Source organism: Centrocercus urophasianus, unplaced genomic scaffold, assembly GCF_019232065.1.
Source record: "Centrocercus urophasianus isolate 14NV4802_14NV808 unplaced genomic scaffold, USGS_Curo_1.0 seq_25, whole genome shotgun sequence".
In the NCBI taxonomy this organism is placed as follows: Eukaryota; Metazoa; Chordata; class Aves; order Galliformes; family Phasianidae; genus Centrocercus; species Centrocercus urophasianus.
In genome coordinates this window covers 3741136-3885314 of record NW_024884811.1, presented here as the reverse complement: position 1 = coordinate 3885314, position 144179 = coordinate 3741136, and the positions used below count along the sequence as shown (strand labels likewise).

General features: G+C 40.4%; 2 protein-coding genes across 3 annotated transcripts; one reads left to right on the top strand and one right to left on the bottom strand.

Annotated features, from left to right (window-relative positions):
- The first annotated feature begins 37551 nt into the window (after positions 1-37551).
- WDR41 (WD repeat domain 41) lies at positions 37552-58673 on the top strand. Of its 2 annotated transcripts, XM_042825796.1 has the most exons (13): positions 37552-37632; positions 40855-40970; positions 45321-45369; positions 46269-46400; positions 46751-46813; positions 47320-47431; positions 48839-48901; positions 50087-50197; positions 51072-51256; positions 53573-53694; positions 54555-54643; positions 56147-56277; positions 58214-58673. In XM_042825796.1, exons 1-13 carry the CDS (start codon positions 37582-37584, stop codon positions 58364-58366), a joined length of 1377 nt encoding a protein of 458 aa, XP_042681730.1. In that variant the 5' UTR covers positions 37552-37581; the 3' UTR covers positions 58367-58673. The 2 variants fall into 2 exon arrangements, with proteins under 2 accessions (XP_042681730.1, XP_042681731.1); XM_042825797.1 differs by lacking the exon at positions 47320-47431 and having other exon boundaries at positions 46747-46813.
- A 3578-nt stretch (positions 58674-62251) lies between these two features.
- PDE8B (phosphodiesterase 8B) lies at positions 62252-130572 on the bottom strand. Its single transcript, XM_042825707.1, has 22 exons — positions 130291-130572; positions 103590-103649; positions 96619-96809; positions 95305-95364; positions 94199-94256; positions 90832-90920; positions 86541-86619; positions 85881-86021; positions 85409-85497; positions 84689-84749; positions 77175-77226; positions 73919-73996; positions 72981-73057; positions 71658-71822; positions 70814-70859; positions 70261-70396; positions 68995-69193; positions 68180-68397; positions 67598-67733; positions 64537-64704; positions 62863-62992; positions 62252-62367 (listed from the first exon to the last, which is right to left on the bottom strand). Exons 1-22 carry the CDS (start codon positions 130570-130572, stop codon positions 62252-62254), a joined length of 2631 nt encoding a protein of 876 aa, XP_042681641.1.
- Positions 130573-144179: the final 13607 nt, after the last annotated feature.

Sequence of the window (144179 nt, the reverse complement as noted above, 5' to 3'; positions counted from 1 at the left end):
TCCCTCTAAAGACAGCATCACCTCTGGAGTATAAGGAATGTACATAAAGATAGTGTCACCGAACCTTTCATTTGCTCTCTTGATGAAATGCTCTTGCACTCTCCCTTTCCTGTCTCCCTCCCCTCAAATCCCTCTGGCAGGCTGAGCCCGCTCTTACCTTCAACTGGAGATTGCATTCGCCAAGCAGCTATTAACATCGGAAGAAAGTTTGTGCAAGGCAGGAGATCGTATGACACTGCGGTACAGATTACATTATTGTGCTAGCAGCAATGATCCCTGCTCCTAGAAATGAAAATGCGGTTTAATTTGTGTTGTGGTCTTTAAATTTTCATTTTCCAGAATAAAAATCTCCGAACATGAAAATGTATCTTACAGTAATGGAGGTATGGCAGTTAACCTGTCAGTTGAAAGTATGTAACCTTCCTTTTCTCCTTTTCATGACAAAGGTAATCTCATCTGAGGGCATTTATGTGAAGAAATAACAGCATGGCATGGTGAAACCGCTGGCTCATTAATCCTGGCATCCACTTCCTGCAGGGTTTCTTGATTAGTTAGATTCATTCATCGGGTATTTCGGAGTTTTAGATTTCTCACCGCTGGCTAGGTTCACTGAGTTCAGGCTAAATTGAGCCAGAAGCAATGTTTATTAGTAATTTTGTAATACAGACTGCCCTAATAATTCAGTACAAATATCTCATCTGAAATACATCCATTCACCCTAACACCTAATGCAGTTTGCAGCTGTGTTCAGAGGGAACGGAGAGAACACAAGTGATTGGGCATGTATTTTCTAAATTATTAATATGAGAGCTAATAGAGAACTCCTCTTCATTTCCAATACTGGAATTAAGGAGCCTTTCCTGGAAGCAGGCCCTGGCACTGGGGGACCCCTCCTGCCTGCCAGCGCCGTGTGGGCCTGGGCCATGTGCCCTGTGCAGCCCTGCAGAGATGGCCCGGGGAGAACAAAGGGATGCTGGCTTTTCTCTGCTATATGGTACAAACATGGGGAAGAAATAGGAAGGCCAGGCACAGGCCACACGCAGGCACCTGGCTGCAGCTGGTGCCATGCAGCTCATCCATAAGTGGGAGCCAGGGCCCGCAGGCCAGCCTGACCCCATAGCCATACACAGGGTACCCAACCTGTGGGCATGTCAGCCAGCAGCCTTGGACGGGCTCAGGGAAGCAGGATTTGCCCCACATGAACAGCACCCTCAGGATCCTTTCAAGTACCACTGTCTGATCAGGAGGAAGACCAAGGTGGGCAGAAAGGAGGAATCAGGAACAGCACTGTTTTAATTTTTTATCTCATCACGATGAGAACCATTGGCGGTAGGGGATTGTCTTTGATTAGCCATCATTCTTTGATTTGGATGGAGCTCAGTGAGCACATTAGAGGCCCTGTGTGAGATTTACTTCTGCTCCTCGGAGAAAAAACGGCAGGAGGGTGTCTCTCCTTTCATCCTTCTCACAGCCAGGGCTCGCACACAGATGAGCCTGCCTTTGTCTTCCACCTGGGATGCTGTATAATGGTATGGGTGAGAGGTCGCCGCTCTTATTTGCCAATAAATTGTGCCTGCTACAGCATCTCCCGAGACCATGCTCAGGGCTCAAAAACTCTGCCTTACTTTCTGCATCTTTCATCAGTGCTCATGCTTATAAGCGTTTTTCCAGAGCTAAAATTATGCTGTTACGAGCTTTGAAACCCATCAGAGGAGACTCTGGAGGAAGGAGCCCAGAGGTATTTGGGCAGGATTTGCTACTTGAAGTTACACAACTGTGCTGTAGAGATCCTCACCCTCCTGTGGAGGTCAGAGGGAAGATGCAGAATATGCTTAACAGGCTGCCTGCAAGGGTGACACTCTCTGTGACCCCTATACGAGGTCTGTGCCTTGGAGTATGAAGTTTGATTAGCCTCTCCTGCAGCACTGGAAGCATCTTGGTAGTGACCCAAAAAGTACTTGGGGAAAAAAACAAACCACGGACTTTCTCTCACTGACCTCCTGCTACAGTGAATTTCATAAGCTGACGATGCACCCTGTAAGGACACATTTCTTTTTTACTGGTTTCAATTTATTGCCCCTTAATATAATTTAAGTGGCAGCTATGATTCCCTGTGGATCCTTTATAAGCCTGTAAAGTTTATATTTTTTTTTTTTCCTAACTTTTTAAAGAGCATTTCAGGATGACTACATGCACCCTCCCCTACTTTTGATATCTAATAATTAGGAGAATATACCCCCCTTTTTCAAGCCATAAACATTATTTTGTAGCAAAATCCTTCAGCACTGATGTTGAGTGTGTTTCTGAGCTGAGGTAAAGCTCGATTTGACTATAACAGGTGACTCCTGTGCTGCTATTTCCAGAGGATTTGGCTGTGCTGCAGTCACACTCAGTGCAAGCCGGTAGTAAGAGCTGGGTAAACAGAAGGTAGGATTGGGGAAGGGCGCTTTACATGTCCAGCTGAATCTCACTGTGGTCCTGTCTGCTGCTTTGTGATGTTTGCTGTCCTTGGAAGCCAGGATAAGCTTGGGGATACAGCAGGAGAGAGGGGGTTGCCCAGTTTACAGGCTGATGTGGTGAGATGACCAATTAATTCAGATTTAAAAACAAAACCAAGTATAAAAAGGTACTGCAGCAGCTCTGCAGCCACAAAATGTCACTAGAAATTAACCAGCTTTGCTCTTTCAACTGAAGACAAAATGAGAAGTCTACAGAAGGTCAGACGTATAAAAATGCATTGAGATGAACAGGGAGGGATATTAAATTACTAAATAAAGAATTATATTTAATGCAGTTGGTGGCTATAATCTCTGTGTTGTAAGCAATAATTAACACCCACAATTGTATTCATTGTTAGTCTGTATTCTTATCTCCAGGTATTGATAGCAAATAAATGGATGATGCTTTATTCTTTACATTTTAATTATTTTAAGAAATATCTGAGGTAATTTCACTGTATTTTACAGTACTGCCACCTTGCCCTTTCTGATTTAACTTCTTTGCAATTTTAAGCCCAGGTTTGCCATAAACTGTGACTGGATAGAACACTACAGAGGTGAGAAATGCTCCTGGGCTCTGAGGGATCCTGCCTTGATGCTGATAGCTACAGAGGAGATGCTTTATAATGGATGAAGGCCCCCCTGTTATTAGCTGATAGCTCTGGCCTTTCCTAGTATCTCATATTAGAAACTGTTGCATCTGACTCTATTTATGTCCTCACTTGAATCAAACTTTTAATGTTTCTTCTGGAGATGATTCTTGCACCTTCTACAGTAAATTGCCCTACTTCATTCATTATCTGTTCCTCTCTTATCCTCTCCAATGGAGTGTAAATCTGTATGTTTCATTCATGAATGTTACAGTCAATCAATTACATCCAAAATGTAAAGCCAATCTGTTACTTGTTGATGCCTTCAGTATACATCCTTCTTTATGTTATAACTCTGACAGCAGCTGGTTACACCATTACTTCCCAAATGAAAGCACCTGTATTGCAGACATGTTTTCAAAAATCTTCTAACAGTCTTGGTACCCAACTCTCCTCTTCAAAGTTCTGTATGCTGCCAAGTTTCATCAATATTAATCTTCCACTACCTCCTTAAAAAACTCTGTAACTAGTTCAGAAGTTTCTTGTTTATCACATAACTCTCTCTGCCCAAATCTCAGCTAATACACATGTCCACTCTCCATTAATTATGCTGCTGTGATCCTGTCCACCTCTGACATCACATTTGCCCAGCCATTCTACTAAGCCACAATACCCCTTCTCATCCCTAAATCTCATCTTGATCCTTGTATTTTGTCTAGCTTCAGAAGGACTTTCTGACTAAAGCAGCATGGGATTTCCTCACCATCTGCCTGCTTCCCTTGGTGAAGTGACTAGTATTTTCATTCACCAAATACTCTTCTGACTACCTGTGTGATTCACAGCAAGTAATAAAGGATTTAATATGTAACGCCTGGCTGTGCCATTTTCCCTCACCTTCAACTGTCATGAAGCATGCTGCTCCACTGATGACTCTCCTTGAGTTGACTTTGATACTCGTCCCAAGTATCTGTCACAAGTCCACAGGACCAGATGGGCAACACCCTCGGGCACTGGGGGAGCTGGCGGGGATGATTGCCAAGCAGCTCTTTGCCATCTATCAGCGCTCCTGGTTAACTGAAGAGGTCCTGGGGGATTGGAGGCTTGCCGATGTGACTCCTATCTTCAAGAAGGGCCGTAAGGAAGATCCAGGGAACTATAGGCCTGTTAGCCTGACCTCAGTACCAGGGAAAGTAATGGAGCAAATCATCTTGGATGAGATTGCACAGCATGTTTATGGTGTCCAGGGGATCAGGCCCAGCCAACACAGGTTCATGAAAGTCAGGCTGTGCTTGACCAACCTCATCTCCTTCTATGACTGGATGACCAGTCTGGTAGATGAGGGAAGGGCTGTTTATGTAGTCTACTTAGATATCAGCAAAGCCTTTGACACATGCTTCTTCTGGGGAAACTGGCTGCCAGTGGCCTGGTCAGGTATGCACTCCTTTGGGTAAGGAACTGGCTGGAGGGCCATGCCCAGCGGGTCATGGTGAATGGAGTGAAATCCAGCTGGCAACTCGTTTCAAGTGGTGTCCCCCAGGGGTCGGTACTGGGGCCCATCTTGTTTAATATCTTTATTGATGACCTGGATGAGGGCATTGAGTGCACCCTCAGTAAGTTTGCACATGACACCAAGCTGGGAGGTGGTGTCGGTCTGCCTGAGGGTAGGGAGGCCCTTCAGAGGGATTTAGACAGGCTGCATTGCAGGGCTGAGGTGAATGGGATGAGGATCAACAAGGCCAAGTGCTGGGTCCTGCACTTTGGGCACAACAACCCCATGCAGCACTACAGGCTTGAGGATGAGTGGCTGGATGATTGTGAAGAGGAAAGGGACCTGGGGGTGTTGGTTGATGCTTGGCTGAACATGAGCCCACAGTGTGCCCAGGTGGCCAAGAGGGCCAACGGCATTCTGGCCTGCATTAGAAATAGTGTGGCCAGCAGGAGCAGGGAGGTGATCATCCCCCTGTGCTCAGCTCTGGTGAGGCAGCACCTCGAGTACTGTGTTCAGTTTTGGGCCCCTCACTACAGGAAAGACATCGCGGCAACGATGGCAACGAAACTGGTGAGGGGTCTGGAGCACAAGTCTTATGAGGAGCGGCTGAGGGAGCTGGGATTGTTCAGTCTGGAGAAGAGGAGGCTCAGGGGAGACCTCGTTGCACTCTACAACTTCCTGAAGGGAAGTTGTGATGAAAAGGGGTTCAGCCTCTTCTCCCAGGCAACAAACAGGACCCGGGGAAATGTCTGCAAGTTGTACCAGAGGAGGTTTAGGTTGGACACAAGGAAGAACTTTTTCTCTCAGAGAGTGGTCAGGCACTGGAATGGCTGCCCAGGGAGGTGGTGGAGTCACCGCCCCTGGCAGTGTTCAGGAGGCATCTGGATGAGGAGCTGTGTGAAATGATTTAGTGCTTGTGGTAGCAGTGGTAATGAGAAGACGGTTGGACTTGATGATCTCATAGGTAGTTTTCAAACTTGTGATTCTATGACTATGATTCTATGATTCTATGATACTCCTAGATCACGCTCAGATCTTCTCATTTTCAAACTGATACAGAAAATTCCAATGAGCTGGCTGAAAGTCTTCCTCATTCTGCGCACACAGGTCATCCTGCCTTTGCAGAGACTAACATTGCCTTGGGAGCACATGAACAGGATGCCTTTGGCTACACTTGAGCCTACACAGCCTGGCACAAGAATGCAGTGTACGAAAATTTCTCCCACTTTTGTGTTTGTGTGGAAAAATAGCCATAATGCAGTGCTGGAGATCTATGATACGCTGCTTTCAAGCTCTGATAACCCAGTGGGTTGGCAGCTGGAGCTTGACTTACTGGATTGCTCTTTGTTATCTCCTTTTTACAGTCTTATCCTAGAGGTCAAATAGCTCTTGCTTATGGTTTTACCGAGGATGATAGCAGCACTCCTGCATTTGATGAAGGAGGGTTTGTATTTTCACACATCTCAGTTGGTCTGAGAGTCTCAATTGATATTAATTAATAATATTGGAAACTCCTCAGGACTTAGTCTGCAGTTGCTAGTGCCTGTGTTCTCTGAATCAAGTTCTCATGTGGTTGCATAGGTTCTTGGTCCTTGGAAGAACCTAGAAATTTATTAAATACCCTTAAAGTTAATTCTAATGGGCTGCATTCAGGTTGCAGTTTGTAGTCATTTGAGGAGATAACACAAACAAGAAATAAGTTTTCATAGTAATGTGAGAAGACCCTGTTTCTCTCCATTGCTTAGGTGGGGACCCGGGCTGCAGCAGCCTGTTCCAAATATTGATGGTTTCTGTTCAGAAACTACAGCTCAGATTCAGAAGTCCTAAATTACACCAGTATCACAGTGTTCTCTCAGGAGTCTCTCAGGAGAGCAAAGAATAAGCTTACAGGAAATGCAAAACACTCAGTTTTTGCTGGATTTAGTTGTCTACAGATGGCTTGGTGCAGCTCATACACTGCAGCAGACCTTCATGCTCTGTGTCTTGTGCACAGTGATGCAGTCACAACTGCCAGCAAGAGCTGGGAGTCCAAAATGCAATCCCAGACTTGATTCACTGGCCTGGAGTTGTATTTGGTGAGAAGTAATATAAGTTCCAGAACCTTACTATGGTTTATTTACTGGTCATATTAGCATGGAAGCTGACTCACATTGCTACAGAAAACCTTTGCTTGCACATGAATGTTATTATGCTATCAACTGCTTCTGATACTTCACAGTTGCTTTTTTTTTTTTTTTTTACTTTCTGTTTTCTTCCTCCTAATCTATTTTTTAGGCCAACAACCCTGCTTCAGTGCCAGCATCTGCCTTTCTAATAATGTAACTATTTACTGCATCATTGTGCTCTACTCTCATTTCATGTTATCACACTCTTCATGACATTATTTGAAAATTGTCAAAACCTTCAGCAAGAATTTTCTACCAGAGGGAAAATGAGAAATGCAAGCGATGCAGAGTGGTTATCACGAAAAGGCATGAAGCTGGGCAATGGCAATATCTCCTTAGTGTGATCTCCTTCTGGACTCCGACTGAGACACTTGAGCTGCATGTGCTGGAAAAGCTCATGATTGTGTTTTTGACTTGCCATAAACGTTCTCCACATAGATGCTAAAGTTTGCTCTCAGTCTCTCTGAACAGCTTTGCACAGCATCATCATCATCCTTAGTTTCTTTTGGTTCAAGGATTTTACTACTTTTTTTTTTTTTTTTTTCTTTTTTTTTCTTTTTTTTTCCCCACAAAATGAGTTATTACAAACAGGATCCATTTGTCTTTAGTTACATCTCCAGAAATGAGCCAGCCTGACTTAACTACCATGGGCTTAACTGAATTGATGCACAGGATCATCCATCTCGAGATGGAAGGGACACACAAGGATGATCGAGTCCAATCCCTGGCTCTGCACTTGATCACCCAAAACTCACATCATATTTCTGAGGGCAGATATACAGGATAAAGAAATAGGATAAAGAAGAAGCAAAAATAACCAAGCAAATGAACAATGCAGTGCTTGTTACCAGCAGTGCCAAACAACTTCATCTGTAGCTGCTCACAGCTGTTTTCTCCTTGTCGTCTGGTCCTTAGAGATAAAGAAACAGGTAGGGTCTTGGCATTGCCTTGCCAGAGTCCACTTCTGCAGCTTGCATTGCACCAGGACACTGTGCCAGCAGGGAAGATAAGGTGTTTGAGGAAGAATGTTATGTTTTGGCAGTCAAGTCTTCACCGCTCTTGGCTGCGAGAGATGACCTCTAGAATATTGCTGAATATTTTCACCTTCTTTTTCATCTTCTATCACAGGTTTCCCAGAACACTGCCAAAATCACCTCAAACCATACTGAGTGGCTCAGCCATGCTGTCAGATAGATGGGCAGCCATGCAATTTTGGAGACTCCTCACCGCATTCCCCTGTAGCAGCACGTTTTGATTTCCATGAACAAATTGCAGCTGGCAGACATGCAGGTGTCTGCCCACAGTTCGTTCCGTCTGGAGGTCAGAAGGATTTTTCTTTAGGTGTTATAGCAAGGCTGTTTGCTGCACACTTGCTATCACCTTCTTCTTCAGAAACCGGTACACAGACCAGCTTTTCTGCCATCTGAGGAACAGCAGAACTCCAAAGCAGGAGACACATAGGTCTGCTTTGTAACAGAACAAAACTGACCCAGTGTTTGTTAGCTGTTCTACAAACTTCCAAAGTAAACAAGGTCATTTATTTCCACTAGCAATGCTGAAGGACGTGGGGGTTACCTGCAGGTTAGAAAAGTATTTTGTTGTTGGTACATTGTGAGAGTCTCCATTCTCCACAAGAAAGCAAAATATAAAATGTTACTCGTGAGGAACACGACTGACAGGTGTCTGCACATCTTTCAACATACAATAAATTTTAAGGTGTGTTATGCCTTATTACCCCATGAAGTTACACGTTGTACTGTCTCTGACATGGCCCTATGGAGGACATTTCTAATGCTGTTAAGAATGATGTGTACCAATGAAAAATAAAGATAGAAAGCAAAAACTAGACCCCAAAAGAATCCTGCATTTAGTAACATACATTTTTTCATCTATATAACTCATAAAAATGTCTTCAGAAAAAAGTTGTGCCATTTGCTAATTTTTGGTGTCTACTATGTACTGCCAGGCATTATGCATGCAAAGTCAAAAAGCTTTTTTCAACTCAGCTGTGCTGAATGGCGATTACACATTCTGAACAATCATACAACTTCTTTAATCAAATGAGGTAATATGAAATTGGCTAGATTTTCCTCAATACTTTCAACTCAGTGAAAAATACAATAATTAAACTCTCGGTACAATGACTTTCAAACCTCTGCACATTCTCAGTCCCCTACTCCCCCCCACACTTTCTGGATAATAAATCCTTATGAAAGCTGCCACAACGACTGAGACAGATTGTGAAATTGTTTAATAATGTTGACTCAAGTGGTGACATCATTTGGAGACTTTTGCTTTTTTTGCAACATCTTTTTGAAGACAACTGCAAACTGCCAGGTGTGACAGAGCAGATACAGCCCCTGGCAGCAGGAATGAGGGTGCGTGCTGCAGGAGGAGCACATCCCCAGTGAGCAGGCTGGAGTGGAGTGTGTTGGCTGTGCTGCCAGCCTGGGGTGAGCATGAGATAGCAACTGGGGAGGAAACCAGAGCAATGCTGCCTTTCTCCTTCACTGCTGGCCCATCTTACGAACCCTTCTGCAAAATCCTTCTTTCAGGAGGACAGAAAGAGATTAGGGGATACCTCGTATTGTGGAAAACAAGGAAGAAGCCCAAGTAAAGCTGTTTAACATGCTTGAGGAATGGAAACACCTAGTGGGTGAAAGTAAGCTCCACAGAGTCTTCTGTACTCTCAAAGCAGCCATCACATCAGGGCTCAGTCACTTTGTGGTCCTGTGCGGAGACTAGCAATCAGGCTATGGGAACACACATTTGATAAAGCTGTGACTCTATTTATCATAGAATCATGGAATCATTTAAGTGAGAAAGGGAAGGTCGTCTAGTCCATCTACCCTGCAGTCAGCTTGCACACCTACATCTAGATCAGGTTGCTCAGAGCCCCATCCAGCCTGACCTTGAGTGTCTCCAGGGACAGGGCACCTATTTGAGCAACCTGCTCCAGTGCTTCATCACCCTCCATGTAAAAAAGTTATTCCCTGTATCCAGTCTAATTCCCTTCTCTTTTAATTTGAAGCCATTTCCCCTTTTCCTATCCCAACAGATTCTGCTAAGGAGACTGTGTCCTTCCTTCTTATAGTCCTCCTTTAGGTACCAAAAGGATCTTTTACCCAGAGGATGCAAATCTGCTTTAAGAAGATGATAATGAACGAACCTGTGAAGTTCCTTCCCATGTCACGCATTTTCATGCACAAGTGACATTAGAGTAAGTCTCACAAATATTGCCAGGGTTTATCTCAACTGGCTGAACACTGGGAAAAACCCACTCCTGCAGCTCCTGCTGTGGAGAAATGATGAGCTTGAATACCTGCCTGGGTGTGAGGACCCCCTACGTTCCAACAGGCAGTGCTGCACTGCGAGACAGCAAGCCTTCCTCAAACATTGCCCCTCTTTGGAGGTGGGTGTCTGGTAAATCTGAACATTACCTATTTAAGTGAATGCAAAATGTCTGTCTCCCAGAAGATGGGCTGTAATTTTAAGGATGCCATGGAAAGAAGAAGAAAAAAAAATTACTAGCACTAGTAACAGATGTGAAATTACATTAGATAAATATAATCATTAGTTTCAGTCTCACCCTGGTTAATTTGTTTGTGGAAATGTGCAACCCATTATTCATTAGGTAATTTTTCACACATTGATTAGAAAGGCATGTCGAATTGTGACCCAGCACATTGGGGTTTGCCTATCTCACAGTGAACTATATCGCTTACAATAGTGGAAATGGGGGACAAAATGTTTATCTCAAGCTGATTTTGTGCCAATAAATAAAGTAAATCAATAGCCAGTGAAGTGTGAACGACATTTCTCTGCTGTATAATATGGTTTTGGGGGCAATTTGACATGCTACAAGGGGAAACAAGGGTCTTGAACAGAAAGGTAATAAAAGCAAATCATGCTGGTAACTGTTACTGAAGTCCTGTATTTTTCTCTACATGGGCAGCTTTAAGATGAGAAAAATAAGGCCTAAAACACCAAGGCACTCCCCGCCTTTGTGGCACAGGGATGACACCCAGCGCAGTGGGCCGGCCCCTGCAGGGCAGTGTTCTGGGTCTGTCACTGGGCGCAGTAGGCTCTGTGGAGTGAGGTGGTAAACAGTCTTACATCGAATTGCAGAAACAGAACTCTTACATTTCCAGGAGACAACCATAGTGTGGATGCAGCTTTTGTTAAGTGGAATGGTGCAAACAGGAGAAACCTCACCAGCTTGGTGCATTACTCTAGTTTGCAGCAGCAAAGAACTCAACCCTTCATCACTTGCTGTTGCTAATTTTCTTTTGTGAATTGCAGGTAAGATAAAGAGGAAAGGAGAGGAAATGCGAGCTTGCAGCAAGTACTGCCACATCTGGTGTTTGCAACCCTGCCCAAAGCACTCTTTCCAGAATGCCCTTTGTGCAATGCATGTAGGCCATCAGTGAGTTTTCCTAAGCATCAGCTGTGAAGTGTCTTGTTTAACCCATGGCTTCTCCAATCAACCAAAAGGAAATAAGAACAAACCATTCTATTTATTTAAATTCTACTGTTGCTCTTGTTGGCATTGCTCAAAGAAAGAATGGAAGTGAATGTGCAGCTCAGTTCAAGCCAGCTGTCAGAGAAATCTCAGAGATTATCCTCAGGTACAACTGTCGTCAGATTAAAAAAAAAGAGCAAGAAGAGCTTCAGAAAGGCGGACAGGGAAAATGATTCCTCAGGCACACTTAAGCACCTCTGAAGCACTCCGCAGTTGCACTACCTACAGTGCACTGTACAAGCTACTTCCAATAGCCATGTCTGGTAAAATGCAGTACCAACCTCAGGCTGGAGAAGAAGCATGTGTTAAACTCAATCAGTCTCCTACAGGCCCACGAATGGAGCAGACTCAGCAATCAACACTTTCAGATTTTTGGGGCTGTCTTCTCCTTCCAAATGTGCCAATTTGGTCTGGCCAAAGCCAGAAGAAATCCTGGCAGCAAGGAATGTCTGCCCAGTTCTACTCAGTGGAGAGAAGGCGAGGCATCCAGCATCAGGCTGCAGGAAGGTTGTTCCAAGGCATACCATGCTGGGACCTGGGCCATGCCCTTCTCTTGCAAGTGCAGGCAGTGGCACCTGGAATGGCTTTGCCCATGGGGATGGGCACAGTAGTATCTGAGGACAGCATTGCTGAGGTTTGGAAGGACTCAGTTTGTGATCTACCTTCACACTGAAGTAAATATCCGAATATGTATGAAAAATGTATCAATACACCTTAATATCACTTAAAATTAGTTACTAATGTTGTGTTTGTAGTTTTCACAGAAATCAAAGTAAATTGCCTGGAACAGCTGATACCTGAACATCTGCAGAAATAGACCAACGCATTCATTAAACTGATAGGAGTCTCTCGACACCAAGGGGGCAAGAGCACTATCTACCTGACAACTCATAAGCTGCCTCTGCCTGGCATTTTAAGCCTTGGATGTTTCCTTCAAAATACGGATTAAAATAGCTTGCAGTTTTCCACATAACGCAGGCTGCATTAAGGTAATTAACATTTAATTAACAGCAGGTTTTCCTCAGCAGGTCAGATTGCGAAGGGCTCACAGTTGTTGCCATAGAAAGTGGAAGGTTGGGCTGTTTGGTTTCCAGAACGGGAACAGCTGCCTTTGAGCCCTGGCAGCCTGCAACCAGCCTGGGTAGTCTATAATTCTCCAAAGGACAAGGAGGCAGGGAGGCTGTCAGTGTCACAGAGACCACCTCAGGCTGCTGGAGAATGTCATCTGCTTTAGAAACCAGTGTGCTGTTGTTAGGATATTTTTCTAATTGAACTGACAGTAGAGCTTTAAAACTCCTGTAAGCACTCAGTCAGCTAATTTAACTGTTTTCCTCTGATATGCTCCTTAATTGCATGAACAGAGCGGTGCAATTATTTCTCACAGTTTTGCTTTTCGTCTTTTATTCTTGCTGCTTCTCTTCTCCTCAGATTCTTCACTCTTTCTCTTGGTAGCCATTTGGGGCTCGTTATGAATATTATCCAAGAATAGATGGATGCACAGATTTCATTAAAAAGTCACATTGTTGCTCTGAATTGAAAACTGCTGTCAAGATGTTACAAATGATATTTGTAAAGGGATCTTTTAAAAGGACAGAAATACTGAAATGAAGATAACAAGATAGATGTAGTGAATCTGTAATAACACAGACTAATACCTCCTGGGGATAAAAAGAAAGCAATCTCAGACAGAACTCGGAAGAGTGCGGGGGCTCCCCAAAGGCTGGTCGAGTTTGCCCTTTCTCTCCAGTAGGCATGAGACAAGGCTCTGAATGGTAATATCAGAAACATGCAACAGCCACTGACTGCATTTATCAGTAGACTGATTCAAGGCTACATGATGTGAAAAGAGTTAGTCCCAGTCCACTCGTGGACTTTGGCAATTGCAAGCAAATGGGGTCCTGGAGTCCAGGGCAGCCAGGGGCAGGAATTCGGACAAAAGAACCACCAGTGGTTTGGCCTGAGGTTTCATTCCCCCTTCTGCTTCAGAGAAGAGTTATGGGGCAGCTTTCCCTCTGTTGGTAGCAGCCCTTAATCACAAAAAGCAGTCATTCTCTGCTCCTGAGTGGCTGCATGAGAATCTCAGGAAGAAGTAACCCCAGGAATGTAAGTTACGCATTGTAAATATATACAATACATATGTATGGTGATTTGTGAATCCAGATGACCATTTTAAAAAGGTTTGATAAATACTGAGTAGACGGTACTCCTCAGGTTGTGGAGGAGACAGAGAAAAACGTAAAGTAAATGAAGAAACTGTGCTGAGGTCACAGGCAGGAGCAACAGCTCCACTACCCATGGCTGGTCTGCCCAGCCTGCCCCAGCTTTGCCTTCCACAGTGCTGGACAACATGATGGGTTGCACTGGCCCAGGAAGCTGAATGCATGTGGTTCAGATAGACTCAGATGAGAAACCTAGAGGTGGAAGCACTCTTTGCCCTAACACACCAGTCCCAAAAGCCAGAGGAAGCAACTGAACCCAGTATACCTGAACCCCTCAAAGCTGCTGCACCCTTAGAGCCAGGTGGGCTGTGGACATCCCTCTCCCCAGTCCTAGACTGGAGCCAAGTTTCGGGGCTTGGGCATTGCTGCATGCTCTCCTCTCACTCCAGCTAAGGACCCCGCTTCATGCAGAACACTTGGAGAGCAGCCTAATGCTGTATTCACAAAGCAGAGGCAAGAATTTCTGAAGCAAAAACTGCCCCAGTGCTGAACTGCTGAGGAGTGAAGTAAAGGAGCTTCTGCACAAAATCCATGCCCTGCTGAGAGCTCTGCACAGGGGGGAGAAGAACTATCAAGGTTTGCTGGTACCTCAGTGGCCTTGTGCCTGGCCTCCTCCTGCATTCAGAGCAGCATTGCATCCAGTGCACATCAAAAGCTGTATGTACATTGGGGTGAGGCACTATGTGAGAGCAAACAGCTCCCAGGGAGGTTGAGCTATGCCTGAGCTGGCCGTGCAGGACCCAGATGTTGTAAATTGGTTGCCATGCCTTGTCTCCCACCTTCCCATTTTTCTTTTGTTTCACCATTATTATAAAAAATTGGTGGATTGCTAATATTACAAGTCCAGGGCAAAACTACTCATACGTTCAGTGTGAGGACATTTAAATATTTAAAGCAGATGGTTCCCAATGACCTTACATGTCTCCTTTATAAATGTATGTACTGTCTTATAGAACCATCTGCATTCCAATATGCAGCTCATATGTTTCCAAGTGTTTCCTCGTTAACTGGCAGAAAACTTCATCTTCCACCTGACATGAGGTACAGGTTCCAGCCCAGCACAGTGGTGCAGATCCACATTGATGCTGGAGCAGCATTTACCCCCAGCCACAAGGTGTGGTGCCTCAGTCTTTGCTGTCCAGGTGGACTTGAAGTCTTCCTCCCATAATCGAAGCCTGGAAAATTCAGCTAGAGAATGGGTGATGCGCTAGCACATGGCTGCTGCCTTGGCAAGGCTGTGTGAAATGCAAAGCAGTGCAGAGCTATCCTTGACCCCACTTCCTTGTGGATTGGTCTTACTCCTCACTTGTAGTGGAGAGCTGAGCCAGAACACCAAAAGCAGTTTTCCATTCCCAGAGGGACCTGGGGAGGTGGGTCTTGCACTGACACTCTTGGCTGATTCTTGGCTGGTGTGGAGCTGCATGCCTATGCAAGTACTCTGGTTGTCTGGCTTCCTTCAGAGGAAAATCCTTTAATTCTTCAGCACTTCCCCTGTGACTGGCTGCATGCTACCTGCACTTTTTTTTTTTTTTTTTCCTTTTCTTTCTTTTTTGGTAGGAAATCAGCTTAAAGGATTGTCCATAAAGCATACTTAAGTGGCAGGTAGATGGGAAGTGGCATGCCTCTAATTTAAATTTCAATTAGAAAAAAATACAGAAATGTATTACATGAGGAACTGCTAAGAGTTGTATAGAATATTGTGTTTTAAGACCTACTGTAGATCTATGTCTGTGCCTGTGAAAGAGAGGATAATTAGTGCCCGTACTCTCAGTCATATCAGACTAAAGGTAATGGGGTGTAAGAAATGGTTCATTAGGCTCTCTCAAGTACTTTTACTGTGTCCATACTATTTATACCAGCAGAAAAAATTCAATGTCTTTAAAATCAAGTCAAAGCATTCACTTTAGATTCTTCAGTTTAAGAAATAACATTGAGTGATGATCTCTTAAAGTCAAAGGAAAAAAAAAAGTACATTAAAAAAAACCCCTTAAGCTGCTTTTATTAGCATTCTGTGTCTCTCCAACACAGCCTCCGTGCCTTTGCAAATCCTACTCCTCCGTTGTGCTTCCAGCTATATGTTTAGCTTGCACAGGGGAAAATTTGTGGACACAGGAGGCAAGCAGGCGAATGCATAGCATTTATTTTCAGAAGATATTTGCATGTGGAATATAATTTTCTTTCGTGCCTGAACAAAAGAGCAAACTGTGTGAAGAACAGCAACAAATGTGAGCAAAGGAAAGTGAAGAACGGCTGCTAAAAAGGGGTTAAAAAAACAAAATATGTGTAGCTTGACTAAGTGGGGAGGACAGGATGGCATGCTACAAATGTTTGAAGGGTACAGCTATCAAATGAGGGTGGGAAAGTTATTTAGGCTGACAAAGGAGATATAAGTAGGAGTAATAGGATGAAGTTAACAAAGGAAAAATTTAGGTTAAGAATCAGGAAAAGCTTCCTGACAGCAAAATGTATAATAGAGCTCTAGAGCAATTTCTCTCGGGAGGCAGAGAAGCCCCATCACATGAAGCACTGTGCATTTAGAACTAAATTGGAAAAGCGTTAGAAAATATAAGGATAAAAAAATATAAGGCACATTTCCGCACAAATGAAGCTGGGATGGGGCTGCCCCTCATGCCCTCTGCTTCCAGGTTTTTCTGCTCCTTGGCGAGCAATGTGCCATTTGTACCTTCTAGAGAAGTACTAGCACAGCAAGGGTAAATTTGGGAGTCAGTCTATTAGCATAAATTACACTATATATCTACAAGATAATAAGGGCACAGCAAAGACACATTGTACTAATACTGCATTCAATTCTGAGTGCACTTTTGAACATACTTCATTTTTTGATTTGCTGTCCTGGTCATCACCATTTCGAGAGTTTGGCCCTAGGCAGCATCTTACTCTGGTGCCTGTAGAGTCCTTGTACAGCCGTGTTTGGAACTGTGCAATCCACGCATGGCTTATGCACTAGCAGACACCATGGGAAATAGCTGTGGAACACTTGCTGCCTCTGAGCATCTCTGGGTGTTGGGTTCTGTTTGCTTTGGGACACCAGGAAGGGGCTGCACAAATCATTCAGATTCCTCTGAGATAACATGCTTTGCAATTGACCTTTCCAGGGCACGGGTTGGCCCAGTGGCTGTATTGTATAAGGACGGTGGGACGCTCAGCTCTTTAACATACAGACAATGGATGCCTGCACCCAGAGAGAATACACAATTAAGGCATCCTGATGAACCTGATATCACTGAGCAGAGATACAGGAGGAATAGGCACATCCTGAAAGAGGTAAAGACCAATAATCTGCTTATGCAAAATCTATGCCACGTGCATTTAAGTGCCAATTTAAACTTGGTCTATTGCCACCTATTCTAAAACTGCCCCATGAAAGGACAATCTTCTAATGGCAAGATATTATTGGGAGGTTTAGTTATGCAAGCATCGTAAATTGCCTTTGCATACATTGTAGAAGATGTGGTATCTTGGTTTCAGAAGGCTGAGGCTTTCCTTGTGCAGAACAGCTATTTCTTGTCTAGAAATTGTTTGATGAGAATATGGAGCTCGATGGTTGTCTTAATACAAATGTGAGCAAACGGTCAGTAATCCATGGCCTCTACACAGAAAGTGCTTATGTGTAGCTTTAGGCTAAATGCCATTCAGGGATGGCAGGGAACAGCTCATGTGTAGTCCTACAGAGAGCTCCAGAAGCCAGTGGTTCCAAACACAAATTGAGCCTTCGTGTTGCTGTGCACAAAGGCAAATCAGCTTTTTTGATCACCATAAACACAGTGTTTCACATTGTCTTTGACATTTTCCTGCATGCAAATATTGCTCCCTTGTCTTCCACTGAAGTAGTTTTTGTTTACCTTGAGAATTTAAGCTAATAAACACAGCTTCCACAGTCCTTAGAGAGATAGAAAGAAATGTCAAAATTTCAGTTGACTTCAGTATTTATTGGATTTCTTTTTTTTTTTTCTCATGAACAAGGACTGTAGAACCCCTCTGTAAGTACTTCACAAACCAAGAACTGAGCTCTCAGAGTTCCGTGCATTTGATGTTTGCTCCATGTCTGATGCTTGATCCTGGAAGAGACTGAAATGTTTTGTTTGTTTTATACTCCTGTAAAAAGGAGCCAGATATCCCCTATCTAGAATTTAGAATGGGATCTGCCCCCACATATCAACATTTAACACATCTGGTGAAATTTTGCTCTATGACTGCTTTTTACTTCAGAACTGCTCTGTAAATCAATTTTTACCAGAGTCCTGTACACTCTGAAAATGCTTAGGAGGATCAGCAACAAGCCACCATCCTGCAGTGTTCCATGTGTGGAGCTGAAAGGCGACGCCCATGTCAAGGAGTTGACACTGGTGATGCACAAGCACCAAACGACATTGCGTTTGCTGCATGGGCTGGAAACTCCAGGCTGAATTGTATCAGTGCAAACCTGAAATCTGACCTTCTGACTTCCACAGAGTGATTGCTATCTCATGCAGTGGCACCAGCAGGAGCTGTGCCATGAATTGGGTCAGGACCCGCAGTGCTGGGCAGGGCCCATCTCCCCTCCCTCCACGTAACGTGTTTCTGCACAGAAACATCCTCTGTTGTAAACCTTTAAATGGCACTTTGGCAGTTTCACACAGAGCACCTTTGAAAAGAAATTGCTTTTCAGACACTACTTTGTGGCTTTCTCTAGTTACACATTTTTCCCCCCAAAATTCAGGGGAATTCCATAACATTTTGCAATTACCTAAGGATTATATTTCCTTATTTTTATTAATTTTATGTAAAGTGGGATTTATCAGTGGAGCATTCATTGACACTGACTTCAATTTATTCTGATGAAACTGACTGACATCTGTGTGTGCTGTTCATCAGTCATAATTTAAACCATTCTTAATTGCATTAAATGTAAATTAAGACATTCAATTTCAGCCATTATTTTTCATAAAACATTGTGAACTGAATTTTAGTGGGTCATGAGATCTTACACTCAAAATAAATAGGGTAAATTCAAAACTTACCATTGATGTTCATATTTCACCCTTTGTCGACTGCATTTCTTTTGTAGCTTGCTAGATTGGAACAATTAATTTTCCCTCTGAAGGGAACATGAATGGCTAAAGATGATGTAGCTGAATTTTTTAACAAATGGCTTTATCATTTCTAGAGCTCGCTTGTTACCACAATGTATTAAATATATTAAGAGGAAACTAAATTAACCTTTCATCTAAACCAAATGACAAATTAAAACAGAAAGTGCAAACAATGCCAGAATCAGTTCTCTGATTTTCAATTCACAAGAGTACCCTGTTGGAGTTATTTGCTGAGCTTCCTTGATGAGGTTTTCAAAGCGAAACCCGTAAGGCAACGAGGGCTTGGAGGAGGCAATTCTCAAAATAGCAGGAGGCTGAGAAAGCCATCCTATCTCCAAGGGAGAGTGGTGTTCAGAAGGCAGGCACAGGGCCCTGGGGAGGCTGGGATGGATCCTGACACTTGAGCGTTTGTTGCAGAATGGGGCTTTTGAGAAGCGGCTGCAAGGCTTCCTTCTGATTGCATTGGGTTTTGATATGGGTGCTCCTCAAATCAGCTCCTGTCTGCTGATTCTGGGCTGTCTGGCATGTCTACACCAGCTTTACATCAAACATAACAGGATTTCCATCTCAGTGTCATCCCTGGCCAGGCCACGTGCTCAGGGGGTGCTGGTGTGGGATGGGGTCAGCGCCTGCAGCCCCATGGTGCCTCCATCCTGCTTCCCCCACTGCCCTCCCTCGCAAAGGTTCTGCTAATGATGAGAACTACGGTGTGCCCCAGTTGAGCCCTCAGCTGGGGCTGTGTTCCTGCGACCCACCCCCTTGACCCACTGAGCAAAGGTGACCTGTGTGGCCATGGCTCTCCGGAATGGGGTACAAAAGTTGGCCAGCAAAGGGGGACCACAGCACCTCCTTGGTTTTCTTACATGTGTTGTAGAAATTTATATAGCTATTATATACAGCATTTACATTCCCATGTCAGTTCAGCTGATGGAGAATGAACTGTTGCAATAAGTCTGGAGACGGGTCGTGATGCAATCATTCTACCAGTTTCTTGCTATTAATATATGTCTCTTACTCATTTTTAAAGATAGCATAAATGAGAGTACTGAATATAAATGGCTTTTCTAAGTCATTGAGGTCGGTGAAGCATGTCATTGTTTGCAACTTGAATTCCATGAAAGCTCTGGCTGCCTGAGATGCACACTATGTATTTTTCCCCTAAATAAAGAACACAGATAATATTCAGTATGTTTAATGATAATTATAAAATAATACTGAGTACCATGAGTTTCCAAAGCCATAACTAGTTGGTAGTGCTTAATAATGTGACCTTATTGTGTCATCGTTAGTGTACGTGATGCCTATATGCCAGCAATGTATAAATTATTTCTCTGGCTGTACGTTAGCAAACATTTGATTATGATTTATTTTGGGGTTCTCTGAAAGATGAAGTAAGTTCTTTAATATTAGCATTACTAATGATTTTAATGAGGCATTAAAATGTTGCAGTATTGTATGAACATTTTTCTTTTTTAATATTATTTCATTAATAGTTTACATGAATGTTAATGTTACATTGATTATGGAACCTGAAAGAGTAATCCACAAAATGTCAAAGTGCCATTAGCACAGTGAAAGAGCCCTCCAAAGGCAGGGATCTTCTAAGAGCTAATGAGATATCTCTGTACTGCATAACACTGAAGCAGCTTTTTCTAAAATTAAAACTGAAAATTAGCTTTTAATATTCTTCACTCTGGGACTCTCTGGCCATTTCAGGGACTGAGTGCTCAGGCCCACACGCACACAATGCCTGCTCTGGCCCCAGGACCAGAGATTCCCATAGAATGTGGGTCTTAGGTACATGAGCCTGAATTAAACACTTTAAAAAACCACATACAAGAAGATAAGGAGAAGGTCTTTCATAGGATACAGGGACTGCATTATCTGTCTATTGATGCCTCTGCAGAGTGGATCAACTGCAGGGGTTTATGGTTCACAGGCTGTAAGTTCTGTACATATTGCTCTTCAGTCAAACAAGAGAGAATGCAATGAACATCTCTAGCAAATTTTGCTAAAATGGTTTTGAACTAACACTGCTAAAAGAACTAATTTAACTCACATTTTTCCACCCCAGAAGGCAGGCATGTTTGGAGCAGCATGCGAACATATACTGTGTGAGGAAACCTAAGTGGCGGGAAGGGACAAGGAAGGATGGAAGAGGATTTGGAGAGCATATGTGGTGTTCTCCAACAATTGACGGGCTTGGGAGGCAGGAGTGTTCTGAGAGACTCGTCCTCCAGCAGCTCTGACTTCAGCAGCCAGCACTTATGCAGCAGATGACCCAAGGTTTTACTGACCTTGGCAGCTTCACGGAGAGAAGTTGATGTAAAGATGAAATGTTCTTGAACAATGTCATCTATGTGCTAGGTAAGTTCATGCTTTTGTGTCCAGTCTACACATTTCTTGAATTTCCAACAATAGTTCTATTATGACTGGGATAAAGAAAATTTGCTCTATATTTGCTTTATTCTTGTATTACAAGAACACATCAAGAGGTGAAACGGGACCTTCTCTTGTTACCTGCTAATGGAGCCCTGTGACATCGTACATATGAGACTATCTGTGGATGCTTATTCATGTTTGAGCATCACAGTCACACCAAAGCAGATGGTATATTGTCTTCTAGGTGTTAATAATTGTGCCTACCTGTGGTGTCTCCACAGGCCAACTGCTATGAAGATTCATACAGTGTTGGTTACTGATGCCCAAACCTTTCCCACAGTGGTAGTTTCCTGGATCAGATGTCCCAGTATTTTCCACTAACAGGGCCAGATTCTTGACAGCACCTTTCCAACAGGCATGGCCAAAGACTCAGATGTCTGTGGATCCTGAGTACTGGGAGTGGGCACAGCCCCAGGTGTCAAGGCAGGGAAGGTGACCCTTGTATCCTCAGCCTGAAAAGCACTGAAAGAAGTCAGGGCTTTGATCCTGTATGGTGTCCTTCATCTGTAATACTCTTGTTGCATTCTAATAATGGTAATTAATTAGCCCAGCAACATCCGTAAGTAAAGCACTTCTGTACTGTAGATGAAGAAACGAAGACTCCACAGCCAGTGAATAGGTTCTGTTTGTTTCTGTCTGTCAGAAACATGATGGCAACTTTAATCACTAAGACAAAAACTTTCAAAAACAGTTCATAATTAAGAAACAGGTCACTTTCCAATAATCAGGAGAAACCAGACCAGTTGAAAGAGGAACAGTTCTAGCCTTTGAGTTCTTCTTTCCTCAATTCAACACAGAGCTCTTCTTCATTATGATTTCACCCAGGAGTTGCATGCAGAAGCTGAGGGTCTGACTTGCTCCATTGCACTTAAGAGAGTATGCATTTATTATCACTTTCTGTGTGTGTGTATTCTGAATATTCCAACTGACACATTATATGGAAATTGTGTATCACCTCAATGTGGTGTTCTAAACACAAGGAATATGTTTATCCTCCATAGACCTGTTTTGTGGAATAGGGTTATAGGATTGTTAAGGTAGTAAGCTGCATTGTGTTGTTCTCTCTACAGCTGACGAACTGAATGGCCTCTCCCTGTGCCTGTCCACAGAAGAACCCTCCACCAAGCCTTACTGGAGATCTTCCCTGGGTAAGCACTGCACGGCTGTCTCTGCTCCTTATATTTGTGAATAAGCAAAGAGTTAACCTGAGAGCCTTTGCCATTTGCAATACGGTGTGCTGGTTTCCTTCAAGGCAGAGCTGGGGGTGAATTCATTTTCAGCTGAATATGTTATTAAGGAACAGGATTTATTAATGACTTATTAATGCAGACAGGTCAAACCGAGCTGTGGTACAAATCCTCTAGAATTCAGAGGAAATACACTGCTGGTTATGGGGCACGTGGTCTGTGTATGGCTTGGTCTCGCCATCGGATGTGGATATATAGGTGATATTACATATTCTGTTTAACACTGTATACTTACATTAATTACCACTCAGAATAATAAAAACTTCCCATTTTACAGTGACATTTATTTACCGCCAAGCATCAGCTCAGGCGGAAGAACTCCCAGTCCTCTACTGTATATAATCTCAGGGTCTGTCATTCACATGTAGAAAACTCAGCTCTCTATTTAGCACAGTGTTGGTGAAAGATAGACATTTACAGGGCCCCTCTGCCCTTGAGCTGTTCCATTAGTGCATGGAAAGCACCTTGCAGCCTGTGACAAGCGCAGCAGATCGGCACTAAATCAAAAATCAGTGCCAGCCAGGGATCTAAGCCACCATGAAGGTCACAGCCATCAGCTGCATGCCATCTCAATCCAAACAAAACACGCTGGATACAGGGGGATTTTCACTACTCACAACAGGAGACAAACACTTCATGTTAAAGTAATCCCCTGATAGCAGCAAAATGGGTAACTGACCTTTTAAAATACTTCTGAATATTTAATAAAACTTTGAAGGCAGAAGAAAGGAGATGTTGGTAATTTTGGGGTGCTTTTTATATTGTAACTGAAACGTTGGCTCTGTGCCACAGCAAATCAGAATGTTAACAAAGAGTTTCTCTCCCGGTGCTGGGAGAGCCAGTGTGTTCTAAAAAGCTCATGAGTTACTTCTCCATATCCTTCCCCCCCACACACTAAATATGTGATCTCTTTTCAGAATAATTTTCTGTTGAATGCTCTGAAGCATACCCAGGTGTCTTCAAATGGCTGGTTAATGGGAAAGAGATTTAAATGAAGATACAACACAGCTATTTTGTCAGCAACATCTTTCCTAAAAAAAAGTGTAAACCAAAGCAGTACCCAGAATTGCATATTATAACAGCAGCACAGAACTAAATGGAGGGAAAATAGTGGAGGGACAAGAAGATTAAGAGGCTTAGGTGAGTTAGTGAAGGTGGTCTACAGCCTAAGCTGAAATGAGATGAAGAGATATGGGAAGGAGCTGAACTTCTAAAGCCACGTGCCTTCTCTCATTTGGACTGCAGGAGAGGAAGCAGTGCTGGGGATGAACCCCTACCCCAGTGCAGATGTGTGCTGGATAGCCTCTGCCTGGGACTGTGCAGGAGTTGCCCTTGCTGTATGTGGCTCAATCCCTTCCCTGCACAGAAATGGTATCTAAAACCTCTCTCCTCTGGAAGACTCCATCAATCCCAAAGGACATAGAGGGAACACTTGGGTGGAAAAATAAATATTTATATTCCTGAGCAGTCCCTGTGAGCCTCAACACTGGGGTGGTTGACTGTCCTCAGTGACTGGAGCACAGATGTTTCTGTCCTTCTGCAAGTTCCCCTTGGTCCACATAGAGCCTGGGGAAATGTTAGGATTTGAGAGCTAAACTTCAGCAGGATTCCACTGATTTTACACCTTCTATTTGGAAAAAAAAAAAAAAAAAAAAAAAAAAGAGCAAACTCCTTCCATAGTAACTTCTGTAGTACATTGCTTTCCTGGTTTCTTCCCTTAGGCTTTGCTGGAGGAGACCGCTTCCCCATCCCTCAGCATGGACTGTGTGCTCTAACAGATACAGTCTGCATTTTCCATATCTGCAACAATTTATGTTTGGTAATAAGGAAGAAGGAACACAAATATGCTGCCTGCCTGAGTTTGGCACGCAGGATGTGTGGAAGGGCAGGATGGTTTCCTTCCTACACTGCCCAAAGCTGTCAGCCCCTGTGCCACTGTGTATGGGCGGAGAATAGAGTCTGTTGGAAGCAAAAGCTAGAAAGGCAGAACTGCTCCCCTTGGAGATCTCCACCTCCTGCTTTAGGAATTTCTGTTAAAAGCATAAAGGCCATAAACCAAAAAGAATGAGTATTATATGAGCAACATTTATGTAACCTACAAGAACAGATCTGTTAAGTGTCAAAGCTTATTTTAACTGTAGCACTTCAACTTTTGACAGGCTGTTTGGCTGCATTATTAATTATACAGAAAGCTAATTAAATAAGGTATAAACAAAGGCATTGAGTCAGGCTACAAGTCTGCTGGTGCACGGCAGTGAACATACTTTCTTAATGCTGTAGGAAGTGGGGCACACGTAACCAGTCCCTTCCTCACTGTTCCTCTCTGGCTGTGGGAATCAGCTTCACCCAGATGTTAGACTGTTATGTTTAATAACATCCACAAACCTGCCTTCCGCAGGCCTATCTACTCGTTTCCTGGAACTATTTCAATGTCCTTTTCCTAAATAAATAGGAAAAACAAAACAAAATGAACCAAACCAAACCAAACCAAACCAACCGCTGATGTGTTTTTTGGAAAGGATGCTTTCTCTGAGTGAAGAGTATTTGTGAACAAATAAGGTTTGAGTAATGAGTGCTGCTCTTAATGCTCATTTTGCAATGAAAAAGCATGCGTATCCACATAGCTGATTACTGCAGGTTATGTAAACCTTATTTTTGTCTCAGAATATTGCATATTGCCGATGTGCTTGCAAGCGCAAAGAGCTTCACAGCCTATAGCAGAGGAGGGGTGCTCCTTCCGTTATCTAAAGGCTGCGTATGCGAAAAGCAGATGCTTTGAGATCATTTAGAATATCGGGAAAACAAACTGAGTTTTCCCCCAGCCCGAGAAGTTCCCTGGGGTCGCGGGAAAAAGGAACGTGAAGGAGAAGTGTGCCTGGGGGGCGGCTGCCACCTGGCGGCACGCGGGGCCGAGCCCGCGGCTGGGGCAGCTCCGTCCGCTCCTCACGACCCGAGGGTACCGCTTCGCCCTCGGCAAACTCTCTCACTCGAAGAGTATTTGTTTTAAAGTATCTTTAAGGGAAACTATTCTTAGACTCTCACGTGAGGAAGGTACTTGAGAAGTAGGCAGCGTGATAAGTGTCCTTTCCTCTTTCCTTTCTCTTCTTCTTGTTAGTTAATAAAGTTTCTGTGTTCATCACTCATCAGGAGCCAGCCTGTGAGTGCACTGTGTTTAAACGCTCTGGCTTTTTCACTTAATGCATCCCATCTGTTTCTGAAATAAATTGCAATAATCCGTGTTTAATGTTAATCAATGTATTACTAAATATGCAAATTATATTAAAAGACGTGGTTTGAAAAAGCTTTCATTTGTAAATATGGTAGCTTAAAAGAGGAAGCATATCTAAAAGCCATTTAGATACAGTACCCTAAGTCTAACAGTGTGGCTGATTTATAAAGCGGTTTGCAAGTTGATCTTTCTCCCACAAGGGGATATGTAAAACTGTTGCATATCAGATTTTGTTAACATCTGATGGGTTACTGCTAACAGTGTAAAAGCCTAATATTCACAACCATGTCTCTTATTTAAATTAAGGCAATCTTATTCCAGCTTCTTCATCCCAACGTATGAATTTGCATGAAGAGTTTATGAATCACAGTGAAAGCAATCTGAACAAGCTTTTTAATCAGTGCTACACCTTACTACCCGCTTCAAGTAATCCGTAGTCCAAGAGGCTTCTCTGGCCTCTCCTCCCTATGTCAATTGGCTGAGTCCATTGGGTTGCCTGTCCCCATGGGCGCAGACACAGTCCCTCCACTCCAGCACACTACTCTGTAGGGATGTTTGCCACTGGGTGCTGTGCCCATCACCAAGACGGCGCCAGTCCCAAGGCCAGGCAGGCTGCACCACTGTGCTTGTGTTTCTGCATCAGGCCCATTGTGGAAGGGCATGGACAAGGTTATCCACCTATTCTCTTGTCTCTTTTTTAGTCTTGTTCTCTTGTTCACAATCCTGCTGCCTTCACCAGACATACTGCTTAATGAAACCATCTCTTCACACTGCAGCAGCCCTAACTGGAAGTCCCAGGTGTCACCAACAGCATGGCAGATGAGAGAGGGAGCAGTGATCTGCAGAGCTCACTTGTGGTAGGGAGCAGGGAGCCCAGGAGTTGCTTACGGCTTTCCAATGGCTGGAATTACATGATGGTTCACAAGTTCCCTGAAGATGGGAAGGAACTTGTCATTGTTCCTCTGCTAGCAGCATTTGCTTGGAGTGTTTGTTTGACAGTGCACTTTCTTTTTCTCTGTGCCTAGTTAGAGAAAATCCTTGATGTTTCAAGATGCTTGTCAACTTTTAACACAGTTATTTGAAAGGTAGCTTACTTCTTGCCCAGTGAGGTCAAACTGTAGCTGCATATGAGGTAGTTACTAGCTTGATTTGCATTTTTGAATTCCCCCCCTCTCCTCCCCCCTTTGGTATTTTCTAGGGTAAAATGACCCAGAGTCCAATTTGCTTTACAGTCAGCTGTGCTCTGTGGGCATCTCTTGGGTCTTGAAGATTTGGCTTCTTTCCTGCAGCTTTTGGATGTGTGAGTACCATTTTGAACTCTCAGACTAAGAAGGAGCAAAACTGGAAAAGTTTGACTACCCCTCTTTTGAATAGCACGTTTACGACATATTATCTAATATTTGATGGCTTTTCCACAGCTTCCATGAGAAACTGAGCACAGGTGACTTCACCTAAGTTTTCTTTAAAAAATGCCCTCAGATCCGGTCATATCCATATATGTCAGCAAACTTCACGGGAGCTGAAAGTGAGAACAAGGTTAGCTCAAACTCTGTGAACCAAAACCACTGAATTCCACCTGTCTCTGTTTATGACACCAGTGCTGCAGCTCAATAGCCTTGTAATACCATACATCATACAGAAAGAGAGATACTGATCGATTACCATGCATTGTTTTATGTTTGACCATATGGAAACATTCCCCTTTTTGCCCTGTAAGCTTAATAAAAGTATTTTTGGAAATGTAAAGCTGAGAAGTAAATAAAACCTCCTGCTTTATCCTGGAGAATAAAGAGAAGGGAGAAGCATACAGACAGGATACCATGAAATGAAATACATGTGGGGCTTGAAAACAGAAACAAGGGGACAGCAGAGAGTATTTACTTCTGTCACTGCAGCTGCTCCACCCAGAGCTGATCTGTCAGGGAGGTGATATATGTTGCTTTTCCTTTAGTTTTATTTTCACTGCCACATGCCTATAAGTTGAGTGCCCACTTCTGGGTCTGAAGTAGCGGCTTAGTTTGACCTCTCCTTTGCAAAGCAGCACTCTTCCCTAACATCACAAAGCCTGAGGTTTGCCCTCAGCCCTCTGGGGATTTTGGTGATGGCACTGTGTCTGGTGAATGAGGTTGCCCTCAAGGAAATTTTTTCTCTCATTTAATCAAAATGAAAAGTTAAAGTAACTACTAAGTTTGGAATGAAGCTCCCTATTCATAGAGGATTTATTGACAATACCTTTGAAAGTCCTGTTTAATATGCAAGGTAAACAAATTAAAATCCCAGCTTGCCATCCAAGGGCATTCACAAATTAGAAATGACCCCCTGCCTGCCCTTAGAGTGCTAATGATGTAAAAGCTGAGAGAAGCTGAAGCCTCTGGAGAAAAAAGAGTGGGTCAGAGGGGATTTTGTTGAATGTTCCAATCTGTTTGGCTTTGACAGGCTCTTTGTCTAACTTGGGAGATGACAACAGGAGCTGAGCCGTCTGGCAAAGGTGGGGATGTCTGTCTACAGGGAGCTGCGAGCCTTGGATTTGTAACTTGTATTCGTTTAGCTGTTAGTACCTCTTGGCTGTCTGAGACCAGGGAAAACAGCCCCCATTGCTTGCAGCCTACAGGAGAAAATAGACAAGAGGAATAAATAAGTATCTAAAACTGGCACAAGAACAGTCTTCTATCACAAATCCAGTTAAACTGTTTTGCTTCACAAAATGTTATCAGAAAGTTTGTTTCTAATCCGACCTGAGAAAAGAACGAGGTCATTCACTACATTGGGCATCCAAACCTCACCCGAAGGCTGTCACTGGGATCAGAGTGTGTGCTTAGCAGTGTTGGGATCAAATGCACCAACACAACAGCACAGCCCGAAAGCTGACCTGGATGTTCCAATGCTGCCAATGACCACATATGGGAGACAATCTTCATCACACATTGGCCCGTGCCCTTCAAGCCATTTTTTGCTACTGTGGTCATGAAGAGAACACTATAAGAGAACGCCCTCTCAGGAATCATCTGTGCACCAATTGGAAGATGGCAACTATTACCCAACTTTCTCTGCAGCCCAAATGCAGCCCCTGCCCCTACTTGCACTGGAAAACAATGAAGGCAATTTTCTTGAGGGAGCAGGTGAGGAAGGCCAGCATAGCAACAGAAATAGTGACATGACCACTAAGCTAGTGCTCAGACACACTCTTCTGCACCACTTAGACTTTTCTGGCAAAAAAATTAGCCCTGTAAACATCTCTCTACAACTGTCAGTTGTACACCATGCAAGGATTTATGTGATCAAGTCCAAGAAAAATGAGGCCCTCTTCTGATGTAAGCTTATGCATTACTTCAAGGGGAAATCTGTATGAAGAAGGTGCAAAGTATACGGTCTAGTACTGCTGTCTTTGGTGGCATTTCAATGGTTTCATACAGGGAAGAGAGTCAGAATGAGAAAACCATTTCATTTAATGACATAGTATGAATTAATATAGTAATATTTTTTAACCATGTTATGTGTAGAAAAGAACTGTTCCCCAGCCAATCTTCTAAATCATTATGGCTCATCAATTATAATTTTTCTGAACTTATTATGTAAAATTGAATGTCATTTTATCTTGAAGTGTGTAGACTGAAATGTGAAAGAAAAAAATCTCAGTATATAGGGCACATGTAACATACACTTCAACATATTTCTTAACTGGAATTCTGGAACTAAGTTTGGGTTTGGTGATTGCTTTCTATGGTGGAACCTTTACTTTTCTAGGTATTTAGTTCCTTGCTATCCTGTAGCTTATTATGAATGAGTGGATGAAATATCAAAATATTTTAAAGACTTCATCTTTAATCAGTTGCTCTAAGTGGAAAGATTCGTCTTGAAGAGGGTAAATGATGTGCCACTTGAAAACTAGTATCAGCATGTGACCCACATAGAACTCAATGTACTTAAAATAGAAAGTTACCTTCTGCTGTTTCAGAAGGACAATTTGGATATGCACACTGGAAATGTGATGAAAATACTTTGCTGGATTGGACTTGTCAAATGAATGTTGAAATGTCCACATCATTCCGTCTCTCATTTAGAGATTGGAGCAAGGTATATATCTTTTATTTCCATCTGATTCTATGGCTGAGGTTGTTGCCTAAGGGCCTTGTCCCAGCCAGGTGGGCCAGGAGATAAATTTAGGAAAGGACTTCCCTAGAGTAGCCAGCTCTGTCCCTTTAGGCACTTTTCCTAGTCTGACCGTGTGCTGTTGCACAGCAGCTTATTGACTTAGGGGTTTCTCCCTCTGAAATTTTGCATTTGTTTTAAAAAAACAAAAACAAAAACAAAATAGCACTCCACGTCCTAGTACAAATTTATTCACAGAAGTTGAAGTATTCAACTCTTTCTGATACAACATCAGCTTTTTCTTCTCCTTTCTAGTGTCTCCATGATAGTGCAGGGAGAGTTGTTCTCTTTCTGCTTGTGCTTGACTGAGATGAACTTCAGATGTCATTCGCTGTGATCAGCCTTGTGTCTTATGGTCCAGCTCACACAATGGCATTAATCTCGCTAGGTGACCAGATTGGTACACAACACTGAGTGAAATCTTGCTGCTATCCTGTACACTGGTCTTTATAGGTCCATATACGTACTAGAAGTATCCTACCATGGAAGTTGTGTAAATTATTTGCAGACTTTCTTCACATTGCCAATGCATTCATATGCTCAGGAACTTCTTCTGAGGCAAGGCCCCCTAAGACCAAAAAAAAAGCAACCAGATTTCACATCTTTGTTACTTATAGGGATGTAAATATTGAAGACTTTTGCTGTTGCCAGTCTAGGGTTCATTGCTTTTCCATTTTGGACCTCTTCAGTACACACAAGAAATTTTAAATTTTACTTCGATCAGATCTCAGGCTATACTTTTCCTCTGAAGGGTAATTTTATTTCTTTTTTTTTTTTTTAAGGGTCAAGAATCTTCCCAGCCACTTCTGAATTAGGGAAGAAAGAACAAGCTGTGGTCCTTTTTGCACTTACTGTGAAAGGACTTAGGTATTAAAATCATGAATCTCTGCTTAATACTTAAGTGTACACGTACCTAAATGCCACCAGAGAACAGAGCATGAAAAATTGCTATTGGCAAGGAGGAAGAGAACAGAACTGTTATTACACAGAGCAAGACTGTCTAAAAAGTGTTATTTGTAAATCTTGTTCACAAATAAACAGGATGTTGTTTCAAAATCAAAGGAATTCTTCATTGGTCCAGTCCAAAACTCAGTAATAAAATCACCTGCAACTGACTAAAGCAGAATAAAGCTTAGCTTCTTAATTGATAGTGAAATGACTTTTCAGGTGAACTACTGAGATTTATAAGGTTGAAACATGAAAGAGCAGATGCAAATTTGATCTTTAAACTTTTCTTCTGCATCTCATGACTACCACTAACCTTATGTTGCTGCAGCAATTTTGCTTTAGAAAGTGTGGCTGATGATAATCTGACTTACTGTCTCCTCCAGCAGTGTGCTCTGAAAGATTTCGAGGGCACTGTGTAGGCTTATTTTTATTTATGACCCATGCACAAATGTATTTTAAGCAGTAATTTAGATTAGCTCTGTTTGCTTTATTAAATATGATCGCTGTGTATTTTTGCTTCTGTATCCGACTGGCATCCTAAGCAGATTCTAGAACTCCTTTCGTCCAAGTGCTGCACAAAAACAAATTTAAATAGTCTACCTTTCAAAAAGGTTATAAAAGAACTACAAGCAAGGAGACCACAAAGACACACAGAAAGTGCAGCACCTGGGGTGTGTGACTAGGTGACTACTATGGTCAGTGCTGTAAGAACAACATGCAGCGCACCAGTCCAGCAGTTAGTGGGGAAGTTATGGGTGAGAACTGGACAAAAGATTAAAGGGAAGCAGTGTGCTTTCTTCGCAGACATTTGTCCCATCGGTTCAATAAAGTGTGGGGAAAGCATATAAGTAAATGTTTGCCAGCAAAGTAATGACAGGGCATGATATGGCTGAAAGGGGAAAAGCAAAAGAAAGGGCGTTTTCATGGCTCAGCATCAAGCTCCAGCCTTTGAATCTTAAAACTTACAGGGGCATAAATACTTCAGGAGGGATCAACGTGCACAAGAATGTGCCTGCAATGGCCAGAGTCAGTCTCTATGGTACAATTTTTCCTCTGATGGCAGAGGGAGCTGAAGATGTACCAAGAACACCTGCAGCACCTACGTTAGGTGCCTAAGTTAGGAGGAACAAATTGAGCTTCTTGTTTGTGCTTCTGGATTGGAATGTAAATCATAACAGAATATCTTTGGTTTCATGTAGCCATAGAATCAAATTCTATCTGAATTTCATCATGGCCTGGCATAAGTTAATATCCATGTGTTGTAACGTATTAGTCATAATTGGATTTAACTTTTCTCGTAAAGTTGTTGAAATGTAACTAATTTTAATGTAATAGTGATCTCTAAAATTTGAGTGGTATCTTTTATTGAATAGCTGTTGCAGGACATCATTAGCTTACAGACTTTAGTATCTAGAATATAGTAAGCTTACAGACTTTAGTATCTAGAATATAGTAAAATTTACATGATTCCATTAAATGTCTATCAGATGTCAAGCTGGGTTTAAGGCCACTGAATTTAAATTATTAAAACATACACAAATTGGAAACTTAAAAAAAAAAACAACAGAGTACAGCTTTAATTACTTTGTTCAAATCTACCATGAGGGTGAGGAAAATTTCGTTTTAAACAAAAGAATCAGATCTATTCCTTATGAAAACAAATGATTTAGAAAAACAAGGTTAGAATGCCACCTGGGGGCTTCTATTGCCATCACACCCCGCTTAAGATCAGAGCTGCCTGTGATTTATATTGTCAGACTAAAAAAAATATTCTGTCCATTTTCTTCATGAATTATGGCACGATTTTCAGGAAGGAATCATTCCATTTTATGGCATCTTCTTCCTTAGTGCTTCAACAAACATATAAAAGGATAAGTGGGCACTGTAGAAGTAAAATTAATATGTATTGCAAAGGGAGACACAGCAATAGGACTATATGTAGGATGATACAGTTAAAAAAAAAATAAATTTAAGACAAACAGAATATACACACACACAAAAAGCATTTTTCTTCATAATATACATTAGAAAACTCTTGATGATATCAGTGACACAACAAGGCCACAGAGCTCCTGCAAGCAGATATGGGATCATTCAAGTACAAATAAATTTTGTAATGTGACAAATCAAAGCATTAAAATGGAAATACACAAACCACACTTCCAATCCACTGAATTAGTATTAAAATCTTTCCTTACTTTAATTTAGGGCATTATGAGCCTAGAGTGACAAACAATGAGAACAGACCTTAATCTTTGCCAAAAGGTAAAACTACACGCAAAAACTCTTGTACTGAGAAAAATGTGGGTAATCTCTCCCCTTCATTTGCATTAACGTGCAGTTATGTGAACCTTTATACCCTTCATTATGGCTCAGACCAGACAGGAGAACCAAGCATTCATTTTGCCCAGTTAGGTGTTAAAGCTGGAGAAGAAGAGGTAGTCTTATTTCTCTGAAAATTTTTGTAAGTCACCACTAAGCTTTGCTTCAGTTAAAGACAATTCAACATTTTTCTCCTCTCCTTCCCAATCTTGTGAGGTTCTCCTTGAAGAAATGAACTGTAGAACTACACAATCTGACTCCAGCAAAGTCAGTGGCACGAGCTACAACACGGTCATAAGAACAGAAAGCACTCAGGTACTTAATGCTGGATCTTTGCACTACATGAGCTGCTCTGAGGCCAAATATCTGGAAACCTGGCTATCCTACTCCAGGTGGACATTGTGGCAAGATGGAGCATGAAGTAAGTCTGTGTCTAGTGATGGTGGCTGGTGTTATTTTGTATTTGTCTAAATCATGGATTCATCACCTGAACAACAGAGGAAGAAGACTGTGTGCAAAGGAGATCCCATATAAATGGGCAAAATGTGAGTTTCTAATCTCCCTTCATGTCTAGTTGGAGTGTTTGACTGGTAGAGTGTCAAAACCCTTGCTTGCAGTCTCCTCATATCTGGTAAAAGGCAATATTATTTGTTTGCATTTGTGGATCTGAATCCCCTCACTTCTTTGGCCCACGGCAAACTCTATGTAAGCCAGTGACCCCTTCTTCAGAGAAGAGGCATTTTCTCCCTCTCAGACAAGACTGAAACTGCAGAAACACTCTCAAGACACAGAGATTCAAGCTAATTATCACCCATGGTTGGACTTCCATTATCTAGCAGGTTCCTCGAAGCATTGGGCTCCAACCTCACAGAGGAGTAACATCTCTGCAGCAAAAGAGGGTGTCTGAGCATTTGTGTTGCTCACTTGATCTTGGAAATGTGACTTAATGACCTCTTAGTTATTTCTGAAGTGGACGAATTTGATTGAAATTGAATATAAAGAAGAGTAGAATGGATTTTCAAGGCATGTGTGCTGGTCATAGAGGAGTGTAACATACTCTTAAAATATCATATATTGGTTGGAATACTGTTTCTTTAATATGTGAAAGACTATATTTGATTCTGGTAGAGTACGAAACCCTTGCAGGCACTTTTCAACTGACATTTTTATTAGACATGGGGGAAAATACTGTCTGGGTTAGGTATGGATTTTGAAACTGAAGCACAGCTGACTATATCTCAGAGGTACATGGTTTGATTGAGAGAACTCATCTTTGACAAAAACAAGTATTTTCAGGTACCTTCTTTGTAAAAGCCCTTCCAATTGCATCTTAAGAAGACATTTGAAACTGTTTATTGTACCTTGCTATTCATTTCCATAAATGTAATTTATTGAAAAAAATAAAATCTGTAACTCGAGCAAACTGTGATATATGCTTCAGCAATATGTTAGCAGAAAAACATTGGTGCATTAATAATGTTTTCCTTCTGGTATATGAAATTAAATCTTAATGTATGCACATTAGGCATAGTTACACAGATCTGTACCTGTATATTTTCGTTTGTAGATATATGTACATGGAGATCTATACACACATGTATGTTCATGCAACAAAAAGATTGGTTGGTTTGTTTAAATGTTCAGTTTACTAGTTTATATAGTAAACTATAGGCCATTACACAGTTTGTTAACAGGACTGCGGGTGACTGTGTGAAAAGCTTCTTATCATTAACAATCATTTGAGAGATAAAATGATGAGAAATAAAAGTGCCTTATGTGTCTGTGACATAAATCTGAGAATATTTGGAGAAGAGTAACAAATACTAAGCAACCAGACCCAGTGGTATTGCTATTCACTATTCTTACTATGAAAAGCTCACAGGAATATTAATGTTGTCAGTCTAATATAACTACAAAATTGCTGTTCCTGAAGAATTTGGATTTTTAAATGTATGAGGGCTGCTCTGAAAGTGATATTCCCTACTTCTTGATGTTGGCCCATGATGTCTGAGGCAGGTGGTTGGTTATATGGCAGCAGAGGTTGAATCTCCCCACCAATACTCATTCTGTTACATTTTGTTGCCCTTTCACAGATGGCAGCAGAGGGGCACTGTCAAAGTGGCATCTGACATGAAGAGAAGGTGTGTCACTGAGCTCCTCCATGCAGAAAAAATGGCACCTACAGATATTCATCGACTCATGCTGAACACTGATGGAGACCAAACAGTGGATGTGAGCTCAGTGAGGCTGTGGGTGATGCATTTCAGCAGTGGCAACAATAGCAGCGGTTCATCTCCACTGTGCAGATTTTTACACATGCATTATGAGGTCAGGATGTTACAATGGAAGACATTGTGCTAGAAGTTGGAAAGAAGAAATGTTCTTCCATCCAGCTATGAAAGAACTAGGGTCCAGAAATGACAAGCTTGAGGAAGAGGGTCTTTGTGTAAACTAGAATACTTTTATCAGATTTCCTGAAGTGACAGATGCCTTCAAACATTATTCTGATATTGCTTAAGAACCTTAGCACAACTCTTTACCAAAAGGCAATGGTTGACAACAATAAACCATTACATTTAAAAGGAAACTTCACCTCAGCCTGGCAACTGGCATGCAGTGGTGTATCACACTATCACTTAGCATCTCTACAAACATAGTAACTGCACAAGCTGCTCCAGGAAATGGATATTTGTTTGTTTGTTTGTTTGTTTGTTTGTTTGTTTCAGTATTGAAAGATGGATTTAAAAAAGAGGAATATCAAAATTCAAACAACATACAAAGACAGAGAAATGAAGACTGGAGTAAGAGACAGAAGCAGATTACACTCTTAGTTTTATAAAGGATTTTGAAGATGTTTGAATGCAGAGCTCTGAAGTCAAATTTAATTAAAAAGTCAAAAGGAGTGCTCCTGAAGTCCTTCAAAGCCACACAATGCTCTTGAATCCATGTAGACCATGATGGAACATGGTACATTTCCATCTCATATGTTTTGAAGAATATATTCCAGCAATTTTTATGTCTGCATGATATCTACAGTCTTCCAGGCTGGCTGCCACGAACAGCAAAACTCTGTATTTCTCCACACAATCCTACACATTGCAGCTCTGTGTTTTTTTTATCCTGTATCTTCCAATGTGTGAATACCATTACAATAATATAGGTTAAAGTAGGGAGGTATGATGGGAAAGGCAAAGTGAAGTTGAGGGGTGAATTTTTCTCACTGCATTAAAGAAGAAAGAAGATCCATGTTCATGTTTCTGATCTGAGTAAGCAGCATTCCCTGTTCCTGCTCCTGTTGTACCAAGTGCTCTCTCCTTCTTTTTTGGGTGGTGGGATGGGGATATCATATATGCAGATTACCTCATACAACTGTAAGAAGTGTTACATTGTACAGTGCTTCCTTCCAATAAATCAGATGCAATTACATGCCCAATGGAGAAGATAACAAGTGCCCAAATTATTTAGAAAGACTGTTAAAGAACAGATTAGTGAGGACAAAATATTACCATGGGCACCCATGCAGGTGTAGCCAGGCACACAGTCATACTGGTGACAGCACCCTTTACTGACAATCCACAAAGCTGCTGAGCTGACAAACCAGCTTCAGTGAAATTTGCAGTGACTAAGTAGAAAATCAGAGGTGTGCTGCTATAGGAGTAAACTCCTCTTTAAAACTGTTTCAAGGTGGCTGCCAACTTCAGTCTTCTGAGAAGCAGCGGAGAATTCACAGCTTATAACAAATGTCAATATTCAGATTGCATGCCACCCTGTGCTTGATGAACATGCCAATGCAGGCATTTCATCCCAGACATTGCCATGCTTTCCACACCGGTCTGTCACTGCTAGTTCAGGTCTGAGCAAGCCACTATTTTCTCCTGCTTTAGGATTTTGGAAATCTCAAATACATCTCAGGATGCAATGGGGCACTGATTATCTGAAACAACATGGGTGAGCAGTCAACAGGATGGCAAAAAAAAATATGTGACTCAGAGGCAGTGAGTAGCGCTCATCAGATGGGTTTTTACTTTCATGGCTTCCTGTGTCTGCCCAAAAATGGGGTCTGCATAATCTTTTGGGTTGGTTTGTATTTATAATCTTGCTTCCTTGAGCCTTTGGAATTCAAGCTTTGAATCTTTAAAGGCTTCCAAGACATTTGTAAGGGAGGTGAGGGCAGGACTGAGGGATGTGAGTCCAGCATTTAACCTGACGGGATAGCCCTGTTTTGGGGGCTAGGTAGAGTGTTGGATCCTCCAGTTCAACGCAGACATCGTGGAGCCCAGGGCGGCTCAGCAGACAATGAAAGCAGCCACAGTCAAGGGAAGCTGCTAAACGCAAGAAAATGTTAGAGACAAGCAGTTTGGGGGATTTTTTATTTCAGGAAACAGGCAAGAGGGTAGCAATAACACGGGATTGTTATTCTCAGATTGTAAAGCATTTCCTCTGGAACTGGAAGCCGGCAGATCAGAACCTAGCGAAGGAAAGACCTTTACTTCGCCACCGTGTGCAATCAACGCACTCGGCGCTCGATTGTTCAGGCCTCTCCCGGCCCGCTCGTTCGTCGGCGCGGAGCTCGATTAAGAAGGCCCTTCCTGCGGCGGGGAAACCTTGCGCCGGGGCGGCGCGCAGGCAGGGGTTGGGCCGCAGTTGCAGCGAGGCGGCGGCAGTGGGATGCTGCGCTGGCTGATCGGGGGCGGCCGGGAGCCGCAGGGCCTGGCGGAGGTACGGCGGGGCCGAGTAAGGCCGCTGGTAGGGGGGCGTCTCCCTTCAGCCCCCCGGGAGGGAGCAGTGGGGTGAGGTGGGGCTGCTGCGCCGCCCCGCGGGGTGGCTGTGAGCCGGTCCTGCGCGTTCTGTGCGGGCTGCGGGGTGGCGCTGTGAGCCCCGCGCCGAGGTAAGGCGCCCAGAGGTAAGGAGCACTACGGGCTGTGGCGGTGTTGACACGGCCGGTGTGTGGGCTGGTTCTGTGTCGTGCTGGGTGTGAGGGAGGCACTGCCGTCTTTGCCCCGTCCCGAGGAGTGCCGAACCGAGCCTGCGTTTAACAGGGATTAGCAACGCTGCTGCGGGGATTTTCACTCTTAATGCCAGACAGACACGAGGAAGTCATTCTTCAGCGTCTGTGCGTGAGCAAGCCGTGACTGTGTCTTGTTTTGTTTCTAATGCCAGTGTTTACCACGGCGGCAGTGCCGCTGACCTGCGTCATCGGCCCAAACCTCGGCTATCCTGTGGTTGTATTCAGCAGATTTGTGTGCAGGGCAGGAGTTGGTAACAGCAATGCTAAAATGGGCTAGGCAGCTCCCCTGCTGTTTGCTCCTCTCCGGAGTTTAAGCTTGAGCTACATTCAAGGCTCACCATATTTTAACAAGGTGTAACTGTAGCGGCGTTCTCCCATTCTGCCTTTCTTGACTTTCATAAGCATGATCCATGGGACTTTTCTCCACTGATATCACTGTGTTGCATTCTATGTGCTGAATGATGGCATTTTCCCTCAGTGGAAAACTGACAAATAAGTACTCATAAAGATGATTTTTGGAAGCTTATTTTCCCCTTTGCACTATGTTGTGCTACAGACAATGTGAAGATGATCTTCGTAACCATTAATTGCCTTTGTACTTGAAGAGCGTAGATGAGGGAGTCCATTACAGCCAGTAGGCTTTGGGCTGGTTGCGTTTGATTTGTTGCTGTGGCTTCAGTCGGTCTCAGAGAGGCAGAAGGACTAGAGTCTAAGAGAATAGTGAAAACCTTTGGCAAAGGTTTTTAATTTTACGTTCAGGAAATATGAATTTCTCGTTAGCCTTTTCATTCTTTCAATTTCACAGTATATGATTTAGACTTGAGCTCCTGAATTTCTTATGCTGATGGCCCCGATGTGTGCCTGATAGTCCATACAAACTGTTCTATTGTGCTCCAGAGTACAGTGTAACTACAGAAGAATCTCTGTATACTTTTGTATCCAGTTTTGGTGGATTGCTTTTAAACATCCCACCTTTAAGCGCTTCTAATCACAGGGATTATCAAAAAGTTGTGAAGCTGCGTTGAATGTTATTATTGCAGTGATGGTTGCAGACCCTGCATAAAATCCTGGAAGTTGGGAATGAATTCCGTTGGGATCAGCATCTAATCTTCTCTTGTAAAAACTTGGTGTTGCTACAGGAGAGTTCAGTTAACAATTAGTTTACATCAAGCAGACTTCTTCAAAGAAAGAATGCAAATATAATCTAACAATTGAGAAGATACATCTCAACATCTGAACATCTGAAGCAAGAATGGCTTGCAGTATGGCACAACTGGAGGAAAAACTTGTTGTTGTTCTCTGTATCACATTGCAGCTCTGTATCTTTCAGTATTCATGGGCAATCTTAGGTGAAGCGGAAGGAAGAAAAAAAAAATTAGGCAGGTTCAAAGGAAGTGTTACTGTGTTATACTGAAGAAGCAGCAAAGACAGAATATAGAATTAGGATGTTAGTGTTGTAAGTAAGTCCTGGCTTTTTCAGAGCAGTGGTGCAATTGTTTTGTATATATACATGTTTCTGTTATTTGTATATATACATGTTTCTGTTATTAAATAAAAGAGCTGGACTCTTTTGACTACAGTACTGCTTATGTCATGAATGCTACTGAGATATTTTAGTATTTTTAAAATGCTAGATTTTTATTTTTTTTTAAAAGGAATATTTTTATTTGCTTTTCATGGCCGAACTGTTAGTTTTCATATTTTTCTACTTTTCTTTATAACTCTGAGGACTATACTTCCATTGTTTTAAATGGGAACTGCTATTCTCACATAATTGCATAAAATGAGGAACAGTTGCTTCATGAAATGCATCAGATACCACAGAACCAAGATGAAACTGCAAGAACTAGCATTTTGACAACCTCTTCATTTTAAATATAACGCAGATTTCCTTCCCTTTTTATTAACTTTGTTGTTCTTAAGTACCAACATAGAAATAATGGAAAATAATTGGTTGTTCCTGCAAGAAAATATTGATGTTTCTGAGGATGTTTGTCTCATGTAGGTTTATCTCTCATTTATGCTACAGTGTTCAGTAATTACAGTTTTACAATAGTTTCTGTGATATCTTTAAAGAACAGACGGTCGTAGTGGTAATAAAGTTAGGAAGTGGAAGAATTTTGTCACTGAATTACTGCTTAGTAATTTATATGTCCTTGGCATTTTTAAAAGTTAAGTCTAATAGCAAATTGTTCATAATGCTAAAGAGTGTAAGCACGAAGAGATTGCCTTCTATTGAACAAACTGATGATTGACGTTAGCAGAATTATCCTATTCAACTCTGCAGTGCTTATTCAGTGTTTTGTTGACCCTGCCGGATGATCAGCTTGCTCCAAGTGATTTATAGTTCTTTTAATTAATAGTCTTGTTGATGTAATTGTAGATGCTGTTCTATGAAGTGATTAATCGTCCTCCATGCTTTTTTTAAGCTGTTGGCTTTGGTATTTCGTGAATAGAGTTGCAGTGGTTGAGGCATGTAGATACGGATACATCATTGAAGGTGTTGTCTTTTATATAAAACTTCAAAATTGAATGGTAGGTGAAATACACAGGAGATGCAGAAACCTCTCAGGAGGGTATGTAATTTAATGAAAAACTAAACGTATGGTATGTGTAGCTGGCTCCATGTGGTAGCTGGTGACTGATCTGGCTTTTTGTCTCAGTAGATCAGTGAACAAAGTACAAAATGTTTTTCAAACAGAACATGCTCTATTTTGATTTAAAATACTCTAAAAGGATATTATTTACTTGAAGTGATAAGAAATGAGCCTTTCTGGCGATCTTAATTAAATTAAAATTATTATTTTAGAAAATTAACTTTAAATGTAACTGTACATTTGCACATGAGGCTATAAACACATTGTTAAATGTTACAAAAACCTGATGAAAGTAACAGCACAAAATAAATTTGTTTTTTTTAAAATGAATTTTAGAAAACGTCTGTACAGACCATTGGTGAAGAACAAGTACAAAATCCTTACACTGAGCTCCTTGTGTTGAAAGGTCATCAAGATATAGTACGTTTTCTTGTACAAATAGATGATTACAGGTAAGAAATTGCATCTTAAATTGTTCTATAATGCTCTTGGGAATGCTTCAGATAATAGCTTTAAAAATATAGGAATGTTCTCAGTTCTCTGTTTTTGCTGGGGAAGGGTGAGGAAAAGACTGTTTTTAAAAAGACATGGGATGAACACTTTTGTTTTATTATGTTTTTCTGTTGTTTGTCTTTTTATGAAAAAAGAATGGTGAAGTAGTTATTTTCATTTCTCAAGTTCATTTATTTGAAGGAAACACCTTTAGCTATTGAGCCCATAGTTTTCTGGGCTGAACTTTCCTTTCTGTATATGCATACACCTCCCTTCTCCTGAGACATTACAGAATAGGGCTTCCTTTTTTTTCCTGTGTGGTCTGATGTGTTCTGTGTTCTTGATTTGAGTTTATTTGTTGTATTTCAGTTCCACAAATTAATGTACATCTCTTACAGATCCCCTCAATGTAGTAATTGAACAGTGTATTCTCACTGAATGTTATTGTATGTATATATGAATGTATATAATGCTATTCCTGGGTCAAAAGCAATGCATTTGTTGTCCTTTGTTCTGAAATTCCAGTGCTTAATTCACTTGACCTGCAATTGACGCAACTGAAATTCTCAAATCTTGAAGTGTTCAGTAGTTTAATTCTGTGCATAATGACTACTAAAATTTGAAAAGGGGCTAATCACTATGTTATATATTTACTCCAAATTCCTGTTTTCAATTTGCTGTACTTACTTGAAACCTTACAGTTCCATTATCTCTCTCATGCAATTTTAACTTTGTGCATTTTTTTTCATGTATTTCCTGGTATCTTTGTTCTGTTCTTATTTTTTTTGTAACTAGTTAAATTCCAAGGAAGGTGTCATCTAAAAAAAAATCTGGTTATGAAGCAAAGATGAAGTCACTAACTTTACCTTTGCTTCTTTGGAAGTGTGTCTAGGCGAATGAAATACGGTCCTTTTTTCTTAGTGTAAAATTAACCTTGCATGCTCTCTCTTTTAACCTAATCATTAAACAGATAAATTAAATAACTGCCTTAGAATAAAGTTGTGAAACTTGTAGTCAGTAGTAACCAGAATGACTCTTACCTGTCTTGAGGAATTAAATAGAAAACCCTCAGAACTAGTTATGTTACTTAACAGGTGGGAGTCTATTTTCTGAGGAGTATTTATTGTCGTTTATGGATTATGCGCAGAGGAATATTTGATGTACCGTTCAGTACAATACACAAACAGAAACCAAGCTCTTACCTATGCTTTATCTTTACAGTGTCAAACAGGCATTTTTTGGAGGAATATTGTAATTAATGATATATTAATAATATACTTGCAAGGTATGTCTTTTCCCCTTAGTTCATTTTTTTCCCAATTAGTTCATTTTATGTTCTGTGGGGAAGTATTGGTGATAGGTGGACGGTTCGACTGGATGATCTTGGAGATCTGCTCCAACCTTGGAGATCTTCTGACGCCAAGATACATACATATATATATATATATATGTACGTATATGTATATTTCACTGTGTGGAAGACTTTTAGCTTGTCAATTTTCGTTTTTAATTTACAACTGTTTAGCAGAAAATTTCATTCATTTCCATGGCATTTTTTCATTACACTAATTAACCAGAAGCAAAATTCATTTAAAACTGGAAGATTGTGATTTGTTTTTCCTCAGTCCTTTCCCTTCCTTTTCAGAGAAGTTATAAAAATAAATTTTCTTCAAGTTACATTTTTCTTAAGACATACACTGAATAAAATACCGGACTGTTCTTAGATTTCAGGCACTTTCTGAGATAAAGAAATCTTTTATCATTTGGGCATCATTTTATGGTAGTAGGTAAATTACTGGAGTTAAACTAATGGTAACCAGCATAAAGCTGTAGCCTGGTTGGCTACATGGAAGATAGATTGTGAAATAGCATCTGGATAAGGAGTAAGTTACATAGGTGGTTAATATTCTGAGAGTTTGGGGAGTTTGATAGTCGCCTCGCTGAACAGTAATTCAAGGGTTTTATTTATGAAGAATATTGTAGTTTCTGGGTTGTTAAACAGGTGATAATATTTTTCACTTGATTCTTTTCAGTAAAATTAGTATTGTTACTCAGCTTCTGAAATGTTTTTATTTAGTTTCTGCTGCTATTCCATTGTGTGCTTTTTGTCAACTGTTGTAAGCCAAGTTTCACGCTTCAGATCTTTAGATAATATCATCTTATTGAGAATTTTGCAGAAGGATTTTCTTGTTTTCTCAGTGGCTCAGCTAAAACCAGTGAGTGGAAAATTTTCTCAGATTGGTTTTTGAAGATACTAAATAAATCCTGTATAAATGTAACAGAAAGCTGTTGTTTTATTATTTTTTTTTTTTTCCTTTTATCTTGTATTTTTTTTGATCATGAAGTGAGGGTCATATTGATTGGGAGATTGCTAAAGAAGGCTAAGACTCAGCAAGTGTCTTCCAAAAAATGACTGAGATAAAATTGCATGTTATACTCTAGCATTTGACACATTAAACTAAACAGAGTTCATAACACATTTTAAGAATAGATTTTTTTGTTGCTCGTTTGACCATTCCTTACTCCTTCAGGAAGCAGACAGGGTTACAAAGGATGGTGATCATGACTGGAAAAGAATCAGGTCACCTGCAAAACTCCACCTGAGTGAACAGGATGTACTTGTAAAGTCAGCTACCCTACAGTGTACCTCTGCTTAAACAGAAATCCAGGTTAGATGTTGAAGAGGAAACAGAAGAGCGCTGCATTAAACTTCTGTGCTGATAAATCGTGCTCAGAACTTCCTTCAAACACCGGTTTCTTTCTCAGAATTCTGTGAAGCAGCACACAGTTCCAACGTTAGTTGAAAAGCGGCTGGAATTTAAAGGGATCATGCTGAGATGTGAGAGTCTGATTAAGTTCTTGACCTTGTGGCAAAACAATGTGTAATTCAGCTAAAAGTGCACTAAAGATGACATATTACTGTTACTAAAGGCACGCATGGAAGATGTTTTTTCACTATATTCTTTTCAAAGAAGAGGTGTGATTCAATGTAATATAACAAAAGATAGGAAAAAAAAAAGCATATTTAGCACATATTTCTTACTGTAACAGGGAAAAAAAAAAAAAAAATGAGGACATTTGAAAATAATTGGGGCTGAGGGAGTACAGCTTTCTGCCAGAAGCCTTACTTTGTTAGCAGGTTTCACAGGCGATGTAACTACAAAGTACGAGTCCAAAAGAAAGACTTCTGTGTAGTTAATGAAAACATTTGTATCTGGCAACAGAAAAAAGAAAAATCAGAAGTGATATAAATTTTCTTCTTTACTACTTTCTTGCACATAAGTAGACATTTTAGTTCATTGAACATAGAATGGATTGAATTGGAAGAGATCTTAAGGCCATCAAGTTCCAATGCTCTGCCATGGGCAGGGCTGCTGCCCCTAAGCTCAAGCTGTCCAGGGCCTCATCCAACCTGACCTTAAGTGCCTCCAGGGATGGGGCACCACAGCTTCTCTGGGCACCCTGTTCCTGTGCCTCACCACACTGTGATTTTCTTCCACATATCTAATCTAAATCTCAGTTTAAAACCGTTCCCCCTTGTCGTATCACTATCTTTCCATGTAAAAAGCCTGCGTCCTTCCTGTTTAGGTGCTCCTTTTAAATACTAGAAAACCATGGTGAGGTCTCCCTAGAGACTTCTCCAAGCTGAACAAGCCCAGTTCCCTCAACATTTTGTAATAAGTGGTGTTCAGTCATTTTCATCGCTCTCCTCTGGAACTGCCCCAACAGGTCCACATCCCTCCTCTACTTGGGCCCCAGGTTTGTACACGGTACTGCAGATGGGGGGCCTCACAAGGGCAAAGTAGAAAGGGGCAATTGCTTCTCTCTCCCTTCTGGTGCCTTAAATACAGACCTTAGGGAGGCTTTTTAAGCTACCTCCAAGTATCGGTAAATACTGGGCTCCTCTACTCCTGTATTGAACTCAGATGAGTGGTTTCTAATTTGTTTGATGTCATGCAGTCAATTGGCTCTGACTGATAATATTTGGCTTTAGGCTGTGAGGTTATTCAGTATATAAAATCTTTCATTAAATTTTCAAACAACAAGAGAATTGGTTCTGCAATGTGGGCTTCTGTTTATAATAGTATTTGTTGGAATTCTCTAGCTTTGTTCTTTGTTGGCAAACCCCTATTTAAATGTACTGACTTCAGGACTTCAATTTGAAAACTAATTAAGATTTATGGATATTTATTTATTCCTTAGATCAAAATCAAGAGTCTAATATTTCAAATATTTTTTTTATGTATAATTTTACTTCTGTTCCATTATATTATGATATATTCAAGGTTTCACTTTGTATTTCTTACCAGGTTTGCATCTGCAGGAGATGATGGGATCATTTTTCTGTGGAATGCTCAGGTTTGCTCTTTTTTAGTGTGTGTGGGGGTAGATGATTTGTTTCAGAGGAAGTAAGCATTACTGAGAGCTATTTGGAACGTCTGCTAATTGCTAGCATCTAAAAAAATTCCTGCATTGGTTTGTATCAGAAATACTATTTGAGAATGTGGAAGTGGAGTTCATCAAATATCTGTTTTAAAAGAAGAACTAGGAAAGTAAAAGTTGTGTTGTGGACATAAGAAAAAAATAATTTTTAAAAGTTAAAATGTTTTGTGCTGGCATAATGGTTTTTCACATATTGGGAAATTATATGTTGATGTGAAAAGCAGAAGTGAATATGAACTTACAACTAATTCTTCTTTTAATATATGCTCAGTGCTTGCTGAGAACACTAAGGTGCTAACTGTGGACTCTGTGATTATATGGCAAGATCCCAGAATATAACTCTTTCAGAATTAGTAGCCCTGTTTGCAATAATTGCATTAAAACTGAAGAGTCTAAATGGAGAGCTAATGCAAAACTTTATTGGAAGAACACCAATCATTGATAGTTAAATTTTTCACTCAGTGCCAAAGCAAGGCCTTGCTTGCCATGATAAAAATTTCATTGTAATTTTTGAAACTCTTCTAAAATAAAGTAACTCTTCTGGAAATTGTGCTCTGTAAATGTGAAAACCACTGTATTTGTTATGTAATACTCTTCATGTAGGTACTTAATATGTTATTTAACTTAACTTTAACAAAGTAAGATCTTGGAAAGTGTTGAAGGTCTAGTGCAGTGAAACCATAAATGATTTTGGAAATTGACATTTTAGACTCTTAGAAATTTTTGTTTTCGAAAGTACTTTGGTACCTGTGTCATGTATTACAATAGGTTTAATCCAAGTTTTACCCTTAATTTTCCCTGTTCTTATTTTTCAGACTGGAGAGAAACTTTTTGAACTTCATGGTCACACACACAAGATTACAGCTATAGCACCATTTTTTTCATCAGATGCTTCTGAAGAAAACAGTCATTTGATTTTAACAGCATCAGCTGATAGAACAGTTATTGTATCCTTGGGTCTTGAGAGGTTTTGAACTTCTTTTTTTTGTTTGTTTTTATTGGAAGCATTTACAGAGGCTATGTGTTGTTTGAATTTATTGGCTGGTAAAGCAGTATGTATAGTTGGATCAAACTAGGATTTTTTTCTAGTCATTGCTCACAGTTAGATGTAATCCCTACTAGGAAAATGAATCTTAATGATAGGCAATTATTAGCATGTCATTTTGGCCTTTTGAAAAGACAATCTGAAGCTGTAAGACTGAGTTTCTGCATATCTATATCCCAGACTCTCCTTTAGTTAAAAACACAGCAGTTATAATAAATATATAAAATCAATTTCCTTAATGAATTAAGTCAGGTTTGGGACTGCACTACTGGCAGACAGGTGCAAAAAGTGTCATGTTTCCATTCTACTGTAAAGGTAAGCTGAGGAAACCCTAAGTCTGCCTGTCTTCTTGTGCACAGTAATCTTTTCTGTGTGGGTCTTCCTATGGGCAAGTGTATTTAAATGAACAACAGTGTAATTTTAGAAGATGTAACCCTTTAACAGTGACTGCTTGAGAACTGTTCTTAAGAAGTTCTTAATTTCTTTCTGGAACTTTGAATTCCTCAATTTTGTTTTTGAAAGGCTATAGATTAAGGGTGATTTTGTACCTCTGTTTTGTTATTGCATTTGAAAAGGCAATCAGGAATCAAACTATTCTTGAATGTTAATTGAAAATATCATTAGACATCAGATCTTGCATTGTTGATAGAAAAAATGTAACATACAGTATGTAATTAATTCTGTATTTCTCAAGAAACTGACATTTAGTACTGTATTTCATAGTACTTGCTGGTTCATCTAGCTAAAGCTCATGGTCACGTTAGTGAAAAATTCCCTGCAGAACTTTTGCAGGGGGCATATATCTGATTTTTATTCTGCAGTGTTTGACAGTCCTTCAAAGACTGGATGTATGGTTGTCTGGAGGGAGTGATCTATGTGTTTGGAACAGAAAATTAGATCTCTTGTGTAAGACCAGTCATCTTACTGATGCAGGTAAAAATGTAAATGACTCATTATAGCCGTTAAAGTGCAAGTAAAATGGATCTGTATAATGATGCAAAACCAACTTGGCAAATTCTCTTTAATTTTAATGATAACATTATGTATTAGAGCCACTTTTTAAAAATGTCAAACGTAATCATTTCAAAATTAAGACTGCTTTTAGTCTCCTGTGCTACGTGAATTTTAGAGTATGTCAAACCTTAGTAAGTGTAATACTTTACAGTTACTCTAAATATTTTGCAATAAATGTATTCCAATTAACTTGAAATCTTAGAGGGCTGTGCCCTCTATTGCTGACTTGCATGCATTTGCTGTAACTGGGGCCAGATCCTTTCACTTCCTCTGTGAAGGAGCTGGAGTTTTATTATTTCTATTTAAAACTTAATGGTATTAGAAGTAGAGTAGTAAAATCTCTTTTCATTATTAAGAATCAGTGCTTTTTCTTTTTTTTTTTTTTTTTGTAGAAGGTTGAGATCAGATTATATTTACTGTATTTCTATCAAAACCTCAAATTCATGCTTTTCTGTTAATAACCTTATATTATCTAGCTGTGCAAAGAAAATAGTTACACATTATTGCTATGCTTTACAAAGATAGCTATGAAGCTGTTAATTTTCCTTATTTTTGTCATATAAGTAATAGCCGTAAGTAAAACCCTTCTGAATCTTTGAGAATACCAGTATTTCTTTAGGTTTGATGCAAAGTATCCTACCAAATAGTAGTTCTCATTGGTGTTTGTAGTTGGTAGCATAGAGTGCTATGTAAACTTTTGTATGTAGGGTTGACCAATGGAATGTGCTGCGTTGGCTCTCCTGATCCCTTGCTTCCTTTTTGGGAGAAGAAAGAGACAGTTTTATTCTTCAGGGAATTTTCCCATATTAATGTGACAACACAGGTTTTGGGATGTGTATGTGGAACAAAAGCAGGATAACAGTAAGCTGGACATCTTCTCTTATGCAGAGTTATGCTTCAGCTAGCTCTGCATAATATTTTAATCTCATGTATATTGTGGCCATATCAGTATCTAACAACTTCAACAACTCGTATTTAAAGTCTCATAATTACCACAGTATCCTTTATGTTGTCCAGCATTAGGGCATATACATCTCATCACTACTTAAAATAAAAAGATTATTTGTAGGAACTTTAGCTCCTATGTCAAGTTCAGTGCTAAGAATTCTGCTGGTTTCTGAACCGAACTGTTCTTCCATCTGAAGTAATCTGTTCACTTCTGTTGCATTTTTACTTTGGCTTCATGCAGTATGATTTTGTTTTGCTAGTAATTTGTATGTGGACCAAAAATTATGAAAAGCATTATTGCAAAGGATTTATCAGCAACTATGTTTACTTTTGGTCAATAAATACTGTTTTCTCCCTTATTTCCTTTATTTTTCAAAGGTATTAGTGCTTTGGTTGAATTGCCTAAAAACTGTGTTGCGGCTGCTGTTGGCAAAGAGCTAAGTGAGTATTCTGGATTTCTGTTAGGTCTTAGTATCTTCTGTCATTGCTTATCAGAGATACCTGTACTCAGAACACTGCTGGAGTTGTATAGGAAAAGTGAAAGGTACTAAGATGTAATTAGCAACCTTCCTATGTTTTTCTTTATTTGATAATAAAGCAGATAGTACTCGTCTCCTTCAGGAGTTTCATTGAGAAATGGTCAATGCATTCTTTTAGTATTATTAATGCCACCTGTCCAGATCTGATTGTGGATATCTGCATTTGTCCTTCTGGTCTGGAACTTGTTTTCGTACCTGTTCAGTGCCTAGGAACTCTGTTTCCTAAGATACCGAGTGCAGTATTGCCAATAAAACAATATCCAAAGCTGCAAGGAGCTGATATGGTCATTTTTGATACTCGCTTAGAGATAAGCTTTTCTATGTATGCAGACTGTAAATCATCTGCTAGCTGTTTGTGGGGAGCCTTTTGTAAGTGTTTTATGAAACTGTTGAAATGCCAAAATGTAGAAAAAGTTTCAGGAGATAAAGTGTAGCAACGAGTCCACAAAACAACAGATTTTGCCCGATATTATTAAATACTTGGATGAAAAAAAAAAATCTAATAGTGTGATCAGAGAGTTGGGAGCAAACTAGAAATAGTCTTCTTTTGTTTAGACTTTGGTATACAGCATAAACTTCCATCTGAAGTTCCCTCAGTTCTGACATGCCTTTGAGATAGCAAAAAAGAAATTCCAAGACTGATTAAAAGGAAGTCTTAATTCCTGGAGACTTTGATTGCGATATTACAGAGTATTTCATCCTTTTGTTTAATAAGTCTTTGAGGCAGCGATTATTTTTACCTTACTTGTCAATACAGATGTTTCTTTCCACTTCTGCTTTGTACAACTTCTGATGTTGATCATTTCTCTAAATATCAAAGTTACTAAGTAGAAATCTTGATCCCTACAGCTACTGTAATAGGAGACCTTAATAATAACACTGTAATAAATTATTCACATTTTTGTGTTATGAGGAAAGCAGTTAAAGAGATGATCATAAATAGTACTGCGCATCTTGCACTGTCTCACTTTTAATGTGCTTAAATTTGTGTCTGTCTGAATATGATCTGTTTTATTTGAGCATATCTATATTTTATTCTGACAAATGATAAAGCTGATTTAGTCAGTTTCTCTCATTATCTTGGAAGTCATTTTTAGGTTGATTGCTTCCAGTGATAAGTCTGAAGGTTGCAATATCCTTGAAGTAAAACGCCTTGTCGATCATCAAGATAACATCTTGTCATTGGTCAGTGTCAATGGTAAGTAGGGGTTTTGATGGAATATTTCAACTGCATGCTTCTTGTTGGGACCAAACTTGTAACTGGAGTGAAGCTTCATATCTAGTAAGTGATCCTTTCTGTGGTAGCTGTGAAGGCAGTGAAATGTGAAATCAAACCAAGTAGGTTTGTGATGTAGAAAAGGCTCAGAGGGTACAGATGTAGGCCTGCACTTAGATGCATTATTTAGAGGCTCTGGAAGCAGTCTCTGTTGCTTATTTTGTCTGGACCAAGGGATTGCCTGAAATTCTGCCTAGGTAAAGACTGTAGTTACCCTTCTGTTTTGTTATCTGTCTCTTTGAGTTCCCTCTGAGCCCAGGAGAAGTTATTCCCATTGTGACAGAGTGTGTATTTGTACTCTAGCTAATATGTGCCAGCCAGATTGGCACAAAGGGCCTACTGAACAGAGATGGAGTGAATAAAATTTGGGTTCTCTGGTGGTTGTTTCTGGCTTACTGATGTACCTACTTATCAAAGGAGTAAGAGGCTTTTTCATGTAAGCAACATATGAACTTCAAATACTTGTGCATACTATCAGTGATGGTCTCTGCCTTTGTCATATTATGCTCTGCAGTAAGTGAATGCCCTCTTTGCTAGTTCTGATTTTACAGGAGAGAGCTCATCTCCTTTCAATTGCCTCAGCTGTTCTAAGTAATCAAATAAAAATTTTCTCAAAGGGGAGAGGATTTTGTTCAGTCATTTAGTGACTGCATTGTACATATAGCTTTATGCTAACATGATCTTTTTTGTTGTGTAGGACTGTAGCCTTGTCTGAAATGGATGGGTTTGTTTGTTTGTTTTAAAGTAATATGATCTCAATGTGATTTTTTTTTTTTTTTTTTTTTTTTCCCTCTAGATTTGACTTTTGCGACAGGTTCTCATGTGGGTGAGTTAATAGTTTGGGATGCACTTGATTGGACAAAACAGGCATCTGAGTGCAACTTCTGGGACTCTTCTGTCCAACCAGATGCACGGACAGAAATAAAACTATCCCAAAGTCCAAATGAAACTTCAGTTCAACACTTAGCATCTGATGACGAGGTAAGGATTCTTAAGCTGTGCAAACTACTGAAAGGGGCAAATGTTCTGTGTTTTCAGTTTCGTTGCTGTTTTAAGCAATTTGATAGACTTCTTTAAAATGGGCACAATTTTCATGTGCAGATTTTGGTCATTGTGCTTACTGCAGATTGTAGGGTGTTGGCTGTATGGGAGCTAACATTATGGACTGTTTCAAGAACTATTTTTTGACTGAAAAAAGAAAATCGGCTGTTTGCAGTACCACTAGAAAAAAAACCCACAACATTCTGATGGTGTACATCTTTTGTGTTATGGTTCTGGAATGACATTTTTAAAAACAGTGCATCTCTTGTACATTTACTCTGGAGATGACCTATGAGAGCTCAGTTGTTATTGAGGAGATGGTAAAAATCCTCAGATTGCTGTTTACTTTTGAGAAATGTCACTGCCTATTAGTGACAAAGGAAAAAGTATTTCATTGTTGGAGTACAGTGGGATTCTGTTCTGAAGCATGAAGGTGTATTGCAAGGGAATGATTAAGAAAAAGATTTCTGGAAATGACTTGAAGGTGTAAGCTATAACAGAATGAAAATTGGGAAAGCCTGAATGCAGCCTGAGGGCCAAGTCATCATTCGGGGTGTTGCATGATTATGGAAAGAGCATTCTCAAAAATACTGCAAATAGAAACATTGAGTGGGAATGGAAGGAGAGAGATGTACCTGTGTTTAAACATAGGGTTTCATGTCGTTCAGTTGTCAGTGCTGAGGAATAAAAAGCCAGTCTTCTTCAGGAGGAGTTCTGTGACTTGGCTTCAAAGCATTCTGACTCCTTGCTCAAAGAATGCACAAAATGGAGCTTATAGGAGAAAAGGAATTTTGGGAAGTTCAGAAGCAGTTAAAAGTGTTGAATGGGGTGGAATCTAAGTCTGCTGAGAACTTTCTTCCGTTCATGGAACTGAACTAAACACAGATTGCTGCAGAATTTTGAACTGTATTTCTATTGTGAGGTTTGAATGGTAGCACTAGAATCACCTTTTCTTCCTACATCCTGAAAGAGAAGGTTGTAGGGGAGATCTGTCTTTGTCTTGTAAAGTTCCTACCAAAAAAAGTGGAGAAGAAATGTATTAGAAATGTATTCCTCTGATCAATTACTTTGTTACCTGCTATCTAAAAGCAGTACACGGTTCTTCATTATTTTCATTGTTTTTTTTAATTACATATTTTTTACAGTGACAAATTCTCTATTAGGAGCTTTGTTGGCAGACTAGGTAGTTGGTTAGCTGAAGAAGAGCTTGTCTAATTTGATGCCATGTTTGCATGCATAGCACCATTCAGAATCCAGTGGGATGGTAAAGGTTTGGCAATACTAAAAAAGTGTGCTAAAGAGTGCACCTCCTGTCCTGGTGTCTGCTTCTCCTGCCTGTTAACATCAGTGCACTGTTCATGCTTCCTTGTCTTATTTATTTTCTTATTTTCTTGGGGTTTTTAATGACCACAATTTTACCAGGGCTGATGTAAAAGAAGATTTTCTGTGAAGAGCACGTTTAGTAGAGCATACATGGAACCTAAAAAAAAAAGTCAAGAGTGTGTCTCAAAATGGAAAAAACTAATGGAAAGACTTCAATTTCAGTGGTGATAGAGCTCTCATTGTAGATGTACATAATAAAACAAAGCAAAAAAACTCCCTGAACCCAAACTAAGATCCAGTTCCAGTGACATGCAAGGTATTTCTGGCTTCTTAGAACCGTGGTGGTTGTCAGATGGAATCCCTGCGTTGTACTGAAGGAGAACATTGCATATAAAATGCTTACTGGTCTTCACAGTATTGTGTAATATGTGGGAGTGGAGCCTGTATCCTTGGGTAAGACTGTTTTGTGCAGATTCATTAAATTAAAAACAAAACAAAAACGATAAATGCAGAATTCTCAGATTTCTCCTGAAATTCTCAGAATTCTGGATTCTCACTACTCCTTGAGAAAAATAGGGTTTGCTAAAACACAGAGCTATACTTTTAGTGTAAGTATATAAACGTTTAATTGTAGAAATGTTTTAATTTGTTGGTATTCCTGGTTTCTCTTTAGACTGTAGGACAGAGGATGAAAGTACTGAAATTAAATAACCACTTATAGTAGAGTATCTCGCATTTCTTCCAAAAGATCCATCTTTTTTTCTGAAACTTGCTGTTTCCATGTGCTTAGGATAAAGCAGTTAACGTGAGTACAGAAACTAGCTGTGTAATGCTGACTAGATGATATCATAAGGCCTGCTGGAAATCCATAACACACAGGGTGATATTTCACTGTCTGTTTCTATAAGTTGTTCCATTGAATTTTCTTTCCAGTATGTGTATGCTGCAGTTGGGAAAGGCATATACGTATATAATCTTCAAATGAAGCGTGTGATTGCCTGCCAGAGAACTGCTCACGACTCTTCTGTACTGCACATTGAGATGCTTCCAAACAGGTACAAGTCATGGTACATTTTGTCATGCGGTAAAGAAGCTCAAAACTTGGCAGAGTGGCTAGATACAGTCTACAAAGCTACATCTAATTTCTAGGGCAGGGACTTAATCTTTAGCTTGATCTGCTTTTACTGGGTAGAACTTGTTGATTTTATTTTCGAAATTCAATGTGAAATAACTAATCCAGTGTGCTTGATAGACAGATTCAAAATAAAATATCTTGGCTATTTTCAAAGTCAGTATTCATAAACACTTCTGTCTACATTGGGAAATACAGCTTAATGGCGTTTTACTTATATAAAGCAAAGACCTATGGCAGATCTTAGATATTTAATGAAAATTATTTACCAGAACTAACAAAATGTTTTAGCAAAAAAATAATAACTTCCAGCCTTCTTTCATTAAAGTGGAATTTCTGGCTAGAACTTATTTTGGACAGCCAAGTTAAAAAAAATTAACAAAAATTACATATGTGACAAGTTTTTAATGTTATCTAGGAGTTGCGTTTTTTAAATCCCTTTATTTTTGAGTTTGATGGAGCAAAATTCTGTCAGAAGCTAAAAATTGGGGTCTTGATTTTGAAAATTCACATTTTTCTAAGCACATCCTTTATGTGTAGTGAAAAAGGCTATTTTCCCTTATGTTCTGTTTCAATAAATGATATGGTTTTGGTTAATGAAAGAAAGCTTGCTGAAGTCATTTTGTGTGTTTGCAGAGTGTAGATGTGTTTTAGTGTGATTTTTTTTTTTTTGTTTGAAAACATACATATTCCATTTATGTTTCAAGTCCATTATAGTTTGTCCTGCTACAGATACAGCTTATTTGTATCCATGCTTGTACTGCCTATCAACTGTTTTGACAGGCAGCTGATATCCTGTTCAGAAGATGGCAGTGTACGCATTTGGGAGCTCCGAGAAAAGCAGCAGCAGCCAAATGAGCCAGTTCCAACAGGTTTGCTTGGGGTGTGGGTGAAAACATTATTTAGAAAATCAGAGAACTCTATTCAGGTGTGCAAAAGCTTGAAGGCTTTTTAAGACGAGACAATGTCATGTATTCAATCACTGGGACAGATGTGGGAGGGGAACCAGAGAAGACGTTGGGCATCCAAGCCACCTAAAATCTGATTTGAGAATTTAGAAGGTCCTACTGGAGCAATTCTGTGCCATAAAGCTTATTTCAGTTTTCACCTGTATTAGCTGGTCTAACAAAAATTATTGTCTCTCCTGTCAAACTTTCATTCACATCTCCTTTTACTGGGTACTCTCCCTGTCAAAAGTAAGTTGCAAGACTTTGTAAAAAAGGTTAAAGACTAACTTGGAAATGAACAGCTGGCACAAAAAAAGATTTCTACATCTCTTCCTTGAACTTCGGACTCACTTTGAGATTGTCCCAACTTCAAGTGCATACAGCCCTCAGGATCTTGTTGCTTGACTGATAGAACTGTTATAAAGATGTTTTTCTAATATTTTTTTCTAATTGCAAATCTTTTTGCCTTCTGGATTGGTTTTCAGGAATGTCCTGCTTCAGTATTGCTGATGACAGCTGGTCTGTGCAGTTCAGCTGCTTGTTGTGATGTGTTTTCATGTTTGAAATATTTAACTTTGATAATCGGACCTAGGTTTCAAAGAAACTGTATGCCATAGTGGGATGGCTAGCCTGCTATTGCTGTGCTGTTTTCATTCTGAGGAATCCCTTAAGTAGTTGTTCATTTCCCCTGTCGTCTGCCTTGTACCAAGGCCTTGGCCTAGCACACTTCTTTGTGTCTGCCGATAGGCCTGAAGGATGGGTTAGGAACGAAGACAGAACTTCACTGTGTACAGAACTCAAACTTTCTCATTCTGTAAATGTCATTACACAGTTCTTCAGGTATGTATTTTCTTGTATCTAAGTGGAATGCGTGGAGGATTATTGTTGAACATTTTGCGTGATGATTTTAAGACTAAATGAGAAGTCAGTAAGTGGTATGAAAGCAGGCAATTCAGCACCAAAAACTTGCTTGCTACTTGTGTGCAGTGCTCTAAGGTGCAGTGGAGGACACACAGGGACGAGATCAGCACTTCATTTTTCTCTTGTGAGCACAAATGACAGCTGAGCAGTTTAGCAGAACAGAGCATCACTGTCCTGTATCTGCCTTTGCCATTCAGTTAGTTCATTTAAGCATCTTCTGGATTTTCTGCTGAATACATATATTTTCTTATCCAAGTGAATAATGCAAAATTTGCCACATTATAACAAGATTCAAAATATGTGTTTGCCACAAAAATGAGTAATTCTGATTCAGAAATGCTGTGCAGTACAATGCTTCAGTTACTTTGCCATGCAGACTGTCCTACTTCTAGATTACAAGCAACTCTCAAAGCATTCTTTTTAGCTAATGGAAATAAAAATTGCTTTTTGTTTGTTTGTTTTCCAAAAGAAAACTTTTTTTTTTTTTTTTTTTTTTTTCCCCTACAGGGTTCTTCAACATGTGGGGATTTGGAAGGGCAAACAAGCAGGCAAACCAAGCTAAGAAGGTGCAGGAGAATACACCTATGCATTTTTTGGAGCTGGTTGGTGATCTGATTGGTCATTCATCAGCTGTACAGGTAGGCCAGTTTTAGTAGGATGAAAAAAAAAGAATTTCATTTACTTATGTAATTTTATGTTAACTTATGTAATACTTATGTTCTTTAAAAAGCTGTAACTTTTGACTCTGTAGGTCGGGAGGCTGGGAATGTCTTCATCATACTATGGAGCTGTATGGGAGTCTTGGGCTTCAGGTCCTTCTAAATTCATCAGAGTTTTAGCAACTAATAAATAGACACATTGATTGTGTGGAATATGTAGAACAGTATGAAAATGATAATATTAGTAATCTAAAGTTCATCAGAGCTTAAACAGTGACAGATGCATGAAGTCTGTGACTACGAAAATGCTATGGAAAATATGGTAGGATATTGGGTTCTTTTGGAGACTGCAAACAGTACAACTGGGAACTGGATGCTTATTCAAAATTTCATCTTAAGTTTACAGTCTGTACAAAGGCTCATAAAAATGAAATCAATTCAGTAATTGTAACCCCTGTGCTGTGAACCTTAAGGTTGTCTTTTAAATTTACATCAGGTATTGTGCTGTGCTGCCTAACAGAGTATACGTATTTTTAAATGGTATTTCCCCTTCCACACTTGTGTTTTCAATGTTAACGTTTGGCAAAAATATTGGAGTGAAAGATAGCTTTCTTGCAGTGAACTGTTATATTCTTGCTAGGAGCAGGAGAAAGGTTTGGTAATGAGGAAGGGAGGAGGAGGCAAGTCTTGGGGTAATTTTGCTCAAAAGTATGCATGAAACTAGCTGGATTTCAGAACTGGTAAAAGCTGGCAGCTTCTCATTAATAGATAGAATGATCCCATCTGCTACAGAGATTTCTGCAAATCTTTCTGTCTCTCCTATCTTTCTCTCTAAAACTATTTCAAAAACTATTAGGAGAGTCTATCATAGTAGTAAGAAAAGTAGGTACCTACAAAAGGAGATGTAGTGTCTTGTTTGTCTCTTGCCTTCTTTGCTCTGTCCTGATATGTTTTGTCTTTACGGCGATGCTTTAGAATCAAGTAGCAGCTAAGATAATGGTGACAATCATTTCCTGCATTGCTCTACATATGGAAAGTATTTTAGACCCTAGACAGACGGGAGCAGTTGAGGCTGGAGATGTTGAGTGTGGATGAAATGTGATGGTCAAAGATGTGTGCTTGGCTTGTGTATTTTACTGGAATCACAGAGCTAATAACTGGCTGTTCCTGGGGAAAATAGGCTGTACACAATCTTGGTTCTTTCTCCAGACAAATCTCTTCAGTATCTTGAGAGATCAGAGCACTGCAAGCATGCCATGATGTCTCTGTGTGGCCTTGTTCCACTGAATGCTATGTTGAAATGTTAGCTGATGAAAGGCAGCCTTATGGTCATTGAAGTCAGGGATCACTACTTACTGGCTCCGCTGCTCTTGTGGAATTTCTCCACTACTTCTATATTTCTCGTATATTACAGTTCTCACTGGCCTGTCGCCCTCTGTGTGTGACCAGGTGCATGCCAGTGCCTCTGAAGAGGTATTTATTCTTGATTCCTCCAGGCCTGGTGGGAGTAGCTTGTGTTGTAGTGTGGTACTGTGTAGTCAAATGAACAGTACAGTGGCTTCTATTTCTGAGCAGAAACTGTATGACAGAGATCATGCAACTCATGCCCCTTCTACTGCTGACTTAGAAAAGGTTTTATTCAAGTTGCTGCACCTTAGCTTCTCTATCTGTAAAGCTTTACTTCCTTCTTCACATGGAAATCTTTCAGGGCAAAGTGTTATTTAAGGGTTGTATTCATACAGATATTTTATGACATCTTAAACATACAGAAAATATGTTGTAACTTTGAATACCTAATGTTTGAACAGAACCATTTCAGGCACATGTACTTTTTCAGTCCAGGGTTACACTGAACACTTAAGCCAGCTGATAATATCATGTGAGTGTCATAATAATCATAATGGTTTCATTGCAGATGTTCCTGTACTTCAGTGAACTGGGGCTGGTTACATGCTCTGCTGACCATCTCATTATTTTGTGGAAGGATGGTGAACGCGAATCTAGACTCCGCAGTTTAACGTTATTTCAGAAACTGGCACAAAGTGGTGATCTGCAACCAAAATTTTAAATTGCTTGAATACAGGCTAAATATGCATAACTGGATATACATTAAATGTGAATGTGAAGGAAAGTCTGCAGTCTTACTGTGGGTTAACCTACACTGGAGTTGATATAACACCACTGTGATGTCTACCATGAAGTGTGATTGATTCAAGTTAGTCATTGCATAGTGTACTCATTGAATTCATTTGTCTGTCATGGAGGTGCAGTCCTTACTGGGGATTTTCAGGATGTAAAATATTTTCATAACCAGTAGTAATTGATCTGTTCTGTCAGCTGAACACTTGAATAAAATTTGACTGCAAAGAAACTTACTTTATGTATGTAAGTCCAGATAGTATTTTAGAGTTTAAAAACATAAAGCCTCCAAGTACACAATGCCTTTTTCAAGTCTGAGAAAGAGGTAGTAGTCTGCAAAGCTGAACAGATTTGAAAACAAACATAATTAAAAAAAAAGAAAAGTGCTGGGGGAAAAGAAAAACAACCAATCAAAAACTCTCCAATCCCCCAAAACCCTCCACTGAGTTAAATCCAGAACAGTTATTTATAATCATCATGAGATGGGAAATAGGGGAAGGAATTACCAAAATCAGTGGAAAGAAAGTGGGATGAGGATGGATTACCATCCTTCTACTGCTCTTTCTGGAACAGAGAGGACCCAGGGTCAAGAAGACTTGAGGAATTTAAAATAGGGCTCCAGTGTCCTCAGTTCTGCTCCTCAGACCCAGCACTCAAAACAGCTCAGGATACGTCTTCTGGAACTTTCCAATGCCATTGCTTCGTTTTGAATCAGTGAGTTAACTGTTTTCAGTACTGTAGACTCCAGTGGCTTAAGTCCAGGTTTGAAGTCCAGCAGCTGCAGTATAAGTAATTAGAACAGAGCCAAGTGGATCCTGACCAGAGCAAAAGCAAGAGGAGGCACTCCAACTTCCTAGGAGGAGCTGAAGAAACTTAGATTTGCTTTCCCCAGCTCTCATGGATACACGCATTTCCTGTAACACCCAAAAGACAAACATTGCCTTTTTAAGTCTCAACATAAGGGAGAGCAGAGAACAATAACATTTTAGGCTGTATTTTTCCCTGCTTTTGTGAGTCTGTTGAATTTAGAACCCCAAATGGCATTAAAAAACAAAAAGAAAATGGAGAAATTGTTGAGTAATGTTTCCCTTTATATTCAGGAAGGTGAAGTCAGCTTTAAATCTTGAACTGCATGTTTTTTTCTTGAGATGGCCATCCTATGGGAGGGAAAGAGATTGGATTACAGATGGTTACAGCATGTTTTTGGGTATGTGTTACTACACATGTGAGGATGAAAGCATGTTAGCCTCATCTGCTCATTAGTCTCTAATGCACTGTTTCAGATAGCGTTCCTCAGTAAGTGTTGCAATCCGTACAACTGACGTACAAAGTGGGAGAGGAAGTTCCTCTTTGGCTCTTTTTCCCCATTGTGCTCAGGCAGCCCAAGGGCCAGCTGCACCCTGGAGTGCACCAGGCCCAGTGAGCGAGGCGAGGGGTTGTGCCACTCTGCTCTGTGCTCTGTGGCCTCACCTCCTGCACTGGATGCCATTGTAATCACACAAGATAAGGAGAGTGTCCAAAGGAGGGCTGCAAAGCTGGTGAAAAGTTTGGAGGGCAACGGGCGTTTCATTGTTTTTATGATTCCTTTTAAATTTCTATTTCCAGATCTCAGTAAAGCAGAATTCTGTATGTTCTTGTGAAAGTAAATGTCTTTGTCAGAAATAGCCTTAATATCGATACAGAGAAAAGAGGCAATTTAAGCATGTATGTACTGATAACAGTATGAAGCAACAGACTTAGTCACTGGGACAGGTAGGAGTCTGACAAAAGTGGTACATAAAGATCAATTCATGCTTGTTTCTTCTACTCTTACAGAGGAGTAATACTCCACATGAGTTACTTCTTTACTTTGGGTAAAAAAATACACAGGATGTGGCAACAAATATTTCACATTAATGCTTTAAGTCAGGTACTGAGACTGAACTTTTATTTCTTACATCCCTTCTACCATTGACATTCCTCTTTGTGTGACAGAGCTATGACAGTACTGAATTGAAATGTTTTACATGGTTATGGTCTTACAGTTACGCAGTATGATCTTACAGCATTTAATAAATTAAGAGGACAAAGTTTTGGAAGTTTAAATTCTTTTCTCTAATGCATGCTGCAGTGAGCATTCAGTCATTGGAATAGTTAAGATACAACCACTGAGAGCACTAGTTCTAGATAAAGGAATGGTAAAAGCAGTTTACTGTATAAAAAACAGAGGTTCAACTCATCTGAATAAAAATCCATTGAAAAAATGTTGCATATATATTCATTATTTCTTATATCTTTCACCAGAAACACCATTCTTCAAATGTACACAGTGCAGCATTTTAACACATAGCAACCAAAAGTATGATTCTATTACAATTCTAACAAAAATATACCTTATATACATTTTTTTCTGCACATACATTTTATGAATGTTTCATTTTGTTTTCCAGACCTGGTACAAAACATACAAAAAAGGTTGGCACATTACATAAGCTACCTGCAGTAAACAATCACGGTCACTTTTCTTCCACAGCTATCTAAGCTCCTTGTATTTCTTTCTTAGTTCAGTTGTAGATACAGTGTAAGGGTGTGGAAAAGAGTCTGCCTTGAGACCCTTCATTTCAACTCAAGTCACTGATTTGATGCTTTTGCCCGCAGTGCAAAGTGTTTAAAAATCAGCAGTTCTGCCATTTTTAACTGAATAATCGGAGAACAGTCTAAAATCTGAACTCATGTTCATGGTCTGCATGTGGTTAAAATGAGATGTACAAAAATACACATTTGTGCTTAGGAAGCTTTAGCATAAATTTCGTATTTAAAACCAATGAAAAACTATGTCTGCTTTCTGACTTATTTACAACTTTTGGAATGTTGTGGGGTTTTTTTGTTTTTTTTGTTTACATGACCAAACAAAGCAGCATTTTGTTAGGAAGGAAGAAGCAGTACAAACTGTTAATGCTGTTATAAATTATAACCTGGAAACTTTTTTTTTAGAGGTGAAGGTTCATCTGATAAGTATGTAGCATAATATATGGCTTGTCATAAAGCTTAGATCAGTTTAATAAAATTGATGACCATGTACAACCATCACATTATAAAAAGAGATGTCAATCAACTGCCACAATGGTTTATATGTAAAACTTGACAAAGTGTCACATGTTAACATCTAAGATGGCAAAGAAAAATGTGGATGGCACCAATTACACAGAACTTGCTTATTTTCCTCCGCTGTATAACCCATTTACGGGAATTTCACTTCTTATATAGAAAAGGAAGGGCAGGTTTATATTGTCTGTAATGAAAGTTTTGCTTTTAACGGTGCTGGGTTTGTTTTTAGTGTGCCCAGTTTCTTGAGGTTTACTTGTTCTACTGTGCATGCTCTCTCTACAGCTGTGGTTGAAAGAGCTAAAGAACATTGGCAGAATTGGAGCAAATTTATGCTAGGTAACTGAGAAGTGTTTATAGTTGTTTTTCAACTTACTATTTTCCTGGTGACTAGATTACCTGTTTCTGAGAAACAGCTGTGTGAAGTGTTAGCGGATACAGTTGCATTTGATTCAAGATTCGACAGATTTATATTTGTTACTAGAAATTAGTTTTGGAAGTACCTTATCTGCCATAAAATGATATTTCCAAAGTGCACTTGTTTATGGCCTTTTTGAAAATATTTTTGTGTGGAATTCAGAGAAGCTTAAAAATGGTAGATAAAATACTTTGTTCTTCACAAACAGTCTAGTTTCACTTGAAAGGAAACACTATCCCCGTTGTATCCAAGTTAGTAAGCAATTCACAGTGGAACTGGTAGATTGGGAGGTCTGTTTTTCTTGTTTTAGTGTCAGTTGTTGTTTTCTGATGGAAGCCTGAGACTCTTGCATTTTAACTCATCCAGCATTTTCCAGTGTTTGTAGTTATTGGCCAAGTGTTGCATCAAAACAGGCAGGTGTGCAAATGCTGAAACAGAGGAACAATTTTGCTACGTGTACAAAAAGTACAGCAGAACAGCCCAGCCTTGTCTAAAACCAGCATTCTCCTATCTCTTGTAAGTTAATGCTAACAGGGAAAGATTTTTTTCAGTCTTTCTCCTTCAAGTGAACCCCTTTCTTAGTTTATAAGGAGTTTAGCCATTTATTCCTATCATGCAAATACTTTGATGTTGGTTTCTGCTTTTCAGGAAAAAAGACCTAGATAGAAGAACTTAGATTTAAGCTACTATTCCTTCTCTCTTTACATAATTGGTAAGTACTCAGCTTTTGTGAAATGGGAAGTTCACACTGCATGGTGACAGAAACCAAATTCAACATCAAGCTGTACTGCAGACTGAAGGCTGTATACTAAATACTGTGCTGCCCCTGTGGAAAAACAGACTAATGGCTAGTTTGAGATTATTCTTTTTAATCTGTACAAATTGCTGCCTCAGAGCCAGGAAAAAGATGGAGAACTACTTACCATCCCATGCATCGAACATGTCTGTTATAAAATAATCAATGAAGGAAATCTGAGACTTGGGAATGCTGCAGGTATTTCTATCAAATACTGGCATCACAACAGGGAGACCCTGTCTCTTCTCTTCATCTGTCTAAGAAAATGAAACACCAGTTAGCCTCTGCAGCTTTCCTGCCTTTCCTGTTGGAAGAGCAAAGGCCAGTCCCAGGTCCCTGGGACTAAGTGAATTGCAGTGGGAGGCTTCAGACAAAAGTTTGAACCCCAAAGGTGAACTTCCTGTGCTTTACTTCCTCTGGAACAGGGACTAAAATTAACATCTCTTCCACCCGCAAGTGCTGCTGCTGGGGTGCTGTGACTGTTCTTAGCTCAAGTAAGACAGAACACTGTAATCTCGTGATTGGGGCACACCAGTTAAAAATGGAAAATGGAGTTTCAGAGTCCCTTAGCAAAGAACAGATTTGAACTCTTCCACAGCTATGTCTGCTGTTCCAAAACATTTATCTTTTAAGTAAGAGGGATGTTGCTGCTGAACTTTGCTTCTCTCGTGTTAAACAGAAGTCAGAATATGCCCTTTAACTGCCCATAAATGTAAGAGGGCTGACTGTGTTGTTCTTAGTGTGGTGGTGGAGCCAACCAGCCCAATCACAATTGTAACACACAAGTGAAGTACTTTTGTCAGAACTGAATACTGGACTTGGCAGCAAAGCAGCCCCAAGATTACCAGATGAAGTGAATGAAAAGGAGAGCAGTTCTCAACACCTTATACTGCTGTAGGCTTGCTACTGCCCAAGATTGGCAATTTAAAACTAGCTTGCCTGCTAGTATGCTACCGTGGAGGCTTGAGAGATGCACCTCAAAGCAATCCTTGATCTTGCTCTGAAAACAATCAAATGTATTCAGGAGGATTAAAATAAAATTAACAGGTCCTATTCACTAATATTCTTTCCTCCCAGTAACAACTATTGTCTTTATGCTCTGAATTTGCATGGCAGGCATGCTAGGACGTCCATCTATCCTTCTGTCTCTCTATTCCAAGCTGTAGGTTTCCATGCCATTAGCAGCAAATAAAAGCTAAGAAAACACTTACTCAAAATACAAAACCTAAAGAGTGTTTCACTGCAAAGACACTTCTGTTTGTGTTAAAAACATGAAGTATTAAGAAAGGAAATTGGGCTTCCAGTTTAGTTCTTAGGGATCCCATGCAATTTAAGCATTTTTATGCCCATGTGCCTGTATACTGGCCTGCCCCATCCTCTGCCTATGGTAATGATCCTTCAGGTACCATCTCAGAAGAGAAAGTGTCAGCATCAGATTCAGCTGAAGGGTTCGTCAGGCATGGAATTGCTCGTCATGCTCTGTTCAGGGCAGGTATTGACTGGGACCAGAAGCTAGAACGGCGACGATGATTGAATGTTAGACAAATAAATTTACTGAAGTTAATCAAGTAACTTGGTTTCTGTTAGATGGAGAAAGTATGATGTATAAAGCCTTTCTGCCATTCTGTACCACAAGCTTCAGAAGAAACAAATGAACTAACTTTAGAGTGAATTCTTCTCATGAATGGGGAGAAAACTACTGTAGGGTCCGTGGTGATGCCAGACAGATTCCACTGGAACAACAGTGCTAATAGCCGCCTTCTTACACAGGATAGTAATCCAGTGATAAAAATGTACATACCTGTGCAAAATATTCCTCTGAAATCCTCCCTGCCCATTCAATACATAGTTCTAGGGGACGACATGGATTTGCTACATCTGCACATTTAATCATCATACGCTTGATCAGTGTTTGGTTATCTGGAAAGTTCTTCATGTTGGCTGTACATTCACAGTCACTGCCTTCACTCTGTAACAGAGAGTTGATTATAAATACTGATGGCCAGCATCCCTGCTAGGAGTAAATGTATCATTATTAGCAGTGCTTATGTGGCAGGTAGGTACCCAGCCTGGTGCTTTCTCCCTCCATGCAGAGTACCAGGAAGTCAGAGGAGAAAGCAATGTCTGACAACAGCAGCCTTGCAGAGTAGCTGATGGTAGCAGCACCACTGGTAGTAGTCTGGGAGGTTTGCAGAAATAATGTATTTTGTGAAATAAATAGAGGCTCTGTTAGCTAGGGTAGGTCACCCTTGCCTTTTGGGAACTGGATTGGAGCAGGGAGTCATCCATCTACAGCAAGCTGACAAAACATTGTCACTGCTGTGTTCAGAGTTTGGGGGCTCTGATGGGAGGAGACTGCTTCATACAGGTGGATGTGTTCTGATTTAATTCACAAATTAAAGTGAGGCAGGCACAGAGGAGTGATTTGATTTGCACAATTTCTTTTAGAGGCAGAAAAGCAAGTGTATGCCACTCAGTTCCACTGTGTTTTTGATGACACTTGCCCCTTTTTGTGCTGGACTTTGTACCTTAGGCTTTGTCTTTGGTACCTGCTAAATTTGAACCTCACCTAATCTAGGAGATTAACAGTAGGAGAATGGAGTAGTAGCAGACTGAGGGCAGACAGTCTCTGCTTTTACAAGGCAGCCACATACTGAAGTGTCCACTGAAGTCTGTGGAGAATGAATGAAGGGAACTGAGCATTTGTGAAATGTCTGCTGTGACATCATCTTCTGGGTCCTGAATAGATTAGAAGGGCACAGGTATCTTATGTTCCTTACTGAGTAATAAGAAGCCTCTACGTCAGCTCGACATGGCATTAATGCTATACTCAAAATAATACATTTGTGTAATTATGGTCTCCCTTCACTGCTAAATTCAACTCTGAGTCAAAAATTGAACATAAATACTTTTTACCACCACTGCTAAGTTAATGTCTTCGTGGTTTATGGGCAGATACTTTGCAGTTGCCAATTCAGCATTAATCTTTTAACTTTATGCTTAGCAGTTAATTTTTTCAGCATGGGCAGCCCAGCAAAGAGCTGCTAGATTAGACCTGCTTGTACACTGCTGTTCAAGATGAAAAAGATTAAGAGAGCCACCACTAAAAATAAGGAACAGAACAACCTACACTAGGGAAAAAAACCAAATCTCTAAGATGTCTGGCTTTTGCTACACTTGTATTGCTTCTAACTCAAGTATGTTTTTAAAAAGCTAGATAAGATAAAGGAGGCTGAATTAAAAAAAAAAGCAAAACAAAACAAAACAGCATGTTTTCTAAAGGTAAGCTGTGGTGATTGGAATAGGAAATACAGCAAGCATACATAAAGCTGTTTAGGAACTGTTAGAACAGATGCATTAATGTAACAGAAGTAAGATTCTCAGGACTGCATTTGGAGCTTGGAAACACTGCGGTTTCAATGGGACTTGTGAACCAATCCTACAGACAGGGATGCCAGAACGTGGACATTTCTTAAGGAAGGAGGTGGAGAAATACATCTGTTCTGCCAAAGGGAGACATGCAGTGCTATCTGAGAGTGCCAATTCCCCTTTGCCAACTCAGAGAGCTTTTCAGAAATTGGAATTTTTCAGAAGTTGGAGCAATTTGCTGTCTCGCACATGTTTTAAGCACAGGCAGAGAAATCTGAAAGTGGCTGATTCTGCTAAGCAAGGCATTATTGTCCTGTGTGCATTGATGTAAGGTGGAATCGCTGCTGTCTTGGCTGGCCTATCCCATGAGAAGAAGCCTGTGAAAAGCTCTGCTTAGGTGGTGTGATGGCAGCACAATGCAGAACAGTGATGGAGACCTCTGTGGTGTTTAACCATTGTCCTGTGCCTGTGAGTTCTGGCAGCACAGATGCATCAGGCAAAGTCAGACGCAGTGCCACATCCAGTGAGCCCTCCAGAGCTTGGAAGCGCTAGGGACTAACAGTACAAAGGGTACACAAAGCCAATGAAATTCAGATGCATTTGTGATTTCCAGCTCAGTCTGCTGGGAGAATGGAGCTCAGTGGTCCTTACAGGCAGGCCAGTTGAAGTCATTCTGAAGTCATAAACCTCACCAGCCCTGATTGGTTTCTGCATCCATAACAGTTTATGGAAGAAAAAGTTGAGTTATGGGGAAGTAATGGAAGCTATTTTAATTTTTTAATATAACTGAACTTTACCTTATTACTTATTCCCATTTCTAATTAAATGCTTCTTTCACCAAGTGGTGATAAGATGATCTTTGTTTAAGTGAGTTACACTGCCAGGCGAACCATGTCAGACAATGTTCAACCTCAAGAGGCAACAAATGAAGGCAAAGAGGGGCCTGAGCTAGTAAACACATAGATAACGCATGAAATAGGCCTGGGCTGGCTGTGGAGCATTAATGTGCATGAATTGACAAGAAAAATGGCCCAGATTGCTTTTGATGAAATCAGAAATGGGGCTGGGGTGGAGAGATGTCAGCAAGCAACAGTTGTTCTTCAAGGCTTGAAGACTCCTGATTGCACAGGAACAAAACTGCAGTTTCCTCAGTTAGAGCCCTAGGCTTAGAGAGGTCCCTCTGCTGAGAGGCAGGATTGTAGGCACAGGTGTTGTTTTTTTTTTTTTGCATTACAAAAGCATCTACTTCCATGTCCCGGGATCACAAAACAGCTTTGAGAGCAAGGCTTATAAAATAGAAGTAAGCTAAATGCAGTGTCCAGACATGCACAGAAAATTTAAGGACGTATTTTTTCATACATTGAAGTGTGAGATCACAATTCCAGTTGTGTCCTTCAGGCAAGTTCATTCAGTGTGAATGAAATGATACCTTATGTTGTGTTGGAGAAATTTCACTGAAATGCCGAAAGGTGCAAAGTCATGCAGACACTTACATGTGAGGTGGTCTCCTCAGATGCCATTGGCTTGTTGATGCTGTTCACAAATTTGTTCACGTGTTCAAAGTGCTTTGTCATCTCTGTTGCCAGAACCATATCAATAATGGCCTGGCGCAATGTCCGATAGTGATTTCTAGGAAACAAAAGTAGTTCTTGCTCACAGTCCTGCCAGACAGAACCTTGTCCTTCCCTTGTCCCTTCCCAGACTGTTGAAAACACAGCTCACCCACATGAGCTGCTCACCCACATGAGCTGATGCTTTCATGGCTATGGAAGGTGCAGGGTTTGAAGGGCCTGCCAGCTGCACCATGCCACTGCAGTCCATCAAGGATTACCAAATACCCATGTGCTTCCAAATAATACAAAACATATGGTGCGACAAAATGCAGAGCACAGGGGGTGGAGGAATCAAAACCTATTTTAGAATAATGTTTACTTGGGATTCTGAAAAGGTTAGTTATCAGTGTCTCCATTCAAATTACATTTCCTGGTTCAAAAGTTAGGTTCTTATCTGCCCCAGACTGAAAACCCCAAACAACAAACCCATGCAGACATACTGCCCTACTCCAGCAGACCCACCTATCAATATTCTTGAAAATGTTGCATTTGCTGTCCTTAGCTGTCAGCTGAAATGCCAGTGCTGTGTGATGGCTCTCTAGCACAGCAGTATCATTGTAAAGGACAGCTAATTCACTGCCTGCATTGCAGAGGAAAGAGTTGGTCCGTCCAGGGTGATCTACATCATGAATGGTGGCTGCTATCAATGCAGCCACTTCATCTAAGTGGCCAAGGCTTCCCTACAGATGAGAGAGAGATCATGACATGGCACAAAAATTACGACAAAATAATTTATAATCATTTCTGTGTACTCACAAATATACAACCTTAAGCTCGAGCGCAGGGACGCACCTCCTTGCAGTCATTTCTCACTCACTGTGCACACTGGTTATCTTCTCCAAAGTCCTCTATCCTTGCCCAAACCCTACTTTATTAATTTACATTTTACTGTATTGTCACCTAACAACATCCTCTTGTGCACACTTCCACTTTGCACATCTCTCTGAATGGCTCTATACTAACAGTACTCCTACAGACCTTGTATGTTCTGCAAAGCTTTACAAAGAACCAACAGTCAGTTAATAATAGAAAAGATTTTTTTTTCCTTTACTGTCACTAGTTATAAGTATAAATTCCTTCCTCCTATCAACAGACTTCAGATAAACTGTGTGGGCCTGCAGGCATCACAGGAAAAGATTTCGAGGGCAGAGTAACTTTATGGATCCCGGACCATTATTTGAGTAAACAAATGACTTTGAATGATGCACATAAAATGGCAGTTCAGTGTGGCACCTGAGCAAGCATACCCAACTCCTAGCTCCTGGCAACAGTTTTACCTTAACTCTCTCCTTTCCCAGAAAGAAGGCAGTAGCATGCAGGACGTCCGCAGCGTGCGTGGAGTTGTGGTATGCATTGGAGGAGTGGTAGTTGGCTTCCATCACCTGCAGCCATGCTCGCAGTGTGGCTTCTGAGCAGTTCAAAAACTCAGGGACCCCAAACCGGCCAAAAACTTTTAAGCCTAAATATACTAGTGGCCTAGAAAACAACAACAGAAAATAGCACTGCTGTAATGTAAGTACTTCTAAAGAATGACGTTTCTGTCAAAGAAACCAAGACCTTAACAATAAAAGGTGGGGGGAATATTAAGCACCTTTATTGCGCACCTGAACCTCTATAAAGCCTAATCAATTAGGTTTCAAATGGTTACATCTTCTTTCAGATTTGATGTGTTTTGCAAAGTGGCACAGTTCCACTACAGATTCACCGATTCTTAAGATTTTAACTTCGGCTTCAAGAAGACTCAGATAAAAATGCTTAAAAGCTCTGTTCCTTTGTGTTTTGAGTATCTGTCAATCAATCAAAAATACATTTTCTTTTGAAGAGAAAAAAGCACAATTTCAACACAGCCACATCCCGAAGTCTAAAAAACAATAAGATAAAGTGCCAAAAACTTAGAGTTTCACATAATCTTACCACTCCATGGGTACAGATTCCTACTTCCTGAATGTATCAGGTTGGCAATATGCAAACTGTATTGATTACGTCTTACAATCATTACAATCAATTCATCAATCTCAGGCTCTTGATCCTATCGCTGGCTTATCCTCCAGCCCAGTTTCTGTCCTTATAATCAAAAGCCACAGTTGTCTCACAGCTCACAAAATCATAGGGTGATTTAGTCGATGGAGGGGAGCAGCTTGCTTGCAGCCCGACCATCTGCACAGTAGCAGGAATGAGGGCATCGGTGGGACATCTAGAACGTAAGAACACTGGGCTGTGATGGTGTGACCTGAGAAAGCTGGGGGGAGACAAACAAGTAGGAGTTCAACAGAAGTTGAACCTGGGAGGGTCGGAGATGAAGTCAGGGAAGACAACAGCCTGCAAAAAGCTTCCTGTGGCCTGTGCATATATCTTAAAGCTGATGCATGCTTTGCTTGTAGATGTTGTAGGTGGTATGGACATGTACATGCATGCGCACAGAAAATAGGAAGACAGCTCTCACAGACTTGCAATATCTTTCTTCAGTTTTCCTGAGTAGAGCACTTCATGCTACAGCACCTCAGTGACAGTTTCATGGACACCCAGAGAAAGGATTCAAGTACCTTTTATTTGTAACAGCTTCCAATTCAAAGATATTGAAGTCCCAGCTTTCCTCATTATCCAGGAGCTGTGCAATACAAGGTGGAACATCATTGATAGTATTTGGCACTGAAAGGTGACTATGGCTCAGGTTCATATCTGTTGAAATAGAATTTGGGAATTACAGCATTTATGGATTTTTTCTTCTTACATGCAGTATTCTATTTAGAAAACAATTCCTTTAAGAAAAATGACTCCTTCCCTCACAGTACAAAGTTTGTAAAAGCCCACTATATGTGGCTTTTGTCACTTCTGATTGTCTGGAAATAAATGGAATAGATCAACAAATGACAATTTAGTTAAGTTTCTGGTCTGATTTTCCACATTTTAAATGCATTGTTTTAGCTATTTGAACCTGCTTCAGATCCAAAATGGAGGCAGTCCAACACTCACTCTACAGTCACTTAGATGACCATTTCTGAAGACATACATCCCACTGCTAGCATGAATTTCTCTGTCATTAGCATTTAGAAATGAAATCACACATGCAAAGAGAAATTTAAAATGGTGGCTTACTCTTGGAAAACACATACTCATTTCCAGACAGTCTTCTCAAGCCATCCTAAAATAAACAATGTTATTAGAGGCAAGGTGGCAAAAATAATTTCCATGTCTCATTACCTGCTAAAACACTATACACACGCTCCCTCTTAGCTGATGCACCTGGGCGCTGAACGTACTGCTCCTACTTGTAGCACTATAATAGAATTATAAGTGTAATTCTTGCTTTAAACTCTTTCAAAACAGACATGAAAGGATCCAAGGAACACTAGCACGAGACCTCCAGAAATGGTATTACTAACCATACAGTGTACTGCCCTTCTTGACCCCTCCATTCGCACTCTCAGCATTTCACCATTCATGTTAACCACCATCATTTATTTTCTGTTTCCTTCTCTTTACTTTGACAAGGATTAGCTCAGTGTTCATTACAGAATGGGGCAATCCGTGTTGAAATCCAGGCAGTCTGTCTTTGGCAGGCAGTTTTGCTACTGTTAGAGGACCAAAGTCATACCTTGATGAAAGTAAAAGCCACTATTCTCATCTAGTTGTCAGGTTGAGTAGCTGTAGAACAATCCCTCTAATTCCATCTATGTTTCTAGAGTTTCTAAAAAGTATCTACTTGAGACAAAACAGATTAGATGATACGGTTTCTAGCGGAGACAGTGTTCACTCCTGTATGAGAATGAATGCACCCAACTGACTGAGACATAGCTGTGTCTTACCACAAGTAAGCCAAAACGTTTAAGTGAATCAGCAATACATTACAATTCTGCTTCAGCTGCTTGTGGTAGCAGATCACTGAACTGTGATGCATGACACTGGTAACAGTGATTTCATCTTTACTAATTTTACTTACAGTCATCAGACCTCCAACAAGATCACTTGTGTGAGGATCCTCATCTTTGGTACCTAGCTGAGGGGAGTAAAGTTCTGTTGTCCGCAAGATTTCTAGAACTCTGTCCAAGGCTTCTGCTACAGTGATGGGGCTGTTTTCCTGGGCAGCATTAATTATGTTAATAACCTGAAAGCAGATTAGGGAGGTAGGCAAGGAAGAGTGAATACCAAATATTTTTCTTGCTGTGTAAAATTACTAACTGAATTACACTACTTCCCATCTAGCAAATACTGTGTAGTTTCCCTCAGTCCTTTAACTCTGAAAATGTAACTGTGTGCTTTGAGTCCCTGCTACCCATCTGTTGTTTGTTACTAGCAAACTCCTGGGAAGTGAAAGCAGAAGGGTATGAAGAATAGTTGGAGGCAAGCAGACCAACACATATCCACATCACAGTTCTGCAGCACAGCCAGGCTGCTCAGAAGAAATCATTTAGTCCCAAGAAAAAAAAAACAAGAACACCTATGAATCAGATATCCTCACAATGGATGTAAAGCCTTCATTTTCTCAGTGTAGGTGAAAAAGGGCAGAGAGCAGCAACAGTTGAGCTGCGAACGAGGGAGAAGAAGATGGCTCTTTGTTGCCATTCACAGTATGTGTAAGCTGTGATACAGGAAAGTAGCAATGGTGCAGCAGCCCTAAAGACTGCTCCTGGCAATGCCCGGACTCAGATAAAATCTCAGTCAGAACTGCTGCAGGGGCATGACAGGCTGTGCTTGTGGAGAAGGAGAGGAGTTAGCTGCTGGAATGGACAGGCAGGTGCTAGGAAGCAAAGAGCTGGAAGAGTAAAAACTGGATTTTACCAGTTTACCAGGACAGGAGATAGCAGGCGCACTGTTTGATGATATAAATTATCATGCAGCTGGTTTGAGATAGCAGATAGTGTAACATGGATGGTGAAGAAATGAGTGCAAGAAAGTAGGAGACAGAATGCAGTGCAGAGGATGCCTCTTCTGTATGCTGTATTACCAATGGCAAAAGCAAAGATGAGTCTGTGAAGTACGTTTTCTCCTATAAAAGCAGACAACAAAGCAGGTTTCTTTTCCTGCCACAAGCAGAGCACCTAGCATGGACAAACACCCTATTTACCTTTTCTATTTTTTTCTTCATAATTAAGTCTTGGAATGAGAGGTGCAGAAGGGTTTAAGAAAAGAAAGTCTAACTTCAAATATTTTGTTAAATACAAGATGCAGTAAAGATCTGGCTGTACTGCCAAAAACTATGTATTTCCCTATAAGGGCAACTTCAAACTCTGAGCCCGCAGAAAAGGCAATGCTCAGGACTCACCTTTGTGATAGGAGCTTCTATTGTCATTGAGTGGATCCTTGCCATAGAAGAGTACTGCCGGGTCTGTAAACTTGGAGCTGGCATTAGAGAGAGCACTTTTTAGGCATAGCAGAGTGTAAATTAATTATCTGACACCGTTTATCCAATGCCAAAGGCAGCCATTAGGGAACAGCATGCCAGAATCCACTAGTTTCTCCTGAATCTTTTCTTCTGCACTTTTTTGCTTTGCTGCTCCTTTTCCTGCATTGCAGGCTGCCTCCCATGCAGCCACCTCTCACTGCTGCTGTCAGTTTTTCTCCATCCATCCATCCATCCATCCATCCATCCATCCATCCATCCATCCATCCATCCATCCCACACTTCAGCTATACCAAAAGAAAGCTGTACTTACACACTTACACTACGCTGTACTTCATGCCCAGCAACTCCCACTCTGCCCTTGTTTGCCGATGGACTTGAGTCAGCCACAGCTTTTTCTGTGAGAGAATGCAGCCCCCTCATTTCAGTGTTGCAGCTGCTCCAATGAAAGCCATTATTGCACTCTATAAGGTGTGCTTCTCTCACTACACACTGAAGAAGGAGAAAATCTCTGCCACCACCATTCCAGGCCTGCCAGGTAGCCATAGGTGGGATCAAGAGCAGCTCTGCTCTCAAGTAACCAGCAGAAATCAGTCCCTCCATGTCCTCCACCAATGAAGCCACCAATCCTCTCATTGAAGGCACCATGCACTGACATGCAGCACAGTTACACTGATGCTCGTGATGGGGCTTTGCTTTGCAGTTCAGAATAAAGAATTTTTAAAGAAGTTGTAAGACACTGAAGAAATCTCTGATCAATCAATCACCCATGAACCTGCCTAGTTCCTCTTTCACTCTGTGTTTTTCTGCCTCTGTTCTTTATTTCTAACCTTATTCCTAACTGTTTTCTATTTTCTTACCATCACTACTTTGTGAAGTTATCGACTTAACATCAACTGAGTCTTTCCTTCTGTTCTTGCATTTGAAGGAATGGGATTCTGTAAATGCAAAACAAAACCATTTAAAATGTGTCAGTAGTAAATGCTTTTCCAAACTCTGAACACCATTTAAATAATCTTTACTGTACCACGTAAGTGGGGGAAATACTGTAATCTACAGCTCAGAACTGGGGAATGAGGGACTGAGATACAAACTTGGAGCGCACCAAGAAACTTGCCTAAGGACGCCTGGAAAGATGCTGTGGAAGAAGGAGAAGACCATCAATGGAGCAGAGAGCTCACTTTGCCTAACTTCAGCTGCCTAAAAGCAGTCCTCCAGCCTGTCTTTGCCTGAGGTAGCTATCAAAGACCCTTCTGTAGTTACAGAGATAGGCAGTGGCATGCCCACGAACAGTTCATTCTACTTCAGGGTGGACCCCTCCAGCAACCCTTCCTGTTGCTCTCCACTGGCCATTGGACAACCCTGAGTTTAACTGCCCAGAAATTTTGACAAGCAAGAAAAATCCCATCTCAGCCAACACTCTCCTGGCCCCAGCACAAGGACTAATCTGCTCTCTCCATATTCAGACAGCTTTTGTTTTTAATTTCAGTAATTATTCGTAAGCTATGTAAGAAAAATGCAACATATTGAGAACAATTACAAACAATTAACCAGTTGCTGTGGAAATTAACTGTGCACCAAGCTGTCATTCTTGAAATTGCCACTTACTAAAACAAAAAAATAAATAGAAACCCTCGTATTCAGACAAATGGAAAAGCCAGATGAAACAAACTCAAATAAATGACTGAAAAATGCCTCAATTATATATAAAAGAGCACTCTGTAAAATGCAATTTTCCTCCAACACAATGCAGTCTGCCCTCTCCTTTACCCTCAAAAACAACAACGCTGTATCTCTGCAAAAATCTTCATAGTGCCTATTCACAGAGTATCGGAGATCCACTCAAAGATCAGAGATGACAGAAAGCTTTCAAAGGGAGATAACCACTATGTGAAGAATCAGGACCAACCATCATCACCTTTGTCAAGACCGTATATATGCAGCTCCTCTGTAACAAAGCATTAGTATACAGTCCTGCAGAATTAAAAGTATGATGAAAAACGATGAATACAGTTCCTGCCTTAAGAATTTATCCTTGTCCACTCTGAAGAAACTGAAAGCATCTTTTTCCATTGATATCTAAGTGCTACATAATTAAAGCATGTCATTTTATTAATTTATTAAAGCATGATATTTTATTAATTTATTTAGTGTGATCAAGTCTAAATCCCTTTCCTACCTTAACTTTTGCAGGATTTCAAAAGACACTAAAGTGAGAGCAAACATTTACACACAAACAGAGCTGCAAGTGGCAGTTGGAAGTAATAGAACCCTCCTTGTTTTAAATGTCAGCTAGCCAGCTGGAAACTTTGCTGCTGCCATCTGGAGAGAGAAACAGGCATAGAAGAGCTACTCTACAGTAGTTGAAAATATTAAAAAAAAAAAAAAAATTACCCTTCACTGGGTGAGTGGAATCTTCCCATCCAGATTTGTAACAAAACACGAAGAATTGTAGAATCATAGAATGTCTTAGGTAGGAATGGACTTTAAGGACTATCCAGTCCCAACCCACCTGCCATGGGTAGGGAAGGGTCACCCCCAGTCTGGCCTTGAACTCCTCCAGGGACACAGGACCCCCATCTTCTATGGCCTGTGCCACTGCCTCACCACCCTCCAAGTAAATAGTTTCTCCCTAATACCTAAGGCACCTGAAGGTTTAAACCAGTTTGCACTGAAGGTAGAAAAATAATCCCCACGTACTGAGAATTTTGTGTGGATGTGGCCTGGCCAGCAGGGAGAGGGAGGTGGTGGTTTTCCTCTGCTCCATTTTTGTGAGGTCCCATCTGGAGTACAGCGTTCAGCACTGGGATCCCCAGCACAAGAAAGATGTGGGGCTGTCTTACCTGTGCTGTACCCAGACTAACAGTCCCTGTGACTTTTTGGCTACTTGCTTTAATTGTACCATAGCTATCAGTGTGACTTATATGATATCTCTTTCCAGTCTTGCTTGTCACAGTAACAAGAAAGTCTAAACACCTAAATCTTTCAAACAGATTAGTATGCTAATTACATTGTGTTAACTAGTGAGAAGTATTCTGCAACTTAATACACAGGTGTTCTCATCTTCCTCTGTTTGCAGACTCCATTACTAGGAAAGGAGGAACAGTGAGAAAGAGAACCTGCATTTAATACAGCAACACAGCAGCAAACCGTTTAACACAACATGGATCTGTTCTAACGGCAACAACAATAATGAGGATATCAAATTGCATGCGTGGTCTCTTATCCCCACTCTCACCCTCCCTTGCAGATTTTATTCTGCACCACAAAATTCTCCAATGCTTCCACATATTCTTATGTTACTTGGAAAAGCAGTAAATGTCATGAATTCACTTCCTAATCTCTCAGTGCATTATATCCTCCCAAGTGAAAATCAGAAGCTTTCTTATAATGCACAGCAGTGCTGCCCAGTGTTTTCCTTGGGAAGGGTCTTGGGGTCTAGAAAGCAACAAAGTGCAAGGACCTTTCTCTCAGAATAAGGCAGTAGGGCTGCATCTACCTCAGAACAACAGAAGACCATTGCAAACTTCAAATTGTCCTTTAGAGCCTCCTCTAGGAGACCAGGGATGTCTAGGGAAAAGTGTTATTTAAACAGCACTGGAAGGAGTGATTATCTCCTTATGTTCCTTTCTGAAGTCACCGTTAGTAACTTCTGCAAACAGCTCTTGACTGAGATCTTGAATCTTTATGCAAGTAAACAGAGCTTCCTAAGACACAGAGCAAGGGCTGTGCGGATGTTCTGCAACACTACCACCGTGCTCAGGGCTGATGGGACATGACTAGCTTCAGCCTGCACACTGTAGACAGGGCAGATACTCTGGCACAAATAGGCACAGCTTCAATTTTATTTCAAGCAGCAGGAAGTGACAAGGTATGTCAGCTTTGGGATGAGATACAGTGTTTTAATGCAACAAACAGCAACACAACTTGTTTCTGAGCGCTCTGCACAGTAGACTGAATTATTATTGACTTTACAAACCCAATTATAGTGCAACATTTGAGCAGCTGGCCTTTTTTCTGTGAGCACAGGCTCCACAGAAGGAGGAGACAACACAGCAAAGACTGGCCACGACTTCAAGGACAGAAGTATATAAAGGTAAATGATAACATTCTAACCTGACTGAGAACTGTCTCCTGAATAATTCTCATCGCGTTGACTCTTGCAGAGCTGAAGACGCACCAAGAGTAAATTACGTATGTAAAAGAAAAAAAAAACAAAACACACAGAGATTTAAAAAGAGCTACATTCAACACTATCCTTATCCAACAATCACTATTATTTTTATATATATATACATATATAGGAAAAGACTCTCCTTCAGGTGTAATTACAAGTAGAGAAATAATATATAAAGCAAATAAATCACAGATACAGCAGTGCTTTTACGTGGGAACAATCAGTTCCTGTTTAACGCCCAGGTCTGTAAGAGATCTGAGGTTCCTTTTTAGGTAACATTTTAAGTACAAATTTCATATGAACATGGAAGATTCCAGAAATAAAATGCAAAAATAGAGAAAAAAAAAACAAAAAAAACCAAAAACAAACTAAGATGTTATTCATTTCTTGTCTTCTGTACAGTGTTTTTAACATTATTTTCTTTGTACAGTTAAGCCAATTTTGTATACACTCTTTCATGGACTAGTGATAGAATGGATCATTTTCAAAAAAGGCAGAAAAAGAACACTTGACACACTGAGGAGAAGATAGGTCTCATCCATCAGAAATTTATTTCTCAGTGATTTTTAATCACTCCCATGAATGAAAAATATAAAACAAACAAACAAACAAACAAAAACCCAAAAAACCCACAATATCTAATTAGTTTGTGTTTCTGAAACACCTGAAAATTTAACAGATATTTCAGTTTTTCTAGAACTTGAGTAGGACTTTTCCATCATCTTAATGGTTCCACCTACTGCTTGGTAGCACAATAAAAAATTAAAAGCTCTTCTGCTTTTTCATCCCTTTCAGAAACAAACACACAATCTGTCCAACATATGACAATTTAGTATCTGCTGTCCACTCCAGCCCATTCCCATCTACTCTAGACAAACAAGCCTTGAAACTCAACTCTGCTCAAGATGAACAGTCCTTCACGCTGCATTTGCACATCTTTCATTATACATCATACCAAAGAATCCAGTGCAGTTACCTCATCTGCTGTAGGTGATCCTTTGATCAAATCCATTGCCTGCCTGCCTGCCTGCCTATAACAAAACACTAGATTGCAAACTGTTGGTTGCAACCAATAAGTAAAAAGTGAAGTACAGCAAGATAGCATTTATGCATTCTGTGTCCATGTCAGTGTGACAGAGCACGGTGTTGTGCAGCTGCAGGGATTACTCAGGAAAGAAAATAATTACATGAGACCTCTTTTTCATCACTCCTGAGCCCCTTCCATCTTGTTTTTCTTTTTCTTCTGGGGACAGGAGATAAAGAGAAGAAAATGAAGGACAGAAAGCAAAATTAAGGAGTGCTTTACTGTGTGGGGTAAGAATTAAAAAAGGAAGAGGAAATCCTGCAGTAATGTTCTACATAAATCTTGTTAGAGGGAATTTAAGAGGGCACTCTTCCCTCATAAAACTTGTTTTAAAAGCTTAAACATCTCTCCTACAATTATGCAGAAACTCTCACAGAAATTATCTCAACAGAACGAGATTGTGGAAGCTTGTCATACAGTACATTGATACAAGGCATCTGAACTGCTCATTCCAGTCCAAAACTGGAGTTCTTGGATATATCTCTTCCTGCTTCCCTCTACTGAAAGAAAACCATGGCACATTCCTCATTTATACGAAAAATAAACAGCATTTCAGTACTTCTGTAGTATTTCTCTTACCCTTTACTGTAGGCATGATGTCAAAGAGCCATGTAAGTTAAAAAATGAGAGCTGCCCTGACTAAGAAATGTTCTCCTCCTTTCTCATCTATATCTCTCCTCTTGCAGTTTAAAACTGCTTTGCCCTGTCCTATCCCTATCTGTCCGTGTAAAAAGTTCATTTTTCTTCTGTTTATAATTTCCCTTTAAAAACTGCAACTGACGTCATCTACTTGGACTTGTGCAAAGTGTTTGACACTGTCCCACATGACATTCTGGTCACCAAATTGGAGAAAAATGGATTTGATGGATGGATCACTCATTGAATAAGGAATCGGCTGGATGAGACTCAGAGAGCAGTGACCAACAGCTCAATGTCCAAGTGGAGACCAGTGACGAGTGGCTTTCCTCAGGGATTGGTGTTTAACAGTTTTGTGGGTAACACGGACAGTGAGATCAAGTGTATCCTCAGCAAGTCTGCAGACGACAGCAAGCTGAGTAGCTGAGTGCAGTGGACACACTAGAGGGAAGGGATGACATCCAGAGGGACCTGGACAGCCTTGAGAGGTGGGCCCATGGCAACCTCATGATGTTCAACAAGGCCAAGTGCAAGGTCCTGCACCTGGATTGGGACAGTCCCAAACACAGACACAGGTTGGGTGAAAAATGGCTTGAGAGCAGCAGTGCTGAGAAGGATTTAGGAGTGTCAGTTGAGGAAAGATCCAACATGAGCCAGCAGTGTGCGCTTGCAGACCAGAAGGCCACCGTATCTTGGGTTGCATCAAGAGGAGTGTGACCAGCAGGTCAAGGGAGGTGATTATGCCCCTCTACTCTCTCTCGTGAGACTCCACATGGACTACTGTGTCCAGTACTAAATCCCCCAACACAAAAAGGATGTGGAGCTGTTGGAGGCAGGTCTGGAGAAGGGCTATGAAGATGATCACAGGACTGAAGCACCTCTCCTATGAGGACAGGCTGAGAGAGCTGGGGCTCTTCAGCCTAGAGAAGAGAAGACTCCAAGGAGACCTAATAGTGGCCTTTCAGTGCCTGAAAGGGCCTACAAGAAAGCTGGGGAGGGACTTTTTATAAGGGCATGTAGTGACAGGAAAAGGGGAAATGATTATAAAATGGAATAGTAGATTTAAACCAGACAGTAGGAAGAAATTCTTTACTGTGAGGGTGGTGAGACACTGGAACAGGCTGCACAAGAGAAGTTGTGGATGCCCCCTTTCCGGAAGCATTTAAGGCCAGGCTGGATGGGGTTTGAGCAACCTGGTCTAGAAGGAGGTGTCTCTGCCTATGGCACGGAGGTTGGAACTAGATGATTTTGAAAGTTCCTTCCAACCCAAATCATTCTATGATTTTATGATTGGAAGGCCACAATGACATCTCTATGGAGCCTTCTCTTCCCAGCTAAAGAAGCCCAGCTTTCTCAACCTATCTTCATAAAAGAAGTGTTCCAGCCCCTTTGATAATCTCTGTGGGTCTTGTCTGGACCCAGTCCAACAGCTCTGCATCCCTGCTGTACTGGGAGACACAGACCTGGATGCAGTGCTCCAGTCTGGTCTTCACAAGAGCAGAGTAGAGGGGGACAATCACCTCCCTCTCCCTGCTGGCCACTATTCTTTTGATGCAGAGCAGAACACTGTTGGCCTTCCAAGCTGCAAGCACATGCTGCTGACTTGTGTCCAGTTTATTGTGCACCAGAATCCTTAAGTCCTTCTCACAGGGTTGTTACGAATGAGTTCTTTTCCCAGAGTGTATTCATAATAATTCATGAATGTTTGTAAGCTTCCATACATTATCATAGAATCATATAATAGAATCATAGAAAATGATGTTGTGGGTGTGTGCCTGGGTTGAAAAGGACTCAAAGATCATCTAGTTTCAAAGCCCTTGGCATAGGCAGGGTCACCAACCACTAGACCAGGCTGTCCAGAGGCACATCCAGTCTGGACTTGAATGACTCCAGAGATGGAGCATCCACAACCTCCTTGGGCAACCTGCTCCAATGAGTCACCACTGTCTGAGAGAAAAACTTCCTCCTAAAGGAAGTTATCTAGAAGTTGAGTTTAAGTCATATATAATTATGGTGAAACACTGTAGCATTAGTGATTTGGATCAAAACTTGAATCACGACAGATACTATCCTGTAATTAAATATGTACTTCATTAGATTTCCTTGCATGCTTCCATAACAAAGCATTTTTGTTCTGAAAATAACCCTGATATATTTTATGGCAGAATAAATTTTTATTTGTCTAAGTATTCAGAAGTGGATGTCAGCATTTGTCAAGTACATAACTTCCTTATATTCGTAATTTTCTGCAGAAAGTGTTCTGAGAGAATAACTAAAATCCTTAACAAAAGCTGAATACGAACTGAACCAGAGGAAAAAAAACAATGGAGGAAACCAATAGTGCAAATATTCTATTTGTCACAGAAAAAGTCTTTCCAGAGTTGTTTTTCAAAACAAGAAATAGTGAAATGTTGAGAAATGAGTTTCTCTTTTGCTTCACAGAAGACAACAGCAGGGTAGTTGCAGCAAGCATTGGGGTCCCACCCCCCCTGGCAGGCACCCACTGCCTTGAGCTGCTCAGAGCTATTGCCTTGTGCCAGCCTCCCAAAAGCAACTGGCCCGTGAGCATGGCCTGAACAAGGTGACAGAGCTACCACATACATTGACAGTGCCGTGGTGTGGGCTCCTTGGTCAGGAACTAGGTGAATGTCCAACATAAAGCACGAATCTCATCAGACCCACACATTGACCAGTGCTGGGGAAAAAAAAAAAAAGATAAAATTTGGGCCACTCTCATTGTTTATCTCACAGGGTACCAATCTCTCAAGGAAATCCTCAAACAATGGCAGCCTCAAAACTTCATGAACTGCACTGACTCCACCATCTGGACAGGACAAGACATCTCAGCAAGAGGCAGTAGCTCAGAAGGACTATATATTCTGGATGTTCTTGGCAGGCTGAGGCCTCCTGGCCAACAGAAGCTGCAGCTGCAATGCTGGTGTTTCCAACACATAACTGGCACCTCACAAGAGGAGGTCAAGGCAAGCATGGGCTATTTGAGCCCCATGGCTTGGAAAAATTAAGAAGCACCCTGTTGCACCTGAAGCAATTTCTAGTGCCTGAGGGCACATAATCAACTCACCCAGCTGCTGCAATATCAAGGAAGAGGTATGCTCTTTTTACAGGAACATACTGACACACAACAGATGAAAGCAAGGGATTGCCTTGCAGTAGAACCCAAGGATGAACTCAGAGCATCTAAAGAAATAGATGAGATTACTTGCTCTGAAACCAAAGAATAGGAGTGCTTGTAATGGGCTTGCCTACACTGGAACTTCACTTTATACAATTCTTTGCTCAAGTCTCATTTGACTCAATGGCAGCACATCTTCAGTGCAATGGGGAGAACAGAGAAAGTGGCTGTATCTCAGTGCAAGCTCTGTCTGTCTGTCTGGTCTTCTTACCCAAATTCTCTGCAATTGCAGACAGAATGCCAGTAACTGTTGAATTCCTCAATATTTGAAAACATTTCTTTCAGAAATGCAGAAAGCCTGCACAGGTAGATACATGCCCTCGTTCCCCTGAAATTGTTTCCAAGAGGATGGTGTACAGCATTTGAAAATACTGCAGTGTACAGAAACATAGGGAGTATCACAAGGCTAAGTGAATCAAATCCAACAAGTAATTTTTATTCCTCAGGGGCTGTTTTATTAACACTTTATGTGTATTAAATAATTGATAAACTTATTTTTAATTTTCATCACGTTTTCGTGGTTTTTCAGGCTGCGCCACCAACTGCTGCACAAAAAGAAGCCTTCCTGCAAAAGTCAGTAGTGCTTTTTCTTCCGTTGAACTTCTCTTTACCACCAGAGGGTGCAAAACTGCAGTGCTCAAATGCTGATCACAAAAAAATCTGAGCAGCATCGCTGCAAAAGTAATTGTAGGAAGTCTTATGAATACAGTACAGGTGTTATTACACATAACCACCATCCCCAATCTAAACCATAACAAGACCTCAAGACGCTGTTAAGAGTTTTCTATTTGATGCCAGAGCATCTGATACTGTAGTAGAGGGAGGAGAGATTTCTACCACAGAACAGAAACACACACAAACACAAACACACATACAAAAAAAAACCCCAACCAAACAACAACAGCAAAAAAACCCCACCTAGTTTTGTGGGCTGTACATTTTTTTTTTCCATATAGACCTTCAATCTCTACAGAATATATTTTCTGTCAGGCTGTAATCTTTAATTGCTGTAGTAGATTTCTATATCTGTTCAGAATGTTTCAGAGGTCATACAACCTTGTCTAAGACTGCCCAGGCATAAACATCATTGCATTTGTGCTTTGTTTACTGATAACTGCTCATGATTCAGTACTGAAAAACACAAACTGATTGTGCTTTCCAACAGTGCCAGTACTATAGAGAGCACGGCCTTTGATACATATTTCTAAATAACATTTATTGTTAAGTTTACTTGCTTAATACAAAGAACCAGAAAACTTCCACTGCTGGCTTTTGGTGTTTTTTTTTGTTTGTTTGTTTGGTTTTTTTTTTTAACAGATGACTGCAAGTCTGTAATTGTTTTGTACTGATCATCTTACATAAACAATATTACATTTACACTGCAGCAGCCTTTCAGCTGTGTGTACACTGTAGAAAAATACATCAAATGGTACCTCGCTTTTAAATCAACATCAAAGCAGCTGTAAATGAAACAACATGAACAATGAGGTTTTACTAATGAATAGAAAAAGAAATACTGTATAACGTTAGTGCTTCTTCCATTACAAAAGTCTCCTGCACTCTAGGCTGTACTTTTAAAATCCTGCTTCTGTAGATTATACCTTGCTGCTAATACTAAAATCTGTTTTTTGATCCAAATAGGAGGTCAGTTTATAACATTCCAAGCTTTGTTTTTAAGGGGCAGAGGTTCAAATTTCTTCCAAAAGCTATGCATATTTCTTCGTTGACTTGATAATATCTCTGCAACAGGCATGGTTTCAAAAAACAGACAATTTTACAGAATATTACCTATTAACTTCTAATACTTTTTTTTCAGTAATCTATTACTAAGGATAGGCTTATTATACTGAAGAATAGGCAACTAGAAATCCTAGTGACCTTCCATGCATATTTATGCACACATTGTCTTTATTCTCAGCTATGTAAAAGCATATTTAAAAATTTATACAAAACAATATACTCAGTTCCCAAAACCCAAATTTTTTAGAAAAAAATGGAAATTACAGGAAATATATCATACTCCATAAGCACATCCTCAGTTTAAACGTAGGCAGCTACACCTTATGCTCCCTACATTCAATCTCACTCCCACAGACCACAGATAGATTTCACTCCTTGACTCAGAAAAGTCCAAAATTTCTTATTCCACTGGTTTTTGAAGCAAAACATACAACATGCTCAGTGGCTTCAAATGCTCTTTCAGATAGTGTGCAGGAGCAGATCAACTTCTGTTCCTCAAACAACTTCTCATGCCTCCACAGTTTTTACAGGATGTGGTGGATATGTGGCTGAACATATGTGAAAACATATGGGCAAGGAACCTCCAGTCTTCAGTTCTTGCCCACTGCACCCTGTCCTGGCACTGGGCATCACTGAAAAGGGCCTGGCTCCATTCACTTTGCAACCTCCCTTTCTGATATTTATAGACATTGATGAGATTTCCTGGAGCCTCCTCCTCTCTGGGTTGTACATCAACTTCTTAAGCAAAAAATATAATTACTAAAAGAGATGGAAATTATGACATCGTAGAAACACAGTACCTGCTTGTTGTTTTCGTTAGTACAACGCAGCCTTTTGAGGGACACCAAGTGTCTGATCTTCCTAGCAACAGAAATAATTTATTGTTATCACATCAGATGGTAAAGAGGGAAGTGAAATGACATAGTGATATTTTTTTAAGCTGAATTCTTGATGCTCTAATGGAACAAGAACTAAAACCAACACCAAACAACTGACTGAGCAACAAGCAGTGAAACAGTCGTGTTTTTGTTCTAAAGTACATGACTATGCTGATGCTGAAAGAGTTCACTCACACATCTGGGAGCAGAATTTGGCAACATGCACATCATACATGGCAAAAGTGCAAGCACATGCAAGTGTGCATACAAAATGAATCAGCTGGCTGCTGACTCTTCCAATTGCCTGGTTGGCAGTTTGAATACTTTAGAGTAACTTCACAGAGAAGAGCATGGTAAAATAAACCCAAACACCAATTTGCAGCTGTCTGTATAATAGCAACTTCATCCTTTCTTATGATTTCACAATTTTTTAGCCAGCAAGTGAAGACACCAAAATGGACAAATCAGTAAAAATCACGGCCTTCTTAATTTTGCACATTTTCCTTGAACTGCTTGAAGTCAGCAGTGTTATCACCACCCTGCTCCTTGCTATATGGAGGTTCATGCCAAATGCACGGACAGGGAAAGCACAGAGAAGGATTAAAAAAAAAAAAGGAACTGTGCTCTGGAGATGTTAATTACCCTCCTTGACCAATCACTGGTGTTATCTTCACATGTTGCTGGATACTGTCTCCAGATTTTCTTCTTGCATAGTAAACCCCTTGCCACTCCTAAGAAAACATGCACAACAGAAAGCATGTGATAATACATAGTTTGCAGTCGAATATTCATTTATTATTGCCTAGTCCTTATGTAGCAAATAATTACATACTATTTCATGTTTGCATTCTAAAAAAGTGTAAAATCTTGTAATCCTCAGTGCAGCTAAGCAGATATTTGCTTGTCTGAGGACAGTGTAAACTTTTTGATATGTTTCTCTTGTGAAGAAGTGCCCAGTATTTTCAAAAAAGTTTAGGAATCAGAGGAACAGAATTCAAATGAGATATATGCAACTTGAGAGAACAGAGTCTCATGTTTTTAAACCCAGAGTTTAAAAAATAAAACAGACTGGAAATCCAAATTAGAATTGCCCAAGCTGATTTTAGCTACTTACCTTTCCTTTTTTAATACATGCGTTGATAGCGTCTGACAGATCTGCACGGTTTTTATCACTTTTTGGCAGCTCAGTAAGTTCCTTGCCAATGAGCTCTCCCTTCTGATACCCCATCATATGCTCGAAGGCTGGATTAACATACTGTGAAACAAAAGAACTTCGGGATAAGAAGGACATACTTAGAAGATAATTACTCACATAAAACTATCACAGTATTTCAGGGTACGCACCTAAATCCAAAACCACACATCCCTGCAGTCTGTCACATAAAATATTATGCCAGTAGTGAAACACTTCACTTACATTTGCTAGATACATATTATTTATTTATTTATTTATTTATGTTACATACGGAGTTGAAATAGAATCTGATATAGAAAACATGGAAAGAGAACAAGCCCCTTTACTGTACAGGGTATCTATTTCTGCAATAGATTTCACGTTTGTTTTACTATAAGCAACTGGAAATTATTATCTGAGTAAAATTAGAGAAGGAAATGTTCTAGAAATTCAGCAAGTGTCAACAGGCAGCATCCAGAAATGCTGCAGAAATATGGCAACAAAAGCAAAACACCGAATTAGAAGAGACTTTACAGAACAAAGATCTCTTTGGGGTTTCTGTCTTTGAATTCTGCAAAATGATTGGTCTTTTCCCCATACCTGAATAACACGATCTTCACTGGTTATTTCTATTGCTTCCTGACAATGTTCTAATGCTGTAAATACTGCATTACATGCCCTGAAATTAGCAAATGATTCACATTAGTTTTATTGTTAGAACATTTTGCTTATCGTAAACAGATTATTGCACTGTACGTATCCACGGATTAATCACAAATTAGCATGCTGTTTCAACCATACAGGGTAGCCATCACCATTATGATTTTCTGAGGAATTTAATCTTTGGACACTCCCGTTGCTGACGTATTTTTTGAGATCACTTACAAAATCGCTCACAGGCACCGCATCACTTAACAGCACGGTGCCTTTTCCGAACACCCTTTCTAGAGCAGGAACTAAAAATGAGTAAAAATAACAAATTGCTGCATACATTGCAATAGAAAGTTTTGTGAACATCAAGGATAGGGAACACAAAAATCAGCACAGTACATTTTATGAATCTATGTATATAAAATATATCCTAATATATACCCCAATAAAATATGTCCTGACATACACACGGATAAAATGTGCTGTGCTTATTTTACATGTGTATATACACGTAAGTATAAATGTAAATTTTTCAGACCTTGATTATCAAAGAAGTTGTAATGCTAAGCGATTAGAGGAAATGATTTAAGCCATCACAAAATCTTAGTCAGAAAAATATCACTTTTCCTGCTTTCAATTTATAATTCAGTGGGTTGACTTTCATACGGGTTAATCTTAATTAAGGGCAAAACTAATCCCCACCTTCCACTTTTTCAGGGCTATCCTTGAACTAATGCAGGAAAACAAAATCTTTACTCTTTTGCTACAGGACTGATACTGCTTAAACTATAATTTACACAGAATGGGATTGAAATAATGTTATTTAATTCTAATTAATTATGTTAATTAAAACAATGTATTAATTAACACAGTAAACTATGGAGATTTAGTGCATACTAGAAGACACAAATCAGACGACGTGCTGTGATAGATCCCAGTCCATTTTCTGGCCTAAATTCAGACCAATTGTCTGCTATGCATGTCTCAATGCAGGGAGCATAAAATGCACCATGCAGAAACATCCTTGTATACAGCTGCAACCTAGTGGAAATGTCTTGCTTACAAACTGTACAGTCAGGTGTGATTAATACTGATGATCAGTGCATGGTTAGCACAGAAGTATTCTACCTCTGCATTAAGGAATATTGGATGTTGGTAGCTTTGCTCATCATGGAAGTAACTCAGAAACAAACTGGAAAGGGAATGCACATGAAGACATACATACACAATGATATGGATGAAGATTTGTAGGAAGAAGCGTTGTATGCAAAAGACAACTGTACTCCTTCAGTTTATGCAATAAAATGAACTATCAGTGTAATTCTACGAGCGACAACCTAGCAGCTCAAGTTTGCTCCATGGTGTGATTTTGTGCTGCGCAAAATAACTGAGTTATCTCAGTGGTAGATGCTCATCTGGTACACAAGCACTAACAAGTCATTAAGTAAGCTTTCTGCAAGAAAACGCAGAGCTGTTTTGAACTGATTACACTATTCAAAACCTACTTTTTCATTTGATCTGGCAATCAAGCTAGCTTTGGTAGATGCACACATCCCACAGATGCCCCAAAAAAACCTTTAGAATTAAAGAAACAAAAAATCTGTCTAAGAAACAGTGTACCCATCCGGACAGTTCTGTTCACTGAAATGGCTTCAGATACTGCGTCCCTGGTCCAAAATTCTCACAGACTTTCTCTTCTATTCAAACACCTAAAAAAAATTCTGGATTTTGTCCCATTGATTTACTTTCTGAGAACATTATGTCTTTCTTTTCAAAAATACAAAGACATATCAAAGACCAGGAGCCCCTTGAGATAAATACACAGTGCAACATTTTTTCCCCCATTTCATTAAACCACAGAGATGAAAGCAAATTGCAACCAAGTAGGGCTAGAAAATCTAGTTGTGCTTATTTTTTTATGGTAAGCTCAATTAAAACATCTGCCTCTTTGGGCAAAAGCAGGAAGAAGTTCTCTGTCACAAGGCGTCAGCTTCTCTAAGCTACAAGTATGCCTTCTCAGAAAATCTGTCCTTCAGAAGACTGTTTTGATCCCCCAGATGTTAGCACAAAGCTTCTTACATTAAAAGAAAAGTAGAATTTAACTCCTCTGGGTCTGCCTCAGGCAGTGGCAGCAACAAACTCCAAAATACCACAGCTGTGCTGCCAAAAGCTTTTTGAAACAGTAGTGCACCAGAGATGATGTAAATATACAGACATACACATGTGCAGATATATACATGATGCGTTACTAACATACAAAACACATGGTAACACAGAAAACATCTAATTTGCTATACATTCACATAAATTAAAGGGAAGGAAGTTCACAGTTTACATAACTAAAGATAGAAGAGTAAAAACAAGCCAAATTACAAGTGGGTGGTACAACACTGTTTACATAAACAATACAGAAGAGAGAATTGCCAGCAGCTCAAAAGCTTCTGAGGAGTGACACTCTCTTCCAAATTTCAGTATTTTTTTTATTGGTGATAGTTTTAAATAATCTCACAGAAAAATATGGCAATCAATATGTGAATTATGTTCCCTGTTTCTGAGTTATAATTATCTGCATTCATAGTTTATATAACTAAAAGAGATGCTTAAGCTCTACTGGCACCGAATTCTTAAAGTAGGTTATTCCCTGTGTTACAGCAGGTAATTTCCAATGAAAAGAACATAAAGTTTATAACAGAAAGAAATAAAGGAAAACAAAACATAACACAAGAAGTCATTGACACATACACTGATGTTCTAGAGAAACAGAAGGATAATTTCCACTCTTCTATGTTTTGATAAACACTAAGAAAGAGATGGAAATGACAGAAAGTTACTATACACAGAGTAACAAGCAATGAATGTCCTCAGCTAAGAAATTAAGGAGGTTATCTGCACATGTTTTTATGGTTTCTGGTAAGAATCTTACTTGAGACATTATCAGGCAACAAAGTGGAATGCTGCCTGAACTGTGAGAAGAGTAATCCTCAAGATGATATACAACAGCTGGAAGAAGTTTCCTTTTTGTCTACAGCATGCTTGTTATTACAAAATCTGTCGTTTTGGACCTAAACCTAAACAAGCTACAGGTATAGCTTGTATGAACATAAACTGATGTTTGCTAACTAAATTCACAAGTCATACATTTCACACTGCATTTACAACTGAACCAAGTCAGATTCAGTTCTAATTAACTTCTAAAATTTCTGTGCTTTTTTTTTTCTTTATTTTTTTCTGCTGAGCTTTGGGAAATACACATTAATATTGTGACAGCATGAACCCTATTTTTTTTCCTAAAGATTCTACTACAATCATATTTTGCATACATAAACACATATTTGCTTGAACATTAAGTTCCTTTGTGATAGGTTTGTGAATGGAACCTTAAAAAAATCTACTGCTTAAACAGCAACACTGACTCCAGTAGTGAAGCGATAGTATTTTCTGTAGAAGGAAATGCAACTCAATTATGGGAATCCAGGTAAATATACTTTCTCTGTGTGACAACTCAAAGATCTCTTTTTTATATACAGTTGAATTGTAAAGATATTTATATGTAGGTGTAAGCAACAGAAGCACCAGTATTAAATATACAGTCAATCATATTAAACTGATTATATAATTATATATTCCTTCTTATATTTGGAAGATAATTTTACAATTAAATATTTCTTATTAAGAAAAAAATTGTGATTTTGATTTGGCACAGAGTAGGAAGAGCCAGCCCAAGACTGAGCTCAGTTCAAGACATGAAATCTCACACACATAAGATTAAGAATGACTTTGAGAAATTTTCCTGTCATGTCACTTTGCAACCTTTCTTACACACAAGTCAGCATTAAAGTGCTACCATTCAATTAAACGAACAGAAGCTGTTCTGCAATATTTCTGCTAAGGGATCTCATTCTGATTGCAATACCAGTGATGGCTGCTGTATTATTGCCAAACTCAATGTGGGCATCTCAAGACATATGGGCACAGGCAAGCATCAGAATAAAGGACAAGTACTGCATTCTGCATTAATGAAAACTGTCATTTAAACCAGCAGTGAATGAAGCACATCAACAAAGCTTTCTAAAGGCACCACTTATTAAAGCCCTTACATTTGTCTGTTTTGTAACTGATCAAGGAACAAGGCTGTAGGAAATTGTTAGCATATGAAATACATATATCTGCAGTTGGGAACGTAGACCAGTTACTTATTTCCAAATATTTATTTCTTATGCCTTCTTATATGTCTACATACCGTAATTTGAACTGAGATCGCACTTCCCCATGTTCTATTTGAATGAGTTCATTGTAACAAGCAGTTATGCTGCTATTCTCCATGAATCGCTGGAAAACAAATCAGAAGTGCATGAAATAGAATGGAAGGTTTGTAATCTATTATTCCTGTTCTTGTATCTAAAACTCTAATGTTATAGAGCTGGCAATAGGACGACAAAGGGCCACAAAAATGGGGCCGGAATATCTTTCATATAAGGAATGGCTGGAGGAGCTGAGACTGGTCAGTACAGAGAAGAGAAAGCACAGGAGAGATCTCATTAAGATAAAACAAGTACCTCAAGAAAGTGCAAAAAGAACAGTCAGGCTCTCTTCAATGGTGCCAGTGTCAGGATGAGAGGCAATGGGCACAAAATGGAGTACTAGAGGTTCCTCCTAACACCAACTTGCCAGTGTCAGGATGATAGCTGGACTTGATGATCATAAGGATCAATAAGACAGTGTCAGGAGATTTTATGATTCTTGCTGTGTGGGTGGCTGAGCACTGGCACAAGTTGCCCAAAAAGGCTGTGAGTCTCCTCCTTGGAGATGTGCAAAAGCCACTTGGACATGGGTAACCCACTCTGTGCGTCCTGCTTGAGCAGGGGTTGGGCCAGATGGACCCAAAAGTCCCTGCCAACCTCAGCTATTCTGGGGTTCTGTAGAAATGCTTTCATTGCGCCTGCTGTGTTAAGCAATCATCTATTCAATGGGAATGATTCTCTAGTCACTGTGACAATATTGCTAGCTAAATAAAAAGCGAGCATAAAAATCTGCTGAAACCACAACTGTGAGCTTTGCCACTTGGTTCTAGGTATTCAGTAAGAAATAGGTCATCTAAAAAAAAAAAACAAACAAAAGTCTCAAAATCAGTAGCATTTGGATGTTTCATTAGGAACACCTATGCCTTAATTCAGAACAGGAACGGAATACCTTAAAGATATAAAATATCCATGCTAAAAATTAAAATAAATTTAATGACATTTGGCATTTCGTCTGTTTTTAAGTAAGTATTGTAGCTGAAACTCACAAACTGTAGTAACTTGAATTTGTAAGTAACGTCAGTGAGCTGTCACTTTTGAATTCAGAAGTGCAGAAAAGTAAAATTTGACAGCTGTTAACAAGACCTTTTTAAATATGTGTTAGATGGAATGTCCTCTATTTGTTATGCAGAAGCAGTTAGCAGAGAGGTATTGTGCTTGGACCAGCTGCAGTGAGAAAATTCACATTCATCACAAAAGTATTAGCATGTTCTCTGACTTCAGTTCAAGTTTATTGCTCACTAGTAGACTTCTGCTATGAGGATTTACATCAGTGATTTGTAAATACATCTGTGGATTCTGCTTTTCACACAAAATACTCTGTGACATCATTAGTTTTCAGAATACAGCTGCATGCTGAGTCAAGAGCCAGCACTCAGATCTGTGAAGAACAAAGAGTGTTGTATGAGGAATCTTTGCTTCTCCCCTTTATGAAAAAAATGTGATTTGGGAACCAACAGCTTAAGCCCAAATTTAAAAGTAACTAACCATGGGCCTACTTCACTCCTCATGTTAAGATATTAAATATTTCTATAACTGTCACTTTTCACAGCAGGAAAAAGACATTAAGATTGATGTATTTGTAGGTGTATTCCCCCAAAAATATTAAAGGAGCTCTTGGGAATCTTCAGCTCTGAATCTGATGTAAAAATTGAGGTTTTGTCTATAAAATTCTAGAAAAAAGTGACAGACTAATTGGCTATATGCATCAGATACTTTATTAATCATTTTGGAGTTGCACTTAAAAGACAGGTACCATCAAACAGAACAATTACAATTAAGTTTTGTCAAGGGAAGGAGGAAGAATGGAACTAGTATGACAAATGCTGATACATTGAATAGTGATAATGCAAAATAAACTACTGGAAAAGGTAGAGTATAAAAATAAAGTTAGGGAAGATAAAGCTGTAATTTGAGCAGATGGGATTTTTCAAAAATCAATTTTATTACATTGTTGAGGAAAAGATCCCTGGATGCGCTGTCTCTCTCCTTGGAGAAGGTGTTTATTTGGGGTTTTTGTGTCTTTTTGTTTTGCATACATATTTTAAATATATATATGTATATATATTTATACATATATTTGCAAGAGAGTCAAGATCTATTACCTCTTTCTGGTGATGTTCCACAGTGGTGACTCAGGTGCATATACTTTTTGCAATGAAACTCAGGTTTAGCACGAATTAGCTCAGATACTGGATTCAGTCTGAACCAATAGGATAGTGTTCTGACTGGGATAATTCTTCTAAACACATATATTTAATCCCCCCTAACTACAGAGTCTACTGATGAGCTCCTACTGATTAACTTTCTTAATATTACAGATGCTTTATGTTACATTAGGAAACATTAATGACCACCCAAAGCCACTCAAACAAAGGCTAGAAGATGGTAAGCAAATGAAGCTAGACTTTCAGAACTGAAAATCACTGCTCTTCACTACAAATTCATTTTAAGAAACAGCAGTAAACAGTTATTTCCTCCTCTGGTTTCTTGTACAGAACAGCTTATAATGTTCTGAATAGAAAGGGTTCACGCCGAGGTAACAACTCAATTCAAACCTCACTGAAAAAAACCAAAACAAAACAAAACATTATCCTTTTTCAATTCAGCAGGAGCAGGACTAGGCTGGTACTCCATTCAGAAAAGATTCCTAGCATGCACACAAACATGTCTAGATGACTAGGCACACATTAATTAGGGTGCCATGTCTTTGATTTTTAAATACACTCATAAACAAAATCCACTCACCATCTGTCCAGACCACATGGATTTAACCACAGAATCATTAAGGTTGGAAAAGGTCTCTAAGATCATTCAGTACAACATCCACCTACCATCAATCCTGTTCACTAAACCATATTCCTTAGTACTGTATCTGCCCTTTCTTTAAAGACCACCAGGGACAGCGATTCCAGCACCCCCCTGTGCAGCCTGTTCCAGTACTTCGCTACTATTTCTGAAAAGAAATTTTTCCTGATATTCAACCTGAAACTCCGCCGGTGCAAATTGAGGCCTACTTGTCCTATTGCTGTTATTTGAGAGAAGAGCCATACCCCTGCTTTTTCTGGAAGGACTACCTGGATCACAGATTCTCTTATCTCATATGCTTTTCCAATACATTTCTGAAAACAAGAGTACCCAATCAACTGTGACCATTATCTCATAAATACATTTTTGACATAAGCAAACATATAGTTTACATGAAGAACTTATATGAAAGATTCAAATGTGAGGAAGTTGAAGTGCCTCTAATTTACAAAGCAACCACGGTTACTTTATTAAATACATAATATATGAAAGAAAACATACCCTATCAAAGCCTGCATTAAGAAGGGGAAGAACAGAAGTCTCTTCTTGATCAGCAGATCTACAAGACAAAATGCTGGTCACACAACATGCAGGAACTAGATGGCATCAATTCAGCAGTTATCCAAATATAATGTAGTATGAATGCTCTTGCATAAAATACACATGTCGAATCATGATATTACAGAAGTGGATCTTCTGAATGTCAAAGATGATACAGTCTTTTATATATACTTGCAGTTGTTATTATGGCCAGAAAATAATTTCTACAGCAAATTCGATATTACACAGACATCTGTCTTCTCTTCATAGACATACAGGGATGTTCCAATAAATAAATAGATAGATAGTTTAACAAAACAAAGGATATCCTGTGATATCCGACAAGAAAGAAACTAAAATAATGCTATTAAGTGGAATGTGGAACAAGCTATAAGGTCTTGTTAAGCAGCAAACACCATCTATTTTCTAATCTTGGCTGGAAAAGTTCTCCAGCCAACTCAATTTGCAAATGTTTTAGTTGAACTAGGAAATTAACAAAATTAGAATGGATTTAGCAGTATGTAGAAGTACTAACAATGATGGGAAACCACTCTTTTTCTAAGATATTTGATAAAAGATGTATTTAAGTCTGTAAGAATGCACTGAGTATGAATTACTCAAGAAGGAATTCAGGACAATACAATACCAAGTTTAGTACCATCAGAAATAAGATTTACTCCATTACCTAGTTACCTAGTAACCACAGCATGTTATCTGATCTATTTCCCTTACAACACAATAAACAGCTTTCTATTCTTTCATTTTAAAAACAAATGTATCTGTGTCTATTTTTTTTTTAGTACGCAAGCCACTTCATAACAATTCTCTAAAGTCAAAGTGATATATTAGTCTATATGAATGGAAGTAATTGAATACTTAAATAGGCCATATACATCACTTAACCATTTCAGGTAAAAAATAACTAACATTAAACTAATTCTGTAAGTTTTTAAACTTACGAGTTTATATCTTATCTATGAGATACCTTCTGTTACTTGCTAGTTTTGATTTTAACTCATTCTCATAGAGTAAAACAAAAATATTTCACAACACAGAGTAAAACGTACGTGCGTGGAACCACAGCAAGTATTACAGTGTGTTCTGATGGCTTTGTGGCACGAATAGACCTAAGAAAACAATATTTTCTCAGTTACACCACATGCTTTCTCAGTGTTACACACAATGTCTTCACAGGCAATATAAATGAAAAACAGTTCTGAAAGAGTCCAACGAGTTATGAAAATAGGACCAACTGGTCCTCACTTAGACATTCAATTTCTTTTGGTATCAGCCTCCTCAGAATCTGCACAATACAGTGCAGTACAGAGACAACAGCTCAAAATTCTCTTCAAACCTAGTAAAAGTTTGTCCTTCTTACCTAGGTAAAGGCAGGGCAGGCTGCCCTGAACGCGGGGGTTGACAAGATGCAATGTCTATACAATGCATTCTTGGTATTTGTTAGCTCAAAAACTAATTAAACGAGAATCTTTACCACCTTCTCCCACCTTCACAACTGTCCTTTCATATGCTGTAAAATTTTCTTTGAAGTATACCAAGTGCTCTTGGGGCACACTGGTAAGAAAAGAAAGTATAGCAAATACACTTCTCTATAGAGGACTACGACCACCATGGTTAACAAAATTTCAACACTTTATGTTACTGAAGAACTGAAAAAAAAAAACAAACAACCAAGAACACTCCATTCATCTTTCACCACTGAAAAATACACTTTTTTCAAACATGTCACTCTCTTCTGAATAAAGAGTTGTCATATGCATGTGTACTTCTTCCAGAAACACTTCCATAACCTTAAATACGTGAACTTTAAAATATTTGTCTTAAACAACAGAAATTTCAGTTCATGCAAGACTGAGAAATGTAGTGTGCTGCATGGTAAAACTGATTTTCCATTTCCATTTCCACATGTACAGAAGAATGATGTGAACTTTTGTGAAGAGCACTCACTGACGTGTGCCTGACGTAGTCAACAAACAATAGCATTAGTTTCAAGCCTTGCAGCTTAAAATCTTGTTACAGCACTAACTCAGGAAAGGAGATCCAGGGAGAAGCAGATACAGAAAGCACAGAGTGATTGCACAACAGCTGTGGCTTATGCTCCGAATAATGCTCATGATTTGAAGAGAGAATTCTACAGGTCAAATGTCACCCTGGCCAAAAGCTTATTTTTCAAATTCTACTCCTCTTAACAGGAGTTCCTAAGAGTTCTTATGAATCTTCCTTAAAGAGGGAAGAAAACCTCTTGTACTCAATCTCCAAATTTCCAATTTGTGCATTCTTCTTTATTTTTTTTTATAATTAAGAGTATGGATTTTGTATAATATATTCCAGACTTCAAGAATAGCATAAGGCCCTTTAGTTACCTGCAGATATCTTCTGCATCAAAATATCTGGAATTCCTGTGATCTATAACAATTATTTCCTGGTGCTTATCAAGGAAACATTCAAGTGCTGATTCTGGAGTCTGGGCAATGTTGCACCTGTAACCAGCTCTGTCACAGGCCCACCAGAAGCCGTCACTTTGGTTGTCTTCTTTTGCGAAGATCAGCAAAACCTGCAAAGCATGCAGAGCAACATCAGTTTAAACATGCAGAATAGTTATCCACATGGCAAAAATCTTAACAACCACTTCTACTAATTGAAAGATCAAGTCCACTCTGAGATGGTGGACTGCAGATGATAAAAGAGCTGTCACAGTGGATAACTTAATTAATAGAGTGATTATCAACATAGCATTAACTGTGCAGGACTGATATTTACTGCTTTTGAATAAGCTGTGATTGTTCTGGATGTAAATGTGTTGGCAGGTGACAGGTTACCTTGCTGTGCGCATTCCTAGAGCATCACGGCTTCAGGAGCACTGCGACTATTTGGGCAGTTTTGACATACAGGCCCCTATCTAAACAGATGCCAGACTTAGCGAGCAGATGTTCAAACATCATTCCCATTTTAAGGTTGTGGGAGTTACACACATTTTAAATTGTAAGGAACTTTCTGAAATGTAATTGCCTTTTTCTTTCAAAACAGAAGAAAACGATAGACGAACAGGTATGGAAAGGGCTGGGTAGTAGGAAAACAATGATTCAGACACTGCAGCTGATCACTAACCATGCCACTCCATGTGACAGATAAAGAAAAACATCAAATTATTGAAAAAATGCTGTGAAAAAGAAAGGCTTTAAGAAGTCAGAAGTTCAACTATAGGTATTCACATTGCACAGAAAGGCAGAAGACTGAGGATAATCTATATATAAAGCAAAATCCTGTTCATTTTACAAACAAAAGTAACCCCCAGCTTCATTGAAACAATCTGAGCAAAGTTTTTCAAAAATGCTCACAAGGAAGGCTAATAACCTTTCATCTGTGATGTTGCATGTCTGTAATATCAACACATAAAATTCAACACCATCAGCCTAGAAGCTAGACAATGCGACCATACCCTTTCTTTTATCCTGAGCAGTATGGAATGGTCTGGAATGGTCTGGAATAAACAGAGCCATTAATGTTACTGAGGCTGGACTATCATTAAAGATTTCATTAAAAAGTAGTAAAAAATTATATGTTTGGAATTTCAATAAATATTAAGAAATTCATCTGAAAGTTTTAATTTATTAGTAAGGGTCCACTTACTAATAAGTGTAAGGTTACTGCCACTCATCATCCAAGATAGCAACTGTCACTCTACCTAATCCATTATCTTTTCCAGTTATCAAACATTCAAAAGCAGTTACATGGTTCTGCTATAGAACTTTGCATATACTCTGGTAAAGTAGCTACTCTGATTCAATCCTGTTTGGCTCCAGCTGCTGTTGGAGAAGAGGTTTTTCTTTGAAGATGTTTTGATATCTTTCTTCTCTCAACATTCCCTACTTGGAAATAGAGGATTGCAAAATTCAGCCATTTACCAGATGCAAAGTACTGGAGTTTAGTTAAACCACCTGTTCCCCCACTGGAAACTAAATATCAGTGTGTGAATCGTTCAGAGAATATTAACTTTAAAGGTACCATTAAAGCATTACTGCCATGCCTGCTCATTAAAATTTGTATGAAGCTTACTGTAGAGAGTGAAAACACAGCAAAACTTGAATTATGCAAATACGTTGCAAGCTAATCTCCCAAAATCAAAATGAAAATACAGCAATCTGTGTAAATCAGACTGACAGTATGACAGGAAATCAAATTTAATCTGTATTTCTTGATGGAAAACATCTGTTTTGGTATGTGGTTTGTTAGCCTTGCTGTGAATAGGTCTTTTTTATCCAGTGCTGCTTTGACATAGGAATACCATACACTTTTCCTGCTGAGATTTTTTTTTCTGTAATCTACTGGAATTCCTACCACAATTTTCTGAATTTGTTTTGCACAGCTATTGTATGTCTTGTTCCCAGTTTATCATGCAAATACAGAAAATAGATAGAGATCTGCTTTGAAAATCTCAAAATACAACCCAGTGAGAACAGGTGCATATATACCAGAAGGAAACAATGAGAAAATCAAAAATAGAACTTAAGAAGTCATAAAACATGACACCTAAACCTTTTTATGCCTCTGTGGTATTCCAGTGAAATTATTTTAATAGTGTCTTTAATATAGCCAGAGGGATACTGTGTGAAACATTAAATGGGCAGGAAAACAATTAGATGGTGGGCATCATCAACACTTCGGCTGCAGCTCAAGAGGGGAAGATCGTCATGATCAGAACAGACATGGAGCTCACCATCAACACTGTGAAAGTGATGATGACCTATGAGTTTCATAAGAGGGAGAAAATGCAGTATTTGAAGGGGGAGCAGGATTAAGCATTAAAAGAAAGTGAGTGAATGATGACAGGTGGCAGACAAACTCTACAGCAGTTCTCTGGAAGGAAGCAAGAGGTATTTGCTTAGACCAAACAAGAAAGAAATGTACTTATTAATATAGAAGACAGGGACTATGGGGAAAAAAAAGAGTAAGCATTTCAGTTTGTGTGTTAAAGCCATGAGTGCAGAAAAGCACCACAGTAACTGCGGGAAACAACCACATTCACTTCCAGTATATGAAGTTCTGTGAGGAGATGATGACAAACTTCAACTCAAATGCCAATAAAAGCTTCAGGAGTGGTAATTACTATAATTTCTGTGCCTTCCTCACCTTCCACTCCTTCCTACTCTAAAATGTTAACTCACTGGTCATTAGGGAAATTACAGCTCATACATGGTTTCACTCTAATACGACATAAAAATAACGGAGCAAGAGTTTTTCCATTAGTCATTGCTTTAAAAGGCATTCAGATCGTATGCTGAAACATAACAGTCTGACCTTCTGTCTCTGCCCTTGCTTTAACAATCATTAAGTTTGCAGATGTAAATTGGCTTCCTGTTTTGCAACGTTGTCCCCATTAGTTGATAACAAATTTCTACCTATGGTCTGATCTCCAAGCTAAGCTCTCATTAATCATCAGCTGAAAAGATTCCCATTCAATCCATTTGATTACATGTGAAGGCATTTGATGCAAGCCTACTCTTTGGCCATTAAGAAATTATCTCCTCTATTAAAAGTGTTAAACTCAATAGAAGTTCCTGAGCACATCCACTTTTTTCTGATTTTCCCTAACAATCACTGAGCCTCTTTTCTCCTAACCTTTAAATCACACAGGGCACTGACTTAAAAATCATATAGGAAAGTCCCATATACAAACCTCTGTCAGCCCTAGTTCTGCAAATGAGTACCGTATTTCTCTTTCATATGTACTAGATGTTAACACATCTTTCTCTCATGTCACTGGGGGAAGCTGCACGTTTATAATGAGGCTGCTCTGAAAGTAATGTCTCTATTCTATGATGTCCCATGACATCAGAGGCAGATGTTGGTTCTATGGCAGTAGAGGTTGAACCCTCCTGCCAGTATTCCTTTCCATTTTGTTGCCATGTGACAGATGGAGGCAGAGAGGCACTCTGACAAAATCATGTCTGACGTGAAAGTGTGTATGAAGCAAAGGTGAGTCACTGAATTTTTCCATGAAAAAAAAAAAAAGAAAAGAAAAAGACATTTACTGACCCACTGACATCCATGGATGCTTGCTGAGCATTTAAGGAGATCAAACAGTGGATATGAGCACAGTGAGGCAGTGGGTGGTGTGTTTCAGCAGTGGTGACAGTGACATGAAAGACAAGCCACATTTTGGACAGCCATGCACAGCATTCACACCACAAAATGAAGGGCATTTTGATCAGCTCATCCATGTGAATTGGCAGATTCTGATCTAGGAACTGTAGAGAGCTTCAGTGTGTTGGAAACAGTGGTAGCAATGTTAGAATATGGCTAAGTTTGTGCCAAGTAGGCTCCACTAATGCTCACACAGGAAGAGAACGAACATCATAAGCAGGTTTTTTCAGGACCTGCTGAACCAATACAAGGCTGAAGGTGACAGTCTCCTGGACTGCATCACTACTGGTGATAAGATGTGATGTTACCACTACAAGACAGGGTCAAAATAGCAACATGGGAATTCCCCACTGAAGAAAATGTTCAAGACGTAGCCCTCAGCAAGTAAAGTGATGTGCACTGTCTTTTGGAATAGAAAAGGGGTGATTCATTTGGATTTTCTGGAACCCAGACAAACCATCAGCTGCTACAAAATGCTGTCTAAGCTGAAGATCTGAACTTCCAGAGTAACGTTAGAAAGAAGACAACCTTTCTCTTACAAAGCAATAATGCCAGATCCCATACAAGTTTGAAGACCATAGAGCATATTGACACTTTGGCTGGACTGTCCTACTGCATCTACTGTATAGTCTAGGTTTGGTGCTTTCTGACTGCTATTGGTAAAGCTGATAAAGGATGAACTGCATAGTCAATGTTTTCCTACCAGCAATAACACCACAGCAACTGTGAAACAGTGGGTCACTTACACTGGTGCATACTCTTACAAGTGCAGCCTGCAGGCTCTTTTTCAATTAAAATGCACAGCTAATGGTGGTAAATGTGTTGAAAAGTGGTATTTTGTAGGTGAGAATTTGCTCTATCAAATAGTGTTATAGTGCTCTTTGTATCTTTTATTTTCCATGGATACCAATAGGAGGCATTACTTTCAGAGTGACCTATGTATGTACATTTTTCTCAGTCAATTCTAAGGTCTTACAACCAAATTAAGGCAATTTGTAAGCGCTGGTACAAAATCGGGGCGGACACATAAGCTGCATGCTGGGAGGGCATTTGGAGGGTAAAAGCTGGTATAAACCAAAACAGATTTGTCCTCTAACACAAATGGTCATAAAATCTGAGGTGGAATCTATTAAATGGTTTATGGCAAGTCATAGCCATAACAAAGGTCACCTCCTAGACAAAAAAACACAACCCATTTGCCAGCTGGCATAGGTCTGCTGCCAAACAACAGTTCAAAACGTGCACAAGCATACAATGAACATTGCTAAGAAAAGTCCTGGTGACAATTGTTTTAACAAAGTGTATTATCTTATTAGACAATTAAGAACATGATTAAGCAGCATATAAAGATATTTAAAATGCATAGTTGGTAGCCCTTTGCACTTCACAGAGAAATACATACCTCAATCATTAAGATGGAATATAAAAGATTAGCGCACATTATTTAAATGATAGGTATGTGCCATCCTTGTCAAATAAGCTGAGGTCATGTTACTTGTTCCATAAAGGAACTGAGTTTACAGAAAGTATTTTTCTTTTAGTGCAATTAATTTAGAGTATGGCATAGTCTTTACAAAATACTCTTCAGGTACAAGTTTTACTTAAGTCCTGATTTCAGCTTTTCAGTATCTAAAGAGAGCCTATGAACAGGAGGGGAGTCAACTCTGAAAGGGTAGATAGCAGCAGGACACGGGGAAATGGTTTTAAGTTGAAGGAGGGAAGATTCAGGTTGGATGTCAGGAGGAAGTTCTTTACTATGAGGGTGGTGAGATGCTGGAACAGCTGCCCAGAGAGGTTGTGGATGCTCCATCCCTGAGATGCTCAAGGCCAGGTTGGATAGGCTCTGTGCAGCCTGGTCTAGTATTAGATATGGAGATTGGTGGCCCTGTCTGTGGCAGGGGAATTGAAGATTCATGATCCTTGAGGTCCCTTCCAACCCTGGCCGTTCTGTGATTCTGTGATTTCTGTAGCACCGCAATTCGTGTCTTCACTAATAAAGGGACAAAACAACATCCACAGCTAGCTAAATATAAAGATGAATGTCAAGAAAGTTTCTATACAAAACACAGAACAATTTCCCTTCTTACATGAAGAATTATTACATGATTAAACTGCATAATAACAGCAAATACGGATAGTATATTTTTGCAAATCCAGTTTCTATGAAGTAAATAAAGTAAAATGTTGCCAAAGACAATGAGTATTCTTATTCGAGTATTATTGTGAGCATCTTACTGCAGATCATCACAGTCTACTCAGCATTTTTCCATAATTAGTTCCACATATTTACGTTTAAATTACTTGCAAATGAAGACTGGTCTACTGCCAACCCCACTATTATGCAGTCTTTTTATGACATACACGGTTTCAAAAGATCAAGCCACTGTTAAGACTGAATTATACTTATTATTATCATATTTAATACATAAAGAAAAATGTAAGGCTTTATGACCTCCAAAACAGCATAGCATGAATTCCATGTGTAAGTTTTTCTACTTGTAGGCAGTCATGGCAAGAATAAAAGCAACAAACAAATGCAGAAAGAGTGGCTGCTAAATATCTCTGCATTTTGCAGTTAGCTGACCAAGACTAAAAGTTACTTCTAACAGACACTGCTTTACAGGAGCAGTATTAAAGATCACACTATATGTTTAAAATAATATTCTTGGCATCCCTCTGTTTACAAACATAGGTACAAATTGTACAGAAACAGTAGTAAGTATGGGCAGAGCTGCTGCTTGTGTGACAAAATTCAATGCTCTTGTTGGAACACGTGTGACTTCTTGCATCTGTGACCTGTAAAAGCACAGTTCTCTGTTCTACTGTACAAAACCCAGCAAAATTTGCCTGGTACCTAAACTATATAACAATGCTTTCTGCCGTGGCAAGTCAGGATTCAGCAGTTTTTAACATTCAGAAACAGCTGTTTTCCTTGCTGGTGCACACACACACGGACACACTCCTACTGACAGGACACAAAATAAATTACTTGATGTTAATGGAAACGTGAGCACCTTCTTTACCAAGTTAATTTAGCCACAGATCTCTTTTCAAGCACTCAGATAAACCGAAACACCAATTATTGAACTCACAGTCCTTGCAGAAGTAAAAAACATGTATAACCATGCCTTAATTTTTTCACCCATTAGCACTGAATTGACTGTATCAAAAAACTGAGAGAACATCTTACCTGAACCGGATCTTGTGTCAGTCTCATAGGCCCAATTTGTACCTCTGTAGCTGAAGCCTGCTAAGTAAGAGTAATAGAGATTTTTTTCCACTCTACTTCTTGACCAGATAGCATTTTGCAAGCAAGAATGAAAGATCAAGCATAACCAGTAAGACTCTCACAGGATAGCCACACAACATGCAGCCTTTATCCAGCTGCTTTAAGTGTAGCTCTGATAACAGATAACCACGCTCACAATTTTGTTTCATGTACTTCTATGTTAAACATTGTAGGGCTTAACGCAGTAAAAATCTAACCACCATCTTCCTCCTTCCCCAGAGCACTTCGATTACAAAGGACTTCTGTTTTGTTTAAGACAATGGAAAACTATTATTTTTCTGTCCAAATATTGCCTTATTCATTTGATTGCAATACATACCTTCAAGATCTTGTAATGTATAATGAGAACAATATTTTAATTCGTTTTGTTAGAAAAACAAGTGAGTTTTCAGACAGGACAGTTTGTTTGGATTATAGTTTTAAAGATATTTTCCAGAAATGTAGCCTTTAATTTAGAGGGGGAAAAAAAACCCAAACAACATTGATATCCCTAATCAGTGTGTTTTCAGAAGACTTGAGAGCACATCACAGTTTAAAACTACAGCAACAAAATCAGCAAACATTGGCTTTCAATGCTTCGTAGCCTTATTTCCTAATAGCTGGACTACCTTCATGCTTTTTGTGTACTTATACATTTCAATATACTCCTCCTGTAATGCTGATTTGATTCACTTTAGATTACAGACTGTTCTCAAGCAACTGAACAACGCCTATGTCCTCCCACAGATGTATGTACTTTAAAAAATTCTTTGAACCCACTGATTACTCTCCTCATACTACAGAGGATTACAAACAAGTTAGCAGTATTTGAGGGGGCAGGTTCACTGCTTTCCTGATGCCAGTGATTCCACGTGCTTGGGGTAGGTAGTTCAAGCAACTGCCTTGCAGGTCAGGTGTTTCAACAAAACCCTAACTGCAGGCACATTTCCAGAACTTTCCTTCACTCCCAGGATCCCTAGATTATTATTTCTGCACCACTTTGCTGTGTACTGCTTGTTAGGTCAAGCCTTTTACTTGGGTATTACCTTATCCTCAAATATAGTATTTTTTCGAAGGACTTTACATTCAACATAGATGAAGTTACTAGTATTTGGTTTTACTCCTTGGAGGACACACCAGTGTTGCAGGTATTAGTCTTGCCTTGCACTTCAGACAGTGGAATTATGCATAGTGACAAATGGCGCATTGGATTTTCATACATCCCTGAGCACTGATCCTTTTGAATCCCATGTATGCCAGAAGGTAGCAAGCAGTTCTCCAGAATATTAAACCACAAAGCATTGCCATTCTTTTTCATAGCAAAAACTACCTCCAATACACGAATAGCTAACCTTTCCACACACAACAGCTTCACTTCCCACTTGATCTCCTGCCATGTTGGAAGGAAATACAGTGCAAGAAGAGATATTAGAATAGAAATGGAAGTTAGCACTGATCATAAGCCGTGAAGTAATAAAGCTGGGGAAACAGAATTCTCTCAAAGCTCCTAACTCCTCTCCCCTCACAAGCAAACAGACAAAAATCAGGAAAAAGTACGTTCATATTACAGTGCATTATTTAAGAAACCAAAAGATTTTTAAAATTGTGAATAATTTTGATTTAAATAAGTGTTCTTAAGTAGTCTCATTTGTAGAATCGATAGTAAGGAGAACAGTCAACAGATACACAACAGGCTTTGGTCTGTATCAGTCCAAAACCTTCTTTTTAAAATGCACATTTTAAAAAAACATATTGATAAGAGCCTACCATTCTTCACAAGGTACCCTTAGGACATCAATAACCATTTTATGATTCATTTAGAGGTAACACTATGGAAGTGACATTCTAAATAAGTGATCTCTTCTTTACTACCACTTCAGAGTGCATTCAGTTTTCATTTCTTAGTTTTGTCCAAGATGGAATAACTGTGCCTAAAAAACAGATCTCCACCGCCAAGTCTATCAGATTCATTTCAGAGATTTCTTCACTTATCTTAGCTCAGGTATTCAAAAAATGAAATAAAAATTCACATAACTGTGACTAGGAGCTTCTCTTTGTGCTGCTTTCACATCAGACTTGTGAACTTACCTGAATGCAAGGACCTGAAAATCAGATCCTGTCTTTTTTTTTCCTTCCCTCTAGTATTTGAGGCTGTTCCTGTCTCTGCTCGCAGTAGAAAAGCTTTATGAGGATTAGAAAAATCGGAGAGTCGCAACATAGGTAAGCTTGTCACTGTCCTGCTCTGCAGAGATATGATTTACTTACAGTCACAGCCATACATAGGGATGTAGAAATGGTGTGCTGCTTTTCCTGAAAGACTGAAATTCTGGAAGAATGACCTTTAAGACATTCCTTATACAGCACATGGAAATAAGAGGGGCGTCCTCAAATTAAAGCTGATAATAGGACTGAACATGGGAAGGATTCATAAACCACCTCATTGGATACAACGAGGAGCATTTTCAAAGACTTCCTTCATGGACTTGGACTTCTGAGTTTCGTTTCACTAACCGAATCAATCCCCTAGATTTGTATGCCTAAATTGCATTTGGTACAAAGAACAGTCTCATTTTTCTTTCAAAACATTGCTAAAAGAGGCACAAGTACCTCGCTGTCAAAAAAGCATGGATTTCTCCTTGGCCTGAAAGAACTAATTTCAAATCTTCCTAACTCCCAGAAAAGTATGATGATGTGGATGCTGCATATTAATGATACCATGACCATACCTCTGCTCATTTCCTGGCTCAAGTGAACATCTCATTGCTGATGATTTCCAATTAAAATAAATCTCCCATTATTTTATTGACTGGCAGGAAGGACTGCTAATAGACTTGCATCCTAACTCAATTAGTACAGTATTTCATGACAAACTTTTCTGGTAAAACATGCAGAGCTTGTTTCCAAAGAGGTCAGTGAGAGAATTCCTGTTTTAATAGTGCAGAGGAACAGACACCATAAATAAACTAACCATCTGGGGATAACAGAGAGCTTAAAAACAATGAAGAAATTTTTGTTTTAACATTTCAAACTGTCTACCATTATTTCCAGTATCACTGTAAACTCCAGAGGAATCCGCTAGTAATCAAAGAATTAAAGACACAGTAAATGGTATTTTCTTAAATCTTTTCTTTTCATATAAATTGGTGATTATCAATTTTCTTCCTTTCAAAGCAGTATATTAAGCAAAATGGAATCACCACTTATTAATTAAGTTCTACTCTTTTAAATCACTAATACAAAATGCTTTACTCATCATATGACTGAAGACTTAAGGCCCCTGTAGTTTATGAATCATCAATAATTAATAGCACAACTATTGTAAACATGGTGACTAATTAGCACAGCAAAATCTTCTTGAATAACTCTTTGTTGTTCCAGAGAAACAACAGCAGCTGGAGCCAGCAAAATGGTATAGCAGTCTTCTAGATGGGCACAGGAAAAACATGCCTGGTAGAGATCTCCCTTTTTCACTGACCAAGAACTGGCCCTGAAAAAGATTGCAATCACACGTGACTTCCATACTGGACCTCTGACTTTCCATTCTCTTGATGTCTTGAATTCCCTTCTGAGACACAGGGCTCACAGCTTTTCTAAAACATCCCCAGCCTGCAGCTGTCACCAACCAGAGTGAACGTCCTCTTCCATTGTTGAGCAATGTTATGTGCCTCTCTTCTTTCCTTCCTTTAACTGTCTCATGTTGTTTAGCAGAACTATACTCCAAACTTTCTTCTCTTTCTCTTTTTTCTTTCTTTTTTTTCTTTCTCTCCTTCTTTCCTGCTTTTCTTCTATCTTTCCTTCTTTCTTTCTGCCTTTGAAATCATTTCTTGTTCATTAACTGATATTCTTGTGTCACCTGAGCTCAGTCTTTCTATGCTTAGGATCTCTCACATGCTTCTTTTGTGAGCACCAACTGTTATAGGGAATATCTTTCTTGTCCTGTTTGGCAATTTACATGTGTTGAAATAAGGACACATTCACAAAATAAAAATGAAATGTTTTCAGAAAGATGCCACCTCAGCCTCAGTAAGACTCTCAATCATAATCTGCCAGTAGCTGGGAGAATAAACAAAACAAATCACTATCTGCTCCTCCCAGGGCTCCTGCTGCTGGAGATCTGGCCCTGAGCTAGATGGCTTTTGGTGTTTAGAGATCTGGTCCTGGCTAGATGGCTTTCCCAGACACCATTCCTCCCTGATTCATTCATTTAATCAGTTGTCTCAGATAATTTTTTTTTCTCACCAACACAGCTACTCATCCAGCAGGGAGGTAGCTCTGTTGTAATGTACTCCTCATAATTCAGAATGTTCCCATCTGACTTTTTACTCATTCTTTTTCTGCAGCTTCCAGTTGATTTGTGGTTTTACTTTCCCAGCTGCTCAGGCCCTGATTTCCTTAGTTCCCACAAAAGGGCTGTAAAACCACTGCTCTCTTCAATGCCAGTCAGCTGCCATCTTCCCAGAGTCCAGAAGAACATTGAACATTCGAATAGCTAAGGTTAACGTAGAATTATGTTGCTTTATTAATTTAAAATGATGATCAAATGCACATAGTGCTTAGAAAAAATAAGACCTTGTTGTTGAGTTAGCTGATTAGCCACTGCAAACTGCAGGCATCCATCCATAAGAGAAGCCTAACCCCTCAGTGTGTCATGAACGTCTTTTACAATGCTTATCAGCAGATGCATGGGAACTAGTAAATAAAAATTAAAAGCATGGAGGACAAGGGGAAATGGTTTTAAACTTAAAAGATGATAGATTTCAATTGGATATAAGGAAAAAGTCTTCCACAGTGAGAGTGGTGAGGCACTGGAGCAGGCTGCCCAGAGAGGTGGTAGATGCCACATCCCAGGAGGCATTCAAGGCCAACCTGGACTATGCTCTGAGCTGTGGATGTCCCTGTTCATTGCAGGGGAATTGGACTAGATGATCTTTAAAGGTTCCTTTAAAGATTAAAGGAAAGAAAATGTAGCTCCTAGACGACATTTTGAACCCCATAAGGAGAGCTAATGTATGTTTACATGTGGTACTCAGGGACACGGTTTAGTGGGGAGATACTGGTGATAGCTGGACAGTTGGACTAGATGACCTTGGAGGTCTTTTCCAACCTTAGTGATTCTTTGTATCTATGATTACCCAGTTTTCACTCTGCTGGCTGCCACTGAGGTCCGTTTAAAGAACAGGTGACACACCATTAGTACTTAGTTATTCAGCAATTTCAGGTTTATATGAATTCCTGGGTGAATATGCCAACTAAGTCCTAGTGATCTCTTCTCATCCCTACAGCAGTACACACATCATACCCAGATCTGCTTCTCCTGTCTCCCAAGAGCAGAGTGCCCAGAGGACAGCTGGCTCAGTTTCCTTGTCAGCCATTTGTGCAGCTTGAGAAGAATATAGTCTCATAACATATAGTTATCATTATCAGAGTACTAACTGTCAAGCATGTTTTTATAACAATGATATAAAATTAATAAAACTGTCATAAATAAAAAATGTGCACCAAGGAAGACATCGAAATATAAAATGTTACATCACACTCTGATACCAAACATTTCTCTTTCAAGAAATCCTACCTTCAGTGAATCCTACCTTTTTTTTCTTTAATTCCAGTACGGACTTTAAGAAAAAAAAAGAATCCCATTTCTTATTGGATTTCCTGCTTAATATTTTACTTCCTATCTTTTGATGAGAAAACCAGGCATTTCTTCCTTTGGACATCAAACCACTCTCAGGTATTGAGAGTTTTTCAGTCTTGGGATTAAGTAGAATTTTAAAGGTATATTTAATTAGAACTGGCTTGATACCTACACTATTGTAATACAATATTTATGAAACCAAGCTAGCTGTGACAAGGTGACATTTCAAGACACCACTTAGCATAGGTGCTGTTTATCTCTTACTGAGGAAAACAACAAAACAAAACAAAATGAACCTTACAATGCAACATTTTTTTTCTAATCAGGGAAGAAGTCACAGCAAAAATCTAATGTATCAATTTTCAACAGTATTTTCTCTAAATTTTTACTACATTTTCCTGCTCACAGAGCAGCAAAGCACAGGCAGTCAAGGTCTGGAACAGGAAGAAACTCCCTCTGTTACAACTAGATACTCAGAACCCAAATAGGAAGAGGGGCCTTGACTAATGCTTAGAGATACTCACTGTAATCCCAATGAATAAAGAATCACAAAAACATTTTTTTGAAGAGACCCCTGAAGGTCATTTAATTGCTCCAACTGGTGCTATTGTAACACTACATCAGGCCAGCCATGCTTTTGTCTATGCCTTTCCAGTTTGACTGCTGCTCTGGCAACCATCTCCCAGTCTGTACTGATGAGAAAGGAATTAAAATCTAAAGAACAGCCAAAATTATTGACTTGTAAACTACAGTATAGGAGAGAAATATCTGCTATCATAATGCAGGTACGTCTTACCTCACTTCTACCTATCTGTAATACTGAGCAATTTCAGCCCAAGTTTTGGGAAAACCATTAGCATATTTCATTTTAAATTGAAATGATCTACTGTAGGCAACCTGCTGTAGCAGGGTGGTTGGACTTGATAATGCCTTAGGTCTCTTCCAACCCCTGCAATTCTGTGATTCTGTGAGAACTGTTTTAAAAGTTAACAATGAACTCCTATGGACTCCTTCAGAGAAATAAAACTTTAGCAACTCTGAGTATATTTACTGGGGCAAGGTCATTAATAATATTCTTTAAGAAAAGTAAGCTTCCATGTTTCAATCCAGCAGTACAAAGGTCCTGAAGAGATAGATTTGTTTCACAAATGGCAAAATTTTTAGACTTGTGGAAAGAAAACTATTTACAGAGTCTCCAAGGACATTTATTTTGAATACTGACTTTGTCAGCAGAGGTTTCTCTGAAAGTGCATTTTTTCTGTTAGCATGCACATTTCAGGTTATGTTAATGTCCTTGCAGGGGGACACTTGGCGGAGTGAAAATAAACATCTGACGAAGTGCACACAATACACTCAACATTTGTGGATCTCAGCCTGAAGAGACTTCTTTATGTAAGTGCATTTGTCATTATTGTCCAGTCTCATCTTAGTAAGAAAATGAGTCTCATGCTTTACTGATGAATCCAGTCAAACCTTGTTCCATCAGTCTCAGGGAAAAATACAGCAACTAAGCCTAAACTATTCCAGAAATACCAGGTATTTATACAAACTCGGAGAAGAGCCACTTGAGAGCAGGCCTGCACAGAAGGACTTGGGGGTCCTGTTAGAAGAGAAGCTGGACATGAGCCAGCAGCCCGGAAGGCCAACTGTGTTCTAGGCTGCATTAAAAAAGGGGTGGCCAGCAGACAGAGGGAGGTGGTTGCCCCCCTCTACTCGGCTCCTTTGAGCCCCATCTGCAGTACTGCGTCCAGGCCTGGGGCCCCAGTACAGGAAGGACGTGGAGCTCTTGGAGCAGGTCCAGAGGAGGGCCACTAAGATGAACAGAGGGCTGGAGCACCTCTACTATGAAGAAAGGCTGAGGGAACTGGGCTTGTTTAGCTTGGAGAAGAGAAGGCTCTGAGAAGATGTCATTGTGTCCTTCCAGTACCTGAAGGGAGTGTATAAACAGGAGGGGGAACGGCTGTTTACAAGGATGGATTGTTTGAGTAATCTTCAGCTGAAGATGACTACTTCAATATTATAATGCATTATACATAGAAACTCTATTAAAACAAAAACAACCCCCCAACCCCAAAACGAATCAAAGAAACAACAACAAAAAAACCTCGAAATTTCCTGACTGCACAGAGTACCACCAGCATATAAAGCAAAAATCATTATCTCCCTGAATTACGTATGTACACTTTTTTTTCCCAATCTAACATAAACATATGTTACAATTAACTATTTTACTGTTTTTATCAGAAGTCCAGATAAAAAAATTATTCTGAGTAGACTATACCATCTCAAGTATGAAGTCTAAGGTTCTCTCAAGAAAACAGCTTCCAGCTAAAAATTACCTTTTGTTACGCAGATACAGTCAACATGATAGCGTGTGCCATGTCTCAGACGAAAAAATTGTGCAGACATCAAAAAGCACATATCTCATCAAAATAAACAACCCAGAGGTTTGCATACTGATTCAATAATTCATGATCACATTTAATTCCATTTAAGTTTCTGTTTTAACTTTGACAAAACCATTGCAGATAATCCAGACAGCAGCAGTAGTGTATGAATCTAAGAGATGTCAAATACTGACATTCATGTATCACCTCCTGGGAAGTGCACAATGCCTTGCTCCCTGGTGAATCATCTAACGGCATGAATGGTTCACCACGTGGATGTTACTCAAGACCAGCATTATTAACCTCCATATTTTGTCATCCAAGACTAAAGTGTTCATGAAACTTGTCTCATCTATTTAGTTTATAAATCACAGAGGGAAAACTCACCTAACCTCACCACACCTCAGGTATTTTTATAAGGGAACACGGATTGACCAATCCTATAAACCTACCCAAACAAAGACGAAAAGTGAGAAAGAGTGGGAGTAACATCTGTACAGGATGGGCTTAGTGGTACAAATGAAATGGTCAGAAGAAGGGGAAAATCTGACTCAAAAGAAGAGGGAGTAACAGATGCAAAAAGTAAGAACTGCTCTGATAAGCTTAGAAAGTTAATTACCTAGTCTTACAAATCTGGAAACTTAACTACCCAGTCTTAAACACCAGAATTCAGTCATATTAATTTCATTGTCCCTACTCTACTCATGCAAATACTGGTAGGAACAACATCTAATGTTAAGATTTAACACTGCATGCAACTACAATCCAAATAAGCTCTGCAAAGGTATAGAAAGAAGGCATTACGTAGCCCTGAGCTAGCCTGCTGCACTGGAGCAAATTATTACTTAAGCAATAAGCAGTAATAGTTTCTGTACTACTCAGCATTATTTTTACATACTGGGAGGAAATCATCGAAAGCTTTATGAAAAAGACTTCTTCTCCAAATGATTAGTGTTTTTGTTGTTGTTTTTGCTTTTCTTTCTTCAGAATTAAGTAACTAGTAACAACAGGAGCTACGTACATAGTCAACTCTAAAAGAAAATTAATTTCCTCTGCAATATATAAGTTCTGAAAATTTCCAGCCACCTCTATCTAGAAATCATGTCCCAGAAAGCCATGGAAGATTTCAGTTCCAATTTACTGACAAACTGTTTGGCAACAAAGCTTTTATTCAAATATCATTTCCCCATTTTAGTGAATTAGAGTCAGTACTACACATAGCTCCACTGAAGAGCTACTTGTGCATAAATTCTGAATTCTCAAGAACAAGAATAAATGTGCTTAAGTCTCTGGGGCCCAAAGGCATGTATCTCATAGCCCTGATGGAGCTAGCTGATGTGGCTGCCAGGCTGCTCTCTGCCATATTTGACAGTGGAAGGACAACTGATGTCATCTACCTTGACATGTGCAAGGCCTTTGACATGTTCCTACAACACATCCTTATCTAAGAATTGGAGAGATATTGGTTTGAAGGCTGGACTTTTTGATGGATAAAGGATTAGTTGGACAGTCATAGCCAGAGGGTTGTTCTCAATGGCTCTACGTCCAGGTCTAGATGAGTGATGAGTGGTGTTCCCCAGAGGTCTGTCTTGGGACAGTACTCTTTCACACCTTTATCAAGGACATAGATTATGGGATTGGGTGTGTCCAGGCTGGGGCCGCCAGCACAAAAGGGCGCAGAACTGTTGGAGTGTGTCTAGAAAAGGGCCAGAAAGATTGTCAGAGGGCTGGAGCACCTTTCCTATGAAGAAAGATTGAGGGAGATGGGCTAGTTCAGTCTGGAGTAGAGAAGGCTCCAGGGAAACCTGAAAGCAGCCTTCCAATACTTGGAGTTTATAAACAAGAGGGAGACCAATTTTTTACACAGGTAGATAGCAATAAGACAAGGAGGAATGGTTTAAAACTGAAAGAGGATATATTTAGATTAGATGTCAGCACTGGCTGCCCAGAGAAGCTGTGGATGCCCCCATCCCCAGAGGGGTTCAAGGCTAGGTTGGATGGGGCCCTGGGCAGCCTGAGCTGGTGACTGATTTATTAGTGGTTGGCAACCCTGCCCATGGCAGAGGGTATAGAACTGGATGGTCTTTGATGTCCCTTCCAACTCAACCCCTTCTATGATTCTATGACTACAAATTACAAAATAAATCAGACTGTGCCCGATTTTATACCTACAAATACAAAAAGGAGTGAGTGTTCCATAAAACACAAAACTTCGCAGTCAGCAGTGGCTGCAGGAGGTATCATGAGCTTGCCCTCATGTTATTATCTGGTGGAGACCATTCTGAGAGACACGATATTATCTTGGCAGTTTGATCTGATCCATTACACCCGCTATTATGTATTTGCAATCCTGCCCTTCACTGAAGCCTAACTTAGCAAGATATTTAAGCAAACCAGTAGAACCATCCAGCTTGACTGGAAAAACCAGAGCAGTGGCTGGACTTACATTTCTACAGGGTCATTGCCCTTGGAAGAATCCTTAAACAACCTTGAGGTGGTTACAACCTGCGTCTGGCAGCTAAATATAGAACAACTGGTTAGCTCTGTGACACTACGAAGGTCTAAAAAGGAGCACAGATGAAAAGCACTACTTCACTGGGAGGAGTTGTGAATGTGGAAGTTTCTTGTTCGGATTGTGTTAAGTGACTCTGAAGACTTTAGACCTAGATTCTGTAGTGAGCAGTATTAAAATATTTGTAATACCGTAACTGAAATAACCAATGATATTCCTGTGTTACTCAGTGTGGAGAATTCAGCTTTCCTACTGCACTATCAATTCATCATAGGGATTCCACATATGTGAGTGTATGACTGCAAAGGAGCTTTTTAGGTTCAATGACCGTAACAATTACAGATATTTCACTACTTGTTTTGTTAGGAGGCCTCCAGCTCAATGTCTCTTTTATTTCACAAGGAGCATTTGAACTTTAACAGAAAATTGCCAAATGAAGCCAAATGCATTTTCAAGAAAGGATTAAACAGTCAGAGAGCAGGTCCCTGCAACTGTGGGAAGTCATCTTCTATGGAAAAGTCATCTAAAAACCCTTTAATCTCACCAGTTTTGGAAAAGTTTGTTTCTATTAATCTCTGACATTACTTGACTGAAGTTCTGGAACACTACTCTGAAAAAGAGAAACTTCCTTTCACTTTTAAAACCTGTTACTCTCTCCTCAGGTCACCTCTGATTTTTCTGATGTATTCAGCCAAGAGTCTTCCAACATACAGCAGCAAACCTAAGTGCACAGTGCAGCACTTCATATTGTTTGAATTTCAGTCCATTTCTACTACTGTGCCCTCAAGGTTCTCTGCTACCTTACCTAAATTATTTTCATCCCATTTGCTTTAGCTTTTTGAATAGCTTTGTCTTTGATAACACAAACTCTTTCCCGAAACCTTGAAGGTTATTAACTTTCCTTTCTTTAGAAAAATCTCTTTGCTTTTATTAGTGCTCACATTAGGCTGACTCAGTAAGCTTAATAACATTATAGTGAATTGCATCTTCTGTTCAATATAACACAATATCTTTAGGAACTCTGGCACTGCTTTTCACCATGTGCGACAACACGATGAATCTGTGGTTGCCTAAATAACTTTCTTTGCCCCTCCTGGAAGCTTCTTTCCCTCCATTTATGTCAGTGAAATATTTCTTAACTTCTTTGAAAACTGACTGTACCTCAGGAAATAATTTGGGCTCAGTCCAACAGCTCCATGTCTGTCTTGCATGGAGGAACCAGGCCTGCATGCAAACTTCCATTCTTCCGTGTCTGCAGGATAAAGTAACCATACTGGCTGTTAAATTGCCTTAAAGATTATCAGAGCTATTGTCTCATACCTGCTGGAGATCTAGAAATATGTTGGCTCTCAGAAACTTTGAAAATGAGACCTTTTATCTAAATTGAGAAGTTCAAATGGCTTTGCTTTATTGATAGAAATGGTTGTTTCTGTGAAAAGTATGCTAACTGATATATGATCCAGCAGTGTGGAAGGCCAGCTGCATCCTGGGCAGCACCAGAAGAGAGGTGACAGCAGGGAGAGGGAGGTGGTTGTCCCCTGTGCTCTACTCTCATGAGGCTCCACCTGCAGGGAGTTTGCTTCTCGAAGTCTAAAAATGGCCTTCATACAACATTTATGTACATCTTGGCTATTGATTTTTGTTTCTCTATAGAAAGGTGAATGCTGCTTCTCAGGTCCAAATTATGACCATTACTTGATGGTAAGGTCTTGTGACTTGGGAAAGGAATCCAAAATAAGTTAGCATTAAGGGTGAGAAAGGTGAAAAGTCATTTTCCTGGTGATGAGAACTGTAGAGATTTTAGGTAAGAGTGCAGTGTTGACCCATTTCAGGGTCAATTTAACAAAAAACAACAAGTGGAAACACACAAATTGCTGAAGAAGTGCCATTTCCATATAAATGTCTGAGTACTGATTTATGGTTAATATTTCCTGCTTTAGAAGTTCCTTCTGCTCCATTTCTTCTCACAGCTTCCAGTAAAGAGGCACATATATTTGCAGATGCAGTTATTCCTGCAAAAATTCTACTGAAACACATTCGTAATAACCAACACTTTTGTGTCTGACTTTATGGCAAGAGCCCAAGACATATCCTTATATGCTTTGCCCCTAAAAATAATAATAAAAAGTTCTCCCCAACCCTGATATTTTAATTTCACTCATGATACATACATGATTGCAAATTAGGAACTCTTTCTGCAGCCAGACATCTCAGAGGAGCCAAAATCCACAGCATTAAAGACATCAGGCCATCTCAGAATTTTGAGTCCTTAACTCCTGAGCTTACTTTACATAAAAGTTCTTCTTACTTCAACAGTTAATAAAACTTATGATTTTGTAGTTATCAATCACTTAAATAAATTCAGAAAGTGAAAATATGATCTCAGAATGGAAACCTCACCTATGTACTTAGCAGATAAGAATTGTTCCTCCATTTCTCATGCATGCCAGAGACTTCAACTGAATTTATCCTTTGGTGCATGACATTTGTAGTAATTGCAATGAAAATATGTGCAGGTCCAAGTAACTAGATTACACTATGAACAAACTAATTGCAGTGGTAGCCACCGCAAATTATTTTATTATCCTTGTAAGACTAGTGTAGACGCTGCAACTGAGTGCAGAAATAGGATAAATATACTTTACTAGGCAAGGATTAATAAATGAGCTCTAATGAAAAGACTAATTCTGAAAAAATGAAACAGCTGCAAGAACATCTGTCTTATTTAAGATGGCTGGGTTCAATGATTGCCAGTGCTACTCTTGAAAGGTAGACTGCAGACACTTCCTTCTGAGATTACTTATCATTGAAATGTGTGCAGTATGAAGCAGTACAGAGTCTTCATGATTTTTTAAGTACAAACACACACTACTGTCAGTCACTTTCCATTTCCATTGCTGACAGTAACATCAGATAACCATTCATATGCTTCCCTCACATGACTAGGTTCTCCATAGAAAGAAGCATAACAACAATAGATTGAACAGCAGCCTATTAGCCCAACTTTAAAAAAAGTCACCAAATGAAGAGGAGTAGCAACAAGCAGAACAACTCAATCTGTGGACCGAGTGGGCCTTTCTAGGTAGATCTGATCCATCTGTCAGATGCCACTTGGTTGTTCTCTACAGGGGTGACACAACTGAGAAATTAAGGCACCTGGTCAGGCCCCTTAGCACAAGGCTGACTGTGTCTCAGCAAGAACTGAGCTGTGTCCTCTGCTTCCAACCTCAAGATCGCTCACTGAAGGGTGGTAATTATACGTACTCAGCCCAGCCAGCTACTGAAGTACATCAGTTTCCACAATGGATCAGCTTCTCGGTGTCTGTTTCACACTTGATACTGCTGTAATCATTAAGCCTCAAGCTGTAGCACTGTAAAGCTGGTTTAAAATGAATGTATGTATCTCTATGACAACATCTTTGGACCTCCCAGCTGCAGCATGAAATGATGTAAGTTAGTTAGCATTGCCAGACAGATGGAAGTTTTTCAGCTGGATCTTCCCAGCCACCAAGAATAAAGACTTTGTAGATGCAGTAATTCAGGTGGACATTTTTATGTAAGTATAAACAGAATCTGAGGTTAACTTTACTAAGTTTTGACTGACTTCACACTCATTTCCAAAATCTTTTCTCAGAAATATTTCTCTTTTTGAAGTGATATTTCCATACAGTATCCATTTCCCATAAACAAGTCACTTGCAAAGTAAATTTCTCAGAGAAACTGGATTGCAGATTCCAGAAAATGGCTCACCCTGGTCATCCTCACCTGAAGATGGGCATAAGCAAACATACAAAAGGAACTGGTGACATCTCCAACTGATGTAAAGCTAGAATACAGCACTGATAGCATGCCACTGCCTCCTTTGATCATCGACAAATATTGGAGACTTACAAGGGAGAATTAGGAACAAAGTATTTGGAGATGCTACACTGCCTAGCCCAACTCCTAGCTACAGCTATAAAAGATAAAGACTATGTAAGAGGGAAGTGATTTTGGAGCATGACTGCTCATTAATAAGAAGAGAAGATATCAAAGTCCACTCCTCAATTTCTGCTGAACTAGAAGTGAAATATGTTGACATTTTCAGAAAATCTGGATAGCCTTCTACCCATTGCCATCTTCTTCTCTGCAAGAGACCAGGTCTTCATCTCACTGATGCCAGTGGAGTCTTTCTCGAAGCAAGATTTGGATCCTAACATGTGTCTCTCACCTAAGCCTTTGAAATGCACGGAATCGCAAATCACAGAATTGTAGGGGTTGGAAGGGACCTTCACAGATCATTGAGTCCAACCCCAGTGCAAAGCAGGCCCCCTGCAGCAGGCTGCACAGGTAGGCATCCAGGCAGATATTCTCTTGAATATCTCCAGAGAAGGAGAATCCACAACACCCCCTGGGCAGCCTGTTCCAGTGCTCTGACACCCTCACTGTGAAGAAGTTCCTGCACATATCGGTGTGGAACTTCCTGTGCTTAAGATCATGGCCATCTACCTTACCATTCAAGTATTTCTAAATGTGCCTGATGAGAGTATCTTGTAAGGATAGCTTGTTCTTACTCAAACTCAAAAATGATTGTCCCTGGTGATATTAAAAAAATATTTATATGTTGTTCTGAGGGACATGGTTTAGTAGGAAAGAATGGTGATGGATGGTTGGTTAGATCTTGGAGGTCTTTTCTAACCTTAGTGATTCTATGATCCTATATATCACTACTATTCTTTCAAGACACTGATTACACACATGAAACACCTTGCAAATGACAGAAAATTGCTTGCACTCTCCTGCATTTTATCCCAGCAGATCCTGTGCAACTATACTACTTACATTCAAAAATAGAACAAAGGTATGCTGAAGATACTCTTCACTCACTTGATATTTAACAAGCTATATTCCAAAACCGTATGTGTATCATAAAGCACCAAGTTGTAAACACAAGTGTATCTTAGGCTTGGACAGATAAACTGATTCATTTACTGACATCAGAGAATAAACATGAGCATGATAATTAAGCACCATCCTGTCACAAGCAGACATGTGCACTCACAGTACAGGGAACCAGCCTTCTCTGGTTTACAAGTAAACTATAGAAATACAGAGCCCTTCACAATTTTAAGTTATCTGCAGACTATTGCAATTACATGAAAAATAACAATAATGCAATAATGTGAACATGAAAGGATAGCCCTGAAGAACCTACTTTCAGAACAGCAGATTTTTTAAATCTTATGCAAGGCCACAGATGCCTTCAAGTCCTAAGGGAAAAAAAAAATAATAATAATAACAATAAAAAAAGGTCTTTGATCTAAAAATAGTCTCTTGTATAAATTTGGTGGAACCCATGAAAAAGATTCTCTCCTTTGAAGATGATTCATTGCTGAACTCTTTGAACTATATGGATAGTCCCTAAGCCACTGAAATGCCAGAGGGCCAAAAAAGATCTACATGTGTATCAGCTGTTCCAGTTAACACATATCTGCAAAGAGACAACAAAGGAATCTTTCAAGTTGATAGAGTAGGAAAGAAACAAATTTAAGCCCGAAGGCTAAAACTGTTGGTTTGAACTATTTTTAAGAGTTTCACCTGCTTTTTTTTTTTTTTTTTTTTTTTTTCCTCTTAAATCTGTAAGGATTTGCCTGGACAAAGTGTTAATTATTATGGCAAAATCCATGAACACAGAGAAATATAGAAATCTGTTTCACATAAATTAATGAGGATCCAAGGGCATCACACAGACGTAATCCATTGCAGGATCTTACTAGAGGCCATGCAATATCCTCACGTTTTACAGTTGAATGTAACATTGGTCAGCTCCCTGGTTCTTATTTTATTGCTAATGTTAAGATATTTGACTTCCTTAAGTATCTGGCTTCACACCCGAGTACTTCAATTAAACAACTAAGCTTGCTGCATGCCTGAAAGAAACCTGACAGTTTCAAAACCGGAATGCCTAGAACCTAACTTACAGTTATGAAATTCTAAGTGTATTTTAAAATTGGCACATATCTTGCTTGCCTCCAGCTTGTGACCTCAACAATATTTATCAAACCTATTGTTTTCAACTGCATTAGAAAAAAATATCTTTTTGAAATGAGAACAACTCCAGTAATGGTGCAGTAAACAAGTTCTGTTGCTCACTCCAAGTTCACCTGAAGGACCAGCATAGTAAAATGTAGCTCTGTCACTAAAATGAGCAGAATGCATCAGGAAAAAGTATTGCACCAAATAAAGTGACATTAATACAAGGCTATTTTTAAAAGAAAAGCTGACACTAACACCAAATTCATTCCGACAGAGCTAAAAGGTTGTGTTAACCCTTCATGCTAGAGCACAAGAGTAATTTCACAAAGTTATATCAGAAGCACCTCCATATTTACAAGTTTCATCCCTGTGCCTGACTTGTTTATTTTTGTTGTTTATATACTTGTTTATTTTCTTCCTTTTTTTTTTTTTTTTTCCTTTTTGTCAAGCTCTCTTTAGACCTTGCAGTAAGCTGCTTTTCCTGTAAAAGCAGTGGTTGAACTACCAGCACTTTTTCCCCAGGTGTCCCCCAGGTACAACACTACTGTAAAGCAGGATGGTTTGCTGGGGGCTGTACTCCAGTGAAAAAATACTTTGAAAAAGACTTTACTTTCAAGAATGTACATCTTCCAAACAGACTGATCAGAATCCTCCAACTTGTCTGCATAAATATTAGATACTTTTGTCTTGTTCTCAAATACAAGATGACATGGATTTATTAGCCTTATATCACTGTGGAGGAAGAAAAATAAATACACAGAAAAAGCCCGGATTATTTAGGTGACTTCAGGCAACAGCGAACCCATTTATGAATTCCCTGTTGCAGTGAAACAGATGTGTAACTGAGTGGCTTTAGAAATATCTTAAGAATACCACAGTAAAACTTCAGAAGTAGCATTTTCAAGAAGACCACTATAAAACAGACTTCTCAGCAGTGAGTTGCAAACTACATTCCTTTAGCATAGATATAAGATTTGTATGAGAATATCTAAATTCAGACATCCTCAGGACTTCTAGGTGTCATCAGCAGTGACACCAGGAAAAATCTTTTCCCCAAAACATTTTCTTTCCCATGTGCTTCTTCAGTCCCACTACCCTGTCTTATGTCTAAATCCAGGCCTTTTCTATCCTGTAAGAGATGATTCTTACACAAATGCTGCAGATGAATTGATTTTTTTTTTTTTTTTGAACAATTACATCCTGCTTTGCATGGAATGGAATGGAACAGAATGGAACAGCTGGAAGTGGTCTTCAAAGTCCAACTGCCTGACCACGTCAGGGCTAAACAAAAGTTACAACATTTATTGATGGCACTGTCTGAATGCCTCTTGAACACTAACACCCATGGGGTGCAGCCACCACACTAGGAAATGTTTCATGTCTTTTAGTCCAGTTACCAGCTTTATTGCCTCCTCTGGACATTTTCAAGGACCTTAAAATCCTTATACTGTGGAGCCCAGAACTGATGAGGTGAGACCTCATCAACATCGAACACAGTGAGAATCACCTCTTTTTACCATGTGGTTGTGCTGTGTTAATGCTCTCCAAGATGCTGTTTGACCCTTGGCTGCCAGGGCACACTGCTGCTGGCTGAGGCTGAGCTGCTGGTACCAGCACTCTCAGGTCCCCTCCTCCTGAGCTGCTCCCCATTTGTTTCCCATTTGTGCCTGTGTATTGTATCACTCTGCCCCAGGTGCAGCATCCAACATTCTTCTTTGTTGAATTTCATGCTCATGATGATTATCCAATGCTGCAACATCTCCGGATCCCTCTATGAGGCCTCTCCTCCCTACATGGAGGCAACAGACCCTCCCAGTTCAGTGTCATCAGCAAATTTGCTTAGGGTGCACTCTATTCTTGCACACAAATCATTGAAATGTGCAACAGGACAGGCCTTAGAATGAACACCAGACACTGCTGGTGACTGTAGCCAACCAGCCAACCAGATGTAGCCCCCATTCAGTATCCCTCATACTACCCCTTCATGCTCTGCCATCGAGCCATTTCATTACCTAAGACAACATGAACAAATCTCACAGTGGGACAATTTGTCCAGAAGGAGGCTGTGAGGAAAATGTCAAAGGCCTTACTAAAATCCAGAAAGACAACACCTGCTGCCCCCCTTCATCCACAATGTGGGAGACCTCATCACAGAAGCAGATCAGATTACTGAGGTAGGGTTTTCCCTTCACTAACCCATGCTGGCTACATCTGAGAACAGTTTTGTTTGAATGGCTTTCAATACCTTCCAGGACAGTCTTCTGCATAACTTTTCCACAGTTGGACTGACAGTTCTATAATTTTCTGGGTCTTCTCTCAAACTCTTTTTGAAGTTAGGTATAATGCTTGCTACTTTCCAGCCACAGGGACCACCCCAGACTCCCACAGCTTTCAGTAAACTTTTAAGAGGGTTTCAGCTATAACATCCACTAATTTCTTCAGTACTCTGGGGCAAATCCCCTCAGGCCCTGTGGACTTACGAACATTGAGATATTACAGATGTTCCCTTACAATTTCCTTGATCACAGATGGAAAGTATGTGCTCCCTCACTCCTTCCTAATCCTCTGACTCTGAGGTTGGGGCAGCCCAAGTTCTGTCATTTGTCATTACTCTTATATACTTTAAGCAGAAAAAGTATTCAAGGCTTTAACCAATCTCAGGCCTTCACCATCTCTTCTCCAAGCACCACTGGACTCTCGTGCTCTGTAGTGTTCTGCTGACCTTTCTGTGCCTCCAACCCAGCAGATCGAGGGAGTTGCTCTTGTGAGATCCCACCTGGAGTACTGTGTCCAGTTCTGAAGCTCCCAGCACAAGAAGAAAAGAATATGGAGCTATTGGAGTGGGTCCAGAAGAGGACCATGAAGATGAGCACAGGAGCACCCCTCCTATGAGGACAAGCTGAGAGTGTTGGGCTCTTCAGCATGGAGAAGAGAAGGCTCCATTGGGACCTTATAGTGGCCTTCCACTACCTGAAGAAAAGCTGGAGAGGGGCATTTTATAAGGGCATATAGTGAGAAGATGAGGAGAAATGGTTTTGAACTGGAAGAGGGTGGATTTAGACTAGATATCAAGAAGGAATTCTTTACTGTGAGGATGGTGAGACACTGGAACAGGTTGCCCAGTGAGGCTGTGGATGCCCCCTCCCTGGAAGCATTCAAGGCCAGGCTGGATGGGGCTTTGAGCAACTCAGTCTAGAGGGAGGTGTCCCTGCTCATAGCAGGAGGTTGGAACTAGATGATCTTAAATGTCCCTTCCAGCACAAACCATTCTGTGATTCTACGAACGCCTCCCCAAAACAAAGACAGTCAAGCAGATCCTTGAGTCTCCTTAAAAGGCAGTGCTCACTGGATGCTGTTGATATTTTGCTCGGTAGTGCCTCAGCAAGTCCCCACCTCACCAAGTCTGCAAGAACCTAGGAAACTGGACCTTCTGAGACTTTCGGTCATCGTGGTTTCCCTCACTGTGTTCTCTGATGTAAAGAGGAGTAGATTGAAGATAGGCTGCAGAAACGTGACCTTCATCAATTAACTCACTGGTTCCACAAATCACAACACAGTTCAGCACATACACAGCCTTGACTTCTGAACAGATTTATTCTGAGATATAGAATATAACTTCTTCTCCTGAAAGTCTGTGTTATAAAATAAATAAATAAGTTGTAATTAAATCTAACAGGTTACAGCACCACATGCAAACTGGCTGTGAGCACAGCTTGTCCCAGGCTTACAAACAGCTGTTCAATAGCTTGTTTTCTAATAGCTACGATGTTTCAAAGCTCCCTTCTGCCCATTTCATCTCATTCCCCTACCTGGCAGTGGACCTAGTGGACATTGCAGAATCTGCCAATGCACGGTCTCTCAGTTAACAGCCATTTCTTTGGATTTCTCATTTAAATATAATTTTGTAATGTTTAGGCACATGATCACACTATGTAAACTCACAGGAACCAGGAAGAAATAGTGTTTCTGTGGAATCCCTGTAGACCTGCTTGGGATTTGGTCTGCGGTTGTAGCGGCCCATATCTCTGCAACTTCTGCTCCTCCCTTCCATGCTATGAAACCACCTGATTCTGGCCTGAATTTCCCATTCCCCCTTTAGAAAGAATGTTGTCATTTTAAGAGGCAACTGGAATCCAGGGCAAGAAATCAACAAATTGTGAATCTACAAAATTAGTTTTGTACTTTCAAAGGAATAACACAAATTATTATCAAGAGTTTCATACTTGAAACTGCCTCTAAAGTAGCACCTTTTAGCTGATGGGTTGCAATAAGTTCTTAGTTCTACTTCTGTATTGAAGATACAAAATATTTGGCACCTGATGGGCAAATCAATAGGTTGAAGTACATAGGATTCTTTTTGATCAGTTTTCCAGAGTAATCCTCTCTTCACAGAAGCAGAGGAAACCTAAAGGAACAGAATATCATTAATGCATTTTTTTCTTTTACAGCTGTCAATATGGGTGAGAAAGAAGCATATGAATAAGTGGATGCAGAAGGCTGAAGCAGTGGCTGACACAAATGGTTGGCCTGTGAGGGAACATGAGCTGGTCCAGCTGCTTTTCTCACATGAAGAGAGTTACCTGCACTAGGCAATGCCTCCAAAAGGCTTTGCAGCATTCTGACTCACTCAGAGGTAATATTGTGCCCTTACCTCTCACAGAAGCAAAGGTGGTTCAAGGTCCAGAAGCCCACAGCACCGCAGTGTTTTGGGGAGAAGCAGGAGCTCCTACAGTATGAGCACATTGTACTTCATGGCCTGTAAGAACTGCCCCCAAACACCATCCCACAGAGCAGGGAGGCACAGCCAGCTGCTGCAGCCCTGCAGGACAGGTGTCTTGCTGGGCTAGAAATGCAGCTCCTAAACTGGGCCAGAGGGAGACAGCAACACACAAGAGATCACTGCGTAGCACTCACTGCTGCAAACTCATGTCCTCAACCACAACACAGTGCACTTTAAACACACATGCTGCATGCCACGATGCGCTCTATGCTTATTTATGCATCTGTAAAGGCAACAGTTGATTTTCTGAAGCTACAACCTTGCTACCATTGACTTATTTTGAAGTCCAGAAAATTCTGGGCCTTGGTTACCATGACAACGATCCCCTAAAAGAGGCAAACTGCTACACTACAAAACACTTCACATGCTATCTCCTAGCAACCACACAGGTACATAGAGCCTTCGTCAAAGGAAATTTCAGAAAAGTTACACGTACATTAAAGAAACACCTACAAGTTTCACATATAACGTGCATCCTTCACTTTGGGCTTCACTAAATAAGCCTGTTACTGAGACAGACAAAGAGCAGTTGGGAAAGGAGGAGAGATCAACAGGTAGCCAGGAAATACAAGCAGAGAATGGTCTACAAAAATAAAATACCCTGAAATCTGGCAGCACCACAGTTGACATCAGAGGAAAATGCAGCCCAAAGCATGGCTGCTTTTTCATTCCTGGCTCCACGCTGCATCTGCCTCACTACTCACTCTTACCAGTTCTTATTCCGCTGAGTGTGCAGCTACCTGATCTAGGACCACTCATACCCATGGAACTAGAAGAGGTACAGCAACCTGCCTGAAATAAAACACCGAGAAGTTGAAAGACCCTCAAGAGGATTAAGCACAGCTGAGAGTCTGGCACCTCAACACTCATTACAGCAATAGGGCAAAGTAATGATGGACGTAGAGAAGCCACCTGTAAGGAAGGGTTTGTGTTAGCTGTTTGGTACATTTGCTCTGGGTTAGAGTACCTACAGAGCAGGTGTGAGGTTTAGTTGTACAGCTAAAACTGCTGAGTTACTTCACTTTCTAAACCAATCCACCACTGTTAGTATATAGCTTGCCAGGTTATTCCTCTCCTCAAGGAGAGAAGAGGGGAAATGATGCACCCACTTTCTGTATGACACCTTAGCAATTATAAAGCACACAGAAATTGAAAGATATTATCAACTGTTACCTTCTGTATTCCAAGAACATACATTATTCTCAGGATGTACTGCATAAGGTCTTAGTTTGCATTATTTCTTTAACCTGTGTGGTCAGTTTGAAATCCCTCTTCTCTGCATTCAGTGCTGTCAAGGAGTATTAGAAATTGACAAAGGATCCAAATCAGGCTCCTCAAACAATAAAGCCTCAGAGTCTTGTTTTGCACATAGCAAATGGTACGAAGTAGGAAATAGGTGCTACTGTTACTTGGTTACTTTGGGCTCTGAAAGACTTATGGGGGTGCAGTCATCCTGAGATGATTTTTGGTTCCGTGTCCAAATGACTGAGTCAAATTGATCTCTTTTAGTTTTACAACACATTTCCTATACCAGCTAAGGAAAAAGGAAACAAATAAAAAACAAGCATGCTAGAAATGTCTATCACCTAAAATAGTTCTGGAAGTCCAGAGTGCTATTTGCCAAATTTAACCTATCAGACTGCTCTTTTTTATTTGCCAAGCAGCTTATAATTTTCTGATGACACTGTTTTCTCCATTCTGTAACACTTCAGTCTACACAGTTCCACTGTCAGCACGTAGGAGTACAACTACAGCACCTGTTAAGGAATGAAAAGGAATGAAAAGGTCAAATACGGAGCAGCAAATCTTTGCCAAAATCACTTCAATATGCTGATATAGGAAGTCTGGGCTTAGTCCAAGAAAAGCACTTCTCAACTAGCAACCTTTTTTATGGCAAGAGTTGTTCCAGCCAGAACCTCTCACAGAACCAGCTGGGCTAAATTGAAAATAGCCTGCACTGTCTCATAGTTTCAGCATACCAATACTTTTCAGATTGCCCCTAATTTTCATTTCCCAGCTCTGCAGTCCCACAGTATGTTCAAGAGAACTATGATGTCTTAGATGTCAAATCAAGTTGTGAACTGATCGTCACACTGAGTGTTGTCTAGAGCTTTGTTTTTCAAGCTTACTGTTGCTAACATGTCCCATGTTCTACAGAATGTATTACCAGCCAGTAGTTACACAGTAGTACAGTTTAAACAAAACAAGAAGTGCTGGCAGTGCAGTACAGATTTTTTGCACTCTTGGACATGATATTTCTGTAAAAAGAAGAAACACACTTTAGATCAAGGCAGTGTACAGCGTTGTATTTCACCAGGGTCTGTGGACCTCGGGACAGCACTATCTGTACCTGGGTTTCTGAGTATTCTCCATAGCACTTAGACGTCCTCGGATTTGTAACCGACAGCTACATCATTTCTGATATTTCCCAGTAAAATAAAACACAAATAAGTAAATCAGAAAAGCTAGGTGCATGATATATTAAGGAGGGTCATCTTACCTGTGCTTCTACATCAGAACTTAGAATCATAGAATCATAGGATTGTTCAAGTTGGAAAAGACCTTAAGGACTGAGTCCAACCATGACCTAACCATACTACCCTGACAACCCTCCACTAAATCATGTCCCTGAGCACCACATCCAAATGGTTTTTAAACACATCCAGGGATGGTGACTCAACCACCTCCCTGGGAGCCAATTCCAGTGCTTAACAACCCTTTCTGCAAAGAAGTGTTCCCTGATATCCAACCTAAACTTACCCTGGTGCAACTTGAGGCCATTTCCCTCACCTGTTACCTGTCACCAGTGAGAAGAGACCAGCCCCACTCTTGCTTTAAGCACCTTTCAGATATTGGAAGAGAGCAATAAGGTCTCCTGTCATGATCTAATACTAAAGATACTGGTCCATTCAATTTCTTATTATTCCTGAGCTTTGCTTTTGTTTTGATATGGAAACGCTTGAAAATTGTCAAAAGCTTTGGAGGTTCATAAACACGTTTTGCTCTTCCACAAAGAAGCTTCCTGTCATTTCAAGAAGAGGATAAAGTAATCAGTCAATGAGAGACTGAGGAGTTGTTTGTTTGTTTTGCTTTCCCATTTGTTGCTATGTTTTAGTGATAAGAGCTGTAAAGCTTGTTTGTTCTTGTAGTCTTCTGGCCAATGCTTACGTACTATAGTGTGCAAGAAGTGTCCATCTATGCACAAACTTTTGCTCAAGATCTGTACTGGCTGTAATAAAAATATGCATTTGCATTCTTTAAGTCCCACAGAGGAAATACTTAATTATCTTTTCCAATCACCATAGAGATGTCCAAGAAGCCTCTTCTTCTTGCTGAACAGCTGGTATATTTGCACTTGAAAACTGGTGATATTTAGACAATGGATCAAGCAACTATTATTCACTTAGTATCATCTCATACTCAACGTTAGCCTTCAATTAAGCAAATTAAGTGCATCTTATCTTTATAAAGGCCAATGAAAGGTTTGAGATGTTAATAGTTTGCTGCCATGAGGCTGTTTGCATTGTTTACAAATAGGATTTGGTGTTGCAGTCAACTCATCACAGAAGACTATATCTACTGTCTGCAGTGATATGATGCAGTAAGTAAATCATGATTATCAGTTGGCCATAGCTAATACATAAAGCATGTGTTTTATCAAGAATTAAACATGGGCAAGGGATGGCAGTTTTTCACTTCAGTGCTTGCACATAAATATTTTAGTAGTACAGCGTATGACTGGGAACCTCAGATTGGGGGTCCTATTTCAAATTATGATGCAGACTCATCTTACACAGTCTATCATCTCTATCATCTATAATACTCAGCAAGTCCCCTTAACTCCTCTATCAGAGAAGTTTACTATTTGCTGTTGTGATAGTTCTGTAATATTCGGACCTTATTTTGGTCACAAAAGAACCTATTATCCCAGAGGAAATGGTAGAAGGAATGATGGAAAAAATGGGGAGCTCTGACTTCATTTTAAAATGACAAAAAATATTTTACAGATCTTAATGCACGTATGATGGAAACATTTCCACTGTATCATCGGAGCAGTTCTTAACTGAATAGAAGCACCATCTCCCTGAGCATAGGTCCCCACGCTCGTGCAAAACACTGAAGCAATGACATCTGGGTGCCAATTACGAAGCTGAGAAACATCTGAAATACTCTTACTTCTGACAACCAGAAAGCTGACAAGTACATTTGCTTACAAGAGTGCATGGTGTAACAGTAAAAAGGTAAACAAAGTATAAACAATCCCTAAGAACAAAAAATGGTATTGCCACTTTAAGAACCTCCTTCCAAATTTCAACTTAAAGAATTGTGCAATAATTTCTAATTTGCACAACTATTTTATTTTGCATTTTGAAGAGTTGTAGTTTATCTCACAAAGCATCCCACTGTGAGTAGAAAAAAAAAATCAACAAATCTATTTATTTATTTATTTATTTATTTTTAACTTTGTGGATTGAAGTGGATTCAGTTGCTTTGGTTATTCTTTTCTTTCTTTTTTTTCGGTGATCGTTTTTTTTCCTCCTGTGACCTAACCTACGTTTTCATTAGATGTTTTCTGATTATTTTTTTTTTAATTACAGAGTATATTTTAAGTTCACCTCATCTCCTAATTTCTTAATTATAGCCGAGTATAGAATCTATTTAATCCCAGAGAACAACTTTACGGCACGATACCTGTCTTTATTAATACGAATGAGGAGGCGCACCCTGGGGCGCTTCTGCGATCACCGCACCGCTTGTTTTGTGAGCAAGTTTTGGAGCGGGGCGACGCTGCAAAACAGAACCCTACAGGGAACTCGCAGGGAAACCAGTGCCCCACGACGCCGGCAGCACGCGCTGGGTCAGTGCAGCATCCCGGAGCAGCGCCTTGTCCGCCCGCTCTCCGCCGAACCGCCGGCCGCTGCCGCAGACGCTCCGGCTCGGAGCGGAGCCGGCAGACGGCCGCTGTCCGCCCGCTGCCAGAGGCCCGCGGCTGCCGGCCGTGCGGATGAGGACGGCTGAGTTCCTACGGACGGCAGCAGCTCATTCCGACCGACAGAGAAATGGAAGAGCTCAGCTTCCAGGAGGCGCGTTTCTCCTAAGAGGAACCAACCCGGCGGACCTCTCCCGGACGCCCGGTCCCCGCCACCCACCGCAGCCGCCGGAGCAGCCCTTCCCCTGCGGCCGCGCAGCTCTCCACCCCGGGGCTCTGCAGGCGGGAAGGGAGCGGTGAGTCAGCGGGACAGCTGCACCCCAGCGCCGAGCGGCTCTCCCACCGCGCTCCGCTCGGCGCTCACCTTGAGGCTGGTGCTGCCGGTCTGGGTCTCCGCCTCGATGCCGCAGCAGCGCGGCGCCCTGGGCTCCCTGCGGCGGGGGCCGGAGCAGGGCGGCGGCTGCCGGCTCTGGTAGGCGAGGACGGCGGGGATGGAGTCGGCCGCGTCGCTCTTGACGAAGAGGCCGTGCAGTGTGGCGGCACCCTGCGAGACGGTGGTGGTCTGGTGGGGGGAATTGGACTCGTCCGAGTCCCGGCAGTAAATCACGCCGCTCTGCGAGACGTGGATGCTGGGCGCGCAGCCCATCCCGTCCCCGCCCCGCTCACCGCCGGCCGCAGCCCGCTCCCACCTGCCGCCCGCCCGGGCTGCAGGGCCACCGCCCTGCGCCGCGCTGCCCGTGGCGCCACCCCCTGCCACCGCCCAGCCTGCAGCTCTGCCCCGGCCGCTCCGCTTGATCGGCGCCCACCTCGCCAGCAACGCCCCCCTGCCGTCGCCGCGCCCGCCCGGCGGAGCGAGGCCGCCCCACGGCTCTCAGCGCTCTCTCGCCCCGTCCGGTCTCCCCGGCCCCGTTCCGTCAACTCGCTTTGCTAGCGAAAGGTCTCTAAAGTGCTTCTACAGAAAAATCCGACTGTGCTCACTTCTCTTAGCCATTGGTAAGCAAGTGTCAGTTATTTTGTGTGACTGCAGGTACGAGCTCGGAGCCGCACAGCATCTACCGCAGGTGTGGGAAGAAGACCAGGACTGCTCAACGGCTGTGAATGCTGCTTTTCAGTCAGAGCTCAGAGCTGCCCCTGCAGCCTCAGCTTGTATGCCCAGTAAGTACCAGCCCCTGCAGCCAGTCCCAGAGACCGTCAGGCTCAGTCTGGCAGTGATCTGCACACCTCCTTGACTTCCTAGAGTGAAAGTGCACACAAGGTGTAAAGCTAACCACAGTTCTTAAGCCTTTGCTACATTTTAGTTTAAACTCCTCTGTTTTCCATGGCATTTTATAAATCCTTCAAGAACTGGTGCTGTCATCCAGCCTCTATGTTTACTGCCTAATGCAGCATTTACCCGACATTCAGTTACCAAACAGTATGTCTGTATACGTCTTTCCACTCCTTGGAGCATCTCTTGATATTTGATATCACTCTTCCCCCCTCCAGTTTTTAATAAGCATTGTAAATACGGTAGAAACATGAAGAATGACTGGTATAAGTACTGTGATGCCAAACAGCATGCTTTAAGCTTTTCATTTCACTTCCTAGTACTCCAAAAGGAGTCCCGTGATGATCGGAGACCAGTTCATTCATTGCCACAGGAGTGATGGCTTCACAGACAAAATGCCTCAGCACAGGAAGGCTGCTTTGTCTTCTGCTGGTGCCAATCAATTCCATGCGTCATTGCGGCAATATGAACACTCAGTCATCCATCAAGCACCAGCTTGAGATTACCAACCTATAGGACAAATTACGGCTTTACCAGAGAGAGCCTGTCTGTGCTGGTCCTAGCAAACATATTTCTCTCACTAGTTTTTTCCCCACTTGTCTAAGTTCACAAAGTTGTGGCTCATGTCCTGCACATACTGCATGTTTGCAGCACTGCCCTACTGACGGCTGTCTTTGACAACCAATATGAAACCAGGCTTGGTTGTGAGTGAAAAAAAGAGAACAATGCCTTGTTCTCCAATCTGTTGGTGTAGCTGTTGTTGCTGCTTAGGCTGCAGTTCTGGGTGAGATCTTTCAGTCTACCAGTTCCTAATACACTTAGCTGCAGATGAACATGTCCTGCAAAATCCATAGGCTGGATTGGTGGGCTGAGGCCAGAGGTTCAACGAGACCATGTGCTGGGTCCTGCACTTTGGTCACAGAAACCCCACTCATTGCTACAGGTTTGTAGCAGAGTGGCTGGAAAGCTGCATGGAGGAAAAGGGTCTGGGGGTTCTAGTTGACAGCTGGCTGAGCATGAGCCAGCAGTGTGCCCAGGTGGCCAAGAAGACCAATGGCATGCTGACATGTATCAAAATAGCGTTGTCAGCAGGAGCAGGTGATTGCTCCTATGTACTCTGCCCTGGTAAGACTACATCTTGAGTACTGCATTCATTTTTGGGCCCCTCACTACAAGAAAGACATCGAGGTCCTGGAGCGTGTCCAGAAAAGAAGGGCCTGGAGCACAAGACCTATGGGGAGCGGCTGAGGGAACTGTGATTGTCCAGACTGCAGAAGAGAAGGCTCAGGAGAAACCTTATCACTCTCTACAGCTTTCTGAAGGGAGGCTGTAGTGAGCTGGGATTTGGCCTCTTCTCCCAGGTAACGAGATAAGAGGGAATGTCTTCAAGTTACACCAGTTGAGGTTCAAGTTGGATATTAGGAAAAATTTCTTCTCAGAAAGAATGGTCAGGTGCTGGAATGGCTGCCCATGGAGGTGGAAGAATCACCAGTCTTGGAGGTGCTCAAGAAACGTGGAAAGGTAGAGGGGCATGGTTCAATGAGCATGGTGGGAATGGGCTGATGATTGGACTAGATAATCTTAGAGGTTTTTTCCAACTTTAATGATTCTTTGATTCTATGATTTGAGCAACAAGTCCATTTTTTGCAGTATATCATAGTTCTTCCTCATTTTAGTGTTACTATACTGAAGAACTAACCTTTCTTTAATTAATGGGAAACATAAGCTTAGCATCTGAATTATTTGCTGTGGGTCACACCAGCGATTTAGAACAGAATGAGGATCATCCCACATGAAATCCATACATGCACTGTAAATGAAGTATCCCAAAAGGACCCCTGAGAATTGCTGGCTATTTAGGTTGAGACTTAGTTAATAAAAAAGAATGTGGAGTAAACTGTATTTTGACTTCAAAGATGTCACATCACATCTAGATTATGTGCTCAGCTACTTGCAGTCCATTTCTTCAGATAGATTCGCTGTTATTTCATCAGACAGGGAATACTTAGGTTTCCATAGCATCCCAATACTCAACATTCTATATTGTTCTTACTGAGCTCTGTTACAATTTTGCTATTTGTTTTAGACAGCATTGCAGGCATTTGTCCGTTCTTATGTGGGCCTCCTTTGTCTGGACATGGTATTTGCCAGAAATTTAATCGTAGGAATAGAGCGTAAGTCACACGTCTGGAAAATTCTGACTAAATGCAACTGTTGAGTACCTCTCCCTGTTCTGTTCTACTGATTTTTGGTTAATGGGGAAGAATTGCCACTGAAGGAATAAAATTGCCTGTGCAGAGTGCCAGAATGCTTGAGAGGAGGGAAGGCTGCAGGACAGAGAAATACATGGACAGCCAAAAGGCGGTAGAAAGGAGAGTCACTTGCTGCTTCATCTGACAACAGGAGGAACTTTGAGGAATGGAACATGCGAGTGATGACAGGTATGAGCAGAGGGTGAGGCAAAGTAAGTGAATGCAGAGGAATAGGATGACTGTCTGCAGCTGGAACAGGTGAAGAAATGGAGAAGCAGGTTAAAGAATCTCTTCTAATATTGCTATTATTGCTGCATCTTGCCTGTGAGAAGACAGCCATAGATTTACTGATCAGGGCAGAGAGGGAATGTATAACACACACACATACATCCTTGTACCATGTCTTATGGCTTACTTATCCTGACTTATGTTCACTAACATGGAAGGTTTTACTCTAAATAGCATGTGCCAATTCAACCAGGAACCTCTCCAGGAGGGACAGGTAAGGTACTGACGCAGATTCTGCCCTCAGAATTGTGTATTTCATATGGCCTCAGCATTTAGTCAGTGCATCCAGTCACTGGAAGATATGCACCCATTTTTTCACTATTAAAGATTCTTCACTGGCTTTAGTTGCAACTATACAATAAATTTTACACTGTACAGGAAACCAGTTTCTTACAGGACAAATTTCAGCTTTAAGTGTACTAGTGATTCTGGAAGATATCAGTGGAACATCTGTACAACCTTGTCTATTTTTCCAGTAAAAAGCAAGAGATATACACTCTCTATGGCATTTACACCTGCAAATCCCCCCATAATGAGGAAAATATACTCCTCCAAACTTTGTATCCCTTCCAAATTGAGTCACAGGCTTCACTCTGACCTCACTATTAACCCCGTGCTACAAGTAGGTTGGTAAGCTATTGGAAATGACATCTGCAAGTCTGAGTTCACTGCAGTAAGAATGTACTTCAGAGGTCACATTTTACAGAAAATCTCGTACTTCACAGCCAGCTTCTGATGACAGTTACCTCTGTTCATGTTTCTTTTACTGTAAACCAGTTTAAGAAGGTACAAATTAGCTTGTATATCTAAAAAAAAATTTACTGGGCACTGAGGAGGCTCAACAGTTTCTCAGCCCTTTCATATTGGTCCAATGGATTTCAAAACTACACTAAAAACTAACATGCATGCCCATATGGGAGCAAAGTAAATACCTAAATATTAATTTAAATTAGTCAGACTACATGCTGTGTTCATAACTCAAAATAGATGTGAAGAAAAAATCATGGTAGCTAGAATGAAAGCCTTCTATGCATACCTCCATTTTGTTGAAAACAAAACAACTGACCAAACCAAAACAAGAAAAAACACAGCTCTGTAATAACAAATTATCAAATGCTTATCTCATGCTTTTACTCACTGACAATATAAGAAAAAAAAGGAAGATGTTAAATACAAGAGTGAGGGTTATTTCTTCTGCCTGAAGAAGAGCAGAATGTATCTTTCAGCCCACAATTGTGTGATGATTCTCACATCAGTGTAAACAAGCGTAACCCACTGCAAGCAAATAGTTTCTTTCAGTTCATCTAGAAAGCAAAATCAAGTCCTGTATTTCTTTTCTCTGCTCAAAACTCCTCTATTTCATAACTTCAAAAAAATAATGCTGTGACTTCGTTTTTCTTAAGTTTATTACATGTTTGTATACTAAATTCTGTGTTTAAATACTGAATTCTATGAGTGCTATGAATAAATATCACACTACAGTAATATCCTTTTAGGCAGGTACCGCTCAAACTGAATGGTTTTGCTGGGATGATCACACTGTAAAACTCATAAGCAAATTTGGTCTTCTTTCACAGGCATATTTGACTAGCTTGGACTATAGCAGCTATCTCATTTTTTACCAGAAGTACATAGAATACTTTGCCTGATGGATATTTTGCAAGTGGGAAGACTGAGTCACAGAGAAGTCCAGTACTAAAACTACTCAAGGGAGCAGAGCTGAAGAGGGAACCCAGAGCATTTGTCCTTCCACTAGCAGCCTGTGTCAATGTAAGTACTGCTTGGCACAGAATGCAGAAAGGCAGGGGCCCTCCTTTCTCTTCACTTCTAGCTCTCCCTGCAGAAGCGAGGCAGGGCTGCACTTCCCACCTCCCCACATCTGCAGCTGTTTCTCTCCCCTGGGGCAGGTAAATGTGCAGTCCTGGGCTTTTGCACCTCGCTGCTGACAGGGGTGGAAGTGCAAGCCATAGTCTGCCTCAGAGTACTCTGGGATGCAGATTACCTCCAGGAGACAACCTGCAGTTGTTTTCTGCAGTTGTTTTCCCTAAAATGGGCTAACACAGCACTGTACTTCAACACGTTCTTGAGAGACACAGATATCCTATGACTCTGAACAGGAAAATTAACGTATAGAAACATAGATACATGTTTTGGTCACTTGCACTGCCATTATGTATTATTGTTAATCCCCTCAAGGAGCAGAACTCTGGGCAGCACGCTGGTCAGATGCCAGCAGTCATAAGCAAAATTTGTAGGGCAACAGTGATCACACCACATTTCCGAAACCTAAATGTCTCCTGCTCTCCATCAAGCCCTTTGGTTTGCTTCAGAATAGGAGTGAACCACGTACTTCACAACACTTAGAGTCAAAAAGATCAGTCTGCAGTTCCCATAGCACCACCGAAAAGTCCCCCAGCAACACTTCATTTCCTCATCATCAGCTTGTTGCAACTGCAGTAACACAACTGTTCCCCTTTGATTTATTGTTGCATAGGAATTTTTGCACAGCAAATATGGCTCTGGTGGTGAAAGCATTTGGCTCTGCACATGAAGCACTGCTGAACGCAACTCCCGACGAGCTGAGCTGCCCTGGACGGGCCCAGGCTTCATCCGCAGCAGACACACCTCCACCTGGACCCGCTGCACCGGTCCCGGCCAGCTCTGACCTCCCCGCTCCCCAGACTCAGGAGACCCGCAGGCTGCCCGCCGGCCCAAACCAGCCGGAGAGAGGAGCCCCTTCTCTTCTCACCTCCCTGCCGGGCTCTGCCGGCAGCCTCGGCGCGTTCATCCTCCGAGGAGCGGGCTGCAGCTGGAGCGGGAGCAGCGCGGCCGTCCGACCCGCACAGGTGAGCGGGGCGGGTCCCACCGCCGGCACCACCCCGGGGCCGGGCCGCGCAGTCCACGCCGCTCCCACGGGACGGAGGTGAAGCCGGCTGCTCCGCGCCTCCAGCCCGCGCCCAGTTCTGTTCGTTTCATGATCCGCATGGGAATGTTTAGAATGGGGAAAGTAAAATGCGTCGGGAGCTGGGATTGCTTCAGTGTGTTAGTAGTTATGCAGCCTTTGGAAAAAGGCAAATCCTTACCGCCCCTTGAGAGAGAGTAAATCTGTCCGTGGAGCAGATTGCCTGTGTCCAGAGATATCTAGGGTCCTCAGGTAAAATCCAGCCTCTTAGTCAAAGAGATGGAGAACAAACACCCCGGGGTTAAGAGAAGGTAGCGTTACCCTGACCTTGGGCAAATCACAAACGTCAGATATGTGACCCAAGACATGCTGCAAAGTGTGTTTTCATCTTTGTGATACTCCAGTTTGCAACAAGTGCCACATTGGTGGAATGCATTCCCTTGGGAATGATATCTTTGGGCTCGACTGGACTTAATTGTCTCATGTCATTGCTCTTTCCTTCAAGATTCAAAAGCAGTATGTTGCTATTTTCCATTTTGGACAAATTTTCCATTTTCCATTACTGATTCTTGGTACTTCATTACCATGGTTAATACTGTTGTTGCTCTACAGTGCCTCAACAAGTGAGCTGTACAGGAAGCTCAGCAAACAAAACAGAAAAAAATCTCTACACCAAAAGAGTCAAAGATTTGCATACAAGACAGAGGAGAGCCACTGAGTGTCACAAAAATAAAGCAACAGTAAAGATGACTGGGAGCTGTGAGATAAACAGTGGCTAAGTCACAGCTGCTTCCTATGCAAAGATCCACAAAACACAGACCACAAAATATATCACAAAATAAATTTAAAGCACTGAACCTGTAGAGGAAATCAGTTCTTCAGAGGAGCAGCAGAAACGGTATGGGTCAGCAAGTTGTGTCAGATTGAGGCCAGGGACAGTGAAGAGCTGCCCTACTTCCTCAGGAGAAGAGACACCGTCAGCAGGCACAATTCTGCTTGAGCTCCCCAGAAACTCCAGAGAAACTGTATATTGAAATGTTGTTAACTGGAGGTCAGAACACCCACCGTTCAGTGGCCATACATGTGCAAGATCTGTTGTCTAGGAGTGCATGTCCCTTCCATTTTCTCAGAGTGATCTGTGGTGAATAGGAGGTTTGCTATAGCCATGTTCTCAGACACCTGCGCCTGTAGCCCAGGTTAGTCACAAAAGAGGTATAAAATGCTGTGAATCAGACTTTAACTGCAAACCTCAGAGTCAGCTTTGACCAGTTATTTCAAAGGACATTCACACTAGCAGTGCTGCAGCAGACAAGCGTTGCAGCCTGCCTTGGGACCCTGGCTTCCCCAGTTGAATGCATCAAGGACTAACCAAAGGATGCCTTTTGCTCTGGCCATTCTGTACAGCCCAGTCTTCTTTCCTGCTAAGACATAGGAAGATAAGAGAAGGGGCAGGAATGTGCTCATACCTTACCTAAGGAACGCATCAGGGTGAGGTCAAGGTGCACATCTGGACATAGGGTCTTGGAAGTGCTTACAAAGATAAAATTTAAGGTACATTTGCAGAGATCTTTTGCAGCTTCCACACAGATCTTCCCTGCATTTCTCCTTGTGTCTTCCAGCTGATGTGGCTTTTTAGGACTTGCCAGAGGAATGCTGAGAACAGCCAGTGTCATTTCCAGGCAAACACTGAGAACCTGACACAGGAAACACAGCAGAATTAGTCCTATTGTTAACAACCACACTCAGTATGTGGCAGGCAAATGGTCCTTAGGGTGCACTCTCAAGAGAGGATAGCATCCTCCATTGTTCTGTCAGCACAGGTTTTTGTGAGAAAACAAACAGCACAGGCACAATTCCACTTGCCTTTTAGTCACTTGTGACTTGAGAGTAGATTGCTGGTGCTAACGTCAGTGATTTAGAGCATAAAAAGTAACTAAGTCCTTGTTTCCAGGGAAGCAACCCAAATATAGTGCATTATTCTGCCTATTCTCCTTTTAGATCTAGAAGTAAAAAAAAAAGTTAATTGTCTGCTTTTTCATTGCATTTTCCATGCACATAGATTCTAGGATGTAGTATGGACTCTACTTCAGACACAGTATTCTACTCCTATTGAACTCAATGGGAATGTGGCTGTTTATATTTTAATAGGAATGGAATTAAGCCCTTCATTTGAACTTTACAGCCTTTTTATTTGCTTTTTTATTAATCCATTTCATCTCTCTTAATTTGCTTCTGCTCTGTTCTGAGAGCATTGTAAGTACACTCTAGTGTCCTGAGTAATAACTTTAAATTCTAGTATGCAAACACTGTGCCTCCTAGTGGGTAATGTACACAGACTTCAACTCTCCTTTGGGCTGCATTTTAATATTAATTTCTTTGGGACTTTCTTCTGTTACTATCAAGAAGGTAATTCTCAACATTTTTATCACTCCAGAAGTCCCTCGTTTCTTTCTTATGATGTTTCTCTTGCTCTTTCCTCCACACAAGCCAGTTACGTTCTTAACATTTTGCCCTCTTGATTTCCTTTGCATAAATCTGCCATTAAAATTAATCTCTTCCACAAATTAGTTTGTGAGGAGCCCATTTCTGAGAAGTTATTACACTTAAGCCAACAGCAAAAAAGGTTATTTGACTCTCTCCTTGTATGGACTTTCCCTAGCACGCCTGAACAAGATGCCCATGCTGCAATAGCAACAGAACTCATGTTTCCTAAGCAAGCAAAATGCTCACTGCACTGGCTCTGAGGCTTTGGGCTCAAGCAGACTGCAGAGCTCAAAGTCTGTGCTTGACCATTTGTTTGGCTTTAGCAAAGTACAAAAGATTCTTGGTCTTGCAGATTGACTTGTCCCTGTGAGTGAAGTCCTCCCTCATTTCCCTGCCATCACAATTTCCTCCTCTGATTTCATTCCTACCTCTTTGGTAGAAGTAGGATTTCTGTGTTCTTTGACAAAAGCTATTTTTATTTGTGTTTGGCCAGCCTAGAAAATATTGCTAGATATCAATAGATAAGCCATTCAAAATCAGCTGTTTAAAATGAACAAACAATTTTTATGAACATTCGTAATCTACATGTAAACTCCAATATCAATATATCAAAAACTTACCAGTCTGTAAGCTAAACTAGAGTAAAAATACTGTTGCATCCTTATTGTTTTGTTGTTGTTGTTGTGTTGGTTTTGTTTTGTTTGATTTTTTTCTCATTTATCTTAAAAACAAACTTTGCATTAATCTCTCCTCAGGTTTTTAGGTAGTCACGAGGGCAGAGACAAATCACTGGAGATTGACACTGGAAGCTGTGGTAAATGTCTAACAATACTCTAGCAGAACACAGCTGGGTGAATACAACACTGCCTGACAGAGATGTCATGTGATGCATACTCAAAAAAGCATTGCTTTTGTCACTAGCTAAGAAAGAACCATTCTGCAGAGAAGGAAACATCATTCAATAATAACAGTAATAACAATTAATAATAACAATAGGAACAAGAACAATAGCAATAAATTTGCTTGTATTCCTGAACAATTGACTGCCACTTCACATAAAGGCACAGATGAAGCTGAACGAGCTGTGGGCTTTATGCTGCTCTTTTGGTGCCTGGCGCTTAGCTATACATTGCATTTCCAAGCTGTTCCCCTAATTCTATTCCATCTGCACATATCATCTGCACGTATCTCTGTGAACTTCTTGACCAAAAAAAGCAAACAAACAAACAAAAAAACCCAGCCCAACAGAAAAAGCGCTGAACAGCTGAATTGCTCACAGTGCCATTTTCGACTTTGGCATGCAGAAACAAGAGAATGGCAAGAAGAGATTTCTGTTCACTTGAGAATGAGAGGTCTCAGTTCAAAGAGCTTCCATCAGGCTTCAGACGTTCCTGATGCCTTTGGCTTTACTGGGACAATTAGCATGAGGGAAAGGCTACAGGATCCTGCATTAATCCTCTTGCTATCCATAGGCTTCAAAGTGTATCAGTTACTTGAGTTGCTTTTCATTTGTCCTAATCAATCTTTTGCAGTGGGATATTTGAATGCAGTCAGTGCCATAATATCTTAAATCAGCTATACAGTTCATAAGCTGAAATGTACAGTAGTGTCTTGTATTGCCTTGGAGTGCCTTAATTTGGTTGGTAGACAATCAATTTGTTGTTAGGTGTGTTTTCAACTGAAAGTGTGATTGGTATCTTGTATATCCTTTCAAGGTAAATCAAAAGTAATGGAGTGTAAAAATATTCCAGAGTAAGAAAATCTGTAAACGACAAGCCAGAAAACTGCAATCATCACAAAAAGTGAACAGTCACCAAGGGAATCACTTCTCTATAGACTTACAGCAAATTGGAAGAGAACACAATGCTACATTGTGAAGAACTACAGAAAAAGAAACGTTTAACTCAATGAGCCCCTCTGGCAGAATTAAGCACAGCTCAGTCATTCATGGCTAGAGTATGGAACGTACGTCTCATGAAGTATATCAGGCAGTAGTACATGAGAAACACTGCTCAAATTGCTAGAGAATACAGTGAATTCATTTTCTCTCTCTAGAGTAAACTTAGGACTTGTACTGTCTGGTCCTTTTGCCACGGAAGTTCACATGAAGATACTGTCTTGTTATCTCATGATTAGGAAACACAGCTCTTTAGTGGATCATAGTCCTTGACTGACTCTGGAATAAAAAATGCCACTATAAAAACAGATGAGGTATGCATTTTCTCACTGGGAAGCAGTTATAAAGTAACCAGTAAACCCTGATTTGTAGCACTGTGTATTAAAAAAAAAAAAAAAAAAAAAAAAGGCATTTTCCAAAAATGGATTTTTTTCATTCCAAAGTAAACTCATAATAAAAACATTGTGAAAAAAATAATCTTCCCTAGTTTAAATAATGATTCTCTGCTCTTTTTGCTGTCTGCCCAATAAACAGAAACCAACTTTTGGCACTGAGATTTGCTTTTGAATATCCATTGACATACATTTTACTATTACATTAATTTATCAGTATTCATTTTAGGCATCACAAGAAAATTTCTATTCATTTTGGCAGATCGTAGCTTATGAAAAATATCTGTTTCCCTGGAAAAACATAAATATGGCCAACGATACTTGGCAGAACTGTACTAGCAGAAATCATGGCTGAGCAAGAGCATGCTGGTGAAAATGAGAGATAAGGACATGTATAGGCAGTGGAAGGTGGGATGTGTAGTGTAGGAAGAATATAGGGATGCCATCCATATGTGCAGAGTTAGGATCAGGAAAACCAAGGCACTGATGAAATTGAACTTTTGCGAAAGATGTGAAAAATAACAAGAAGGGATTCCACAGGTACTTCAGTCAGAAAAGAAAGGCAAAAGAGAGTGTATGCCCTCTGATATACAAGAAGGAAGAAATGTGGGGAACGTGAAAGTACTCAACAAATTATTTCAGAGAATCACAGAACTGCAGATGTTGGAAGAGACCTTGAGAGGTCACTGAGTCAGTCCAAAGCCCCTGCTAAAGCAGATTCCCTACAGTCACACTGTAGCTGTTCCAGACGGGTCTTGAATAGGAGACTCCACAGATTCTCTGGGCACCTATTCCAGTCCCCTCACTCTTATCATGAAGAATTTCTTTCTCAAGTTTTTATGGAACTTCATATGCTAAAGCTTTAGTCTATTACTCCTTGTCCTATGTCTATGCACCACTGAGGAGAGCCTGGCCTCATCCGTTACCCTCCCACCTGTTTTTAGGTACTTATGAACATTAGTCAGATCCCCCGTCTTCTTTTTTCTCAGGCTGAACAGACCCAGGTTCCTCAGCCTTTTCTCATATGAGAGATGCTCCAGGCCCTTCATCATCTTTGTAGCCCTCCTCTGTTGCCTTTTATGAGATCCCTCTGTTTTTTGAACTGGGGAGCCAGAACTGGATGTAGTATTCTAAATGTGGCCTGACAAGGGCAGAGTAGAGAGGGAGGATCACCTTCCTTGACCTGTGGCTACCCTCTTTTTAATGCACCCCAGGATACCACTGGCCTTCTTGGCCAAGAGGGCACACTGCTGGCCTAAGGTCAACTTGCTGTCTACCGCAGCTCCAGGTCCTTCTCCGTAGAGCTCCTTTCCAGCAGGTCATCCCCTAACCTGTACTGATGCATGTGGTTATTCCTCCCCAGGTGCAAGACTCTGCACTTGCTCTTCTTAAACCTCATCTGGTACCTCCCTGCTCAACCCTCCAGTCTGTCCAGGTCTTGTTGAATGGCAGCACAGATTTCCAGTGAGTCAGACACTACTCCCAGCTTTGTAACATCAGTAAACTTGCTGAGGGTGGACTCTATCCCTTCATCCAGGCTGTTAATGAAGATGTTGGATAAGACTGGATGCAGTACCAGCTCTACAAGAGCACTGCTAGTTACAGGCCTCCAACCAGCCTGCGCCACTAATGACCATCCCTCTGAGCACCACCAGTCATCCAGTTCTCAACAGACCTCACTGTCTATTCATCTATCCTGCACTTTTAAAGTTTCATAACAAGGATATTGCAGGAGACAGTGTCAAATGCTTTGCTGAAGTCAAGGTACACAAAATCCTCTGCTCTCCCCCCATCTACCCCACCAGTGATGACATCACAGAAGGCTATCATGTTGGCCAAGCATGATTTTCCCTTGGGGAATCTATGTTGTCTACTTCTGACAACCTTCTTCTCTTCCAGTTTCTTGGAAAGAGAATCCAGAACAAGTTGTTCCATCACTTTTCCAAAGACAGAAGTGACACTAATTGACCTGTAATTTCCCAGGTCCTACTTCTTGCCTTTTTTGAAGACTGGTATGACACTGGCTATCCTCCAGTAGTCAGGCACCTTTCCCATTCACCAAAATTTTTCAAAGATGATCAAGAGCAGTTCAGTAGTCACCTCTGCCAGCTCCCTCAGCACATGTAGTTGTATCTTATTAGGGCCCATGGATTTGTGTATGCTTATTTTGGTTGGATGCTCACTGACCAGGTCCTCCTCAACCAACAAGAAATCTTCCTTTCCTGAAACTGTCTCTTACTTCCAGTGTCTGAGATTCCTGAGGGCTAGTCTTAGTGTTAAAGACAGAAGCAAAGAAGGCATTCAAAATCTTTGCTTTCTCAGGATACCCTGTTACTGGGTCATTCATCTCATTTAGAAGGGGACCCATACTTTCCCTAGTCTTCCTTCTACCACTGACCTGCCTAAAAAAATCATTTATTGTTATTCTTTATCCCTTCTGCAAGATCTAATTCCAAAAGGGCCTTAGCAACCCTTCAGGTCCTGACAACATACCTACATTGTCCCTGGGTGGACAGGCCTTTTTTTCACATTTCTTGGACCTTCTTTCTTCCTTTCAGTTTACCATGAGTTCTTTGCTCATCCACTCAGGCTTTCTGCCATCTTTCCCTGATTTCTTACTCTTAAGGGTGCACCCATCTAGAGCTTGGAAGAAGTGGTATTCAAGTGTCAACCACCTCCTGTGGGTACCTTTAAAGCTTTAGCCTCTGAGATACCCCCAAGCCGGTCTTTGAAGAGTTCAAAGTTGACTCTCCTGAAGTCCAGTGTAGCAA

Bases quoted from the DNA above. Each gene is read 5' to 3' on its own strand.
- WDR41 (XM_042825796.1), top strand. From the start codon at position 37,582: ATGCTGCGCTGGCTGATCGGGGGCGGCCGGGAGCCGCAGGGCCTGGCG. The intron at 37,633-40,854 runs GTACGGCGGGGC...AATGAATTTTAG, and splicing joins AGCCGCAGGGCCTGGCGGAG to AAAACGTCTGTACAGACCAT. The intron at 56,278-58,213 runs GTAGGCCAGTTT...GTTTCATTGCAG, and splicing joins GTCATTCATCAGCTGTACAG to ATGTTCCTGTACTTCAGTGA.
- PDE8B (XM_042825707.1), bottom strand. From the start codon at position 130,572: ATGGGCTGCGCGCCCAGCATCCACGTCTCGCAGAGCGGCGTGATTTAC. The intron at 103,650-130,290 runs GTGAGCGCCGAG...ACTCTTACTTAG, and splicing joins CCGGCAGCACCAGCCTCAAG to CAGGCTTCAGCTACAGAGGT. The intron at 70,397-70,813 runs GTAAGCCACCAT...CTATTTCAACAG, and splicing joins TGAGTATGTGTTTTCCAAGA to ATATGAACCTGAGCCATAGT.